Source organism: Chelonia mydas, chromosome 21 (genome assembly GCF_015237465.2).
Source record: "Chelonia mydas isolate rCheMyd1 chromosome 21, rCheMyd1.pri.v2, whole genome shotgun sequence".
Taxonomy (NCBI): domain Eukaryota; kingdom Metazoa; phylum Chordata; order Testudines; family Cheloniidae; genus Chelonia; species Chelonia mydas.
In genome coordinates this window covers 12534311-12675987 of record NC_051261.2, presented here as the reverse complement: position 1 = coordinate 12675987, position 141677 = coordinate 12534311, and the positions used below count along the sequence as shown (strand labels likewise).

At 45.6% G+C, this 141677-nt stretch overlaps 5 protein-coding genes and 1 long non-coding RNA gene across 26 annotated transcripts in view; 2 read left to right on the top strand and 4 right to left on the bottom strand.

The window, feature by feature from the left end:
• The window catches only part of LOC102932153 (omega-hydroxyceramide transacylase), a 13190-nt gene extending 2561 nt beyond the window's left edge, over positions 1-10629 (bottom strand). The window contains exons 1-4 of the mRNA XM_007063532.4: positions 10140-10629; positions 3987-4219; positions 2057-2122; positions 1-199 (exon numbers count right to left, since the gene is read on the bottom strand). The exon at positions 1-199 is cut by the window's left edge and continues 11 nt beyond it. Coding sequence (XP_007063594.3) covers positions 1-199; positions 2057-2122; positions 3987-4219; positions 10140-10341 — 700 coding nt within the window. The 5' untranslated portion in view covers positions 10342-10629. The remainder of the gene's footprint in view (positions 200-2056; positions 2123-3986; positions 4220-10139) is intronic.
• A 12576-nt stretch (positions 10630-23205) lies between these two features.
• BNIP5 (BCL2 interacting protein 5) lies at positions 23206-32951 on the bottom strand. 2 transcript variants are annotated; one of them, XM_043533783.1, is made up of 6 exons: positions 32852-32951; positions 30407-31149; positions 29200-29334; positions 28035-28099; positions 27070-27333; positions 23206-24692 (listed from the first exon to the last, which is right to left on the bottom strand). In XM_043533783.1, exons 2-6 carry the CDS (start codon positions 31137-31139, stop codon positions 24648-24650), a joined length of 1242 nt encoding a protein of 413 aa, XP_043389718.1. In that variant the 5' UTR covers positions 31140-31149; positions 32852-32951; the 3' UTR covers positions 23206-24647. The 2 variants fall into 2 exon arrangements, with proteins under 2 accessions (XP_043389718.1, XP_037740937.1); XM_037885009.1 differs by lacking the exon at positions 32852-32951 and having other exon boundaries at positions 23218-24692; positions 30407-31293.
• Positions 32952-42904: 9953 nt separating this feature from the next.
• On the top strand, positions 42905-65758 carry LOC122463501. Its single transcript, XR_006286929.1, has 3 exons — positions 42905-43014; positions 57589-57791; positions 65583-65758. It is a non-coding gene; the product is annotated as an uncharacterized LOC122463501 (long non-coding RNA).
• Positions 48009-64413, bottom strand: ETV7 (ETS variant transcription factor 7). 3 transcript variants are annotated; one of them, XM_037884938.2, is made up of 8 exons: positions 64254-64412; positions 57611-57743; positions 56445-56609; positions 52942-53064; positions 52061-52276; positions 51035-51177; positions 50786-50886; positions 48009-49685 (listed from the first exon to the last, which is right to left on the bottom strand). In XM_037884938.2, exons 1-8 carry the CDS (start codon positions 64257-64259, stop codon positions 49568-49570), a joined length of 1005 nt encoding a protein of 334 aa, XP_037740866.1. In that variant the 5' UTR covers positions 64260-64412; the 3' UTR covers positions 48009-49567. The 3 variants fall into 3 exon arrangements, with proteins under 3 accessions (XP_037740866.1, XP_043389711.1, XP_037740867.1); XM_043533776.1 differs by lacking the exon at positions 52061-52276 and having other exon boundaries at positions 64254-64413; XM_037884939.2 differs by lacking the exon at positions 52942-53064.
• Positions 65759-70529: 4771 nt separating the features above from the next.
• On the top strand, positions 70530-113160 carry KCTD20 (potassium channel tetramerization domain containing 20). Of its 16 annotated transcripts, XM_043533771.1 has the most exons (13): positions 70548-70623; positions 78021-78099; positions 79772-79873; positions 81064-81171; positions 82817-82901; positions 85917-85962; positions 102300-102502; positions 104170-104443; positions 105257-105359; positions 105806-105926; positions 107849-108046; positions 109890-110000; positions 110307-113160. In XM_043533771.1, exons 7-13 carry the CDS (start codon positions 102346-102348, stop codon positions 110597-110599), a joined length of 1257 nt encoding a protein of 418 aa, XP_043389706.1. In that variant the 5' UTR covers positions 70548-70623; positions 78021-78099; positions 79772-79873; positions 81064-81171; positions 82817-82901; positions 85917-85962; positions 102300-102345; the 3' UTR covers positions 110600-113160. The 16 variants fall into 16 exon arrangements, with proteins under 16 accessions (XP_043389708.1, XP_043389706.1, XP_037741092.1 ...); XM_043533770.1 differs by lacking the exon at positions 78021-78099 and having other exon boundaries at positions 70562-70623; positions 82817-82949; XM_037885160.2 differs by lacking the exon at positions 78021-78099 and having other exon boundaries at positions 70600-70623.
• A 4003-nt stretch (positions 113161-117163) lies between these two features.
• STK38 (serine/threonine kinase 38) lies at positions 117164-139233 on the bottom strand. Of its 3 annotated transcripts, XM_037885157.2 has the most exons (15): positions 138925-139167; positions 137966-138139; positions 135667-135802; positions 133705-133756; positions 133427-133549; positions 132625-132708; positions 130125-130248; positions 128330-128484; positions 126898-127000; positions 124930-124991; positions 123862-123979; positions 123429-123552; positions 122069-122164; positions 121630-121724; positions 117164-120682 (listed from the first exon to the last, which is right to left on the bottom strand). In XM_037885157.2, exons 2-15 carry the CDS (start codon positions 138003-138005, stop codon positions 120552-120554), a joined length of 1443 nt encoding a protein of 480 aa, XP_037741085.1. In that variant the 5' UTR covers positions 138006-138139; positions 138925-139167; the 3' UTR covers positions 117164-120551. The 3 variants fall into 3 exon arrangements, with proteins under 3 accessions (XP_037741085.1, XP_037741086.1, XP_037741087.1); XM_037885158.2 differs by lacking the exon at positions 137966-138139 and having other exon boundaries at positions 138925-139233; XM_037885159.2 differs by lacking the exon at positions 137966-138139 and having other exon boundaries at positions 135667-135799; positions 138925-139195.
• Between the last annotated feature and the right edge of the window lie 2444 nt (positions 139234-141677).

The window sequence follows — 141677 nt, the reverse complement described above, 5'->3', positions numbered from 1 at the left end:
GTGGAAAGAGAGCATAGCTAAACCGGCACAGGTTTTCCATTGAGATCTGAATGCTGCTGTTAAGGATCCGAAAAGAGTAGAAGATAGCCGGGCAGTCCCGGGGACAGATGTCGAGCTCGCCAGTGAATGGGGACACCGTGATCACAGCCTCCAGGTCAGAACACGGCTGCAGGTTAGTGAAACCTCCATCGACGTAGCGCTGGGGTACGGGGTAGAAACAACAGGGAAGTTTGTCTGGAGACGATCGTAGTTAAAAGTAGTCAGGAGCGTCGCAGCAATCAGGACAGGTGATCGTGGGACCAATGCAGGCCTGCTGTTTGTTACATGTGGGTGTCTGAATAGGGTACCTGCCACCTCAGTGGTGATCTGCAAATTAGTAGCATGTATAATAATCCCTACCTCTTATCTAGTGCTTTTCATCGGTAGATCTCAAAGTGCTTTACAAAGGAGAGCAGCGTCATCACCCCCATTTTATAGCTGGGGAAACTGAGGCAGGGAGCGGTGACGTGACTTGCCCGAGGTCACCCAGCAAGCCAGTGCCAGGAATAAGAACCCAGGCCTCCTGAATCCCAGGCCACTGATCTCTGATCCCAGAGGGCAAAAGATCAGCTTGTGGTTAAGGCACAGAAACAGGAGTTAGGAAATGTGGGAGCTATTCTTGCCTCTGCCACAGGTTTCCTGTGTGACCTTGGACAAGTCACTTATCCCATCGGTACCACAGCGGGGGATAATGATCTCTGCCTACCACGCGTGGGGTGTTGGGAGACTGAATGCATTACTTGCTTGTAAAAGAGCTTTGTAATCCTTGTACGGGAAGTGCTAGCAAAGTGCAACACACACCTATTTTCTGAACATCCCATGAATCCTTGAGGCCCTGGGGCGCCTTCAGGGCTGGCCACTTTGCTGCACTGTTTGCTTTGCTGCGTTACATGGATAATCGTAGGGTGCATTGTGCCAGTGAGGGAAGAAAGGTCTGTAATGGGGTCTGGATTCCTGGGAGGAGCTAGTCCCTGCCCCTACTTGGAACCTTTCCTATTCCCCCAACCTGTCCTGCTTCTGCACCCCTCCTCCCACAGCCACGTTCTCCCCACGTAGCCATGGGTCAAGAGCTGAGAGGAGCAGCTTGGGAGAGAGAGTTATTGGCTGGAGTCCAGGGCCTGCCTGCATGGGAGGTGTAGCCAGCGGGACATGAGAATGGCTGAGAAAGTTAAACCAAACCCCACCATAGTTAAAAAACACAGGTTACTATACAGCAGCCACCATGGTAGCGAGTGGCTTGTTGCAATGAGCATGATGACACAGTCGGCGGTGATTATTAAAGGCTTGTTGTCAAGCTGAAGCAGGGCAGCTCGTGAAGGCTTTAGCCTGCGTGGGAGGGAATACCCCAGCTACTCCACAGATATATCCAGCTACTCATGAGCCTGTTTGTCAAGCTTGTAAATACTAGACCCGTGACAGAGCACTATGAGAGCTCTGAATTTAAGGTGCTACTTAAAGGCAACATCCTGCGTCTGGCGCTTTTTTGTAGCAGAACTCATGCTGGCTTTGGCAATTTCTGCGCGGCGCAATCACGTCCAACCCCCTAGGGAACTCTGTACGGACTGCTCTGAGCTGAATTCAACTCGCTGGTGACATTTGGGCTTTTATCCTCTCCGTGCAGGATTCAAGAGACCCTGAAATTTACCGCCGAAATCAAAAGGGTGCGAAGCCACAGCGACTGAAACAGAGCAAACTAAAAGTTGTTGAAACAAGTGAACCCCCCCCAGGAGCAAGATTCCTGGAGCTATCGGTCACACCCACCGCAGGGAATTCATGGATGAAATTCAGTGACTTGGGGTTATACCAGAGGTCGGACTTGATGGCCCAGTGCAGCCTTTAGATCTATGGAATGGATCGACCCTTAGCTAGTGTAAACGGGCAAAAGTCTGTGGGGCAACACGTATTTACACCAGCTGAGGATTTGGCCTTATGAAGCGATGTCTGATAGCAGCGTCTGGCAATAGATCGGTGAGAATAGAAAGCGTATCCCCTGGAATATTTGCTAAAGAACACTCACCACACCTCGGAAGGAGGGAGGGATGAATCCACAATAGATAGGAACAAAGCAGCTGCAGATCAGTGCCTGTGAGGAGAAGAGAAGCACAGAAGGGTCACAGAAGAGCATACTTCACCCCCAAACTTCCCCAAGTTGGGAAGCGATTGGATTTATTGCCCAGAGATTCAGGCTTCTTTACGGAGATAAACTGGGGCTGACGTACTGTGATCTGGAGCCAAACTAGAGCTGGTCAAAACTTGGAATTTTCATTCTGGGAGAAATTCTGACGTGTCAGAAATGTCCTTTCATCCCAACACAAAAAGCCAACGTTCCAAATTTCCCGCGAAACCAAATTTCCAACCTTTCGTTTCAGAAATATCGAAACGACCCTATTGAAACAAAATGTTCCAGGGAGTTCAAAGTGCTTCATTTCAATACTAGACTATCATAAAACCAGGGGTGGAAATGATAACGTCTAAACGAAGCACTTTGGCTGTATCAAAATGAAACGTTTTGATAATTTTGCATGGCAAATTGTGCTAAATCCATATGTTCCCATGAAACATTTCAATGTGGCCAAATCGGCATTTGCCAACAGAAAAATGTTCATCAGACAATTTTGACCAGCTCTAATCCAGACTTTTAAATGTGGGGTGGATCTTGGGGCCTACTTGGTGATGCATCAATCTGTATTTAAATCAGGACAGGCATTGCTAAGAACAGCATTAAATCCAGTGTGGGTGAGGGAAGTGGTCCTATGGGTAAATAGGGGGAGAGAAACCCATCCCTGTTTGATTAAGGGCCTGGGATCAGGAGTCTTGCAGAGTGGGCAGGGCAGTGCTCCCAACCTATTGGGGATGAGCAGGGGGAAAGGGACTAGCATATAGGCTGCCTTCTGGCCGCTTGTTGGAATACAGCAGCACACGTGGTCTGCTGGATTCTCCAAGCCCAAAGCCAAAAAAAGGTGGACTGGGGGGAAATGGCCAGCTGGAGCAGAGGCTGGCTGAGGGCCTGCAGCTGCCCTGAATGATAGCCCAGCTCCAGGGGAGCAGCTCGGGGAAACTACTGCCTTAAGGAGGTCTGGAGTAGCTGTCTGGGAGGCAGCCCAGCTCCAAGGGAAGGGGCTGAGGATTTACGTCCTAAGGAGAGATGGGGCAACTCCATGGAGCACAACCCAGCAGCCAGAAAGATTTGCAGAAGCTCCTCTGGAGCTGGATGGGAAGGAGCCCCCCAAGACAACCAAACCACAGAGCAGGAGCAATGGAATCTTCACTCTGGCGAGGGATGTGGGTAGAAGGTAGGAGCAGCCCAGGAAGGTGGCAAGGGATTGGAAGGCGCGGTCCTGAACTGCCTTACACAGGGTCCCTGGGCTGGCGCCCAGAGGAGAGGGCAGGCCGGGGCTCCTCTACCTCTTCCCCAACAGAGGAGACAGTATGAGCCTCAGGACTGAGAGAGGCAGCCTGGAAGGGGAATGAGGCCTCAACAAAGGCCCATAGACACGGGGACTGGGTTTGTGTAGACTTTTCAGTCACCCTGAATGGGGGACCAGGTTTGGAATGTGCCGTGGCTGGGAGGCAAAGGCCGCAGCCTGCGATAAGGTTAGAAAGCTTGACAACAAGGGGCACTAGGAACACCTAGCCTGGGGGGCCTCTCCCACAGTTAGCACACACCAGAAAAGGCTGTTTCCAGGAGCAGGTACCAATGAGAGCTACTTTCTGGCCACGTCTGGTGCTCGTAACTTAATATGCTGCTTCTGAACCTAGGACCAGGGTGGAATCTCTGGACCAGGACAGAGGTGGAATTCTCTCCTCCCTCTGCCTGTTCATTCACATTGAGCTAAGCTCCATGGACTTCACCTCTCCCTCCTGAACTCAGTTTGTGTTGTTTTTTTCTCATTTAATTTCACTGCAGGCTCAGCAGAGAGGAGACTCCCCCCCTCCCCCCCTGTTACCTGAATCAGGTCCTCCTTCGAACTGAACTCGGAAACCATGACATTCTGTCCATCCATCACCCGGGTGAGGGAAATATGCAGCCTCCCCGAAGCCACCTGATGAGAGTTCTCTGGCAACATCTTGTACAATCCCTTCTGTATGGTGCGGAGCGTGTTGCACCCGGGAGACAGAGGGCCGAGAATTGTTTTCCTGGCATCTCTCACCACTTCATGGAAAGATTCTTTTAGGTCCTCTGATCAAGGGAGGGAAAACAAAGGTCATTTATCACCAGCTTTCCTTAAAGGCCCAATAGTCCTAAGATTGCCCAACGCAATACCCCTGCGTTTTCAGTCATGTATCGTTTTGTTGAGCTGTAACCTTTTGGATGGAAATTGCCCAGTCTCTGCCCTAAGTGGAATATTTTCAGAAAGTTTGATCGACAACAGAGCAGCCGTTTTTGAGAAAGAAGTTAGTGACAAACAGGCCGTTTGGTCAACATTCATTATTTGTTGGTGTCCTTTTGAGCAGTGGTAGCGTCTTAGGGTATGTCTACACTTTGCACTGGTGGGGAGGGGAGATTCCCAGGAATTCCAGCCTGAGGAGACGTAGCCACAAGAGTTCTCATCAAGCTCCATGAGAGCTAATGTGAGTATGTCCCCTCCAGCTGGGGCTCCGTGACAGTCTCGGGGCACCCAGGACTGAAAGTCACCCTGTTATCCCCTGCCTCAACTGAGAAGGAATCATTTCGGTGCCTGCCTGGGTGTCATCTCGCTGACACCACCAGCCTTTCAGCCCCTCGAGCGCTCTCCTCTGAGCTATGCCAGCCCCAACTTCACCTTGTGGGTTGGCAATAGGCGTACCCCGGTCCCCAGGTCCCTTTGACATGTTCCCCTGTGATATGCAGCCCCGATGCTGGCTGCTCACAGAAGTCCCAGATCCTCCACCCCCAGAGGCCCAGTTTTACATTAAACCACCTTTGCTGTACAACACACAGTACTTGTGGGCACGTACCTTTATTTTGTTATAAGTGTATTTAAGAAAGGGTAAAGATTTAACTAGACGAGAGAAAGTGCTGGAAACAAATGGTTACAATACAAAGCAAAATCATAAAACGCAAACCTGGGTCTACGCTTATCAACATTCATGAAAACACCCCCTCTCCACAAGGGGTTTCCTCAGTGGATGGATTCAGAGGACGTCTCCCTCCTCTGTGTTATACTGAAACAGTCTTTTGCTTCTGTTCACAGACAGGGCGGACCCCTGTCTTGTTGTAAGGTTCCCTTTTCACCTTCCAGTGGTTTTGATTGTTTGCAGTTACCTCTGATGGTTTTCCATTGAAAGTCTTGGTATTGCCAAGGCTAAGCAACTGAGCTTATCATGGGCTAAACAGGGCAGGGAGGCAACTCATTCCTGCCTAAATGGACCATCACCAAGATTGTCCCCTGGTGACTAATTTCTACTCCCAGTCCCTTAAATATTACCGGTACGTACATCTTGCAAAGATTATGAGTCTTGACAAGTGATGAGCTTTCTGTGGATACCTTACACGTTACTCTTCATGGAGAAATATCCTGTAAGACGTGTGCTTGGTGTAGTGAGTTTGTCAGGTCTGAGGTGAGAGTTATCTGTGTCGAACAGGGGACCCTTTACTTAAGAGCCTCTGTGTCACAGAATCACACACACACAGAGCTCAAAATGTAGACATACCCCTAGCAGCTTGGAGAAGGAAGGTGACATTTGGCAGGGGGAAAACCCTGAGGTCGCAGAAGTGGCTTTTTGCTCTCCCAGAGAAAATTCATCCAAATTTGGCCCAGTCATAAACCACAGGAAATAATCCTTTAAGTGACAATCAAAGGCCCATGAGGGTTTGTACAATGATGGAACATTTTATCACACTGCAGACTTGTGTCCTAGTGGATTGTGCAGTCTGCCAGGCCCCTCAGAGCCTCGGCATCATCCCAAAGCAACCGCATGGCGCTGTGGCTTCCTGCGAGGCGCAGGCAGAATGGATCTGTCTCCTCCTCCCACAATACCCGTTGGCCTAGAGGCAGGACACTGGGCTAGACACCAAGAGAACGTGTGCTCCAGGTTTGCCTCTTGCACGGACTGGCCTCTGATGAGCTGTATTTCACATCCCTTCTTAGGGAGCACGGTCTCACATCTCTACGTGAGTCTCAGTCTGAAGACAGGGAATCTGAGGACCAGAGAAGTTACACAGGGCAATTTCTGGCACAGCTGGGACTGGAACAGTTCTGGAGAATCTAGCTGAGCTCTGTTGTTTCAGCGGGAGGCTCAGATGGGTCCTGAGTTTAGCAGAGGAGCTGAGTGAATGTGGGGAACTGCGGGCGTGGTGCCACCGATCTGTTTCAGTCAGATCATGCTGTCTTCTGGTAAAATCCTCACTCGGGTGGCTCAGGGAGTAGAAATCTCTGTGAGAGGATCCTCTTGTGATTCCCTCATGACCTCTCATCACAGGGAGGGGTGGGCTCTGCACTATTCATCACCGCATCCCTGTGAGGATAGATAAATATTATCATTCTCCACGTCACATGGGAGGAAACAAGGTGCCATTAATAATTACATCAGCCCTGCAAGGCTGATAGGGACTGGATCATCCTCATTTGATAGCTGGGGAAACTGAGGCACAAAGCCAGGGCATGACTTGCCCGAGAGAGAGAATATCAGAGCTCAGGAGTTCCTGGTTCCCAGTCCTGGTCTTAGAGCACTGTCCCTTTTCAGCAGCATGAAGAGAGAGAGGGGAGAGGGCTGTGGAAGAATGGCTGATGGCCTTTCAGCTCCAGCATGCGGCTGCTTACAGCTTAATTATATACTTGGTCCTGATGTAGGCAGGCTCCCACTGAAGCCGTGAATAAGATCAATACCTCAGGATCGGCATTGCGGCTCCTGTAGATTAGGAACTGCCAGACCGGATCAGACCTGGGGTCCATCTAGGTCAAGATTCTGTCTCCTGCTTCACAGGAAGGTGCAAGAAACTCTTTGGGAGTAAGCAATGGGATAACCTGCCCCCAGGGTAAGTTTCTTCCTGACATCCGTTAGTTAGAGGTTGCCTCACACACCGAAGCAGGATGCTTTAGATTAGGATCTGGCTATCTGGCCATGCAGAAGCGAGATCACTGGGAATTCAACAAACCCTTGGGCCCACATTCAAGCCCTAGATTATTTCACGTATGGCCGGAAGCACATTCCACCCATGATCCTGCAGAGATTTCTGCACGTGCTGAAGTTTGCACGTGCACCAGTTCCACCAGCATCCAGGCGGTTCCTCACACGTGTAAAGTTGAGCCACGTGCACAAGATTTTGCAGGACTAGGGCCTAATCTGGCAAGAACAAAGCTCACTTGGGGCCGTGTTCTGTCTGTCCCAGTGCAGCAACCCCTGAGATTGCTCTAGAAAGACGGGCGGGCAGACAGGCAGATTGGATGGAGCAAAAATATCTTCGTGTCCTGAAGGCACTGGAGCAACCCAGGAACTAAGAGCAGTTATAAATGTTTGAGCAGATTGGGCATGTGACATAACAACTAATGCTTTGCGGGGTCAAGCGAGGAGGCAATGGAGCGGAATTTCAAATCAAAGTTGCTTGAAAACCAAATGACAAACGTTTGTGATTTTTGCTATAATAAACCAGAGCGGCGTGGATCTTCCTTTGGTCTGCAGCCTGACTAAACAAGAGGGCTCCAAACTCGTCTCTGGGAGCCAGAGCTACTGGCTGTGATTGCCCAGAAGCGGGACGACCTGTGAGCTGCAGGACGCTATTGGACTGAACCATTACAGCTGCCTCCTCTATAGATTTCCTCGTGGTAGCTTTCCCCCTGCAAGCCCGGGAATGTGCCAGTCGGGCACCACTGTCTTACAAGCAGCAGCTAAGATATTGGTACATAGACAGGTATGCTTTTTTTTTTTTTCTGCCTTAAAAAATTCTTTAAAAGCAGCAAGGCTTGGGGTGTGTCCACATGGGGCAGGACTGTGCCCTGCATGGGTGTGATTTCTAAAGTGCATATTCACTGGTATACCTTGCTGGTGTGAACTAAACATTCCCTAGTGCACTTTAACATAGCGCCCTTAATTTCTACACTAAAACCAGCACCTGGAGATTGACAAATCACCCAGGGGCTGCTCCTCTTGGTCCCATTGATGCCAATGAGACGTTTGCTGTTTCTTAGGGGCAAGATCAAGCCCTTACATTACAAGATCACAGGGATTTGGGGCACATCTATGCTGCAGTAAGACCCATGGCACAGCCAGGGCCGGCCCGAATCAGCTGACTCAGGCTCACAGGGCTTGGGCTGCAGTGTAAAGCTTCGGGCTCGGGCTGGAACCCAGGCTCTGAAACCCCGCGAGGGGACTGTTACCGCTGCAGTTTTTAGCTCTGCAGCCCGAGCCCTGTGAGCCCGAATCGGCTGACCCAGGGTCTGAGACTTGTGCTGTGGGCTTTTTATTCCGGTCCGTACGTACCCTTAGGGTGTTGCAGCTGGAAAAGGCATTGTATTACTCTGAAAGGAAGATGTGTCCTCTTCTCCTGAGCAGGGAAGCATTTAGGGCTGAATGCTCAAAAGGATTTAGGTGTTCTCCACCTCCGGGGTGGGGAGCATTGATGTGAACAGGGATTTGCCACCTCACAAGTGGCTGCTCTAACTATTCTCTCTGGCCCCGCATAACTCTGTGAGAGCAAGGGTGAGAGCACAAGCATGAGAATGAGCCAACCACCAGGCTATGCAATCACTCACCCAGGCTGTGGGTGATCCAGGATCCAGTCCCCCGTTCCAATGAGCCTTTCATTTCTCCACAGTGCAACCACTTCAACAGGAGAGACTGAGCGGCCCCCTCCATTAGACTGTCCCCGAGCCCAGTGATTAGAGCGCTCACCTGAGAAGTGGCAGATCCCTGTTCAAATCTCTTCTGAACCAAAGGCCTCCCACCGCCCAGGGGAGGCCCCTAACCCTGGGGCGAAAAGTGGTGACGAAGGCTCTCCTCCGCCACAGCTGTTAAGTGTGAACTCACCTATGGGGGGGGCCGCTCCAGTAGGCAGTCTCTGAGCATGCCTACTGGATGGGTCCCCTCAGGCAAAGTAGGCAGCCGAACGATTATCTTCCCTGGTTGATGAATTGCTCTGGAGCTTAGGCAGGAGATACGAGGAGGTGTGTGCTCTCTTGGGAGTCTGCCAGCAGCCAGGGGTCGCAAGCTTTCAAGAGTGATGTGCTGGATTGTATTTAATAATCTCAAAATAAAAAGCTGAGTATCCATAGGCAATATTCCAATGAAATCTTATAAGCAAGCAATTATACAAATAGACTATAATGCTATTAAAACATGATGCTGTCAATATTAATTCTACTCTTAAAGCTATGAAATTAAAATAAGTTTAAAACGCACAAGAAATGAAGGGATGTCTAATTTCCCTGATTGCCTGAGATTTTGATAACTCCTTCACATCATCTTTTTTTCTGGAAAAGGGCTATGCAGAAAGCAACCACACTAGCTAAGGAAAGCACATCAATTACGGATCGCTTTGTGTCTGCATGAAGGCCTGATTAAAAGCATACTGCTGTAAGTCGAAATGTATCAACACAGGCTAGCTCCAAGGTGTTTAAATGGAAATGGAAAGGTTTTTAATTAAGTACGTGGCATGATGGTAAACAGAGGGGCATTAAACTGAACTGCATCTGCCCACTTCCCATCAATCCTGCCTCTAGCCCGCTATCTGCCCAGCCCTCTCATCAGTTGTGGGGCCCCCAGCCTCACCTCTGCTCTTTTTGGGGTTCTTCAGCCCCCTCTCCGAGGCCAGGGGATGGATAGACTAGGCCCCTGAGGGGAGGGGAAGAGAGCTCTGCTTCTTCCCAGAAGGCTGGCAGTGGGCCAAAGGGAAGGGCTGTGGGGGCTGGAGCTGGCCCACGAGCTCCCACTGAAGAACAATGGTTTAGATCCTCAGCTAATGTAAAGCAATGTACCACTACTGAGTTAAACACAGCTAGTCTGCCAGCTGACGATCTGGCCCTGTAGGTCCCCTGTTGCTGTACGATTAAGTTATTACTTATTGTATTATCATACAAATCATTCCTTTCCAATCATTTCTTGGCATTAAAATCCATGTTTTCATAATGATTGTGATTATTATTAACAAACAGATACACGGAATAAACCAAAGCCTTCCTTACCTAGGCTAGATTCACACACCACTGCTGCAGCGATAAGTGACCCAGCTGATGCTCCATAAACTTTGGATGCTGATTTGAGTATTTCAGGTGCCAATTCCAGGAGCGACTGGACCACCCCTATCTGGTAAAGTGCAAGAAAACCACTGCCTGAAAAAGAAAGAGAGAAAGGGGTGCCGGTGCCACTTCGGCCTTTTTCAGCCATCCCAGCTGCTCAGTCTGCAGAGACGTGATTTTGTTAGTTGACAGGAGCTCCGTAACTTGGATGTTGGGTTTTGCTGTTACTAAATGAACTCCGAGCCCGCTCTCTTTCTGCTCATCTCTGACACATTCACTGCTCCTTTCGCGGTTCACACAAATGCCTAAGATGCACTTTTTGCCCTTCTGTGACAGATCCCCAAGATGTTTTCAGATTCAATGCCTGCTTTAATTACCTCTCTGGCTAAAAATAAAACTCTCTCCCAGCATCAAAGCAGCTCTAGCTAGATTAGACTCTTACTAGCTATCACGCTCCTGGCTTAAGTAAGGAGCTCCTTTTAAAACAATAATTCATAAGTCTTCCCACAGCCCGCATGCTTTTAGAGCATGTGAAGTCTCCTGCATCTCATGGCCCTAGCTTGGCTTTTTCCGAGCATCTCGTTCAAATTTTCCTCTTTTTTGCTTTTCTCCGCTCTTCCTCGAGAGTGTTTTTCTAAATTGGATTCTTCCTCAATCCTGTCTTAGGAACAGCTCAGTGCCGAATAAGCAGCGATTTGCTCAAAGTGCTCAGAGCTGGTGGGTGTTACACAAGGGATTACACAGAAGGGTGTGCTATGTTCTATTTGAAAACTTGCTCAATTAACCCTATAGTGCAATGCCTGTATCCACTGAGAACATGGACCTTGAGCCTGTTACTTCGTTCTTATAAAGGCACAACCTCCAAAGACTTCCATTTTCTTTGAATTCTCCACCCAACTGTGCACTTTACATATCACTTCAACAGGATTCTGTCAGGTTTAAATATCAGAACTTCCATTCCCGGTGTTGCTATCCGTGCTATAGTTTATTAAAGCTGAAAAGGCTGTTAAAATTTAATGGCCTTTATCACTGGTTCTGTTGGTCCTTTTTAATATCAGTGGTTGCACCCTGGACAATGAAAATAGTTTAGTCAGTTTCAGAGTCTATTTCCAAACCCCAGTCTGACTGCCATTGAAGTTAGTGGCCCAGATTGTGGAGACTGGCCCATCTGCAGCCAGAACAGGCTTATGCCAGGGAGGCTTATGCCAGGTGATGGGCCACTTCCCCAAGTGCAACCTGGAGCAGCCTCAGAGCTGCTCTAACTCGCACCAGCTGCCAGGGGCCCTCCAGGGAGCCACTGAGGCAGCCCACAAGTAGACAGATGGAGCACTCCCTGGCCAACTCGTCTTCCTCCAACCATGTGCCCTATATTTGAGGATGGCGTGGGAACTACAAAGATGGTTCTGTGGCACCTGGAGCTTCCTCCCAAGTCCATGAATAGTCTTTATGTTCGTTCTCTGATTGCACAGTTCTGCTCCTGCAGCCACATGACGCAATGGCCAAATCCTGCGAGACCCTGAGCCCGTGCAGCTTGGAGCACAACTCAGTATTTGGCCCTGGGAGGTTTCTGGGTGGGATTTAGGGCCCCTCTACTCCCATAGGCTTCAATGCAAGTTTGAGATGCTAAACACTTCGGAACATGGCTCCCATGAAGCTTAGCCATGGGAGTATGAATCCAGTGAGAGCCTTTCTTGTGCAGATTGCAGGCACTTGCCTCTTTGAATCTCCAGCCAGCCTTGCTATGACATGCTTAGTCTAAGCAGGTTGTATGTGGCATTTTACATTGACTTTTGTGACAAGGAAATGAAGTTGGAAGCAAGTTTGCAAGGGAGGCATTTTGAATCTGATCAGCACATTACCAATAATGTCTTAACCTCACCTGCACTGCTTACTGTGTTGGGTAGCTACTGCGTACAAATTCAGTTCCACATTAGGGCCGCTGGCATGTTTTTGCTCTTAAACGAGTCTAGGCTAGGAGAAAGAACATATTATTCTGCCTTGTGTTTCTCTGGAACCTTATTGACCTGGGAGAAGGAGATTATGCATCAAAGAGCTCTGCTGGGGGTATCATTTGAGGTCAGTTTATCACATACTGACATGAATCACTTAAGTATGTGCAGTACAAAATGCCATGTACTGAGCTAAATTTAGATTTGGAGCATTTGGGTGGACGTGGTAGTGTCCACGATTCCACAGACATGAAATTCAGCCCCGCGCAGCAGGCCACCTCAATGCTGAAATCCCATGTTAAATGCTCAGACTAGAATTTAAGTGGAACTTCAGTAGTGCCCGGACTATGCACTGGCCCTCTGCGCTGGGGTGAATGAATTTCACTCTATCTGGGTCATGTTCTAGGGATTGTTTTGATCGCGGGGACTCTGGCTATTCTGCTGATGCAGTTTGTCAGTTGCCTGCTTTGTCCACTGGGGCAGCCTTGCCTAGTGGAATGAGCACAGGACTTGGTGTTAAGACGCTTGGGTTCTGGTTCTAACTCAGGCTGCATGGCCTGGTTTGGGCCACTTCACCTCTGTAAAATGAGAATGATCTTATTTACCAACAGTGGGTCAAGTTCCTCCCTCATCTGCTTCCCAGGGGGTCTCCGGTCCCGATCGAAAACCTGTTGTTTATTATTTGTACTGCAGTACTATCTAGGAGCCCCCCAGTTGTGGATCAGAACCTCATTGCACTGGATGCACTGTACAAAAACAGAACAAAAGGGCTTATGTCAAAGGGAATCTTTCCATCGGCTTCTCATCAGGCTGGGATCTCATGGTACGGCGCTAAAGTGCGTTTCTGTTCTTCAGTAGGAACTCTGCAAAAACGGCACCTTCTGAGTTAGCAGGGGAGCGCAGCGATTGTAATCGTGGCTTGTCCTTGGACAGGAGATGTGTCCACGGGAACGTACAACCTCCGCTTTTTGCCCAGGGGCTGGCCCATGCTTTGCCGAATGTGGCACTCCAAATTGAATCAGCTCTCTTCTTCTCCGCACCTAAAAAGCAGTTGTTGTTGTCAGGCTTATCTCCCTTATATGTCACCCTCGGCCCGTGTTGGCAACTCTCATGATTCTTATTGGGAGTCTGGTGATGTTTAGCATTCTTCTTAAAGCTTCAGCTCCGATTTGCTGATAATCTCAGCTTCCACTGGGGGCGGGGGGGAAATAAAGCAAGTTTCTAGCCCTCCTGGTTGCAGAGAATAGCTTGAAAATTTGACCCAAGTGCATCCTTAATGCTCAAAGTCCAGGAGGCAAACAAAAAGAACCCATCATTTATTAAAAAGAAAAGGAGGACCTGTGGCACCTTAGAGACTAACGAATGTATTTGAGCATAAGCTTTCGTGAGCTACAGCTCACTTCATCGGATGCATTCAGTGGAAAATGCAGTGAGGATGTTTTATACACACAGACCATGAAAAAATGGGTGTTTATCACTAGAAAAGGTTTTCTCTCCCCCCACCCCACTCTCCTGTTGGTAATAGCTTATCTAAAGTGATCACTCTCCTTACAATGTGTATGATAGTCAAGGTGGGCCATTTCCAGCACAAATCCAGGTGGGGGGAGAGAAAACCTTTTGAAGTGATAAACACCCACTTTTTCATGGTCTGTGTGTATAAAACATCCTCACTGCATTTTCCACTTTATGCATCCGATGAAGTGAGCTGTAGCTCACGAAAGCTGATGCTCAAATAAATGTGTTAGTCTCTAAGGTGCCACAAGTACTCCTTTTCTTTTTGCGAATACAGACTAACACGGCTGTTACTCTGAAACCCATCATTTATTATAATTTTTTTTTAAAATTCATGATTTTAAACCAATCTCATGATGCCGGGGGGGTGGGGGGGGAGCAGGGGGGCAATACCACACGACAAACAGAATCAGGAGACCTGCTTCCGACGACAGATCTTTCCCAAGTCTTCTCATGATTTGCTCAAACTACAGGCTATGTTTTCAAGAGTGACCGGGGATTCTGAGCGTCACAATTTTGGGAGGATTAACTTGATAGGCCTAAAAAGGGGCCTGACTTTCAGAAAGTGCGGAGCATCCATCCTTTGTAAATCAGATGGGTGACCCAGGAATGGAGGCCTCCAGAAACTCTAGTCACTTTTGAAAACGTGGGGGCCTACTTTGGTTTGGTTGTTTGTTTCGGTGGATGAAAAGTCCTGCTAGCTCAGTGCATGGCTTCTTTCGTGCATGGTTCCCCTCAGCAATGCACGTTAAATCAGGACTGTCCTTTGGCCGGATTCTCAGATCTATTTTCCCAGCTGAATTGAAATCGTACAGCATCCCTTCCTGTGACTTGCCCTGGTATGGCGCCTTGCGTCCCTGTGGTTCTATGTTTCATTGTGTTTGATTCAGAGCCAAGGAAATGCTGTAGAACGGATTCCCTAATAGCTCAATGCTTTGGGGCGAAAAAATGTATTCGCACGTTATGTTCCTTTCACTTGCAATTGCCATGAAGAAAAATATGAAATGGGATGTCAGTATTCTCCATTCAGTGATCCAGAGAATGGAGGCCTTTGTGATTTCAATGAAAAAAGGACAATCTCTGTACTACAGATTTGCTAAGGAGATGCGCATTGCATTTGACATGCTCACTGGCAATTGCATACGGCCAAAGATGGTCAGAACTCTGAACCAGGAACATGTCCTAACTGTGTCTAATATTTGTCAAAATCCTATTTGTCCTCAGTAGAAAATTCTACATCAAACATGATTTTCATGGGGCTGCTGCCCTTTATGGGGGATTAGGGCTTTGTATGCTCGTGACTGCTTTATGAAGGCCCCAGCTTAGGGTTGCCAACTTTCTAATCGCACAAAACCGAACACCCCTGCGCCACCCCGTTCCCCACCCCTTCCCTGAGGCCCTGCCCCTTCTCTGAGGTCCCGCCCCGGCTTGCTCCATCCCCCCTTCCTCTGTCACTTGCTCTCCCCCCCCCCCCGTTCACTTTCGCTGGGCTGGGGCAGGGGGTTGGGGTGCAGCAGGGGGATGAGGGCTCTGGCTCGGGGTGCGGGCTCTGGGGTGGGGCCGAGAATGAGGGGCTTGGGGTGCGGGAGAGGGCTCCGGGCTGGGGCAAGGGGTTGGGGTGCAGGAGGGGGTGAGGGCTCTGGGCTGGGGTTGCGGGCTCTGGGTGGAGCCAGAAATGAGGGGTTCGGGATACGTGAGAGGGCTCTGGGCTGGGGAAAGAGGTTCAGGTGTGGGGTATGGGGTGCGGGCTCCAGCTGGGGGTGTGGGCTATGGGGTGCCGACTGGAGCCACCAGGGTCCCTGTTCGACCTGGCATTCTGGTCGAGAACCAGATGCCTGACAACCCTACCCCACCTGGGAGGTGGCTACCCAAGGTGGCTGTTTTGTAAGTGAGCACCTGGACCTAATAAAGGGTACCCAAGCTCAGTTAGAAGGGAGCTCCCAAGGGAGACGGGAAGGTGGTGTGGAGAGGCACTCCCAGGAGAGGGGTGTGTCAGAAGACCCTAGAGGGGGAACCCACCAGAATGAGCGCTGGTAAGAAGAGCTCCTAGAAGGGGAGACTCCTAGATGGAGGACTGCAGTTGGCAGGTATCTGAGAAGGCCTGGTCTCAGCCAAGGGGGTCTCCCAGACACTGGCCGGAAGCCCAGGCTGGCAAGGACCATCCCGCTGTCCCTTGAGAAGAGTCACAGTGGGCAGACCTCCCTGGACTCTGGAGAAGGATCTTACTCCAGCAGAGGCAAGAGGTTTAATACCAGGGGCAAAGGCCAGAACCGAGAGAACCCCTGGGGAAGAGCCTGGCTAGAGGCGAGCAATGGCCTCAGGTGCGGGACAGATGGACTAAGAACAACCTGGTCATCCGTTGGAGATGGTGGGGTGAAAATTTTGTTTATAACCTGCGTTGGCTTTTCTGCTACCCAATGAAGCCCCACCCCAAAAGGTACTGTAGCATCTAACAGTCTGTCTGGGGTTGTTGATACCCTCGGTGAGGTAAGGGCTCACCCCCAACACCACGCCCACCTGCAAGGGGGCACGCCGGGTTGGCCTGGAATAGTGACAATGACCCTTTTGATTCTGATGTGAAGTGCCCTCTGCTGGGCCTCTTATTCCATTAGGAGAGACACATCGGGCTGTTTGCGGCAGGGACAGGAAAGAGGGGTTGTATCCGTCTGTGTGATTTGTGTACGTACACAATCACACAGCAAAGGAGGCTGGGTCTGACAGCCGGCTGGAGTCTGCCATCCGCAGAACGAGTATGTCGCAGGCAGGGGCGTTGCAAACTGACCCGCGCTGCGCCCTGCCAGGGCACTGCAGTCCTGATGGGCAGGGGCTTCTTTGACTCTGACTCAGGCACGCAAGCTTGGTTTATTTCCCGGCTCTGCCCCTGATTCTGTGTGACCTGGTGCTTTCTGTTCCTCCTCTGCAAAACAAGCGTAATTATACAACCCTTGTCTGTCTTCTGTCTTCTCTCTTCGGGTTGTGAGCTCTCCAGAACAGGGTCTGTCTCTTACTAGATGTCTGTACAGCACCTTGCACAATGGGGCTCCAATCTCAGCCGGGGTCGCAGGCACTACTGTAATACACATAAGGACGGTGAATGGACAATTCGGTCTTCCTGCCTGTTAAGCCCATGGCCTCTGTAATGAGGCTGTCGGTGAAGTGGTGGTTTGTAGTGTGAACGTCCATTCACCAGGGAAGCAGATTGAAATCCACCCGTCATTTCCATGAGCCACTGAGCAGCCACCAGATAGCAGCCACTTTCAGCCATTGGCACCATGGGCTGGTTTCGAATGGGGGACGTAAAGGTAAAAGGACCAGTCTGTATTGGTGCTTTGATTCCTTCCCATGCCTGCCTCCTCCTATTCTCCGCTCACTGCCGCCAGCACTTGTTTCCATCCATAAACCCACTGGAGCGCCCCTCCCATATTCCTGCACTTTATCAGCCCTTAGATTCTCACTGGGCATTGTAACAAGCAGATGGATGGATGGATGGATGGATGAATGGATGGATGTGTGTATGGTGATGACAGACGGATGGATGTGTGTATGGGGATGTTGGTTGGTAGGTGGATAGCTGTGTGGGGATTATGAATGGATGGATAGATGGCTGTGTGTCTGGGGATGATGAATGGATGCATGTGTGTATGGGGATGATAGATGGATGGATGTGTGTATGGGGACAGACGGATGGATGTATGTGTGTATGGGAATGTTGGTTGGTAGGTAGATCGGTGTGTGTATGGGGATGAGGGATGGATGGGTGTGTGTATGGGGATGCTGGTTGGTAGGTAGATCGGTGTGTGTATGGGGATGATGGATGGATGGGTGTGTGTATGGGGATGTTGTTTGGTTGGTAGATCGGTGTGTGTATGGGGATGACGGATGGATGGATGTGTGTATGGGGATGTTGGTTGGTAGGTAGATCGGTGTGTGTATGGGGATGATGGATGGATGGGTGTGTGTATGGGGATGTTGGTTGGTTGGTAGATCGGTGTGTGTATGGGGATGACGGATGGATGGGTGTGTGTATGGGAATGTTGGTTGGTAGGTAGATCGGAGTGTGTATGGGGATGACGGATGGATGGGTGTGTGTATGGGGATGACGGACGGATAAGTAGATGGCCTTTGTGTATGGGGGTGTTAGATAATCATCCTTCTATTCTCTCTTCACTGTTATCCCTACCCTTCACTCACACTTTGTGTTCCCTTATTCCTTCCTCTTACCATTTTCCCCCTCGGTCTAGCACCCTGTCCCCCTTCCCAACACGCTCTATACTCTGTGCAGCATGTTAATCCAGTAACTAACGGGTTAAAATTGCACGTCTCTGTCTCATTCCCCTGTCTGCCGAGTGTTATGGCTCTCCAACTACAGTGCATTTTATTATTTTGCATACCAAACCATATCGAAACGAGCCGAATCGTTCGGTGGTGTACCCGCTGTGCCCGAGACAGAGCTATAATTACTGGCGAGGGCAGCATTGCCATAGGTCCGTGCTTGGTTCGATGCCATAATATATATAAGACACAATCTTGTCATCATCCTCTTACCAGCATGGACTTTAGAACTAATTGATTCATTAAATGCCTGGCGGACTTTATAATCTACCCCCTGGCACCGTGTAAAGCAGGATTAGTGAGGGCAAACACTCATTGAAATAAGAGGATCCTCAAACCCTTTGGGACTCTTTAAGAATAATAAACCCTTTGCTCTTGTAAAGCGCAACAAGAACCCAGAGCCCTTTGCCAGCGGTATGTGCGGTGGGGGGTTTTTCTCCTGGGCCCCTGGGGAGGTAACATCCCAGATGTTCTGCTCCAGTAACCCTGCACAGCAGTCGCTTTAGGGTGAAGAGAATCTCTTCTCTGGTTGAAACTGGGGTGGGGAATTTAGATAAATGTAATACCCAGAATCCGCCCTTCCATAATACCGTGGGATCCTTAATGATCACAAGTGACCAGGCCCTCAATCAAGAAATCAGGGCAAGATATCCAAGAGATTTGCATCTTGAGCGGCCCGGTGCCAGCTAGCCCCAGGCTGTGAGGCAGAGCAATATTCAGATGGGCCCCAAGCCCACATTCAAAGTAGATGCCCCACATCTCAGCCTTTCCCCCCATTCTGTCAGCCACTTAAATGCCCCTCCGCCCTCCTGCTACCGAGACCTGCGTGGATTTCAGTGATTCTAAAGCCAGAAGGGACCCCATGATCACCCAGTCTGGCGTCCTGTGCAACGCAGGCCGTAGGATGTCCCTGAATTAATTCCTCGTTGAACTGAAGTAGAACTTTTTAGAAAAACATCCCATCTTGATTTAAGTATTTCCAATGCTGGAGAATTCACCAAAACCCTTGGTAAGTTGTTCGCTGGTTAATTACTCTCACAGTTAAACATGTCCTTATTTCCAGTCTAAAATTCTCTAGCTTCAACTTCCAACCACTGGATCTTGCTAGACCTGTCTGTTAGATTGAAAAGCCCTCGATTACCAAATTTCTGTTCCCCATTTCCTTGTAATGCACCCCCGTGCTTAGTGATGTGAGGTTGCTTTAGAGGGGGGAAATATGATTGCCAGAGAGCTATCCATGCACTGGACTAAGGGTGAGCCGCTCCAAGCCCTCGCTCACAGGAGCAGGTTGGGGCCCTGAGGAGGATGTTCCAGCTGGGAGTAGAAATTGGTGATACTTAGGTGCAGTTTTCTTTATTTACAAAGACCGTACCAAGTCCTGTGTCTCTGAGCACAGAAGGAGCCCAACAGCAGGGACCAGCTTCTTTTGCTCACAGCACCAAGAGCCACCTTTTCAGCCTGCACCCCCCTGCCCCAAAGCCTCTCCCCTGGCTTCTGCCAGGCTCAGCCACCCTGCTTTCAGCTGCTCCTTCCCGCTGCCTTGTCTGTCAGTCTCTCCCAGGTTTTTTGCCCTGCTCTGTCTTCACTCACACACGCACACGCACCCTCCCCCCCACACCCCCACCCAAAACAAGTCAGTAAAAGTTCCAGGGTGGGTTCCTATACTCCTTTTGTCTTAGGTGGGAGCTTCTCCTTACAGTGATGTTAATTGAAAGATGAGTGCCCACCTATCAATCTCAATGAGGTTTTACTTTACCCTCTGCCCCCACCCCCCATAACGAGGTTTCATCCAGCTGATCAAATTTATTTCCCCTGCAACGACTGGGAGATGTCTCTTTCCCCCACCTCCAGCACTTCCCATGAGTCAGGCTTGCTCACTTTGCTCCTCCCCATCCCTTCTCTCCATTCTCCTGGCCTGAACTCTGAGAGCCATCAGCTCTTGGGGAGGGAGGCATTGTCCTCTGCCAGGCCTGTGGGAAGCCCCAGGCCAGGATCTTGAGTAGCAGCCTCTTGGTAGAGAGCAGCTCTGCTTGGGTCCCTCACCAGGCAGCTACAGCAGTCAGCCCCTGGCTAGAGCCAGTGCCCCTGTTTTCCCCCATGTGAGGCTCCTCAGGTGGGCAGGAGGGATCGACTATAGCTGCTACAGAACCAGAACACTGGCTTCTCCCATGGCGTTGGAGAGACCACATCAGATGGGCACGGGGGAGAGACTTTGTTATGCAAATGTTCATTTGCCTGCTCGGGAAGGTCCCGAATGCACAGAGAACAAAATCCCACAGTGCGGCATGCAAAGCAAAGCAAGCAACCTCCGCACCTGGGTGATACACCTTCCTATTCCCACTCCATCTAAATTGTCAGCTCAGTCAAATGTCATGCACACGTCTGGTGCTATGCAAATGACATGATGCAATCATAGTGGTTTTTAACCGGTCTTGGTGGGTCTGGTTTCACCCTCATCAGCCTTGCTCAGTTACCAGAATAAAATAATACCTAGCTCTGATGAAGTGAGCTGTAGCTCACGAAAGCTCATGCTCAAATAAATTGGTTAGTCTCTAAGGTGCCACAAGTACTCCTTTTCTTTTTGCAAATACAGACTAACACGGCTGCTACTCTGAAACCTGTAGCTCTGATATGGTGCTTCTCCGCAGTGGAGCTCAAAAGTGGATCTTTACAAGGGGGGTTGGTAACATTATCCCCATTTTACAGAGTGGGAAACTGAGGCACAGAGCAGTGCCTGAGGTCACCCAGCAGGCCAGTGGTGGAACCAGGAACAGAATCCAGGTCTCCTGAGTCCCAGTGCTCTATCAGTCAGGAATGACTAGGAAAGCCAGAAATGATCACAGATCCCATGACCCCAGTGGGTGCTATTAAAAATATAAGGGTGTTTGTTAGTTTGCGGTCAAATCCTGCCATCTCTGCTTGGCCCGCTCTTAAGGGAAAAGGCTACCAGGGCTTCTTGCACAGTAAGGTCCCACGGAAGGTGGTTAACAGTGTCAGGATCTGGCTCATCGTCTTTATTCAGTAGAAGCTCGCATCAGCGTCAGTGGGAGTTTTGCCTGAGAGGGGACCAAGAGCTCCGCAGTGGCTCTGCCAAAATCCCCCCACGTGGGGTAGCGCAAAATGACTCCGACAATCCCAATCTGCCACTCAGTTCCCCCTGTTCTAGTGTGGGACATGCCCTTCGCCCACTTTGTCCAGCACATGTCCCTCAGTCCCCTACTGCATCGCCTACCTCGTCATGTCAACTCCTGGCCCCATGCATGGGGGGAACAGGGCAGTCTCATGGAGCCTGCCCTTCCCTTCACATACCCATGGTGTGAGTAGCTGGTGTAGGCAACAAAGGGTAACCACTGACTTCAGTGGGCACTGGATCCAACCCACTGAGAGGCACTGAGACCGCTAACCCCCGGGATATTTCCCAAGACCCTTCGCCACCATGATCTGGAGCTATAAATAACCCTGGGAAAGGGAGGAGAAAAGGAAGGAAATATCCCTGAATGGCAGCTTTGTCCCTTGTTTTGACATCTGTTTACACACTTGCCGTTTCCTACCAGCTGAACCCATGGCTTTGCTCCTGGCTTGTTCACCAGTGAGAAAGCAGAACATCTGTCAGCATCCAGTGCTAGAATTCTTCAGTCTTCCGTCTGTTGCCTTTGCTTTTTCTAGGCATAAAACCAACTCTGAGCTGCAAAACCCCACATCATGAGCTAGTAGGAACAAGAGCCTCTAGGTAGTGGGATATGTTGGCTTTGGAAAGAAGGAATGGGCTAGAATTGCATTGGTCTTGGCAGCTGGATTTCCTAGCAGGCAGCATTATGGCCATGGACCGTGCTGCAGTGCTGTCTGTGCACAAGTGGGATTTGAAGGGGGACACACACACGCGCACACACACACACGCTTACACACTAGCTGAGAAAGCCAGTGCTGTAAAGGAAAATTCCTGTCTCCAACGACCTGTTTATCAACCCACCCGTCTCGGTGGAATCTATGCTGAAGATGAACGTTTGGCTTGTTAGAATGAAGGTTTGATGGTGTGAGGTGCTCTCACGCCAGTGTGCCATGCCGATCTTATCGGGCCACCCAGCGTATGGCTACACTGCACTAAAAGACCCACGGCACGGCTGTGGCTGGCCCAGGTCAGCTTGACAGTCGCGGGTTGAGGGACTGCTAACAAAGAGCAGCGGAGCCCAGGCTCTGAAACTCCGTGAGGAGGGGGGGGGGTCTCACAGCCCAGGTTCCAGCCTGAGCCCAAACATCTACACAGATATTTTTAGGCCAGCAGCCTGAGCCCCGGTCAATCGACCCAGGCTCTGAGGCGCAGCGGTATGGGTGTTTTCTTGCAGTGTAGATGTACCCTGGTAGGCATGAGCATGTGTTCTTCATACCCACATGCTCCCTTTCGTAGATTTGTTTTTTTAAGGCCAATAGGAACCATTGGATCATCCAGGCCAGGGCCGGCTCTACAGTTTTTGCTGCCCCAAGCAGTGAAAAAACCTGCCACCGCGGATGGCAAAAGGAAGAAGCCGCCGCCGATTTGCCGCTGCGGCCGGAGGAACTGCCGGCTCCAAGCACCTGCTTGGAACGCTGGTGCCTGGAGCCGGCCCTGATCCAGGCTGACCTTCTGTATAACACAGGCCAGAGAATTTCATCCAGTTACCGCTGCATGGAGCGCAGTCAGCTCTGTTTGACTAGGGCATGTCCCCTGCAGCGGGGACCTTCCCAAACGACTCCTGTCGGGGGTCCTTCCGGAATTCTCTGGTAATCTCCACTGGCCCCAAGCCAGGATCTGCGGCCTTCATCCAGAGACCTATTCTCCTGCGTAGGGGGGGTCTTTGCAATGGGGCAAGGTTTAGGATTCATTCCCAGGGCTTATTGTTTAATCGCTTTCACATTGTGCATCGTCTTAGACATGCTGGGCCAAAGCCACAGCGGGTGTCAATTGGCTGGTCCATGGAGTGATGCTAATTCATGCCAGCGCAGGCTCTAGCCCACCTGTGAACCACCCCCCTCTGTACTTTGGTGTCAGGTCAACCGTCTTCTACTCACTAATAAGTCACCGATATCACTGTGCTGGAATTTCTGTAACTTCCTCCTTCTAAGAGCAAAGGCAGCTATGATCATGCGATAAAACAACAGACACCGATGGCCACCTGCCAAAATATTATGCCTCTTATCCTGCTTTTTATCTATTATAAAAGAACTGGTACAGGACTCACATTGGGTGATTAAGATGCACTTTACTCCACCTGTAACATAATATTCACTTGCATTCTGCCTCACCCCATTCTCCACATTTCATCCGGAATCAATTAGAAGGATACACTCAAGTACATGCTCTCCAAGATATTCATAACAGCACTTGGGAATGTTTGTTCCTCTCTGTGTTGATTAATGTACGAGAAGAAACTGTAGATCCTCAAATCATTTGGCAGAAAACCTGATTATTCAGTACATAAGGCCGTGACTCCAACGGCAATCCACTTGTCAGTTCACGTGCGCCCAATCCATAACCCGCTCCAAAATTTGATGAGACGCTGTAGCTTAGCAGAGTTTATGGCCCTGCTGTCTGCAGCAGGAAAATGCCTCATGGCTGAAGACAGGTCCTCGGTGGACTCTCAACCAGTGTTGACAATGGTTTGGTTGCGAGTGTTGACAGAGCCAAATGATTTCCAGTCCCCATTGCAGAATGGTTACATCACAGTCCTCTGATGGGGAAACAGAACTCTCGGATGTCCGTCATTCTGACAAGTATGGCCCATTTTTGTCCCAAAGTGTCCCTTCATTCCACAGAAATTCCATGCCCCTCATGTCTATGTCTGAAAGGATCACATGGTATTGGATGCAACAGTGTGGCACCATCACACCCAGCATCTTCCCAGGCATTGCACTGAACCAGCATTTGCATTACAAACCGACAGTGTAGGAATACAGGCATTGCCCTAGAAGCTCAGAGCTGCAGCCCCTCGAGTTCAGTATCCCATCTCTGACAGCGGCCAGCAGCTGATGCTTTATAGGAAAATGCAAGAACTCCAGCAGTAGCCGATGGCGGATAATCTGACCTCCTCATTGGTTTCATCCCAATCTCGATGAACTTGGAGATTGGCTAAACCCTGAGACATGAGGTTTCATATCCCTTGTAGAATTTTAATAGCATTAATTATAATAAATAAAAGATCTACCAACAGGATTGGAGCCCAATTTAGTAAAGCATCCTATTCATAGAGGGCACTTAAGCACATGTGCTTAAAATTAAGCATGTGCTTAAGTGATTTTCTTACCAGGGCCTTGAATGGTAGGAGAAGTAAATATATTTTTATATCCTGGGGTTAAAATTGTTCATAAGCCTGAGCTATCATATGCAAAGATTTGGTCAATAGAGGACTCTCACAAATTCGTCAGACGAAGATAGTATTAGCATTAGATACTGAGCATTCATCCTTAGCTAGCCGTCTTTTATGATCTCCATGTTGACCCCCATGTTACTCATTGTCTTCCGTGGTTTTTAATCCATGCGCCACGAAATTCTATCAAATGCAGGAGTCACTGACAGCTGGTCCCTCCCAGCCCAGGATGGCTTTCTGCTTCACAGAAGTGGGGCTGAAGTTGAAGATACCGGAGGTACCGGCAGCAGTTCAGAAAGTGAACTCCCAGGGAGCAGTTTTCAGTCTGGGCTTTCACAGCTGCTGGTGCTGAACTTCTCACAGTCCTGTTGAGACAGAAGAAACCACAGGTGAGGATCCGCTCCACAAACGGGATGGGTGTGTGATGCTGGTGAGTACAGACCTTGGCGGGTTATGAGGAGCATATGGGAACTGATGGCAATGCCATTGGCATAAACCAACTTCTAACTGTTGGGGGTTAGGAGGAAAATGTCCCTGTGGGCAAGTTTATCCCAACTCCTGCGGGGTTTCTGTCCTGTGGAGCCATTGGCACTGAACATTGCTGGAGACAGGCTACTAGACTAGATTGCCTGATCCAGCCTGGCATTTCCTCCCCTGCAGTGTACCTCCAGTGCCCAGCTAGAGGGACTGGGCCAGGCATTGGCAGATCTGCAGGGACCAGAGAAGGAAGGAATCCACCACACGGCAGCAGCTGCAGGCTCTGTGCTCCAGAATTGATGCAGCCCAGCTCCGCAGGAGGAAATGGCTGATGGACCTATGGAGTCACAGGTTCACCAGCCCTACTCAAGCCCCTCGGTGTGCTGGGGTGAAGGCAGCTCCCACACAGCAGAGTCCCCAGAGAGTTCCCGTAGAGGCCACATCCCTTGCATGAGCTCTCAGAATCCTCTCAGTGGAATCACACCTTGCAGGAATTCGGTGCCTCAAGCCCATCCTGACTCGTGATGCATTAACCCTTTCTGTTGCTTTGCACCAGGCGCGAACACTCTCAACCCTTTGTCCCAGTGCAGGCCATCAAAAAGCAAGAAGTGAAAAGCTTGCCCGTGTTGGTCTGCCTGTTGGAGGCAAGTGGCACAAAATTTGGCAGTGTGGTACATAGGAATAGGGTAGTGTCCTTTTAAATGGTTGGCAAGCCTTCCATTGGCGCTTACTGTGTTCTGTGTTTTAGAAGTCACCAGAAACCAACCAGAGCAGCACTGTGTGTAGCTAGGCCAGGCATGTCTGTGTATAGCTATCTGGGACCCAACTGTGCCCATGTGGTTTCTTCATATTGTTGTGTAAAGAGCAAAAGACATAAGAGGCATACAGACAAGATTCACAGAATCATGGAATATTAGGGTTGGAAGAGACTTCAGGAGGTCATCTAGTTCAATCCCCTACTCAAAGCAGGACCAGTCCCCAACTAAATCATCCCAGCCAGGGCTTTGTCAAGCCGGACCTTAAAAACCTCTAAGGATGGAGATTCCATCACCTCCCTAGGGAACACATTCCAGTGCTTCACCACCCTCCTAGTGAAATAGTGTTTCCTAATATCCAACCTAGACCTTCCCCACTGCAACTTGAGACCATTGCTCCTTGTTCTGTCATCTGCCACCACTGAGAACAGCCGAGCTCCATCCTCTTTGGAAGACTTCAGATACACACAGGAGGGCATTGGCAGAGGGATAAATAACATCCCAGGACTCATTGGGCACAGTGTCTGAATGATCAGAGAACAGTCAAGGGACCACCCAGAAAACCAAAACTGAGCCCAATGGAAATGGAAACTTTTTAAAGTCTTCTGTGTTCCCATTCTCTTTTGATGGCTGTTACCCCAGGTCCTCGTTTAGCTGTCTGGCAATGATATGTTTTATGGGGCTGATACTATACACCTCCACTGTGATGTGTCAAAAAGGTTTTGACAAAATGATTCTCTTTTTGTCAAAAGTGGGGGTTTGTTGAAAACCATTTTAAAAAATAGTCTTAGAGGAAAATAGTGGGGGGAACCCTGAAACCCCCCAAAATGACATGTTTGGGGTTGCTGAAAACAGATCTTGACTTTTCTGACAAAATCCCCAAATTTTTGACCAAAAGTCTTGGAAGGAAATTTTTTTTTTTCATTCTGGTGAAGAGTTTTACGTGGGACCAAAATCATTTCCCAACCAGCTCCTGATGCCAGCCATGGAGGCTGGATTGAGTGATACCGGAGGGTTTTAGAACTATTTCGATATAAATCAGGACCATCAGGCAGGGAGGCGTGAGAGAGAGAGGATGGTCTTATGATTAAGGCACTGGATAGGGACTCAGGATATCTGGGTTCCATTCTGATCTCTGCAATGAACTCCCTGTGTGACCTTAAGCAAGTCACTTCAACTCTGTGCCTCAGTTTCCCCATATGTAAAATGGAGCTGCTAATCCATTCCTTTGTCTCTCTTGCCTATTCAAGTAGCCTATTGCTACTCTTCAGGGCAAAGATTGTCCCCATTAAATGACTGTACAGCACCTGGCACAATGGGACCCTGATCTCAGCTGGCATCGCTAAGTGTCACAGTAATACAAATAACAATGGTGGGGGCCTGATGCTCAGCTGGTGTAATCTGGCATAACTCCATTGATGCCTATGGAGCATCACTGGTTTACACCCCCTGAGGATCTGCCCCAGCATGCTGTCATGGGCTGTATCACACACTCGTTTCTCCCTCTTACCCTGACGTTCTTGCTGTAGGGAAACTGCATAAAAGTATCCTGGAGATATTGGTTTCCAAAGCCCATGATCCTGTTCACCGCATGGTTACAGATGCCTGCCACTTTGGCAGTTAAGTGCACAGCGAATGCAAATTGTATCTCCTCGGGAGACATCTCAGGCACTTGGGCCTTCACTTCTTTATTGACGTAGACATCGGCTAAGTGCTTGAAGGAGCTGTAGGAGATATCTTTGAAGAACGTGGTGAGGTTTGTGTCTTCTTTTATCTGTTTAAGAGGGAAACCAGTTAACACGCATATTCATGAATATAATACATATTGCCTCTAATCTGTGTGTCACCACCAACCTCACAAGCTGACCCACTCCCGAAATTGTACTGGCTTCCTACCCATTTGATTCATTCCTATCAATTCCTAGACAACCATCTCCTTCCTCTCCTAGCCTGAAACTCATCCCTGCGCAGAAAGCCAGCACAAGGTCAATGCACGGCTTAAGTTCTGTTTTAAGCCCTAAGTGGTGCATCGCCTATGTTCAGGCCCCTTCTGTCTGTCAGATTCCCTTAGGACTAACTCATCACTTCATCTCTCCAACCTCATCTGAGGTCTGATCCAAGTCAGTGGGAATCTTTCCTCTGGCTTCAATGGTCTTTGGATCAGCCCCAGATGATAAGATGCCGTGAGAAGCACTGAGCACCTTTGGCAATCCCTTTGGATGGAAAGCCACTTGGCAGGTAAGCCAGGCTTTCGGTGACTTTCAGTGATGCATACAGCACGTCCCTCAGATATTGCAAAAGGGCTGGGGATGGAGCCCAGGTTCAGAAGTAGCTTAGGAGAGGTGTCAAAGCAGAGTCCTTAATAGATTACTTTATGTGAGACTCCACTGACGTCAATGATGCTTCCCCAGTTTATACCAGCAGAGAATTTGACCCAAATCATCTATAGTCCACCAGATAAAGTCCTCCCCTTACCTTCTCGTCCAAGCGATCCCCAGTGCTCTTGAGCAGGGCAACTATTTTTCTTATGATGGCTTCCTCTGCAGACAGAGAAAGAGAATTACTTCCAGCATTTGAGACAGTCTCTTCTACAAGCCCAGGTCCTTCCGCCCTCGACGCTGAGGACAGGATTTTCAACGCAGGCACTTAGAGGTTATTTTCAGAAAAGCAATTGATGTATCCAGGGCAACAGAAAAGCACCCCTACATTCTGAGCTGTGACGATCCTGATCCCAGCATGAGCTCTGCAGTGTCAGCCCCTGGCATGGAGCTCATAGGATGGGGAATTTTGGCCTGGCTGCCCAGTTGCAGGTGTAACTCATGCTAGCAGAGTGGCTCTAGGTCCCCCTCTGTTTGTAGCAGGACTTTTATAGATTCCCCACAAAGGACCTGGTCTGTTAGCTCACAGGCAGTAGCCGATTCCAATTGTGCTGACAATTGCCTGATTGTTTCCTTGTACTCCCCAGTCCATCTGTCTGGGTCTCCATCTGTTGTCTCTTTTCCAAAAGTTAGATTGTCAGCTCTTCGTCAGTCCTCGCTAACCTGACTGCCAATTTTCAACCCCGTGCATCCATAAACGGGCTTTAAAATGCTCCAGCTATCACAAGATTCGTTATAAAATTGCATGTTGGCGGCACTGCCGATCTGCCAACAAGTAGCCCCTTTCCTTGCTCAGAGCCAGCCACCTTGCTTACCAGGGCCACATGCCCAGCACAGTCTGCATGGGCAATTCCTACCTGGATGAAATTCAGTCCTGGGCAGCGGCCTATACTGCAGTCATGTACCCCACCCCCACTCAGCGTGGTGCTCTGCCCTCCTCTAGTGGTGACTGGGCCACGTATAGAGGGTGATGAGCCTGGAACAGCCGTGGGTAGCAGAGCCTTTTAGCTCAGACCCTGGGGGCTCCTGGTTTTAGACCTCCGGGTCCCAAGGTCCATCCCCGCTGCTGACAACCCATCCAGGGGCATTCCACTACAGCTAATGCCACTCAGTTCTCAACACAGGGCTTCTGCGGTGCACAGACCTTGGGCTGGCTCTGCACAGGGACGAATCTCACACACACACACCCCCCCAGGTTTTTTTTGTGCCTAGGTCAAGGGTGGCCCACGACTGTACATGTCCTGAAACGAGATGATACTGACCAGATTCAGGAGTGTCAGCAGGTTTCGGTAGCCCTTCGTAATGGTGGTTTCTGTTTCTCTTGGCTTCATTGCCCTGGATTATTAGCTGTATCTCTTCCGAGACTTGTGTGCAGTAAAGCTCATGTTCTTCCCTGACTGCAGAGAGAAAGAGGGTGAGGTTTTTAATTGGTGTGACCTTGCTGACTGAAAGGGAGTTCTCAGACATGCCACCTTCCAGTAGCAAAATTCCAGCTGACACTGCTCACGCTTGCCCTGGCTCGGGCATTCGTGTGAAACTGTGGCCAGCAACCGAGCATGACAATCACATGGTGCTTTTCAAGCCCTCGCTTCCGCTACAAAGACAATCACTGAGCCTCTCAAACTTACCCTGAAAATTTACCAGCCGCTTCATAAAGACTGTGTAGCAGGGAAGAAATGATTCTTAAAATGTGTATATAAACAACGGGCTTGTCTACACTCAAAAGACGAACGGGCGTAACTATGTCGGTTAGGGGTGTGATTTTTAACTGATAAAATGATTCTAGTAAATGTCCCATTGCGGATTCAGTTATATCAGTTTCGAGGTACCGGCTACCGGTATCGTTTTTGCACATCCCAAACCAGAATAAGTTATTAGAGGGGAGATTTGCCATTTTCACGATACCAGGATAGTCAAAGCAGTGCACCTTTCTTGTGGAGGCAGGCCCGAAGGAGAGAGAACTCCGCAGACACCCAGAGGGAGATCTTCAAAAGCACAAATGTCAGACCACCGAAAGTCACAGATCATTTTAAACCAATGGGATTAAGGCCGGGTCTACACTAGAAATTTTGCCAGTATAATGTGAGTTTGGGGTGTGATTCTTTATGACTTCATACCAGCAAAAACCCTTCCTGTAGATGCAACTGTACCAGCAAAGAGCCTTTTCCCAGTATGGCTTATTTTGTTCCGAGAACTGGCATAAGTTACACCAGCAAAAGAATTCTTTTGCCAGTATAAGCTGCATCTCCACTAGAAAGATTTGCTGGTATAGCTATCCCAGTATATCTGCATAAGCAAACCCTTGCCAGTGTAGACAAGGTCTTTGGCATCTAGTCGCACCTCTGCAAATCTCCCAGTATGTGTCACAGTTACAGTCACGTTTCTGAACATAATCCCACTTCAAAATTCTGCCCATGGTCCCCACAGGGAACACAGAGCTATTTAGCTACAAATGTTCTATGCTCCTACCTTGTGAGGATGGCCTGTGAACGCTCCGCAGTGGAAGAAAGCTGGGCCTCTTTGCTTTTATTCCTGCTTCCTTCCCTGCTTTCTTTTCCTCCTCAGTGGCATGTTTCTTAAGTGAGAAAGTTCTCCTGTGGCTGGATCTCTTTTTAATGGTTTTCCCAGGCTGCGGCGATGAACTGGAGTCTGCTCCAGTTCTTGTAGCCGCTTCTGCTTCCCTGCAGCTAGGAGCCCGCTGCACACTGGCCTCTTTTTCCTTCGTCTTTTTATGGGAGTGTTCTTTATAGTCATCAGTGTTTTTCTGGGAGAAGAAATTCAGGAGAGTCTTGATCCAGGAGCGTTGATTTTTCCCCGGGGACAAGCCCTTCAAGCCTTTCCCCTTTGGCTTCTGCTCGTCTTCTGTAGCATTCCCACAGGCCAACGGTTTGCTCTTCTCGCTGAGTGTATCTTCCAGCCTCAGTGCCTTGGCTCTGTCTGCTTGGCTCTTCCTCATGATTAGCTTGGAACCCGAGTACCCGCAGAAGTCACTTGCCGCTCTTCGGAGCTTAGTCATCTTCTTCCCCTGTGCGCCGTTGGCCTCCTCCACTCTCTTCTTAGCAGCAAAGGAATCCTCACAGCTGCTCAGTGTGCGCTTGACATAAATTTCCAACACCTTCTTGGCGTCTTTCCTGTCTAGAGATAGCAACTTTCCCTTGGGCTGGCTCTCTGATTCCCATGGTCTCCTCCATTGGGTTTCCATGGCTTAGATGCTACAACAAAGGAAAAGAATATTTCAGGAAGCCACAGAGCTGGATTAGACTCAGTGGGACTGCTGATGTAAATCAACATGGTTCAGCTGAAGGCCACCAGTTGAAGCTTTGGCCCTCTGATACTGCTGGTCAATGATCGACAGTCTTTATTGTTATTACTCAAACAAATTCTTATCTAGGTCGTATACGTGTTTCTTGTGCAGCTTTGTCACGCAAACCAGGATAAAGATCAGAAAGATTCAGAAAGAAAAATTGAGCGGAGGGACTGGAAGAGTCAGGGGATGAGCAAGATGCTTTTCAGCTCAAGCCCATATGTTTCTATCCTAAGAGCAGCTCCCAGGGGGCAGACTGGGTCACAAGCTAGGATGCTGTACAGAACACAGTGGATTTGCAGGAGTATAATCCGCATAATGTGATTTTAAGGTCTAACAGTTCATAAACCACCAAAGCTAAAATGAAATGCTACATGCCGGTGATCTCTGTTTTCTAGCCTGGTTCCTCGCCTTTAACGCACTATCTGACCTTGAAATAACGGTCACTCCCTGAAATCAGACAACGAGCAAGCCATTTACCAGACAAATCAGGATGTTTTCCACTCCTGTCACAGCCCTGTGACTTGCCTTGCAGCTCTTCACTGGAGTTAGTGGTCTCAACCCACTTCCTGGTGGACAGGTGTCTACACAGCAAAACTCACGACCAGCCCAGCTGGTAGGTTCAGCACAGAGACCATGGACAGAGAGGATCATTGAGTCTGAACTCCCTGCTTTCCCCGAGAGGTGCTCCCTCCAGGTGAGGGCTGGGGGCAGTGTGAATAGTACAGCCTGTGTGACTGCTCTCTTACATTATAATGATTAGCTGATGCTGATGATAATTGTACTCAAACCAGCTGATCAGTAACTTATTCCCCTTTTCTTCTACCTACACCATGAAACACTGCAACTAAAAAAAAAATCCTGATCTTTTTCTCAAAAAGAAAAGGAGGACTTGTAGCACCTTAGAGACTAACAAATGTATTTGATCTTTTTCTGACACTGGTTGAGCAACTCCGTTCCCTTCAGTGGAGCTACTGCTGATTTACACCATTGTAAGATGAAATTCAGCCCTGCGCAGAGATCCAGCACAAAGCCTTTGCACCACTTAAGCCCTCTTTTGAGGAATCATCTGGGACTTAAAGTGTTATGTGCTTTCTGCCAGCTCTCTCTGCGTTGCCTACGAGGTCAATTTCACCATGACTGAGAGGAGAATCAGGCCCCAAGGATACTTTCCTTGCTAGAAATTAAAGGCGCAGTACACAAAATCCAAAATCACAATCACCGCAGACAGCACGGAAAAGCTGCAGCTGAAATAAAAGCATGATGGGGCTTTCACAGGTGCAGACTGAGCCTGACCCCAGCTGACATCCACGGCACTACACCAGTGCAAGGTTTAGATCACACCTAGAGCCAAAGGCTATAAGACCACCGCACCCATCCGAATGTCAGTACTTTCTTTAGAGCAGAGAGACATGTAGACTCTCAGGTATCAAAAGCATCAATCAACCCCAGGATGGCTTCTATCACGTTTAAGTTGGTCCAAAAAGTCCAATATGTTATTGCATTTATAAATAAGTTTAACAAAGTTTAAAAAAGCAATTTCATTTTGTTTCTATTGATTCTGATAGATTGAAGACAAATCATCTTTAGTCTGATTGTATTTCATTTACCTTTCTGCTAGTACTCCTGCCTTTCCTGGCCTGTTTCAAGACAGGAGCCTTAGCCACAAAGCGCTAATGCTTATAGGGCTCCCAGGAACCAGTGCAGTTCTCTTTATATTACAGCCGGCTTCACACTGAGCAAGATGTTTATTTTTACCAACCACTCAGGTAGCAGAAAGGTTGATAACACCTGCAGCTGGTCTCTCAGCCAGCACCTCCGCCCTGCAAGTGCATGTTAACAGTAGATAGGGAAGTCCATATTTGGCATCCTGGGGTTTCTGAGTTTCACCAGGAGAAAAAGCTTCCTTATTCCGAGCAACCACGAAAACAACAGCTTCATAAACTCCAATCAATGCACCCAGAGGGCAATAAATGCATTTTGAAACCTAAATGATCTACTGATCATGATGTTAGTTTCACTGCCCCTTTTGGCTCGAGCGGTTAGTCAATATTTGAGACCTTGCCAGGAACTTTCCATTACGAGGAGGTGTGGATGATACAAATCAGGTTTATGCTTTGGCGAAATCCAGTTCATTTACAAAAAGGAAATATGTTTCCCTGAAACAGCAGGCAGTTTGCTTTCACAGAAATCCAAGTCTGCTTCCCCAGTGAGTAACGTGATCATAAGAAGCTCTATCTCTTGGTTTCATCCTAGGGTCACTGTCTTGTTGGCTGCTGGTTATTGTCTGCTGTCTGCCTCTCACACACAGAGCTGCAACCAACCTATCCCTCAGCCCCTGCGCTTTACAATCAGTACCAAGGAAACCCCTCTGTCAACACAGCGCAGCTTCTGACCGGTCTTGCCATGTAGGCCATGGCCTTGGGCTTTGGCTTCCTATTGTTTCCAGCTATCACAACTTAAAGGGACCTTTTTAATTGCTCCTTCCCTTTAGCCTGAAAGAAGGCAATTAGCATGGCCATCAGCTTTAACCAGGTCTGTGACTGATCTGTGGATCAAAGACACACTTGATGACAGCCATTTACATCTTCTAGCATAACAGGATGTTTTCCTTCACCGGTTATTCAATAGCTCTTTGAATAAGCAGGGCCACAGTGAGTCTAATGCTGGCCCTGCTTGGAGGCCCCATCCCCCTGGAACCTGCTTGCCTTGGATCCCTGGTTGAGTTGACATTCATGCGGGCAGATAATACATATATCGCCACGTAGTAGGGCCCCTTTATCCTTAAATGGGAGGAGAAGCAAGCCCATTTGCTACACAAACTTGTGCCCCTTGGGAGTTTTGCTGGTTTTAATTCACTCAGCAGAGAGGGATAATGGAGATAAGGCCATTCCTAAAAACAGAGCCAAAAAAAACATTCATTGAGGGAGTTAATTACACCCTTGGCCAGGGATGAATTTGGACCGGGAAGTTTAGCTTCACAGCATGGTGGTTACCGTCCAAAAGCTGCTGTTGGCTATTAATTGTTCTCATGCCACCTAGTGGCGAAGCGCTGCACTGCCCCTTGAGACACCAGAGTAAACTGACCTCAGTTGAAGCCAGGCATTTAAGGCACCATCTGCCATCCAGGCAAAAACCTCCCCCTTGCATTGCCCTTGTGGCCACAGACCTATGCACTGCAGCAAGGCTCCACGGGAGATGAGAGATTCATAAGAACAGGCGTAGTGCATCAGACCAATGGTCCATCTAGCTTCATATAGTGTCTTCCGACAGGGGCCAGTGCCGGATACTACGGAGGGAATGAACAGAACCGGGCAACTATCGAGTGATCCCTTGTCATCCAGTCCCAGCTTCTGGCAGTCCGAGGTTGCGGGATACCCAAAACGTGGGGTTATGGCCCTGACCCTCTTGGCAAATAGCCACTGACGGACCTAACCTCCATGAATTTCTGAATCAGCTCCTCTCACTCACTGTGTGATGAAGAGGGGGAATTTTTCCTATTGAAGTTGAAGTTGTTCCACTTCAATTAAATAGTAATGAGGGCAAAGCAAGAACCAAGTGCAAGAAGCCCTTTATAGTGACCAGCAGAAAACAATTAAGTATCCAGAGGGCTTGACTGGGGGAGGAAGATTGAAAGCACTCCAGGTGTCTAGCTAGGCCAAACAGCCGCTCAGTGTGGGACCTTCCCAGCCCTCCTTCCCAGCCCTGGATGGATGCGATGATCAAGGAGGGAGAAGGCTTAAGGGGTACATAATTAAAAGTAATGGGGATGGATCCCAAGCAAGTGAAGTGGTAGCCCGGATCTCAGGAAACATTTGCTAAATGACAGCTAGGGCTATCAGGCTGCAGAATAGTCTCCCCCATGGGCAACAGGTCCCATCGCTGCAGCCGTTTGAATTAAACTGGATGGAGGTCTAGAAAGGAGACTCCAGGGAGCAATTCTGCACTGGCAGAGGATAGACTAGACGAGACTGGGAGGTATTAGTCCATCCCTTACGTCAGTGATGCGCAGAGAGGCACGCAAGCCTGTGGCTGTGTGTGCAGACACCGGGAAACACAGATGCATGGGGCACGCACACCTGCACCTGTGTACACACACAGATACAGATTTACCACAAACCCCCAGCATTCCACCTCTCTGGCCTCAGCCCCGCTCGGGCCTGTCCTCCGGCTGGCTCTCTTCTCCCCAGGACTCCCAGTCCCCCACCCCTGTGCGCGCACGTGTGTGCAGCAGGCAGAACAGAGAGGCAGATGCGCAGAGGACAGGGGCTCTGCCTGTCCCAGTCTCTCTCGCTCACTTCCCACCTCTTCCCCCTCCCTCCCGAAAAATCATCTCCTTTTGCACTTCACACCACTCTCCTCTCCCTCTCTCGCTGCCTCTTGAAGTCACCTGCCTCGCCTGGGCTGCATTTTCACATATTGATTGCTTGGCTCTAACAGCCCACGTCTCGGTGAGCTGCCAGCTCTGGGAGAAGGATCTTAATATGGGCCCCGCCCTGCATCTTCCATCCCACCCTCCCCTCTCCACCTATCTGCCCGTCCGCTCCCCACCAGGCATCATTAAACTCCAGAGCCTCCAAAGCAACATGCAGAAACTAGAGAGAAACGTGGAGTTTGTCCTGGGCTCATGGGAGGGAGGGAGTGTGATGGATTACAAGGCACGGGGCAAAGGTGGCAGGAGGGTGAATCATGGCAACTTATGAAATCACACTGAAGGGCATAGCACTGCGGGGGTGGGGACTCAGCACAGGATCTGGCCCCTGCTCGCTTCTTAACCCTTTTGCATCATTATTTCGCCTTCGGATATAAATCAGCCTCGGTCCAGAGCCACCTGCTGAGGCTCCGGCCTGCTGTCCGTCTCATACTCATACGGACACTCTCGTACCCTGCAGGTACCTCAGAGACAGAACACACAGCTGACGCTTGGATGCCCTTCTTGCCACAGCCCTCTCCTCCAGTCTCTCATACACACACACACACACACACACACACACACCTGCTTGCTGCACACATGGCAGAGGACACGGCTGGAGAATGAATGTGGCCCCCTGAATTTTAATGGCAGTTCAGGGAGAATGAGGCATATGGGAAGGGAAGGGATCATTATTTATGGTCTGTCCGGGCTCGCTGGTTATTTAAAAAGCCTCATTAGTGAGGATTCAGACTAACGATCAACTTTATAGCATGCCTTTCAGAGAAAAGTCTCTCTGCACACCTTAAAAAACACTTGCAGAACTGTGGCAGGGCCTTCCCGTCTTAAATAATAGATGATAACAGTTAATTAAAAAAAATAAATACGAGGCGGGCCCATATGTCGCTGTTTTACCCCCCACCCCCACCAAAATATATATTTTTAATTAGCACCGTCTTTTAATATGCTGAATCACAAGCTTATTAAGGGCTCACTCAGGGGCCTTAATTTAAAACATTAGACCACCAGCCTGCATTAGCATCCGTTAGCACGGCCCACTGTTTGTGTGTTCGCGCTCAGTAGAATACCACATGATGCCTAGTGGGTCCTCATGCAGGAGCAAGGCCTAAGTAGGGTAGCTAAAGCCCGTGAGAAGCTGAGCTGGCCACAATGAATGGCGAGAGTCTTGTGTCAGGATGTGCTCAGGCCTGTTGCAACAGCAGTCGGGATATAGGGAAATAGAACTGCTAGCTGGTGTGCATGGCAAATGGCTTCCTTTGTTCAGCTCATTACGTCAGCTGCAAACCAGATTCTGTGCAGTTTCCATTAGAACAAAAGCTTTTTCCTCTCCACTGTCACTGTTCATCCATAAACCTCAAAGTGCTTTCCAAAGGGGCTCAGTGTCATTATCTCCCATTTTACACCTAGGGAAACTGAGGCACAGAGACATGAGATGACTTGCCCAGGGTCCCTCAGCTGGCTCGTAGCAGAGCTGGGACTGGAACCGAGGAGGAAAGCAAGAGGCTTTTTCTGCTACTTTGATGTGCCACTCTGTACTCTATGGGACAGGTCCCCTACTGGTATAAATCCATTCCCATTTACATCAGCAGAGACGCTGACCTCACCTCTCCAAAGTGACAGAGCCTGCTCTGGCCTGCTCCTTCCAAAGCACCCATACAACAGAGCAGAAGGTGCTCTGGAGCATCTCTTTCCCAGCATGCTCTCTGCTGTTGACAATGCATTGGTTTTTCACCTGACCAATATTTGTAGCAGAAACCTCAAGCTGCAAAATTCTTGCATTGCTCCAAATACAGAACCCCCCAACATTTGGAACTGTTTGGATGCAGGGTTTTGGATCAGCTCCTCACAGAGATGCAGGTTAGCTGGAAAATTCTGCTCCAGAGCAGGGTTCTGAACTCAGCCCAGCTTCAGGTGTATGTATATCTGAGGTTTGCTGTGGGCTTAGCTCTAGTTTTCTGTGAGCACAATGCACTGACATGGTTCATTTTGGGCTACAAATGGGGTCAATATGTTTTCTAGACACCAGGCATCAGTTTTCAACGCAGAGGGCCCAAAAGTGTGAGCCAAAGCCTCACTTGGAACGCCGGTTTTTAATAGGCAGCAGGTTTAAAACAAATTAATCCAAAGTGTGATTAACTCCTTTAGTTTTATTGTTTTTAACTTTTGGGGTCATGATTTCCTATTCCCTGGCTGGTTCCGGGAGGAAACACAATCCATTTCCCTTGGCTTATTTTTTAGCCCATACCATGAGTCAATATGTTGTATTGACTGAGAACTGTCCAGATCTGTCATTATATGTCATCATCAGTGCTTCATTTGTGCCAGGGCTTGCCAGGTCTGAGCCCCAGCACCTCTGGGCTTGTGGCATCAAAATTGCTTGAGCCCTGGCACCTCTTTCATTACGAATTAAGCACTGGTCATCATCTAGTGTTAGTGGCGGTTCAGGATGACCTGCCGTCAGTCATGAGTTCCAAGGTGCTGAGAAGTGTCATGACTGGGTCCTGAAATAAGAGGCCATATCCATTGTCTAGGACAGTGGATCGCAATCAAATATTGTTTGCGTGCTCTACTGTCCTGCATCCATCATCAGACTCAGTACTTTAAAAAAAACAGTCCTCAGGTAGGGGACTGGGAATGATGTCCTGAGTCAAGGTAGGGGGAAACGAGGAGCTTTTTACCTCAGAAAATGTTGACTTTCTGGCGAAATATCAACTACTGAAATATTTTGGCTGAAAGCAGAAACACGCCAATTCAAAATGGCACCCCAATGTCTCATGGGGGCTGTAGTTCAAGGGTTCCCATTTTCTCTTTGACTTGGGCTCTCTGGCCAGACTACATCTCCCTGAGGGGAAAGGGTGTCTGACTGGCAACCCTGGCCATGGTCCGTTAAGGGAGATGTAGTCCCGCCAAACAGCCTGGCCCATAGAGGAGAATAGGCATGTAAGGCACCGAAACGACAACTCCGATGAGGAACTGCTGTGCTATTTTTGCACCAAAATATTTCAGACGTTGGCCAAAATATTTCGGGAGAGGGCGTTTGGTTTTTCAACAAAATATCAAAATTGTCTGTAGAAATTGCACTTTTTTGGGAAAATTTTCATTTAGTCAGAAACCCAGTTTTCCAATGGTGGAAAGGCTTTGACCAGCACTCATGTCAAGCCTTATTTCACTGGTTTATATCCAGCCTGAGCCAATAAGAACTGAAAGTTGTTCCCATCTGAAACTTGTGTGCAAGGAATCTGGAGGTCTTATTAAATGAGATTAGCTTTTATATATCTCCCTATAGGGCCCTGACCTAAAACCCATCACAATCCACAAAAAGATTCCCATTGACTTCAGTGGGATTTGGATCAGGTCCATAGGCTAATAAGGTACATCTACATTGCAGCTGGGAGGGAGCCCTCCATCATGGATAGACAGACTCGCTACTTCCACTTGAGCTAGCGTGCTAAAAATATCGGTGTGGCTACTGAGGGCTGGGCGACAGCACAGGCTAGTGTGACAGGATCAGGCCAGATGGCTACAAGAGAGTGGTCGAAAGTAGATACATTAGTTCCAGGTTAAGCAGGTCCCTTTTCAGTGGGTAAGATAACAGGGACTATTCCAGAATACTGAGGAACTTTCTAGAACTAATTAAGGCAGGCAGGCTAATTAGGACACCTGTAGCCAATTGGGAAGCTGCTAGAATTAATTAAGGCTGATCAGGACACCTGGTTTAAAAAGGCTCTCACTCCAGTTAGTGAGGGATGCGTGTAAGGAGCAGGGAGTGAGAGGACATGCTGCTGGAGGAGTACAAGCGTTAACAGACATCAGGAGGACGGTCCTGTGGTGAGGATAAAGAAGGTGTTGGGAGGAGGCCATGGGGAAGTAGCCCAGGGAGTTGTAGCTGTCGCGCAGCTGTTCCAGGAAGCACTCTAGACAGCTGCATTCCACAGGGCCCTGGGCTGGAGCCTGGGGTAGAGGGTGGGCCCGGCTTCCCCCCAAACCTCCCCACTCCTGGCCCGACACAGGAGCTTCCACCAGAGGGGAAGGTCTCTGAGCTGGTCCCCGACCCACATGGTGGATCAGCAGAGACTGCGGGGATTGTTCTTACTCTTTTTCCCCCATGCTGGCCAGCGGTGAGGTTATCTGAGTGAACGGCAGATTGGAGCCACAAAAGTGACCAAACTGAGGGCTGCCGTGAATCTCTGAGGCGAGCAAAATCCACCAGTGAGTGCAGGACCCACCAAGGCGGAGGAGGAACTTTGTCACACTAGCTACCAGAGCTTGGACCCAAGGGGTTGGCGGGCTTCTCTCCGGTGGCTAGCCCAAACTGTCGCCCATGCTGCCATATCCACACAGCTATCTTTAGCACAGTTAGCTTAGCATGTGTCTCTGCCTGGGCTGGGAGGCCAGCTCTGAGCTACAGGGTAGACAAACCCACTGAAGCTTTCCCACGTTCTGCTAGTGCTTCTGGTCCCCGCCTGAAGGAGAGGTGAGGCTAAGCCAATACCCCAAATCGAAACAGCCCCAAAGCTTTGCACGGGATCGAATTCCAAACTTGGATCGCTCATGTGGCTTCAGCCTTTCAAACCAAAGCCCCAGATCCCTGAACTTTAGGGGTGTTCAAAATCCCCACCCAGGGCTGGATCCAGATTTCACCCCGTCTGTATATTGAGCAAGGTCAGCCCCCCTATCTCTAACACCCCAACATTGGAGCGGCGGGTGTTCGGGATCTGTTCGGGAGCTTGAGCTTCTCTCTCCTTCACATCGACAGCAGGAAGAATGATGAAACTAATAGAGGAAATGGCTGTATTTATATAATACACAGAGATGATTTCAACAGCTGAGGCTTAGTGACCATAGGGGGAGGAAGCAGAGGAATTCCAGGAGGACTGTGTTTGGACAGAAATGAGTTTGTTTAGAGGAGCTCATCAGAGAGAACAGAACAGGGGAAGACAATAGTCACTGCTCCCTTGTGCGAGGGATGTGTCCAGATCAGGACTTGGCAGATCCCATGTGAGGTCACTGGGCAGCACAAGGTAGAAGGATACATAAAGTGGGTGCCCCAGTAACACAATTGGTTAGCGCATAGTATTTATAGGGCAGTGCTGAGTGGAGACGTGCTGAGTTCAAGCCACTGGTTTTTTTAAATAGGCAGCAGATTTACAACAAATGAAAGGAAGTATTTCTTTACACAACGCACAGTCAACCTGTGGAACTCATTGCCGGGGGATGTGGTGAAGGCCAAAACTATAACAAAGGTGGGGGAAAAAGAACTAGATTAGTTCCTGGAGGCTAGGTCCATCAATGACTATTTCAGCCAGTATGGTCAGGGATGCAACCCCATGCTCTGGGTGTCCCCAGCCTCTGTTTGCCAGCAGCTGGGAGTGGATGACAGGGGACGGATCACTTGATGATTGTCTGTTCTGTTCATTCCCTCTGAAGCATCTGGCATTGGTCACTGTCAGAAGACAGGACACTAGGCTAGATGGACCATTGGTCTGATGCAGTATGACCGCTCTTATGTTCTTAATCACAGGGGCATGTCTGTGCCCAGCAGCCTCAATAGAAAGTCCCCTTCATAGCCACTGCAGCTGAGTTCTGCCCCAGTCTGATCCTGGGGTTGGGGTGGAACCACTGTTTAAAGTAAACCTCTTTTCTTTGGGGTTTCCTTGTGATTCCTCTCTTACCCTCCCCATCCACCTCTCATACGTAGAAAAGCCGGCAGAGTAAAGCCAACACACTGTATCCGAAATCACTGGCTGCTGACTGCTTTCACATCTCCCGCCCGCCCACACACACGCACACAAGCATGGCCAGTCATTAGGGTTTGTTTAGTAAAAGGGATAGGCCCAGCTTCCAGGCAAGCAGCTGATCTCTTACCTTGCCTCCCCGCACCCACTGTTCATTGACTTTGTGCGGTAAGTCTGGCCCCCACATGACCCTGGGCTGGGATTGCCTAAAAAGGAAAGGATCATTTATCTGCTGTATGCCAGGAAAGCACATAGTCTAGTCGTAACCTTGGCACTCAGGCTATAAAAAGATAATGGACTGCAGGTATCTACGAGGCAAGACAACTGTTTGCAAATGCAAAAGCGGCCAAGCAGAACAAGGACCTGTCTCCAGAAGGGCTGGCGTCCCCTTTGGGTCATTACAAGGAAGCAGCTACCTCGGAGCTGAACGCATGGGATTCCATTCCCTGTTCCAGAAACCATTGCCCATCACTTAGTTATAAACACCACAACGGCGTAGGTCCCGAAAGCGTTCGCTGTAAAGAGGAATGAATGGCTGAGGCTGCTTTCCCGGACGGGCGAGGAAATCCTTGATCCCCGCTCAGTCAGGCATGGTCCAGTCGTCTTTGGTGCAAGAAGCCCAGTAAACAAGCAGCTTGCAGTGTCATACCATATCAACACCTGCTATGTGCAGTCCTGCCTGTCCTCCAGTGTCTCTGCTGAGCTTGGTGATTTATCCCTGCTGTAACCCCAGCAAGGGACCTGGCCCTAGACATTGTATCCATCTCCCTTGTTGTTTATGTGGGTGAGAGATGGGAGGGGATATTTATTTTGTAAGCGGATGCGGTCTTTGATTTACGTCCACATTGTCCCTGCCAGGTGTAAGGAGGAAACCAGACCTCCCCCAGCCAGGCAGGCTTGGGAGAAATGTGTCTAAGCAACTGGGAGGCTCAGGAGGGCTGGGCACTGGTTCTGGGGTCTAGGTGATGTGACTGGAATGTGGGGTCCCACTGCACAAAACCAGTGTAAGACTTGGGGTCCGCCCATGGGACATATGGCTAAGCAGAGTGACCAGTGACTCCCCAGCCCCCGGAGGCTTAGCAGCACATGGGATTCAGTGGTTGGGTCCACTCACAATGGACTGGTGTCCGTCCTGACTGCAGGACTGCACCAGGTTGTGACAACTTCTGTGTGATTTCACCATGAGGGCAGGAAGAGACCCCCCCTGCTCTCACCACTAGACAGTACTTCCACTGTGCCTCCCATTGGCACTCTTGTAATCATGTTGCACAAACACATGGTGCCGGTGCATGTTTGGCAGCTGCCATTTAGTAGGCTCATGTGAAAATGTGGCCCTGGCTCAGGTCAGCTGGCCCTTTAAGGCTAGTTCAGCTCAGCCACACCTGGGCTGGGTTAGCAACCCCACCCCCAACCCTCCTCCCTACGAGCTTGTCCTGATCAGCTGAGTGATTTCTTTGAAAGGCTGAAGAGAGCCAAGAGGAAAGCTGGCCTTCTGGGGGAAAGGCTGCCCCTGGCTGGGAAATGGTGCAGGGACATAGGTGACATGCTTCGGCAGTAGCACGGGAGGTTTGGACAAGGCAGACCAGTGCCTGTGGGAGGATGCCAGGTAGGAGAGGCATGCATTGAGTTCATTTGAACTTCTTGTTAAATGAAACAGGAATCCCCAAGAAGGGCTATTGTTGGACTCATTAAAGCCTTTTGTGAGTTACTAAGGAGCCCAAGAGGGGAAATGGCGGTAGGATGCCATGCAGCTACACAGGCCAGGAGGTAGTGCTTGGGAGGTGGAGGTCCCTGTTACTAAGCCTGTAGTGATTAAGTGACCCCATTAGCTTACTATGGGTGTCTTGCATCCTTCTCTCCCTTTAGCTAGGGTACCTATTTCTGATGCAGATATCGGGCCTGGGTGGCTTACTACCTCAAAAGTGCTACAAAAAGTATTAGCCCTGGATAGCTGGTCATGTCAGACAAAGCAGCAGTGATGAGACCGTAGCTAGCCCCTGAATGGTGGAAAAAGCCTTTAACAGACCCTGCCAGCTGTCGGTGCATTACAGCTTGTCAAGAAGGGAGCTCTCTGTCCCAGAATGACCCCTTCTATGTGTCAGTCAGATTCAAGGCTCGCAGAATTTGTCAGACCACTCTGTTTATTAGCAAAGTGCTTTGCCAATGCACCCAGATATATGTGAGCCCTCTGCAAAAGCTCAAGCTAACTTATTTATACAGAAGCCAAAGCCAATTTAACATAGGAGACAAAAGGAAGCAGAAACTGACAAATATACATACATATCTTATTTTCATACTAATGTTTACCAATCTCCTAGCTCAGTAGGCGCTCTAAGTTAATTAGTTTGAGGACCCATTGTCTCACACTCCTTAATGTTTCTCTTCCTGGCAACTATATTTCAACAAACTCTTCAAGCAGCATTTCTTTAATGAATTATAATTTCAATATAATTCATTTTACTTTCACATATGGAAACCTTAAGCCCTCAAACGTAGCGCTGTGTTGCAGGATAATATGGTCTCTAGCGCCTTTCATCCCAACGCTGATTCAGTCCCTCACCTCTAAATGCATCTAGCATCTGGGGGGAAGCTGCAGCAGCTGTCTAGCACAAGAGATCATTATTCCCACCCTTTAGGAAAAGACTGTCTCTTATGGAAGCTGCAGGTGGGGTTTGAAACTCCTTTCTGTATTGTTACAGAAAGCTGTGTATTTCCAGCATGCATGAACCGTGTAGGATTGGTCACTGCAGTGCTTGTGTTAAGAGCAGGTTTGGCAATAGGCAGGGATGGCTTCCCCTGCTGTGTTAATTCTGATGGCTACAACACCCCCTATGTCCAATCCCCTCACCATCACTGGGCCTCAATATGGTTGTGGAAAGATGCCGAAAGTAAAGCGAAGATTCAGCCTCTGTGTTCCATTCACTGCTGAGCCTTGGCCTTGTGAATGGAGTCCTAGACTGAGGCTCAGGGGACCTGGGTGGCGGTTCTTCCTGCTCTGCCACTGGCCTGCTGGGTGACCTTGGGCAAGTTGCTTGGCTTACCGTGCCTCAGTTTCCCCTCTGTAAGATAAGGGTAATATTTACCTCCTTTGTGAAGTGCTTTGCGATCTATGGTGGAGAAGTGCTATGTAAGAGCTAGGGGTGATTATTATTTCATGGGTTCTAGGCTAAAAGGGAACATCTAGTCTGATAACATGAGCCACAGACCCTCACCCAGTAAGGTGGGGGTGGTTTCATGATGCAGACACCTGTATACTCAGAGCTGGCTGGAGACCGCCAAACTCCTTTCCTCCATGCCACCCAGCTCTTAGGCACTATTAGGCCAGCCTGGATTCCAGTGGACAGCCTGGGAGTGAAAGGTGGTATCCCCAGGCCCCTGAGCTTCCCAGTTCTTTAGATCATTTTGTCTTCCCTTTTTCAAGGCATAGTTCAGAAATATTTCTACCACTAATGCACTGTATTAAAGGGAAGGCCCTGGAGCAGAGCGAGATTAAATCCTGGAGCGAGGATGAAATCCTCCTTCATGCAAACCCTGTGTGCCCTTTGAGACCTAAAAATGGGGCTTCAATGGAGCACAAGCATTGTACTGGCTCTCTCCACAGGGATGGATTTCACCCTAAGAAAGAAGGGACTCTTTTCACTTCCCTCTGAGATGAAATTCACCCCTGCCCAGAGGAGCAGCCCAAAACCTGAGCGTGCCTGTAACGCCCAGGCCCTGTGCTGATATGTGAATTTCATTTCCCAGATTGCAAGTTACAAAGCACTGGACCCAAAATTCTGGGCTACTTGGATCTGGGGGGTGTGGGGTGGCTCTCTCGCCTCTGCTCCTCTCCAATGCTCCTCTCTCCTCTGTTGGGAGAGTTCCTGCTAGATCCTCAGGTGGTGTAAATTGAAGCCTAGGGCACTATGCTGATGTACCCTAGCTGAGGATCTGGTCTTTCATTTCCTTCTCTTGCTACCAGATGGCTCCAGGGATTTGTTTAGAACTCTCTCATTGTTTGAGACACTAATTTTGTGGAAGTGAAACTTTCCCACCAGCATTTATGGAGAACGTGTCTGGTCATGCTGCTACATGGCACATGCTGGGTGGAAAAGCACATATCATGTTGACATTAAAATACAGCCCAGAGATCTGGACTCTTAGAATCAGTATCTGAGGTCGTGTTAGCTGTATGTCAACCTTCTGAGTGCCAAGTCTTCGGGGTTCAGGCAATAAATTTTGCAGCCAACCAAAGTTTAAAGGTCAACAGAGGGACCATTGTCAGTGAAGAAAATGGGAATTTCAAGTGTGACTGGAATTTTAATTCTTTTCCCTAAAGTGGTTCAGCCTGATTCTAATTTTAGTTTACATCAGTTTTACCTGGGTGAAATTCTGCTGACTTCATTGGAGTCAGCCTTGATTTACACCAGAGTGAGCAAGAGAAGGAATTGCACCTTTAGGGACAGATTCTCAACCAGTGTAAATTAGCTGGAATGGCGCTACGCCAATTTACAGCTGCAGGGCCGCTGGCTGTTTATCTCCCCAGCAATGTGCAATGCAGCTGCTGGTACATGTATGTTGGGGGGGATACACTCCACATAGTTCTAGAATTTAGCAGATCATTCTGCATTTATACTACACATCACTAGAGTTTCTGAGCATCCTCTGGACTATTGGCTACCGGTTAGGAGTGGGGTGTGTAAAGGTGTTCCACCCCCATCCTTTACTGCTTCTCTTATGCTAGTCACCAGTGGGTTGATACCACAGCCGGGTTCTTCAGGGTGCAGGGAGATCCCAGCCAGGACTTTCTCCCCAGTCACACCACCTACACTGGCCACAGGTAGCAGGGCTACACAGGAGTCTGTGTCACCAGAGACTCCCCCTACACACTGCAGCAATCTACTCCACAGGGCTGACTTTCTGATACAGTAGCATTTGCATTAGTGTCAATCCCAATGGAGGATTGGGCCCTGGGTGTGTCTACCAGTAGTGCAACATAAAAAGTGTGCAACACAGGGTTTTATTCAGGCATCTTGCTGCAACCACAGAAATTGACTTCTCAATATACAAACCCCTCCCCCTTGATTTTATTGTCCAAAGAGGAAGGAAGAACTGGCTGAAACTTACAAGCCATCTCTCCAGCATCCCATTTTCCATCCCTCCAAACCTCACTCTCAGGAAATATCTTCACAAGCTGCACAGTTATCTTGGAAGAGCCATCATGATTTACACACTTCTTCTGAAAGGCATTTCATTAGCCGAGCATGTGCATGCCAATTTGTGGGGCATTCATTTGAATCCTTTCTTTTTTTTAAAAATAAACTGATCAAATGAAAACCACTCTCATTGCCTCAGGGAGAAGGTTATAAAAACACAGATGGAGGGAGGGGGATTGTTCTTGTCTTCTCCTGCAGGCAGGTGCATCATGTTAGTGTGTTGGACTGCTTTGCAAGCTCTTGCACAGGTTGGTGAATACATGATGGTACTTTGCATTTTCTTCATGGCCTTTTGTCTACAGGATCTCTGGGCATTTTACAAGCCTCAAGATGGGACTTATTGGTGGTGTGTGGCCCTTGTGCTGCCCCCCAGCACAGATGTGAAGCTTAAGGGTAAACCCTGATCCAGTAACACTTAGTCACATGAGTAACTTTACAAACAGTGGGTCACCTCCCCAGCTAGTGTAAATCAGCATATGTCTATTGGCACACTGAGTTCAATGCTGCATGCATGCATAAAGTTATTCACATGCATAGGTGTTTGCAGGATCCTCACCATACCCCTGTGAGATGGGTTTTACTAGCCCCATTTTACACATGGGGAAACTGAGTCTTGCCCAGGGTCACATGGAGTCTGTGGCAGAGCCAGGAACTGAACCCAGCAATGCTGACTTTCAGAGTCTTTCCTTTAACCACTAGGCCACGTACCCTCTCCTAAAGGTGGAACAGTGTCCTGGAGAACAACAAAGATGATCAGAGGTTTAGAAAACATGACCTGTGAGGAAAGGTTGAAAGAACTGGGCACGTAGAGAAGAGGAAGTGGGGGGAGAACCTGGTAGCCTTCAAGTATTTAAAGGGTTGTTGTAAAGAGGACCGTGATAAATTGTTCTCAATGTCCACCAAGGGTAGGACAGGCAGAATACACCAATTCCTTCAGTAAGGGAGACTGCAATAAGAGATTGGGAAAAGCTTTCTAACGATTTCTATGAGGATACTTCAGCACTGAACCGGTTACCTAGGGAGGTGGTGGAATCTCCATCATTGGTGGCTGTTTAAAAACCGGCTAAACACCTGTCTGGGTTCACTTGGTCCTGCATCAGTGCAGGGGGCTGAACTACATGACCTCTTGAGGTCCCTTCGAGCCCTACATTTCTATGATCCTGTATTATGTAGCGCCTAATCTTAATGCTACTGAAATCCAGGGCAAGGATCCCATTGATTTCACCTTATTTTGTATACTGACTTTTAATTTAAAAACACAGATAGACCCTCTGGAGTTGAGATGTTGGCAGGGGCAGCAAATGGTCATTGCCTCTACTGTACCTGTTCTCAGTTTACCCAGCGAAGTCTGCAGATTTGTCAGTCTCTCACCATTCAGTCACCACCAATAAATGGAGAGAAGCAGGACAATCATTGGTGTTTATTCCCTAAATAAGAAGAAATCTAAAAATATAAATGGCTATTGTCAGATTAAGTCCTCTTAAAAACCGCACACACCTGTGTTACTAATCACACCTGAGATTATTAAAAAGGAATGAACTTGTAAAACCTAAATTGGCTTTTGCTGTTTGTTTAGGTTCTGCATATGACTCATCTTGGATGCTGGGATCAGATTAGTCAATTTCACTTCCAGGCTCTTAATGCAGAGTTGCAGTGTCTTGTCACAAATACTGCAGGGTAATGTTGGAGTTAATTGCATGGACGTCTAACATGAGAACATGCTTCTGAAGAATGCATGCATCTGAAGAAGTGGGTATTCACCCACGAAAGCTTATGCTCCAATACGTCTGTTAGTCTACAAGGTGCCACAGGATTCTTTGCTGCTTTTACAGATCCAGACTAACACTGCTACCTCTCTGATACTTGATAACATGAGAACATCTCTCTTGCTGCCAGACTGTGTAAAAACACTTTGGGCCAAATGCTCAGGTAGCATAAATCAGCATCACGCCACTGGACCTATGGCAATTAATTTACAGCAGGTGAGGATCTGGCCCATTATTTTAAGAGAAACAACAAACCAAAAACTCAGATTCCAATCCCCCAACACTTGGGAAGTTCTGGTCCAAATCTGAAGTTTATGGCTGGCCCACTTCTTAAATGTGCCAGATCAAAACCCCAGTTCCAAATACCCCCTCAGCTTTTGCAGCATGTGGCTCTGAATCCTCCTGCAGTTATCAAGCCTGATTCTTCTCACTTATGTCAGTGAAACAGCTAGCCGATCTGTAATTCTCAAGTGTTTCTATTGTTGTTCATTCCTGTATTGTCACATTGTTTCATGGCCTGCTAATAATGTAGTATTAATAGAGTGAAATTAATTAAATATGCAGCTTAATGAACCCCTTCAGTCTACACAAATCTTCACTTGAGCCCTGAGTCGGCAAGGTATGCCCGTCCAACTTTAAGCATGTGAGAAGCTTTAGTGAAGTCAATGGGACTATCGCACACTTAAAGTTAGACATGCATGCCAGTCTGTTGCCGCATCAGGGACAAAGACCTTGATTCAGGCAAGCACTTAAGATCATCCCTATTAATGAAAGCACTCAAGCGTTTGCTTATAGTGCTTTGCTGAACAGGGAGGTCCTGTTGATTTGAGAGCCCTCAAGAAACCGAGCCATTTTGAAACTCAAAGAATGAGCATTGTCCATAAGGTACCAAATTTGATCATTTAAAAATAAAACAAAGAGTACCTATGAAGAGAACAACCAAGCCAAAGGCCAGCCCACAGATTGATCTCAGGTTACACAGGCCTGGAGAACCATTTCTGTGCATGACCCTTGCTGCTAATGGTCCCTGGATGGCGTAGTATTTGACTAGAATATGTATTGAAGCCCTTAACTTGCAGCCCAGTCAGAAAAAGTTGGCCTCTTGTGTCGGGGCACAAGGCATCCTGATTTCTTCAGTGGCATCAAAGCTTGTCTATAGCACAGCACGGTCCCACATGAGACCCATGCTGCAGACTTCCTAGGGTGAGACCTCCAGCGTGTCCTCCTTAAAATCCAGTCCTTCCTGCTCCTCACGCTCCAGCTGCTCTAGTTTGTTTGATTTGTCATGTAGTATCTCTCCATGACTCTTCAGAAATCTGGAATAAAAAACACTTTTTGGAATTGATATCACTGGATGGGGGGCAGCCAAAATTCCCAATGAGCTCGAGGGGCCTGATCCAGAGCCCACTGAAGTCAATGGGAGCCTTTGTGGTGAATTCAGTGGGCTCTGGATCAGGCCCTTGGAGATCAGGGCATGGAGAAGCTCTCAGAAGATGCTGGGCACCTTACCTGGTGCCTGATTCTGCAAGATGCTCATTGCCCTCATCTCTTCACCAGGAGTTGAGGGAGCTCAGCCTCTGGCAGGATTGGGCCATGAGACTAGTCTAGGGATCAAAATCAGAACCTCTGAGCCCAGCCCTTCAACTTCCTGTGTTTTGGGCAAAACAGGACCTAGATTTTTGGCTTTGCAGAAAAAAGCTCACAGCTGAAGCTTTGCGAAACCAAAACCACCCCCTGTGTTTAACTCAAGCTGAAGCCCAACTTCTGCTCTTGGAAACATGTGGGCAGCTTTAGTGGGAACTGGGTGTGCATAAGGGTGGAAGTCAGGCTTTGGCCAGGTTCTGATTTCAGTTAACAGCAGCGTCAATCTAGAGCAATCCCATTTACTCCAGAGTAATTACACTGATGCCTGTCCAGTGCAACTGAGATGAGAATTTGGCTCTAACATTTTTGGGGAAGCTTTAGACCTAATGCACTGAGCGCTGCTTCGTCTCACAGAATGGATGAAGGCAGCTAAGCCATTTTCCCATTCACTGGTAACATCTCTCTTTACAGAGTCATTTTAGCTGTCTGACTTATGTCCCCTAAATCGGTGGTTCTCAACCAGGGGTCTGGGGCCCCATGGGGGACCACAAGGAGGTTTCAGAGGGTCCACCAAGCAGGGCCAGCCTTAGACTTGCTGGGGTTCAGGGTAGAAAGCCAAACCCCCACTACATGGGGCTGAAGCCAAAGCCTCAGGAATGTAACTTTTGCAGGCCCCCTGTGGCGTGGGGCCCTGGGCAGTTGCCCTGCTTGCTACCCCCTAAGGCTGGCCCTGGCTCTTATCTGCAGAAAACCAGTCGTGGCAGAGGTGGGCCTTGGAGTTTTTATAGCATGTTGGGGGGGGCTCAGAAAGAAAAAGCTTGAACCCCCCGACCTAAATAACAGCTTCTGTCCCGGTTCCTTTTTGATGATGTTGAGTTTGTAGTAATGTCTTAAAGCTCTCGACATCTTCTCATAAGTCATGTTCACCCGGTTCTGTAAGAATAAAAGGCATTTCAGTGCAAAGCACCCCAGAGGATCAGGCTCTGAAAGGAGGTGAGGCACTTCCCCTTTAAAATGGAGACAGGTAAGACCTGGTACTTGAGAGTTAAGGAATGACCAACTTCTTCTCAGCCAGACTTGCCTTATGATTTCCCCAGAGCCTGGCAAGACCATTAGGATCAACAACCCGGAAAATCTTGGCTTCTTTATCTTCCCATTTGATGTATGGCTCGTACCGGCTGTCAGAGAGGAGCTGATAAACATAATCCCAGAGTAACCTGCAGTCTGTGTGTTAACAGAGAAGAAAACATTGACCGTTTTAAGCTAGGAAGTGTCCACACAATCTAAAACCAATCAGCAGACTGTTTATTAATAAATACCCCCCTCTTATATAGTCCTTTTTTAATAATCTCAAAGCACTTGACAAAGGTGGTAGTTCTTATTATCCACATTTTACAGATAGGGAAATTGAGGCACAGACTCATTGCTCTGGAACTCAGAAGCATGGGACAAGCCTCCCCGGCCAGGGAGACTGTATAACCCCCACACGCTGTGTAGCACTCTGTCCCTTTCCAGTGGTGGCTGGGTCACGTCCAGAGCTTGAACCTGCTAACTTGGCTAACAGAACTGGTTCTTTTAATACTGGCAGTAAAGGCTCATGGTCTTAAAACCAGAGGTTCTGGCACTGGATAAATACGGCTGTCACTTCTGGTCTCTGAGTAGGGCAGCATGAGGCAAATGAGCCCCACACACTGATCTCTCCAAGAGATCCTTCTTTTGTTTTTGTCTTTAGTATGACAAAGGTTTTTAGACTGAATGTCATGCTCTGTGGGCAAGGACACCTAACAGGACCCGTCTCTAACTGTATACAGTAATGGTGATAGCCTCAAGTCGTCCTGGCAGCTCTAATTTGGCTGCTCTCACTGGACACCAAGGCATATTTTGCAGATCATCAACGGTAGACAAAGATGCTTCAGGGCCAGACTCGCCACTGAGTTTGGAAGCATAGACCTAGATTTCCCAGTGAAACCTCTTGTGTGCCCCTTGTTGGGTGGAAACTTGTTTACATCTCCAGGAGTTTCATTTTTCAGGCAGCGCGGCTTTCACTGCCTGAGGGCCAATCTGACCTGTCTGACACAGGCATGAGGCTTTAAAAATTAATACTCACCTGCAATTTTTCCATCGACTGGAGCTGGCGATGTATTGGGAAAAGAACAGATGATCTCTGCCCTGTAGCTGACTTCTGGGCTGTGATGAGAGAGGTTAAGTGGCTCCACTCTACAGGAAGCTTTGTTAGGAGACTTGGGCTGTCCTACATGGCTCAGGCAGCTCGTTGACAATGAAGGGACCGCAGCTGGGGAAACTTCTAACTCACAGTTCACACCTGCAAGGAAATCCAAAGCATCCTTGTTACAGTATTTCCAGGAAGACCCTATGAGAACAATTTACCAGTATGATACAGAGCACAGACTGGCTAGGATGGACTCTGGCCAAAGTCCATGCCCCGTGTCTGCTCCAGGTGGATGATGGACAAGGTTCTCCTGTCACTGATGCTAGTGTAATACTGACATCACTGCATGCAAGTGGAGAATGGAGTCTATTGGGACATCCTAAGGGAGGGGAACTGTTGCAGAAGGAAGCAGCAGGGAACTGAAAGGGCATTGAGGTGGTGGTAGGGAGCCACTGGCTAGGAGGAGGGTAGATAGTGAGTCAGCGGAGGAAGCCAGGAAGGGAAGGTGAAGAATGTCCGATCAGGCTAGGACAAAACTTCACATAAGGCATCTAAAAGCTGGGCTTCCAAAACCTGAGGCAATTCGGAATTAGAGGCCACGGCTGAAACTGTCACCCCCCAGTGACCTGCTGAAGACTGCAGTCTGTCAGAGCTGGGATTAGAACTGGGGACTCCCTGGCCCCACTCCTGTGCTCAGCCCACTAGGCCTTGCCTCCCTCAGACAGAAATGTAAAAAAGAGCGCTGACAGGTTTGTTTCCTTAACTAACCCCACCCCCACCTCCCACACCCACTGAAGGCTCCTAAAGAGAGACGGTACCTTCCGGATGGCTCTGGATCTGCATGTGTTTTGCCTCCCTAAAGGGTGAATTAAATAAAGGGCTGCACACCAGGGCTCTTCTCTGGGTCTTAATGTACTGGAGTAACTCATACAAAACATCACCTGTGGGGAAAGGAAAGACAATTGGGTGCATCTGGATTAGTAGGGTCTGAAATGTGTTTAATCACAGCAGTCTGCCTGGGCCAGGGGTACCCTGCGCAGTGAAACGGACATGGAAAGCTAACACACATCCTCCGCTGTCATGTGATCTCTAACTGCTGCCCAGTCCATCATGGTTTACAGGACTCTTGTGAAAGTGTCTTGTAGATAAGGCACTAGAGTGGGACTCGGATTCCATAAATACATAGATTTTTAAGGCCAGAAGGGGCTACCAGCACATCATGTTACACAGGAGGTCAAACAAAGGGCACAGAATTTCACCATAGTCTCAGATCTTCTAGACAGTATCCTTGGACAAGTCACCTGCTGACTCTCTGCCTTAGTTCCCCCTCTGCAAAATGGGGCTGATGCCTTTGTCAGTCCTGTTTCATTACACTGTAATCTCTTTGGGACAGGGACCGTCTCTTACTATGTGCAGGTACAATGCACTAGGCACACCGGCTCTGAGCTGGGTGTGAGCTTTTGGTGCTACCGTAAGGCCAATAATTATGGAGGCTTCTCCATGTGCAGTAGCAGAATTCAAGCAGTCCACCACCTGTTCCCTCCATGCTTGTGTGTTTCTTGACAGGAGTATCCCATGCTTACATAGCACCTTGCACCCCAAAGGACCTCAAACTTTTAACAGACAAATTACAAAGGGTCACTTCCCCCTCCACTGAAACTGCAGCCACCTCTGGGGTGGAACCAGGGGTGAAAGTAAGTCCAATGACTTACCAGTATGCTGGGGCCAGCTCTGGCCCCTGGAAGGGGCAGGGCCTGGGGCGGGGCTGAGGGGGTCAGAGCCAGCCCCAGCCCACCCTGTAAGGTAAGTGCTGCCCCTCTCCTCCTCTTCCTAATACCTAATAGGCATTAAATTATTAGCCGCTGGAGCCCTGGAGTAGTGGCGGCGGGGCTCTGGCGGCTATTTAAAGACCCGGGGTGGTAGAAGCAGGGGAGCCCCGGGCCCTTTAAATAGCCGCCGGAGCGCTGCAGCCACTACCCCAGGGCTCCAGCAGCGGGGCTCTGGAGGCAATTTAAAGGGCCTGGGGCTCCAGCCACTGCTGAGACCCCCAGGCCCTTTAAATTGCCCCCTGGGGAAGCCAGGTTGCCCCAGTACAGTGTGCCATACCAGGGTGTACCGGCTTACTTTCACCTCTGGGGTGGAACACAGCAGCTGTTAACAGGGCATTACAACTTTACACAGCAGTTCAGTAAAGGAAACTTACTATACCTAATTGAACCTTCAGGGGAACTATGTATGGCCTGAGTGATGCTGGCAGATCAGGTGCCAGCTCATGCAAAGTCCCCATATCCCAACTAAACACTGACTGAGTTCAGCTGTGTATTTTTCTGTGTTAGCATTATTTAAAATAGGTATTACATTATAAAAAGTGTTTATGGAATGCTTGTGAGTTGCTGCATGCATTCATTTCACTTATAACCTCTGTATCCCATAGGGTAAGGTAATATTCAAGCATTTGTATTGTACATCTCTGTAACTCTGTAAATCAGACTGGAGAGGGACATTAACTAGTGTGAAATGCTGGTCTCCAACAGATTATGTCCTGGTCCATAAGGGCAGGACTATCCTGGTCAATAAAGCCACGGCAGTGCTTTAATGCGGCTTGTGTGGTCATGGCGCAGCACTGGGAAAGAGCTCTCCCGGCGCTCTGAAAAAAACAAAACACAAAAACCCCACCTCCACCAGGGGCGTAGCTACCAGCGCTGAAACTTGCTGCACTCAGGGGGGTGGTTTTTTCCACCCCGAGCGAGAAAGTTGCAGAACTGTAAAGTGCCAGTGCAGACAAGCCCTAAGGAAGGCCCAGCAACACCAGATGAACTATAGTGGAACATTAAAGAGGACAAAAGACTTTGTTGTTTACTCTTCCCCTGCCCACCCCCATGAAGATGAGTCATGCAAGTGAATTCCTCCCTCCGCTGAGTTTGCAGCTCAGAGCACAAGGGAGAAGGAAATAAAAACCCCTAACTAGGAGGAAATGATTTCTATGCTGCTTGAACACTGTATAAGGGGCAACATTTTCCAGACCTAAACAAGAGCCCTAAAGGACACATTGAGCTTGCTTATTATAGAAACTTCTATTGCCTTTAGGATCTTAAGATTGGAACTCATTTGTGTGTATGTTCACCTGCTTAACCTTGTAAATAACTCTTACTTCCTTTTCCTAGTTAGTAAGTCTTTAGATAGTTTATTCTAGGACTGGGTGCAAGCATGGTCTTTGCTGTGAGTTCTGAAGTGCCATTGACCTGGGGAAAGTGGCTGGATCTCAACTGTACTCCATGCTAAAGGAACCACTTAACATTACAATAAATCCAAACAAAACCCCTGAGAGAAAATACAGTAGAGATCCAGCCACTTTCCCCAGTCCTCTGGGAGTAATCTGAATACTGCTGCGATTCTTGGTGTAAGGAATCATCTATTGCAAAGGTATGCCTACCTGGGTGGCAAAAGAAGATGGGCAAAACCAAGGGGACTGTCTGTCTTTCCATGTTGAAGCTGTTCTAGCACATGTGATGCTTACACTTGACTGGCCGGTGAAATCTAACTCTCAAATTCAAAACCGGGATGGGGGGCCTGGTTCTTAACAGGCTGCCCTTGGTACTCCTGTTCTTAAGCCACAGCAGGACAGCTTGACAGTGTGTGAGAACACAAGGCAGGGTTCAAAACAGGACTGGACATTCGTATGAATGAGAACATCCGGAGTTATTTTAGACAGCATGAGGGTATATATCTCTCTTACGTCAGGGCATATGCCAATCTCTACAGACGGCTCAGGAAGAAACCTTCTCCATAAGCAGGTTCCCCATTGCAGTGTTCTTGCCCCTGTCTCTGAAGCATTCCATATGGGACGCTGCCAGAGGCAGAAAACTGGACTCTATGGACCACTGGTCTAATCTAATTTGGCAATTCCTGTAACCCTGCCTAGTTATACCCTAGATAGATGGGTGAGGAAGGCATGGTGTAGGGATACTCCCCCCCCCCCCCCACCCCCCCCCCACCCCTTTCCTCAGGGCATCCAAAAAAGACTGGGCAGGATTTTGATACTTTGTTACTGTCCTTACCTGCATTCCCAAGAGGCCCCAAATAGAGATGGGTGCCATGGTACTAGGGGCTGTACAGACACTGTGAGACTATCCCTCCCCTGAAGGATTGACGGTCTCATCAGACAACAGGTGAGTGGGGAAATGACTTGCCCTGGGTCACGCAGCAGGTCAGTGGCGGAGGGGTGAACTGAAGCCAGGTTTTTCCGGAATCCCAACCCAGTGCCCTATCCTGTGGACTGCATTGTACAGCAGCATTACAAAATACTATTGTTTCCTCTGACCTGAACTAGGAGCCCTGTATCTGAAATCCTCCTTGGTGAGAATGCAAAGGGCTTTTCCGTTCAGTTCAAACTTGTTTTCATCCGTTTGCCGGAGTGAATATTCTTTCTCGGCCCATCTTAGCCAGTGAATCACATCGTCCTTGCTCCACAGTGAGGGCTGGATTCCTGAAACCAAGCCAGAACAATCTCTGAAATAAAGCCCCAGTCTAGACCAGGGGTGGGATGGGACACTGGTCTTGTTCAGCATCAAACTTCCATTCTAAAGGAACCACTTTCTGATTACAATAAATCAGAACAAAACCCCTGAGAAAGAAAATACAATACAGATGAGGTTGACGTGTAAAGTTTGTCTCTGGTATCATCCACTTACTCCTAACGTCACTAGCTGGGATTCTCAGAGGACTAGAGTTATTTGCACAGTTACAATAGGAGTTGTGTGCCTAATTCTTAGGCCTGTTTGAAACTCCCAGCCTCTGAGTATAACTAGTACTATCTCATCCCAAAGCACTCGACAGCCATTACTGCATCCTCACACCCCAGTGAGAGCAGGGACTGGCATTAGCCCAACTTATTTACATGACCATTGAACCTATAGCTCCAGCTGAGATCCTGGTCCCATTATGCTAGGTTCTGTACAGACTGTAAGAAAGGGTGCCTACTTCAGAGTTCATGTCACCCTCTGGTCAGTGTTACTCCCCTTTGTCCCCATACTCAGGCATGTAAAAGGTAACATGGAGTTTGCAAGCCTGGATCCTGGGAAGGTCCGAGATGTAGGGGTGTGAGGAAGGAAATCAAGGCAGCAGGAACTGACTTACGAGTCCCATTTCTTGGGAAAAGTCACTTCACTGTTCTGTGCCTCAGTTTCCCCATTTGTGAAATGAAGATGACTTAACCACTTCTAAGGTAACTAATTAATGTTTGTGAAACCAACATGAGCACAGTGTGTACTATTCCCCCTTCTGGTGACTGGTCAGCTGGAGCATAACCACCTACTAGTGCTATTTGTTAATGGAGTTACTCCTTTAGCTCCAGTGGTCGAGGTCTTCAGTACAGTAATGAAGATCCAGAAGTCAAATTAGGCTAGTGGGCTGTTGCTTTTGCACCGTGCTTTATAAAATACCTCCTCAGTAACGTTAATTTGTAGGCCATTACAAACATCTACTCACTGAGCCTGCCTGGTAATTTGAAGATTTCGCCTTCACTGATTGGCTGCGAGAAGGCTGCACACCTGGACTGTGATTGCAGTGGTAAGGAAGCTGCTGTTACAGGGCTCCCAGAAGAACTGACTGTCACTTCACCCTGGGGGAGAGAGGTTAACACATCAACTGAAAAAGAACAGCCGCAACCGTAAGTACCCCACTGCTGTGCCCAAGCATGGGGTTGTTTGTTTAAGCTGTCTCAAACAGTAGCATTATTCTGTTTAATGCAGGTATCCTCAAAAGCTCAGCAAACTTGAGTCTGGTTGGTAGGTGGAGGGGATACCATCAGGGAAAATCCACTGCAGGAACCAGTGCTGATTCAGTTTAGGGTACTCTCCTCTGAGTCAGGCCTGAATTAGTGCTGTGTTCCTGGAAGTGCCATCTTACATCCAAGAACACACAGCAGAAGTGCTAACTGTCTGGTGGTCAGATTCCCCCTCGCTTGCTGCAAGGGCAAGCTAGGGAAGGATTTTTAACCCTGATGTACTGACCAAAAGTCACTTGGGCAATTGCACCCTTTCCCTAACTTCTCCCTAAACTTTAACATTGGCTCTCTAATTCTTCTTAAGCACACCATGCTCACGCTCCAGAGATGGAGGAATTGATCTGTGGGATGGAAGGAGCTATATCTTTGTGCCTACATCTAGGAAAGATGGTCTCGTGGATAGGGTGCCGGCCCAAATTCAATTCCTAGCCCCGCAGCAGGCAGCTTGAGAGATTTTAAGCAGGTCACTTAATCTACCTTGTGCCTCAAAAAAAACCCAGAGCTAGTATTTCCCTATCACACTGGGGTGTTTGAAGATTGTGTTAGTGACACTGAGATGCTCAGGATACCACGGTGATGGCAGCCATATATTTGTATTCCCTCTACCTCCCTCATCGACTTCAACGTAAATGGCAGTTCCTAGCCTTCTATGGCCCTAATTACCATAGTGTTCAAGCACCTCACATTCTTTAATGGGTTTATCCTTCCAACATCCACTGAGGTAGGGCTACCCCCACTTAGATGGGGGAACTCACACACTGCCAGACTAAGGCCCAGATCCTCAAAAGTAGCACCAACTCCCACTGACTGACTTTCCCCAAGGTCCCACAGGGGGGCTGTGGCAGAGCCTGGAATTAAACCCTATTCTCCACAAGTCCAGATTAACACCATCACTCCAAGACCATCCATCTGCTGTTGGAGTGCCCTCTATATTCACTGGGAATTGATTATATGGGGTATACACACCCGATTCTAATGAATAATCCTTGTTCAGTGCTGAAGGTGGTGGTGAGGGGGCATGCAGAAGGTCCCTGCCAGTTTGCTCTTGGGGGAAATACCATCCCAAACCCAGTCTGTCACTCATGTTAATCCAGAACATGTTTTATTAGCCTAGTGGATAGGGGCAAAGCTGTAGACCTGAGATCCTGATCTTTAGTAATGCTTTTGACAGTCTCACATGGCCTCTTCATAAGCAAACTAGGGGAAATGTCATCTAGATGAACTTATTTTAAAGTGGGTGCAAAACTGGTTGAAAGACCATACTCTAGATAGTAGTTTGCTGTCAAACTGGAGGGACCTGATAATTACTCTCGGTGGGGCACTGCAGAGGTCTGTCCTGGTCTACTGGTCATTAATTAATGACTTGGATAATGGAGTCTAGAGCATGCATAAAATAATCCGCAGATGACACCAAGCTGGGAGGCGTTGCTAACCCTTTAGAGGAGAGGATTAGAATTCAAAGCAATCTTGACAAACTGGGGAACCAGTCTGAAATCAACCATATGAAATTCAAGTGCAAAGTACTCCACTGAGTAAGGGAAAATCAAATGCACAATCCCAAAATTGGGGTTGACCAGCTAGGTTACAGGGGATCACAAATTGAATACAAGTCAAAAATGTGGTACGGTGGCAATAAAGGCTGATACACTTCTCAGGTGTGTTATGGCGTATGTAAGACAGTGGAGATAATTGTCCTGCTCTGTTTGGCACTGGTGAGATCTCAGCTGGAATATCATGTCCAGTTCTGGGTGCCACACTTCAAGATGTGGACAAATTGGAGAGGGTCCAGAGGTTTAGGAAACTTGACCTATGAGAAAAGGTTACTGAGCATCTTTGGCCTTGAGAAAAGGAGGGGGCAGAGGGGAACCTGATAACAGGTCTTCACCTATTTGAAGACTGTTAAGAGGACTGATCAGTTGTTCTCCATGTCCATAGAAAGTAGCATGAGGAGTAATGGGCTTATTCTGCAGCAAGGTTAGGTTCTCTATTAGGGAACACTTTCTAACTATAAGGATAATTAGACTTCCAAGGGGGTTGTGGAATCCAGCACCTGTCAGGGATGATCCAGGTATACCTGGTCCTGACTCAGCACAGGGGGCTGGATTACTTGACCTCAAGAGGTCCCTTCCAGCCCTACACTTTTATAATGCTATGTCAGCAAGAATCAGCAGTGTTCTGCATCCAATCCAATTTATATTGTGAAATGTGCAAGGAAGTAGTCTTCCCCCTCCCCCTCTGAATCCCAGTAATGTGGTTCTGACCAATCGCTGAGCTGACTTTACACTGGAAAAGATTTCACTCCTTGGGAACTTTAGTACCCACCGTGCAAAAAGGTTTAGCCAAATTTTCTAAACCAGCCACTGATTCTGGACACCTTAATTTCTGGGAGTCCAGCTTGGGCCTGGTTGGTGGAGGTGCCGCACCCTTGCAGTTCCCAGTGACTTCATTTGGAGTTGTGGGTGCTCAGCACCTCCAAAAATTAGGTGTGAAGACAATCAAATTGTGTAGCCCCAAATCAAGGCATACACTTTTCTCGCCTTTCCAAGCCACCAAGGAACATTCAGACTCTAAAGCAAAGATCCTCAGCCGCATACAGTTCCTTCACACAATCAGTATGCCTCACTCTAGTTGAGGCCAAAGATGTGAACCTGGTCTCAGCCAGAATGAATGGAGGATTCATGGGAGGGGCTACTGGCAATGTGAATATTCTAATCTACATGTACAGGGCCATTCTCCTCTTGACCAGCTGCTTACAAACAGGGAAGAATGGGTAGGGGAAGTAGAAGTGGGTGGCAACCTTGGCAGCCGTGACCATGAGATGGTTGAGTTCAGGATCCTCAAAAAAGGAAGAAAGGAGAATAGCAAAATACGGACCCTGGACTTCAGAAAAGCAGATGTTGACTCCCTTAGGGAACTGATGGGCAGGATCCCCTGGGAGGCGAATGAGCGGGAAAGGAGTCCAGGAAAGCTGGCTGTATTTTAAAGAAGCCTTATTGAGGATGCAGGAACAAACCATCCCATTGTGCAGAAAGAATAGCAAAAATGGCAGGTGACCAGCTTGGCTTATCAGAGAAGACTTCAGTGAGCTTGAACACAAAAAGGAAGCTAGCTTACAAGAAGTCCAAACTTGGACAGATGACTAGAGAGGAATATAACCAATATTGCTCCAGAATGCAGGGGTGTAATCAGGAAGGCCAAAACACAACTGGAATTGCAGGTAGCAAGGGATGTGAAGGGTAACAAGAAGGCTTTCTACAGGTATGTTAGCAACAAGAAAGTCAGGGAAAGTGTGGGACCCTTAATGAATGGGAGAGGCAACCTATTGACAGATGTGGAAAAAGCTGAAGTACTCAATGTTTTTTTTGCCTCAGTATTCGCAGACAAGTTCAGCTCCCACACTACTGTCCGGGGCAACACAGTATGGGAAGGAGGTTGCAGCCCTCAGTGATGAAAGAACAGGTTAAGGACTATTTAGAAAAGCTGGACATGCACAAGTCCATGGGTCCAGATCTAATGCATCTGAGGGTGCTGAGGGAGTTGGCTGATGTGACTGCAGAGCCATTGGCCATTATCTCTGAAAACTCGTGTCAATTGAGGGAGGTCCCAGACAATTGGAAAAAGGCAAATATCGTGCCCATCTTTAAAAAAGGGAAGAAGGAGAACCCAGGGAACTATGGACAGATCAGCCTCACCTCAGTCCCTGGAAAAATTATGGAGCAGGTCCTCAAGGAAATGAAGCACTCGGAAGAGAGAACGGTGATCAGGAACAGTCAACATGGATTCACCAAGGGCAAGTCATGCCTGACCAACCTGATTGCCTTCTCTGAGATAACTGGCTCTTTGGATATGGGGAAAGCAGTGAACGTGATATAACTTGATTTTAGCAAAGCTTTTGATATGGTCTTCCACAGTATTCTTGCCAACAAGTTAAAAAAGTATGGATTGGACGAATGGACTAGATGGTGGATAGAAAGCTCGCTAGATTGTCGGGCTCAATGGGTAGTGATCAACAGCTCGATGTCTAGTTGGCAGCCGGTGTCAAGCAGAGTGCCCCAGGAGTCGGTCCTGGTGCTGGTTTTGTTCAACATGTTTGTTAATGATCTGGATGATGGGATGGATTGCACCATCAGCAAGTTTGCAGATAACACTAAGCTGGGGGGAGAAGTAGATATGCTGGAGGGTAGGGATAGGGTCCAGAGTAATCTAGGCAAATTGGAGGATTGGGCCAAAAGAAATCTGAGGTTCAGCAAGGACAAGTGCAAAGTCCTGCACTTGGGACAGAAGAATCCCATGCACTGCTACAGGCTGGGGACCAACTGCCTAAGCAGCAGTTCTGCAGAAAAGGACCTAGGGGTTACAGTGGACAAGAAGCTGGATATGAGTCAGTAGTGTGCCCTTGTTGCCAAGAAAGCTAACAGCATATTGGGCTACGTTAGTAGGAGCATTGCCAGCAGATGGAGGGAAGTGATTATTCCCCTCTATCTGGCACTGGTGAGGCCACATCTGGAGTTCTGCATCCAGTTTTGGGCCCCCCACTACAGAAGGGATGTGGACAAATTAGAGACAGGCCAGCAGAGGGCAACAAAAATGATCGGGGGCCTGAGCACATGACTTACGAGGAGAGGCTGAGGGAATTGGGCTTGTTTAGTCTTCAGAAGAGAGGGGGGATTTGATAGCAGCCTTCAACTACCTGAAGGGGGGGTTCCAGTGAGGATGGAGTTCAGCTGTTCTCAGTGGTGGCGGATGACAGAACAAGCACTAATGGTCTCAAGTTGCAGTGGTCTAGCTTGGATATTCAAAGGTGGTGAGGCACTAGAATGGGTTGCCTAGGGAGGTGGTGGAATCTCCATCCTTAGAAGTTTTTAAGGCGCAGTTTGACAAAGCCCTGGCTGGGATGATTTAGTTGGTGTTGATCCTGCTTTGAGCAGGGGGTTGGACTAAACGACCTCCTGAGGTCTCTTCCAATCCTAATCTTCTATGATCTCTCCTGGTCTTCATAACATCCCAAGGTAGCCATGTCATTACATTTGAGCAACAATTTATAACTGCAGTAGGAGATGCACTATTTCCATTTATGGAGTGGTTGTGTATTATGAAACTAGGAAGTCCCCTACTTCATGTGGACAATGTCTTTAATGTCTAGTGTTAACTGTGTCCAAAAGGAAGAAAGCCTTCCGAAACTGGTTTAATGATTAGTTAGATCTTTCCAAAATCTCTGCACTTCTTCTTTCAGCAGGTCTAGTTAGCTTTATTAGCGGTAGTATTGTATCTGTTTTGGGTTTTTTAAACTTAATTTACTAGGAAACAATCCAGCATGAACTTTTTAACACTTTTTACAGCAACATGAGGCATGTTTCAGATTCATTCTAAGCAACAGGCTACAGGAAAAATAAAAGTGAAAGGTTAGCAGGGTAAATTATGTGTTTCTCTTCTGGAAAGACACTTTCCAACTTCGGGTTTTTCTCTCCCCTAGCTCAACTATATTGCAGCTAGATTTACCCTTTAGAAAAGAAAAAAAAAAAAAAATCCAGGTGGTCAAAATTCTGCCAGTTTGCAGGTATTCTTGGGAGACCAGAAAAGCAGCCTTAATTATTATCCCATTTATTTTCTCCTTTTTAGAGTGTTTGAGGCTATTTCATTTCCTTAGTTCTCATGGGTTCTCTTTGGGGCAGGGGGGTCTATGGAGGCTTGCTGCAGACTTAAAAACTTCATAAAACTTACCTGGAAACAAAACCTAAATCCTAGAGTATTCCAGCAGCTCTAAGTTAAGGTGACCTCCTTTCAAGGTTAAATTTGTAAAATTATGGGGGAGGTATCCAAAAAAAAAAAAATTAGTCTTCTCTGCAAAATGCTAGTGTATTGGTCCACCCTCTATATACTGAACTAGCCCGCTTCGCCTCCTTCCCCTTATGAACTGTCCCGAAGGAAGGAAGGAAGGGGAATTCCAGTGTTCGTTAATTACAGGCTTACACAAAGCAAGGAGGATCAGAAAGTTTCAAGAAGATCTGAAGCCTCACAAGCTTGCCGGTGTCTGGCGGGGGGGAAGGGGCAGAGTAGGGGGGCTAGGAGAGCTTGGGGATTTGAGGGGGGGGAGCTATAGTGAGGGGGCAGAGACCTATAGCGCGGGATGTGTGGGTGCATGAGGAAGGTTGCTGGAAGTGTTTGAAGGGGGGAAGATTGCTGGGCAGGGGGGTGACTTAGCAGGGCTGTTTGAGGGGATGGGGTCGGGAAGGAAGCCGGGGAGGGTGCTTGGGGGGGACAGGGGGGAGGAAGGCTGCAGGGTGGGGGGGGGGGTGCAGTGGGAGGTGGGTGGCTGGGGCAGCAGCGATGGGGCTCAGCTCTTACCTGCATTCCAGGTGGAGGTGGAAGGTGCAGCTCCGGCCCCGGGGGGCTCCGCTCCCGCTGCTCCCGGAGCAGGCTCCCCCCCGCTCCCCCCCACGCAGCCAGCGGGGGAGCAGCGATCCCTTCCCTCCGCCCCGGGCTGCCCGGTCCCCCGCCCGCGAGCGCAGACACAGCCGTGTGTGGCCGCGGCTCGGATCCTTCCGGGAAACGAAAACGAAACAAACCGGATCTGAGAGAACCAGGCGCTCAGCCCCGGGGCAACAGCGGCGCCCGGCCCCCCCCCCCGCATGCCGCCCTGGCCCCCCCCAGCCCTGCAAAGACCTGGGGGCGCCGCGCTGGGTGGAGGGCGGTGGGATCGAGGCGGCAGGGCTGGTGCCAAACCCTGGCAGTCCCTAGCCCCGGCCCCTCTGGGCTTGGCAGTTCCCAGCCCTGGCACCCCTAATTGCTTGAGCCCCGCCACCTCTTTCAGTACTAATTAAGCACTGCAGGGTGGGCACCAGCTAAGCTGCCCGGTGCCAGGGAACTGCCCTCCCCGGGCAAGAGGCAGCAGGCGCTTCTGGGCTGGAGGATTTTGACAGCCGGAGGCAGGGGGGTGTTTTACAGCCCCCGTCACACCTCTAACCCCATCCGTAAGTGGGTTGTAAATTTGTGTGGCACATGATGGCGACCCCCTGCCAGGGTACATACAGGGTACCTTAATCATACCAGGAACGAGCCTTGCGTATCTTTCAGCACCCAGCCCAAATATCCTCGTTATAGCCCCAAATACGCAGCCCAAATATCCTCGTTATAGCTTCCTGCAAAGTTTGCCTTTCCTACTGCAACGAGTTGGTGGTGGTGCTGCCCCCTACGGGATTAAAGCAGAAGTGCTTCATAGTGTCATAGTGCCCATACTGCTAACACCTACCCAGGAGCCTCCTTTAGCATAAGTGGTAGGAGCTTGCAGGCTCTATTTTAGCAGCAGGGAATCTTAGTTCCCCTCAGCGCAGCTCTGAATGCCCCTGCTGTGCAGTATGGGGGTGCTCTGAAATCCTAGGTAATGAGGGTTGGTTAGTTCCATGTGAAATTGAAAGGCAGCGAATCCTAGCTTCTTGAGGACCAGCTTTGATTTACAAAGGGGGTGTGTAAGTAACTGTCTCTACTGTTTATACAGCACCTAGTACAATGGGGTCCTGATCCACACCTGAAGCTCCTAGGTGCCAAGATAATACAAACAAGAAATAGCTGGTTAGTGTGTGTCCTCCACTGTCTTCTACTGGATAGCATCAGAACTAGACAACAGTTGTAGACCCCCTGCTGCTAGAAGCTAATTGAGATTCCCCTTTCCTTCAGGTGGAAGGGGCTTATCACACAATCCTCCAGACAGCAGAGAAAGAACTCTGACCTTTCTCTAGAAGTGCTGGCCCTTATCGCTTCAGCTAAATGAGAAGGATCTGATTTCTAGTGACCGCTCTTGTGATGTTCCAAGTAGCCATATTACACAGCTCAGTAACTACCATAAAGCCCAAGAGGGGGGGTCAGAATGTCTCTCAATGTCTAACATGCAATAAACAATGAATCTGTATAAAAGAATCTCCCTTTATTTACCAGGTTGAGAGAGTTCTGTGTTAATCTGGTCTGTTGATTGATTCCCTGAGCATCTCAACTTGTGTTTTCAAAGCACTGTACAACCATTTGTTGGGATTCCCTCAGACCTTTTCCACTCACCTTACCCAGAACTAGTTAAGCCAGCCCTCCATCATTAGCTGGTTAATCCTCATAAAACACTGTGAGGCAGGTAAATAATACTTATTACCCCCATTTGACAGAGGGGAAGATGAGGGTCACCATGTCCAGAAGTAGCCAGTTGACTTTGGGTGCCTCTGTTTTTTGAGGTGCCCAACCTGAGACCTTGGGCCTCATTTTCAGAGATGCTAAGTACCTAAAATCCCCATTGACTTCACACAGCTGTGTGAAGTCAAACACTTCTCAATGTTGGGCTTTGGCACCTGAAATCAGGGGCCAGTCCTAAAACTTGTTGCCTAAATGAGTAGCCCAAAACCACACAGCCAGTGGGAGGGCGGGGGGGAACTGGTATAATGGCAGAAGGCCTTAGCTTAACAATACTCTGTGGTAGGGGTCCTAGGAGGTAGTAAAAAGAGACAAGAGCAAATCTGAAACAGAAAGAGGGTCAACTTAAATGCGGTAAAAGGGAAGCTGATCTCAGTAGCAGATCCCCTTGGTGGGCATTGCAGCAGTTCTTCACAAGTAGATATAGATCTGAAGTGAGAGACATGAGGGGTGTCATTTGCAATAGGGCAAAGGGGGCAGGTGCCCCCAACCTTGTTTTTCCCCCCCAGTGTCATAGGTCAATATGCTCCCTTTTATGCTCCTCCTCCCCCTGACTTTGCAGGATATAATAAAATCACATATAACGTTAACACAACTTTGCCCCTCCCTATCTCTTCCTCTCCAAATTTTCCTGAAATTATGCCCCTGAAAGGCACAAGTCTTCACAGAAGGGGCATAGGTGGTGTGATTTTTTTTTTTTTTTAAACAACTGACTTATGGGTATGTAGCTGACAGCAGAAAAATCTTCCCTTGCTTCTTGTTTTTTGAATCCTCTTTCCTTTCTGTGACAGCCCACTAGCAGTGAGCATCTCCCCTTAAGTGGTTGCTATAAAAGCAGATCCTAATCTTCTTGTCTCGTAAATGGGCTCAACTTCTCCCCTGGGAAGGGGAAGACCATGAAGTTTTGGGGGGGACAGTGAGATTTTGGTGGATCCAATCCCAGTTAAATTTTAGCCTAACTCGTTCAGAAATAAAGGCCTTGGCTACACGGCCACTTTACAGCATTGAAACTTTCTCACACAGGGGTGCGAAAAAACACACCCCTGAGCGATGCACGTTTCAGCGCTGTAAAGTGGCAGAATAGACAGAGCACCAGCGCTGGGAGCTACACCCCCATGGTGGTTTTTTTGTGTTTTTTAACAAGTTTTCTCCTAGTGCTGGAGCCGTGACTACACAGTGGCAATGCTTTAACGTTGGTAGTGAAGACGTACTCAGCCAGTGAGTCAGCTCCTTGCAGGCCAGTTTCTGTCTTCCTATTGCCAACACCTTCCCCACAGGGCCCAGCACCTCCTTAGGGACAACTCCTCAAAGCCTGTGCCAAAAGATGATTTATGCAGGCATAACTACTGTTCTGTTGTGCTTTGACAACCCCCCATCCCTTCTCTGGCTTTGACTAACGCGGCTTCAGCCAATGTGGGGTGACACACCCGAACCACATTCGGGGGCAGGATCGCATTTGACTTCATTAACAAAAGAAACATGAAACACTAATTGCAAGTGGTAAATGTTTATTTTTCAAATCTCGCATAAACGAGCTCAAAGAAAATGGGGTTAGAAACTTTTCTCTATACTTTAAACCTGAACTTTTTAATCATAGAAACAACCATAAAGCACCCCAGCATAGAACAAAGAACACCACTTATGATCCAAGTAGACATTTTTTTCAAATAATCTTATGACACAATCTGTAATTCTTCTATTCTGCCACCTTTGTTCCCTCGTGGATTCTCCCATGTGGATTCAAGCTAATGCACTGTTACCACAGGAAGGAATGCCACACACAGGCAATAATTTCAAATATTACACTTCCTGACTCAAGAGCTCCTTTTAGAAATTAGCATTGATCTGTACCATGTTGGCGGGTTTAGGTAATAGACCCTGCATGATGAAAAGCACCATCTCAAACCGACAGCTTCGCGTCATGAACACATTTGTTACCACAACAGCTGCAACATACTACAGCATTCTTTCTGCTGCTTTAGTGTGATCAGAGCTTTAAACATCAAAGTAGCTGCTACGCAGAATATATCGCCACATAACCAGAGACTGAAGCTTCCTGGATATGTAACTAATTAAGAAGTTCAAATTAACATTCATAGCCAACATTTTCCAAGCTGGGTGCCAAAGACAGGCCCCCAACTTCATATCTAGGCATCTAAATAAAAGTGGCCTGATTTTCAGATGTGCTGAGCACCCGCAAATCCCCCCCAAAAAGCCAATGGAAGTAGAAGGTACTCAGCACCTTTAACAAGTAGGTCACTTTTCTTTCCATGTGTATATATAGGTAGGCAACAACAATGTGTGTGTTTGTGCACTGGCATCCAGATCTCTTGACAAATGATTGATAAGGAAGTCTATACGCTGTGTATGACTGCCTTCACCATTCATTTTTCAGGAGTGGCATAAGGTGTGGTGGAAGGTGACAGGCTACAAGTAATACAATTTACAGAATTTGCTTTTTAACTAAATATAGGCCCAATCCAGTAAACATTTATGCAAGTGAGTAACTTTACTCGTGTGCCTAGTCCCCTAAATTCAATAGGTCCTAGGTGAGTAAAATTACTAAAATGCTTACATGTTTGCAGGATCAGGCTCATTAATGTGCATCCCAAAGGAATGTTGTGAATAATCAAAATGGTCACAGAGGTTACATTTGATCTGTCCAACCGCATCACGTGAGGTCAGTGACCAACACATCAGTGCAGTCTAAGCTAAGGGATCGCTTCGTTACATACATCCCACTGTAAATGTAGTGAGAAATAATGCAAAACTTCATGAAACTTTCTAAGCAAGAACAAAATAAAGTGAGCTGTCCCCTCTCTGACGTCTCTTGGTTCTCCCATGTGTAGGCCCTGTGAAAACATACATGCCAAGGTATTAAACAACAGGCTGGGAATGCAAATGTGAGAATTATCACACCTTCTGCCTGTAACCAGAAAACATCAGGGGCCTAATCCTGCAACCTCGTGGCTTCAGTAGGAGCCAATCTCAGGAGGGAGGACTGCCAAGCTGGGCCTCAAGGTGTTTTTAAGAAAAATGGCAAATTCCTCTCCCTCCTGCTGCTGGGATGTGTCCATGGATGTGACACCGTATTTACAGAGCGCTGTTCAATGAACACACGTGCTGCTTCACAAGCATGACCAGGAACAGACGGTCCCCGCTCAAAGGAGTTTGCGGTTTAATTCAGACAATACTTGCATACAGAGCACAAAGGCCTGTCTCCCCTTCTCTCTCTCTACCTGCTCAACATCCTCCTCTTGCTCAACATGCTGCCTAAACTCTCTGACAATCCTGCGATCAACAGCATCCCCAATACGAGCCAGCTGAAGGGCCAGCTTCTGGCACAGTTCCTCTTGGCTGCTGCTCCTAGAGGGAAGAGCTGGCTGAGGAAGAAGGGTAAGGTGACCTGGATGGGGGGTGAACACAGGTTAAACAATAGAATTGTGAAGGCAGTTGGCTCATGTTGCCTGCATGGAACATAATCCTGCCAGAGGCACCTGCAAAGGTATAATTAACAGGCATCAACAGTGCTACACTTGCCCCTCGGGGGCCAGGAACATTTCCCAGTCCCAAGGAATAAACCCTCCTCTGTGTGAGACAAGGCCACTCCACCCCCCACAATCCACTTGAGATATCACCCCTCCCCATGCCCCTCCTCGCTAAGTTCCTTCTAGGGAAATTCCCCAATAATCACTCCCTAATCTTTGGATACCAGGGACATCCCCCACATCACTCCACCCTTGGGGTACCAGGGACATCCCCCCTGTCACTCCACCCTTGGGGTACCAGGGACATCCCCCCTGTCACTCCACCCTTGGGGCACCAGGGACAACCCTCCCCGTGACTCCCCCTTGGGGTACCAGGGACATCCCCCCCCGTCACTCCCCCTTGGGGCACCAGGGACATCCCTCCCATCATTCCCCATATTGGAGTACCAAGGACAACCCCCTCCTCCATCACTCCCCTTTGGGTCACCAGGGACATCCCCCCCCCCCCCCCACATATTCCCCATATTGGAGTACCAAGGACAACCCCTCCCCCCATCACTCCCCCCTTGGGGCACCAGGGACATCATTCCCCATATTGGACTACCAAGGACAACTCTCCCCCCCACATCACTCCCCCTTGGGGCACCAGGGACATCCCCCCCCATCACTCCCCCCTTGGGGCACCAGGGACATCATTCCCCATATTGGACTACCAAGGACAACCCTCCCCCCACATCACTCCCCCTTGGGGCACCAGGGACATCCCCCCCACACCCATCATTCCCCATATTGGACTACCAAGGACAACCCTCCCCCCCATCACTCCCCCTTGGGGCACCCGGGATATCCCCCACGTCACTTCCCATTGGGTCACCAGGGCCATGCCCCCCGTCACTCCCCCCGCCCCACCAGAGCGCCCGGCCACCGCCCTCTTCTTTCTCGGATCTGATTGGCTATCGGTGTCAATCCAGTGGGCCAATCACGTTGAGGAGGGGGTGTGGTTTGGGGGCGGTGACGCTGGACGCTGGAGTGGTGCGGCCCGCGGCGGAGAGGAGGTGAGAGAGAGCGAGGGGGGTGGGGAGCTCTGTCCCCCCCCCCCTCTGAGGAGGGGTCCCTGGGGGGCTGGGGCGGCCCTCTAATTCTGAAGGGAGTATCTGGGGGAGCTAGGACTGCCCCCCCCACTGTGAGGGGGGTCTCTGGGGTGCTAGGGGCTGGGGCTGCCCCCCCCTCTGACTGGAGTATCTGGGGGTGCTAGGGGCTGCCCCCCACTCTGGGGAGTAGTCACTGTAGGAGCTAGGACTGCCCCCCCACTGTGAGGGGGGTCTCTGGGGGTGCTGGGGCTACCCCCCCCACTCTGACGGTATCTGGGGGTGCTAGGGGCTGCCCCCCACTCTGGGGAGTAGTCACTGTAGGAGCTAGGACTGCCCCCCACACACACTGTGAGGGGGGTCTCTGGGGGTGCTAGGGGCTGGGGCTGCCCCCCCACTCTGACAGGAGTATCTGGGGGTGCTAGGAGCTGCCCCCCACTCTGGGGAGTAGTCACTGTAGGAGCTAGGACTGCCCCCACACACACACTGTGAGGGGGGTCTCTGGGGGTGCTAGGGGCTACCCCTCTCCACTCTGATGGGAGTATCTGGGAGTGCTAGGGGCTGCCCCCCACTCTAATAGGAGTATCTGGCGGTCCTAGGGGCTGCCCCCCACTCTGGGGAGTAGTCTCTGTAGGAGCTAGGACTGCCCCCCCACACACACACACTTTGAGGGGGGTCTCTGGGGGTGCTAGGGGCTGCGGCTGCCTCCTCACTATGAAGGCTAGGGGGTGTCAAATTGTGTATCATTTACTCTTTTGCAAGGGGTGCAAAATGGTACTGAATCACGATTCTGTACTTGCACTGGTGTTGTTTTATGCTCACTTGGCAGAGATGTAAATAACTACACAAGGTGCAAGGCAGTCAATTATTTAGTGTTTAAATTTGGATTTACTGTCTATGCACAGAGTTGCAGTGGTTTAACGGGAGGAGTGATTTTTAAACCCATTGAGGGCAGGTTTAGATGCAGTTTCTGTACCAGGGATGAAGTGAGCTGTTGCCCATGAAAGCTTATGCTCAAATAAATTTGTTAGTCTCTAAGGTGCCACAAGTCCTCCTGTTCTTTTTACTTCAATTAGAGATGTTATCCTTACAATAGTAATAATTATTCAGTGCAACCTAGTGTGGATACAGTTTTATCAGTATAAAGGCACTTCAAACAAGTATAGCTTATTTAACTGTTATTTTGCATTAAATCAGTCAGGTCTGTTTCAGTAGATCTTAAATCAGTTAGGAACAGGTTTAAACTGACCTGAAATAAAATGTGCTTAAACAAAAATAAGAATCCATGTAGAGGTGTGCACTAGCTTTGCTAAACTGGTGTAGATTTATGGATAGATAACTCCTTGTTTTGTGTATTAAAATTATCTTTGGAAAATATGTTTTCATTTTCTTCCAACCCTGCCCCTGCTAATAGTTCTGAAATATTTTTGCATGGGTTGAGGTATACAATATTGTTATATTTATATGTGGGAAATCATAGCATAGATATTTCTAAGGTCTCTTACCTTGTGAGGTGTTCTGTGCAGGCGGGTGTCTGTACCTGTGTGGAGCCCCATTGACTTCATTGGCTCCAAGAGGTTACAGGGATTTGTCCATGTGGGACTCAAAAGGGCCCAAATCCCTGTCTGCTACAAGTTCAGTCATGTTCAGAAACTGACTTTAGCAGACACAGTTGTGTTGGACAGTGTGGTTGGTATATAACTGTGGATTTTTATTTTTTTAATCCATTGAAACTGGTCTCTGAGGAGGGGAGCAAGGGATACTGGTCTCAAACTGTTTAAATGTATACCTAATCCACCATGTTAGTGGGAACCACTTTAAAAGTAATTCTCAAAGTGGCTAAATGTATACTGTAGATGGAGTCGAAGAGAATGGAGATAACTCTTTACTTTGTTTTGCACTCCAAAGACTGTGGTCCTAACTTCATACCCTTTTACTGGTTTATGCATTGTGCTACCCCCCACTACCTGGCCTGCATGTATATTTAGGGAAAAGGATTGAGAAGCAGTTTTATTTCATCCGATCTGTTTGTAAATGAATTCTTACCTGGGTTTCTTGCCATATCTGCTGTCTCTTCTCTTTGACGTGTTCAGTCTTGCCTTGCTGGTAAGCATCTGAGAAAAGGGCTTCACTGCCATCAGCTTTTATGTCTGTTGTCACTTTGTGATTGATACAACATAACATTTTTGTTGGTTAGATGCAGTCTGCCATAGCTCATCAAAAACAACAACTGTATGTTTCTTTTATTGGGGTGGTGGTTTATATTCTACTAGCATAGAGAGTTTGGGGGCATGCTAGGACTTGTTTATCATTTGACCTCTCCTTGAGTCACCCAGAAGTGTCTGTCACATTTTTATTCGTACTTCCTTACTACTACCCCTTTTTTCACACTGGCCTTATATCAGTGGGTGGGATTTTTCCAAAGGGTGTTAGGGATACAGATGCCCAATACCAATTTAAAGTGGGAGTTGAACACAGTTAAAAATTCCACCCTGTGAGCCTGAAGACCCTTGTGCAGAAAAAAATTAACAAATAAAAGTTTAAATACTACTTTGCATTTCACAGTAAATTTCATGCCAGGATCTTACAGTGCTCTGTGAAAATTAACTAAGCCTCAGCACCACTGTTGCACAAACTGTAAACATCATAATGTAACTGTAGTGTCAGAGTCCAAGTAGGTGGCAGTATTTTATTACTTGCGTTACACTGATGACTAGAGGCCTCAACCAAGGTTAGGGTCCCATTGTGCTAGGTGCTGTACATACACATAATAAGAGCATGATAGTTTGAGGGGTTATGTTAGTATACCCGGTCTGATTTTTGTGAATGTCAGTCTCCATTTTGAGTCCCCTTGATCGCATGCTGCAGTATATACTGCTAATGCTAGGTTACATCATCCCTCTTGTGCTGGGGGGAGGCACCAATATCTAGGTGTTTGAGCATGAATAACAGGGACATCAAGAACCACCCAGAAATTGAATAGCTTTGCTCTAGCAATGGAGGTTACTGTCAAAGACTCATGACTAGGGCCCTACCAAATTCACGGCCATGAAGAACGCGTCACAGATTGTGAAATCTGGTCTTTTGTGTGCTTTTACCCTATACTATACAGATTTCACTGGGGAAACCAGTGTTTCTCAAATTGGGAGTTGCAGGCAGGTCGCAAGGTTATTTTAGGGGGGTCGCGGTATTGCCACCCTTACTTCTGCGCTGCTGCCTGCAGAGCTGGGCCCTCAGTAAGCAGCTCCCACTCTCCGGCCACCCAACTGTGAAGGCAGCGCAGAAGTAAGGGTGGCAATACTGTATCCTGCCATCCTTACTTCTGCACTGCTGCTGGCGGTGGCTCTGCCTTCAGACTGGGCTCCTGGCCAGCAGCCGCCATGCTCCAGCTGCCCAGCACAGAAGTAAGGGTAGTACCATAGCACACCCTACAATAACCTTGTGACCCCCCCGCACCCCACCCCACAACTCCTTTTTAGGTCAGGACCCCTCAGATTACAACACTGTGAAATTTCAGATTTAAATAGCTGAAATTATGAAATTTACATTTAAAAATTCCTATGACTGTGAAATTGACCAAAATGGACTGTGAATTTATTGGGCCCTACTCATGATTCCTATCCACTGTAATGGCTATCTGTGCCAACAGCATGGAGGGGGACAGAATGGAAAAGGCTGAAGGAGACATGGTGTTAAAAACTGCTTTTAAAAAGACACTCACTCTTTTGCAAACTGGGAGACTTGCCAAGAGGAAAAGACTGAGCAAGAGGAGTGGGGTACTGGACAGTCCTGACTCTCTGAAGAACGCTGACCAAAACCCAAAGGGCTCTCAGACGGATGAGGAAATGGAGGGAGGGTCTTGCATTCAGATGTTTGTTGTTGTCCCCCCCCCCACCACCACCACCAGATCTGTAATTCTTGTGCTTGACTGAGTAAAGTATGTCCAATTACGAAATTCCTTTAAAAAGCCTGTGTGTTCCTTGCTTCAACTGTCATAGTCCCCAAAGAGTTAAACTGTAAACCAGAATACACACAAGAGTGGAGCTGTGGGCAGGGTGTGTTTAAGCTACTGGACAGACCTTGGGGAGGGGGTCTACACTGGCCTCGGAGTCTAGGGTTGTGGGGCCCCACATCCTGAAAAGGGGTGCTACACAAGGGTTCAGCACCCTGGGATTATAGGGACCAGATTTAGCTGCAGTGTCTAGATGCTGATCAGACCCAGTAGGCCTGGAAATATGTGGGATCCAAAGATTGGGTGCAATACAGCAAGCCTGGTATCTGACCACAATGAGGGAACTCAGCCAGTGCTGTAACATATAGGGGGTTGGACTAGATGACCTCCTGAGGTCCCTTCCAACCCTGATATTCTATGATAGCATCCCCATCCTGAAGATCTTAGGGTCTAAATAGACAACACAGGTGGGTGAGGCTCTGTGGCCTGCAGTGTGCAGGAGGTCAGACTAGATGATCATGCTGGTCCCTTCTGACCTTAAAGGGTAGGAGAAAGAGAGATTAAGTAACTTGCCCAAGCGTGCACAGATGGTCTGTGGCAGAGCCAGGAACAAGATCTAGATCTCGTGTCCCATTTCAGTGCCTTAACCATGAGAACATCTTTCCTCGGTGTGTTGTACTGTTGAGTGAGTAAGTCAGGCAATTGGAATAATATCTCGTGCTGAAGTTGAGGCTAGCTTAGCAATGGTAAGAGACTATGAATTGTTTGGTCTCATACCCATTGCTGGTAGGAGGTGACATGGACTTGGTATAAGTTATTCCCTCCTGCGATGGAGGGTCTTGGGACTTGTCCATATTTCTTGAAGAAAATCAAATTGTTTGGAGGGTTTTAACAAAAGGCCTGACTAAAACTTGATACAACTAGACAACGATCTCTCTGAAAGGCAATCTCTGAGGTAGTAGTTAAGCATTTGTAAGACCACTATTAATAATTAACATGTTTTTGTATCTGGACGTGCAACCACCCTAGGCTGTGTCTACACTACATAGCCTGTGCTGACATAGCTACAGTGGCCTGGCTATGCTGGCTGAGCCTCCTAGTATATACACAATGTGCACCGATAGGAGGCGGCGTTCTGCTGAGATAGGAACACCACCACTTCAAACAACGTCCGTTATGCCAGCGGAAGCTGCCTTCTCTCCATATAGCTGCGTCTACACTGGGGGGTTTATCAGCATAGCTATGTCACTAGGAGATGGGTTTGTTTTTTTGTTTTTTTTACACCCTTGACTGATACTGATATACCAGTTAAAATGTCAAGTGTAGACCAGGCCCGGGAAGGTGTTTTCTTTTTTTGTGTAAGCTAACACAGGGTAAAATCTTAGTGAAGACAAGGCTGTTCGTAGTTTTCACACATTAGCAAGGACACTGGGAACTTACATTGGCATAGCTATACCTATCCCTCCTACATAGCTACCGCCGCTCGCAGGGGCTGGAGGAATTAAGTAGACGAGAGAGAGAGAGTTCTCTGCCATCAGCTTAGAGCATCTCACTAGCAGCATAAGCTCTGTAGTGTAGACATAGCTGTCGTGTCAGTCAAATGACTTGGACAGATGTGTCCTCTCTCAGTTGAATTGCCACGAAGCTGCAGTGGGAAAACACAAGGAGAGAAGCTGTAGGACCAGCCAGGAGATGAGTTGGAGGGGGTCCAGGTCATGCCTCCCATAATGAAAAATGTTGCAAGGGAACTTTGTAGATATGTGAAATAGAATAGAGAGTCAAGTTTAGACTGATTTAGACTCATTGAAGTCAATGGTTTTACAGGGGGTGTAAATCAGCACAGAATTAGGCACAGAGGGAATAAGTGGATTGAATGGGACCAAATTAATCTCTAGTATAAAGTGCCTGGGTTTACCCCATGTGAATATCACTTATTGGTGTACATCTTAAGGTACCAGAGTGTTGTTTAGTTCTTGGCTGTGGGGATTAAGAGAGCTAAATTTGTCCAAGGTAAATCCAACTAACATTTTATACTATCCAGATTAATTTGACAGTGGAATAACCTGCCAAGGGAATATGTGGAAGTAATAGAAACAAGTGTAGACATATTTCAGTGGAATCCCTGTTAGGTCTCTATGAATACTTTTCTACAGTGGCACATAAGGGTTTGGAATAAATGATCCAACAGCAGCTTTTTACTCTAGCTGGGAGTGCCAACATCATTCTTCTCCTATCTTGGCGGGACGTAGCATTATAACATCCCATTTTAACAGAACTTTCTCAAAAGAGACTTCTGTGGTTTTTTTTTTTTTTTTTAAAGTAAATAGCTTACACATTGGACATGTTCTGGAACTTCCTCTTTCTGCTTAATGCTTTATTTCACAATTGCAAAACAGTTTATTGCAAAGCAAAACCTAATGAATAAAGCTTAACTGTTCCTATAATGAACACAAGGTGGCAGATAAAACCAACTCCAGAACAGGCTGACTTGGATCTTGGTATTCCTCTGCTACCAGTAATTCATTTCATTTGGAAATCTGTTCCCATTTTGTTGCTCTCTTCCAAATAAAACTTGTCAGAATATGCTTGTGAAGTAGGCTGTCATCTGTCTAATCTGATTAAATTTATAATGTGCCCATTACTATGGTCTCTGAGCTCCTTTTTGCCCGAGTGGAGTGACATACTTCAGTTTAAATGGACTATCCTAAGTTACAAGTAAAAGCTCAAAATGAATGAATATTATGCCATTTTGACATATAATCTCCAATTGTACCTTCCCACCTCTCTCTGTTGTTTTATCAAGGCTGTGTTTTGTTTTAGGACGGTTTGTGGCTGGGATGATTTAGTTGGGGTTGATCCTGTTTTGAGCAGGGGGTTGGACTAAATGACCTCCTGAGGTCTCTTCTAAGTCCAACCCTAATCTTCTATGATTCGGGAATGAATTGGGGCAAAACCGAGATCTGTAACTTGGGGCAAAGTTAGCTACCTTTTGTGTTGGTTTGAAAGAGAAGGGGCAAAGGAGAGGTAAAAAGGGAAAGATGGGTAGAGGAAGGGGCAAGATTTAAAAAAAAGAGACGAGTATACAACAGGAGATTAATTATTATTTATAAGTAGGCTTGGCAGAATTCCATTTTTATTTTATTTTTTATCATTTTGACATTTTAAAGCTTTTCTAACTGTTAAAACACAAAGTGTTAACAACACATGTCAAAATTTTGTCCTTGCATCAAAATCTAATATGTTCTCAAGCAACAGGTTTTGTTCTTTTTACTTTGCTTATCAGTAAATTTAGATTATTATCGCTGAAAATATTTTTTCATTGGTTTGTGGGTACAGTGAAATCGATGTTTATCGACATTTACGATAAATCTAATCCTTCCAAGCCTATTTGTGTGTTAATTTTTCATGAAAGCAAAGATACAGTGAAACATTAGAAGAGAAGGAGCAAAGACATGGAAAAGAAATAAAGGTGTGACAGACACAGCAATTAGGTTAGTGAAATTTGTTTTATTTATACATCTTGCTTTTAACATTATTGTTGTGTTTTTTCTGGAAAGCGTCCCACAGTTCTCTTCTTTAGAGGAGGGAGATGAAGGCTAAATGTTTTTGGATGAATCTGCAGTCATAGGTCTAAGTAACATTTCCACACTTAATACAACCCAGATTTAATAATTTGATATGGCCTATCCCACTCTAACAGAGGGTGCTTTGTAAAGGTTAGTTGGCTGTTTGTTGCAAGAGTAAAAGGTTGAATTGTACAAGGTACAAAGTCAGACACACTGGCACAGATCTAGTTGTGCGCCCCCTGCTGAATTCTGGTTCCCACCATACAAGACCCATGTGCCCATGAGCTTTCCTTGGGCTGGGTAGGCTCCAGCATTGTCTCTTTCTTTGGCTTCTCTGGCATGCTCCCTGGGCGCACACTGTTACCCCTTCACAGAACTGGGACCTCATGGACCAGCTGCCCCGACCCCCAAAACCACCACCCCCAGACACCCGCATTGCTTAAACACATCCTTTCCTGAGCTTCCAACCTTGTGAACATTCTTGGTTACAGCGTACCACTTGAGGAAAAGTTGAAACACACAATACAGAAACTTTGCAAAAGGTTCCAAAACTAATCATTCTTTAGTTTAGATGACACAAGCAATATAGCTATCTAGATGAAATGATAAAACACCCCAGTTTCTCCGGTTGAGTTTTCTCACCGCTCTTGAGTGTTCTTTGGGATTTGGTCAGAGTTCTTGTAGATCCCCATCCTGCACATGGTTTCTCTGAATCGTGCAGCCAGCTTCCTTCTTCCTTGGCTGGTTTAGCCATTAGCTATTTCCTCTGCTATGAAAGCATGCCCCTTTGTTCCTCTCTTGCCCCAAGTTTCCTTATAGTCTATTTAAACCAATGTTCTGTCACCTTTGTCTCTTTGTTCTCCTGTTTGGGGATTTTTCCACTCTCCATTTCTCTGTCCCTGCAGATAAAGCTGATCAAAATTGTCTTCCAGCTCAAGCATGCTCCCTACAATTTCTTTTGTTTGTTCAGTAGCTCCTTCCAGACAGGGTACGTAATAATGTGTCAGGGACCTCATCAACACATGGCTGAGTCATTAGACATTAAGGCATTCAATGACACAGCAATTACATCAAATTAACTACAATTCCTAAATCATACATAGATTCCCCAAATTGTCACAGAGACAAATAAAGACTGGGGAGAGAAGCACTGGTTCAGGACAGGGAGAAGTGGGAGAGCAATTATGTACCTTGCACCTGGATTGTAACTGCTCTGTAGCTAAATCATGGTATGGAGTCAGATTTATTCTTCATCATATATGAATTTGCCATTAATAGTTTAATGGAACAATAATGCAGTTTCTAATTATCTTTCAGAAAATGAGAGACCACAATTTCAGAGCCAGATTCTGCTATTTTAATGTTGGGTGTAGTATCTTACTCCATGAATAGCCTCACTGAAATCAGTGGGGCTACTTGCAGAGTCAAGTACTGATCAGTGTGTGTAAAAGTAGCAGAGTTATGCCTAATTCCCACGATAGATTAGGAAAAAGCATGAAATGGTACAGTGGAAATCTGTTCTTGTGGCCATTGTCATGGGAAATGGTATATGTGCAGTACATTCTCCCTGCAGTCTTGTCATCTTTCTTGTATGCAGTGATCTGGCAACATTATGTGACTGACAGATTGGATGGATGTTTTGATTTGAGGATGCTTTGCATTTCTCATTCATAGAACTCAAAGGCCTTTAGGAAAATAGGTAAGCAATATTAACCCCATTTTACAAACAAGATAACTAAGGCATAAGGGTTAAATGATTTGCCCCAGCACACACAGCAAATCAAACAGTGGCATTAGAAGGAGAATCCAGCTCTCTCAACTCCTGGCCCACTGGTTCAGTCCATCAGCTGCCATCATCAATTGCCCATCACATTTCCTAAACTTCAGCTACAGAAGAGCTGTGAGACCAGGGTGAATTTCAAAATGGCCTATCAACGCTGTCCATGTGTGAAAAACTTGGTCTTTCTTGTGTTGCTGAAAGGCTCCCTTTAACTATTGCAAATATTTTTATAGTAATAATCATTGACTATAAAAAGAACAGGAGGACTTGTGGCACCTTAGAGACTAACAAATTTATCTGAGCATAAGCTTTCATGAGCTACAGCTCACTTCATCAGACGCTCACGAAAGCTTATGCTCAAATAAATTTGTTAGTCTCTAAGGTGCCACAAGTCCTCCTTTTCTTTTTGCGAATACAGGCTAACACGGCTGCTACTCTGAAACCAATCATTGACTGTAGTCGCCCATCTTGGATGGTTTAGACATAACAACTCCTACGTCTTGGCAAAGGGTTAGACTAGATGACTCTTGTGGTCCCTTCTTACCCTGTGATTCTATGAATCTATTTTTAAAAGTGGTATTTGTAAGAAAATGTTTATTCCGTATACAACATGTTTTAATGTGACTGTTATTCTTGTGCAGTATATTTAGATACCATTGTGTAACTGGAGTAAGAGATCAAACAAAAGGGGAGCGGATAGTGACAGGAAGGAGAGAAACCTTGTCTGAGCTGTGAATATAATGGCTGCAGTTTTTTTGTAGAAGTTACTAGTAGAAGAGGAAGATACAGTTTATCTGGGCAAATTTTACAACCGTCTCCCAGGTTATGCATAAGTAATTCCATCTACTGGAACAGCTCAGTTTATGTAGAGTAAATGGGGAAGGAAAATAGAAAATGAAGAGCCTTAAACCTTTATAAAAGCAGGAGGATTTGTTTTTCCATACTGTTGTGCCTGAGAGTGGATTAAAAGCATGTTGTTATATAACACCCTGTCGCAGGAAAGGTTACTACAGTCTAGTCTTATCTACAGTAGTAGTTAATAATTATGAATGAGTTCCCCTAATCTACTGATATTAACAGTTTGGCACACATTTGAAAACTTTCTGTAGTCTAATGCTCATTGGGATGACTGGTCTTCATCAGGCGAGTGACTGTGATTGCAATACAGACCCAGGAGACAGACGCTCACCGTATCAAAGGCATTTTAGACAGACAAGGTAAAAACGTGTCATATTTTGTTACATTTGTTTTGAGCCACACTTTACTTTTGAAGGAGCATGTGTCATTGATTTAATTCAGTGTTTTCCTAGATCTTGTAATCCCGTGGAAACTGGATAAACTGATCATGATTTAAATTATACTCTATGTTCGTCAAATATGCTGTTGTAGGTACAGAATATTAATGACTCAATTCAGCTGTAGTTTCAATGTTATCAGTATATGTGTACAGTATTTTTCCCCTGAAGGGTATTTTCTAATTGCTATTCATTGCATTTTTTTTTTTTTTTAGTCACTGCACTCTTCCCCTTCCCTTCAGACGGACCTAGTGACCAGTGTTGAGAATCATTAGCTAATTCCGTGATCTTCAGATCACAGATGGTTCAGTATACATTTGTTGAAAGTTTTAGTTTTGTAGTAGATGAACTGTTCAAAATTTCTCTGACAGTCAAGTGGAACAGGTTCCTTACATAAGGTCAGTTTCACTAATCCACCAAATTTCTAATGGATCCATTCGTATGGTCTGTTTATTAATGCAATGTTTCGGTGGATTTGAGCTCGACAGGTTTTAGGTTTTTTCCCCCTAATACTGCATATCTGTGGTGTAAGCAGGTAGTACAGAAGTGCTTAAAATCTTCATGTATCGTCAGTGTGATTCAAGGCCATTCATTCTCATGCTTTATGAGTCGAGCAAATATTGACCAGATATGTATTTATGTATGCTACCAGGCACTATATTGGGCAGGTGGGGAACACATTTAAATGCTATCCCAAACTGTCTCTTGCAGCTATTATGAAATGTTGCTTGGAGAGATCAGACATATTAAAAACCATTTTTAAAAGCCGTGTTTGAGACTGTCGCAACCCAATCTTGACCATGGTTTCTAAAACTGATTTTAATGTGGCTTAGCATTTGTATAGTCTTTTACACCATTTTATCCCAGAACCGGTTTAACCTGTGTTTCAAATAGCTCCAGGAAGCACTGTATTAATATTAAAAGGTTGGGTTGTTTTTTTATTCTACCGAGGTTAAACCATTATTAATGCAGGATCTATATTATTCCCTGGTCTTACAATGAGTTTCCGTGCCATTTGATGTTACTTGCCATTAGGATGACTGCCCCTCTAGGAGGGTGAGAAATAACTTTAAAAAAACAATAGTAGTAATTTCTTGTGAATTTAGTGCTGATACAGAACACCAGATTGACAGCTGTTGGATTCAAATCCTCCATTTCTCCACAGAACAAGTGGAGCTTTGACAGTCGCCATGCCAACTTCATCATGCTTCTCTGCCAATGCACCTCAGCTCTGCACGGGAGGGGCCATCCACCGCTAGCAGTGAGAGGGTGTTTAGGCTTCTTGCCCATTTAGGCCTCCGTCTCTCTGAGGCCGCCAACAAGAAGGCCAGTTGGTGGTGGTGACAAATGTGGACGTTTGTCCCATTAGCAGCTGGCCTGAGAACATCAAACTGATTTCACACAAGCCACAAAACAGCCATTAGATGGCAACAATTTTTGGCATGACTAGCCTGGCCTGGATTAAAATCTGGAATTGAGGAGGAAAGAGAGATTCTATACATTACGAATCTCCTGAGCTATCCAGGCTCCTCAGTGAAACCTATTTTAAATTAAATCTTTTACATAGGTGTCCCGGCTTATACACCAGACGTGCTTCTCAATATGTGAACCCATCAGACTGCTGAGCAGAATGGTGCAGCTTTCCTTATAAGGCAAGAAGTTTTAAAGATCAGATTTTACTTTCATCCTTCCCCTGTGAGGTAAGGACTCTCAAAACAGCCTTAATTTGGACCCAAAAATTGGCATAAAAGGAACATTGTTAAAACAGCTAAATTTAAAATGAGCTTAAATGGATTGTGTTGTGTTCTGGAGTACACTAGAGTTCAGCAACTTTTAGTTTCAAGAGCAACAGCATTGAGAAACCACTGTGGGCACCCACTTAGTTGTCACTTTATATAGGCACCTATTTATGTGTGTTGGGGTAGGTATCATCTTGGATTGCTTGGTTTTGGTTTTTGCACAATTTTGTCTTTGTGGATTTCCAACAACAGATTTCCCAAGAGATTTTGCTAAAAACAGTTATGCTAACTAAATATTTTTACGTGAGAGGATATTTATTAGTCCCATAAATAAGGATGTTATGGAAATATTCCTAGAAAGCATATATTATTTATAAGTGTGCTATGTCAGATGTTTGTTCAGTCATGTAAACAAAGCAAGAGGTCTGTTGCCAGTGCACTGTCGTAAAGCTTAGCTATTATGAAACAGGGAGCAAAACACTTCCAGCTATTAAAAACAAAGGGCCAAATCCTCGGCTGTTGCAGATTGGCTTAACACCGTTGTTTGGAGCTCTGCAGATTTACCCCAGCTGAGGCTGTGGCCCCAGAAAAATAAATCGACAAAACACGTGATGTATCCCCGTGACAGCTGAAATTGTGCTAAATAAAACTGTTGTGGTCATCTCGTACCGGAGTAAACAAAATATCACTTACACAGTTTGTCAACACTACCCATACTTTTAAAAATAGACTTTACAGTCTTTTTGCTTTTTATAATGGTGTCACTTTGGCGTTCACTTGATTCCGCTGGTTATTCCTAGAGTGCCCACTCTAGTGACTGCTTTATCCTTTTACACTCAGAACTTTTCCTCTACTCATTCAGAAGCCCTTGTTTTTCAAGTTACGAAGCCGTTGATTTCAGAGGCATTTCAGTTAAGCAATATGGTATTTCCCTGGCTTGCTTTCAAGAAATCTAACTATGCTCCAGTGTCACAAGGGGTTTCTGCAATTAATAGCCGCACTATCTTTGACATCGCTTTCTAGAATCTGCCTTTTTATTTTTGTTTTTTCTCACGTAGTTGGTTAAAAATCAGTGGCAGTTAGAGAGCAGCAGCTGAGACAGGAATGAGTTAGCAGTTACTTATTGGGATTCCTTCCAAGGAGAGATGGTGGCTTTTAAAAATCTTTTTAAAATAAGAGTCTAGGAGAGTAACTATTGTATGCTGAATCTGAGGGGGAACCATCGAAAGACACTTCGTAAAAAACCAAAAATCTCAATAAGTGATGAGAAGAAATTAAGGATTTTTTAAAGGTTGTCTTTAGAGATTTTTCTCATGTAACAGATACCTAAAAATCATTTGGATATTAAAAATATTTTAACATGTTGCAAATTATTAATACATTGGTCCTGATCGGCCTTTATTTATGCTGTTTCACGCAGGTGTAACTCACTGACTTCAATGAAGTCACTTCTGGTTATCTGCGATGTGAGAGGAAGGGTCCTGTTTTAGTTGTACTGTGCAAATATGTGTGAATGTTACAGTTTGCACTAAATACATACATGTAAAAACTCTGAAAGTAGCTGTACATTGATAGTACTGTAATAGCAATGACCTGATATCAAATAGTCATAATTATAGTCCTTGCTTCTTCAGGGTGACTGTGATTATAGACATAATAAAACTTGATTTGCCTAAAATAAAAGTATACTCCTTGACTTGCACCTTTCACATTTTAAAAATTTCCCCCGGTTGATTAGTCCTTTATAGGCACTGCACAATTTGTTCCCAAAACAAAAATACTACTTAATATTCACAATGCAATTCAAAGGACGTTACAAAAATGGGGTTCGTAAATTAATGACAAGCAGCTAGATTTTACATGTCCGACATTTTGATTTTTTTAGATAAGCTTTGGTTTTTTAAATTAAAGTGAATCATGTATCTAGTGTGTGTTTAACAGTGCATTCAGATTTAAAATTTACCTGCCGGAATAGCCATGTGCTTTACCACTGATATGAGTCAGAACAAAAATTGTAACTTCTTCACATCTTATTATAATGTCTTGAAATGCAAATATTTTACCATTAATTTTAGCAGTAAAAGACCAGTTCTGTAGTTCTTGTCAATGATATTTGCATCTGATTCTTTCTGAGAAATCCAGTAAGGTCTTACATTAAAGTATCTAGGAACAACAGAAGTTTTTGAATTGGGGCCTGATTTTCTAAAGGGTAGAAGTTCAGAACCACATACAGTAATGCCCGTGCAATTGTGTGTGCACGTACTGCTGGTGTATGTGTGTGAATCAGGTATTTGTAGCTCTCTTGCTCGGTGTCTAAATTGTCATTTGCATACGCAGTTGTCCGATTTATCCACAGTAATTGTGCATGCATATTGGAACCGTGATCCAAATCCAGTGGAGTCAATGAAAAGGCCTAGGATACATCATTGCATGTGTATTTATGTGCGTGACTGCATGCTTCTGCCCTCTTCAAAATTTGACCCTTAATTCCTTAATATCTGGATTTAGCATTTGTAGTGGTAGAGTGGGCTAGGGTATGCTGTAAAGTGACATTGAAAACCTAACCATAGGGGATCAGGAGCTGCAGTTTTCCTACTAGGCTACTAGTGGAAAACCAACACAAAACAGGTGTCCAAAAGAATGTTTTAAAGCATCAGGCTTGGAAGAATGTTATTTCGTAGCCATCTGTCCATATTTAAACTAAATATACATATTCTTGCGTATGCAAACATTCTCTTTCTCTCCCTCTGGGGGGTGTGTGTGTGTCTCTCTCTCTCCTATATATGCTGGGCATGGCAAGGTCTTTTAATTTGAAATATTAACATGAATCAGACATCTGGGTTTTCGGGGAGGAGCATTTGTCGCTGCAGCATAAACAGTTTAAACTCTGGAGCTTCTTTATGACTTAGCTTTTTCCTTGTATTAAAGGTGGATTTCAGACTTCAGAGAGCTACCAGGAACATATGAATTGACAGTAAGTAATTGGGTGTATTTCATTTGTCTGTCATAATGAGTGTTTGTGTGAGAGCTTTACTCCAAGGTTAGAAATAGAATCATGCGTGTTTCTTTCTGGGGTTTTAAATGCTGCCGTTAGGCAGAGTCTAGAATACACGACTTTTCAAATATAGACTGTTGCTCTTCTGGAGTTTTCCGATAGAGATCGTATAAAGAAGGGGGTTCCCCGAAATGTTAATGTAAAATCTCAATCTGTAGACTAAGATATTCTTATGAACTGAAACAAAGTGCCGATGGTTACTAAGGAAGAGAATGCAAAAGAGAAAATGCCATTTTAAAATATAAAGGGATTTTAAAAAATCTTGCTTTATGCTATGCTGAAGTGTAATGTGAATTTCTGTAGGGCTTGTAAATAGGTCTATTCACAGAACACAGGATAAAACATCGTGTTATTGATCCTCTCGTGATCCTTTAGTAAAAAGCTTTTATGTGAGGATTTTTAGGTTTATCCAGTAATATAAAGGCATAGGATTGTTAATTAAAGTCCCTGGTTGTAATTCTGACCTCACTTACACCCATGACTGTATATGTGAAAGCAAAATTTGTTTTCTTGAGTCAAAATGTGGACAAAACTCTTATATTTGGAGCAGATTCATTTTCATTGGCCCTTTCCCCTAGTCTAGTAATAACCCAGGTTTCCTTTTCCATCTGGCTGGGAAAGAGGTATCACTTTCTGAAGTAATGAGGCTAACTTTAAGTGCTAATTTATTTCAAAGATAATTCTTTCACGTAGTGATTGTTACAAGCATTTATGAAACTCCCATTCCTGTGGTATATTAAAGCCCTTTACAAGGGTTAGGCTTAAGAGCAAACATTTCTCAAAGGATTAATCCCCAAATAATGTAAACAATGGAAACAGCCTTCATATGGTGGTGCCCCTGCACCCGTCCACGCATCATTGGTAGCATTGTCAGTTCTTGGGCAGACGTAAATGTGCGTGGCGGGATATTGGCCAGGAGTGTTACTGAGGCATTTTGGCTTTTTTTGAGGCATTCGGTATAGATCACTGTCAGATGTCTAGATGGATCGTAGTCTGTTCTAGTTTGGCAATATCCTGTGGTCTGTTTGTTTTGGAAAAGTTCACAGTAATCATAGAAATGCAGGGTTGGAAGGGGCCTTGAGAGGTCATCTAGTCCATCCCCAACACTGAGGCAGGACCAAGTAAACCTAGAGCAGCCCTGATCGGTGTTTGTCCAACCTGTTCGTAAAAACCTCCAGTGATGGGGATTCCACAACCTCCGGTGGAACCCTGTTCCAGAGCTTAACTATGTTTATAGTTAGAAAGTTTTTCCTACTATCTAAGCTAAATCTCCCTTGCTGCAGATTAAGCCACTACTCCTTGTCCCGCCTTCAGTGAACACGGAGAACAGTTGATCAGCGACGTCTTTCTAATCGCCCTTAACATATTTGAAGACTGTGATCATCCCCCACCTTCAGTCTTCTTTTCTCAAGACTAAACATGCCAGTTTCTTTCATCCTTTCCTCATAGGTCATGTTTGAGGATAATGAAGTAGCTTTGTGGTTGTTTACCGCTTCAGCAGCATTCTGAATAGATAACGAGCACGGCATTGCATTTGCCAAGGCCAGAGAAAACAAGGTTGCAGTAATTGAGACAGGAGAGTTTAGCTGCGTGGATGGCTAGGAAAGGCTGTGCTTTAGCCATGTTATACAGAAATAAAATGCCAGATGTAATCATAGCCTGGATGTGAGGACCTAGAGAGAGGTCAGTGTTCAGGCCGATGCTCAGCTGATGGGCCTGAGAAACAGGCAGGATTGTGGTGCTGTCCACAATGATGGAAAAAGGAGGTGGGGTAGAAGGCTTGGGGGAAATATCGACGAGGAAATGGCAGAGAGACAGGCTGAGATTTTAGCCCGGTCTGTAGGAAACAAGTCTGGAGTGGCGTGGTACAGCTGTGAGTCATCCATATAGGGAGGTAGTTGCATTGGTTTGTGGATGAGATTGCCCAGGGATAAGGGGGCCAAGGACACAGCCCTATGGAACCCCCATAGAAAGTTGGAGTGGGGTGTCGAGAAGGATCCTCCTAGGGACATGCTGAAGGAATGATTAGAGAGGTAAGAGGAGAACCAGGAGAGGACAAGGGAAGACAAGATTTCAAGAACAACACAGTCAGTGGCGTCGAGGAGGAAGAGGATGGAGTACTGGTTCTGAACTTTCGCTAGGGAGAGATCACTGGAGACTTTGGCAAAAGCAATCTCAGTGGTGTGCCCCAAATCTCTGCCTTCCTGGAACCTTCCCTTCCCATACCATCGGACCCTCCCTGCACTCTCCAACCTTTTCCCTCCCAATATCCCCCACTCCCAGGTAACCTGGATCTCCTCCCCAACCTACAGCACCAATGCTGGGCCCTCCACCCACTTTTCCCCATTCCCAGTCTCCCACTCCCCCAGGCCCTCCCTCCCACCCACTACCAGTTCCCAGGAACTCCTATTCCTGGCTCCCTCCCTCCCTCTTCCTTCCACTGTACCGACCTTCCTTGATTCCCTCTAGTCCTAAACTTCCATGCACCCTCCCTTCCTCCCACTGCTTTCAGCCCTCCCTGCTTTGTGGCATGCCAGGAGTACCAGCTCCCCATCATCTTCTCCCCTCCCACTGCTCACTCTTTTCCCAAGCACTCCTGAAAGCATAATTAGTTCTATACAATTAGATGAGTCCCAGTTAATTTTCATTGTGTCTTAAGTCCTCCTGCTGATCATGTGTTGCCAAGAAAACTCTGAACATTCTGTTTCCTCTGTTTCTGTAGAGAATTGATATAACTCCCAATAATAATAATAATAATTGTTTTGCGTGTAAATCATCCAACCATCGGTGGGAGAACGGGTGTTTCAGTGTTAAAGGTTAAACTGGCAAAACATGGCCCTTAAATCATGGTGTGGATGTGCTATGTTAAACCACTAAAGCCATATTCCAGACCGTAGTTTCAGATTACATTTGTAGAAACAGTGAATTTCTATTAGGACTCAAATAAATGAGAAATGCAATAAACTTTGCTAACAGTAAAGTACTATACGCAGAATGGAGGGAAACAATCAGGCATTTCATCAGGCTTTAAAATGTAAAGTCTGTTACCAGAATTTTTGGGATTTACTGAATTGCATGAATCCTGGTGGACATTCTTTCCTTCTATAATTCTAACACTGTTGGCAAAATGAATCCACTGTGTATTAATAGAGCTCTTTCATAAAAAAGGAAAGTCATTTTGTAATGTGTGTGCATGCTGCTTCATACTGTAAAAGTGCCCTTTTATTACCTGATTGTGATTGTGACTTTAGCAAAAGAGAAATTTCAATGTGCCATCTAGCGTGTATCACAAAAACTATGTAAAAAGAGCCATTGTAGTATTAAGATATATTTGAGATGTATCTTTGTTGTTTGCTTTGGTCTGATTGCATGAATTACGAGAGAAGAGGAGAATGTGCAATGTTTTGTACATAAAAATGTGCTCCAGGTAATTTTTGGCTGTCACGATCAGGGTCGTAGCTAATAATTTGCAGTTTGTACATATGTTGGATCTACTGTTCCTTGGTCTAAATTATATATGTAATCTCCTGAAGTTCACACCCAAGATGCTCATTAGCCTACTGTCCTTGTTAAAACAAAGCAACCTGTCAGTCATCATAAAAGATTCCACAGAAAATTAAACATTGCACTTTGTAGTATATGCCTATCTACAGGACACCTGGGGTAACTTCTGTCTTCAGTTCAAAAGAGAAGGAACTAAGAAGCAAGGGCTACGTCACTGCCGATGTGCTTGTGTGTAGAGATCTGCACGTGACGGAGAGATTCACTTCATGTGAAGTACTGTAGCATCACAGCGTTCCACAAAAATGTGAAAAATCCTCTATTTAAAGAAAAAAATCCACCAGCCTCAGCAATGCCTGGCAGTATCCCTCAATCTGAATCCTTCTCATGCCGTCAGATATTGCTTACAGCACAAACAGGGCTCTGCCATCACTGTCTGTCCTGGCTGCTCATTGCATGTTCTCTATTAAGTCACATAAGTTTTCCCTCTCTCTCTAGCATTTGACAGAGGGATTCTTTTGACTGGCCCTTTTGGGTGTTCCTCCAGCTGCCCAGTGGCACACCTGCAGATGCTCTGGCCTTATTCTTAACACATGTCCCAAATATTTCCATCTTCTTTTTTGGTTGATATTAATTTTGAATTGTCATACTGCTAAAGCGTGTAGTATTAACAAAGTTTTTTGTCTGAGAATTTCCTAAACGTTTATAAACATTTTACAGTTGTTTAGTGACAGGAGGCCCTGTGGATCTGAGAAACTGTTCAGACCGTGGAACTTAGCTGAAAATAAGGACTACAGTTTGAAAGCAGCAGTCAAAGGCATTGTAGGTCACAAAGCAAAACAAAATTCCTTCACATAGCTCACATGTGTAAGAATTTGTTGTCCAGAATTACGAAGCATTCTAGAGAGAGTATTGTGCAATTTATGATTGTGTAATGTTCATAACAAGGCTAAAAATGGAAAAGGGCAGCATTACAGGGCAGGCATATCGAAGGCAAAAGATTATGTAGTGGCTCTGCATTTTTTTTTAATTATTGAAGGAAGTGAATTGTTTTTCAATAATGAATATTTGAAGTAATTGCATATTAAATATTTGGAATAACCGTTGGCAATAAAAATATGGGACTGAAAATATAAAAGATCAAACATCATCAATGTTATTGTGTGCTCAAATTGCAGAAGTTTCAGTAACAGTAGCTTCAGCTTTGTAAGAAGTCACTTTTTTGCTGTATGTATTTGAGAGGCAATTAGTTTTTTCTGTTTAACAATAGCTCCACTTACTGACTGCAGGCAGAGAATCAGAGTGATTCTCTAATGGAGCTGTAAGTGTGTGTAAATCAGCTTTTTTTTCAATCATATCACGATTTTATTCTGTACAACCATCTGGAATTATTTCCCTATAACTGGAGGCTCAGAAGACAAAGTTGATGAACTCAGCTGACAAGCAATTTCTATCCCCCTCTCAAGGAAGATATGAGCATGAGCAAACATTATGGTTGTCATGTGCTCATTTTTTGACTAACAGTTCGTCAGCATAGATTGGGCTGCTGACAGGTTGCCAAGATGGCCTTTTAAATAGCAAATTTTAGGTCCCCCAGTTTTAATTCCACTTTCCTGATTTTCATCACACTTGTGAATCTTTCTCCAAGAAAAATCTTTTTCTGGAGTACAGCCAAATAATCCCTATCAAAAAGGAGTTGTCGGGCTAGCAGTTTATTGAAGCACAGATCAGCACAACTGGGGGCAAGGCTAATGTGGGTGATGACCTATTCGCCACTGTCAACTGGGGGAGCAACGTGTAACCCCCGGCTCCACCACACCTCTCTGTAACTCACTGAAATCAGAGGGAGGGCGCTTACAATCAGCCAGTGGGGCTTGTTCCCCCAATCTTGGCCCTCTCCGGAATGGTCCATAAACTTCACTGTTCCTCATTGAGACTCCCCGACATTCATGAGGTTCTTGTATACACACTGGAATTGTCGACTTTGTCCTGCTGTCAGACCCTGGGTTTGGAGTTCCATTTTATCCTCTCCTTCCCATCCAGGTCTTTCTCAGGCCTCTTTTGTAGCTTGAGGATATATTACTTCTTGTTCTTTTGCCTTTCTCTCCCATGAGTTACAGAAATCGTTTATCCGCCACATCCCCTCAGTCTTAAGTGATGCTAAATGTTATCACCCTCTTCCCTTTGGTCCCAGTTGTGCTATATATAGGCATAGCCTTGTGCTGAAGCCACATTGACCCATGGAGACCTCAGGGAAGAGTTCCTTGCCATAGTTCTCCAACACACAGGGGGAGCACTGTACACCAAATCTCCACCCACCTGTGCTCACCAGTGCTTTGGGGTATGCTCCCACCCCTTCTCACGGGCTGCAGTTGTGCCTGGCTGCTGAGCAGAGGCCCAAGGGATATGGGCTTCCCTCTGTGTCACATCAGAAACCAATTCCGTCGTGTTTATTGCTTCCTCCCTAGGTATAGATACAAAATTCACAAAAGTGGCCCCAATACTAATTCTTGCAACATGCTGTTCCTTCTATATTTTTTTCTCATTTTTCTTAATCTCTTGTGCAATCTCCCTTTTACTCTCCAAACTAGGAATTGTAAAGGCGTAGCCAAATGTGCAGTTTCCTTTCATTTTGGCATGTTCTCAGGATGTGTCTTAGGAAATTGCCGCACGGATAAACCTTTAGAAAGGCGTGCAATTAGAGTACACATACATTCCTGTTCTAAATTATTATGTAGTATAGAATTAGGTCAGGCACACCCATTCTAAGTGTGTATTTCCTGCTTAACTCATGTTTCTCATTCTAGTTCCATATGGAAATTTATTTGCGGATTTAAAGGGACACTGTCACCTTAAAACTAAGATTTTGTTTTATTCATCTTGGTTACACTTTAAATTATTAAGGTTGGAAGAATTTTAAATGTGAGATTGTTTCTTTGTTGCCTCTAGTATCTTGAATGGTGAATTAAACTAGTCACTTTCACTGTTTTTAGTCAGTTTTACTTTTCCTGCTGTCATGCAAAAAGCACAGTCCTTCAGTGCTGGGGCAGGGTTGCCAAACACTAAGGAAATGTTTAATTCCAAACAAAATTCAGTTTAATGTATGAAAAATTTCCATTAATATTAGGTTTTATAAAACCTCCTAAGCTAAACCACCTGGTAATGTCTTTAAAAACTATCAACTAAATATCAAATTTGTATTGGGATAAGGAAGAAGGACATAGTATCACTATGAAAATAAGAGGTGGCAGGAGACAGCTGGTCTGCACTGGGTTTTTATTATCTTTCATTGAATAAAATACTTTGAATATAGATAGAGCCTTGCTGGGATACAAAACTGCATCTGATCTGCAGACCATGTTTGCGGACATCCACATCCACGGATGCAAATATCCATGGGTATACAGCGGATATCTTCAGATTTGCCGGGCTCTAAATACAGATGAACTTTGGTTGCTGGATATTTATTATTATGAACAGACTTTAACTATTTTCCTTTGCCACGTTCTCTGTTTACAATTATTTTTTATTTTGTTCTGTCATAGGTGGCCCAGTCAACCCCTCTAATATCTGTGTGAGGGGACTGTGTGCTGTGGGGGGTAATCCCTAATATCACAGAGAGCAGGGAAGGATAGTATAGTAGAGGCAGCTAGCCATCCCCCCACCTTTCAGTACACAACAGGGAAGATCCAAATGGAGGGTGTGACGGGTTTGGTCACAGAGACGCCCTTGGGACTGTCACCTGACATGCTGGAATTACCTCTGAGCCCGTTTTCCCTGCCACCTTGGGACTCCAGAACTCTGCCTTGTTGAGCCAGACATGCTGCAACACAGACCCAGGTCTGTTCCACGCCCCCAAAGCTGCAGACCTTAACCAAAAACTGCTCAGCAGGTCACCTGTCTCCAGCACCCAGACACCCAGCTTCCAGTGGGATCCAAACCCCAAATAAATCTGTTTTACTCTGTATAAAGCTTATACAGGGTAAACTCATAAATTGTTTGCCCTCAATATCACTGATAGAGAGGTATGCACAACTGTTTGCTCCCCCAGGTATTAATCACTTACTCTGGATTAATTAATAAACAAAAGTGATTTTATTAAGAATAAAAAGTAGGATTTAAATGGTTTCAAGTAATAACAGACAGAACAAAGTAAGTCACCGAGCAAATAAAGCAAAACATGCAAGTCTAATCCTAATACGTTAAGAAACTGTTTACAGGTAAAATCTCACCCTCAGAGATGTTCCAATAAGCTTCTTTCACAGACTAGACTCCTTCCTAGTCTGGGCCCAATCCTTTCCTCTGGCACAGTCCTTGTTAGTTCCAGCAGACATCTTAGGTGGAAACTAGGGATATTCTCATGACTGGCAGCCCCTTTTATTCTGTTCCACCCCCTTTTATAGCTTTGGCACAAGGTGGGAATCTTTTGTCTCACTGGGTCCCCAACCCTCCTTCTAAATGGATTCCAGTATCATGTGACATGGTCACATGTCACTGTAAGACCTCATTCTTCATTACCCATGTGCTGGCCCACACATCCACAGGAAGGCTTGCAGGTAAATAAACCATCTACAACCAATTGTCCTAGTCAATGGGAGCCATCAAGATTCTAAACCACCATTAATGGCCCACATTTTGAATAGTTACAACAGGACCTCAGAGTTATACTTCATATGTCTAGCTTTAGATACAGGAATGATACATGCATACAAATAGGACAAACACACTCAGTAGATTATAAGCTTTGTAATAATACATTGCAAGAGACCTTTTGCATAAAGCATATTCCAGTTACATCACATTCACACTCATAAGCATATTTCCATAAAACATTATGGAGTGCAACGTCACAGAGGGTTCCACCTTACTGAGAATCATGTGGAACAAGCATCAGTCTGATTGTTACTTAACTCTGCAGAGTGTTTTGCAGGCTGTCTGAAAGATGCTGTACCAAATGAAGCTGTGTCCGTTTTCACTTTAAAATGTTGTAAAAACTGTACTTCCTTATTCCCTACCAGACTACCTTTGTAGTGTTTTACAACATTCCTCAGTGAATCACGACAGATAACCCTGGACCTTCCAGTTTTGTAACCAACACAATTTTTCTCTCAATCTCTTGCCTATTGAGGAATGTTTTAATTTTCTAAGTTATTTTAAAATGGAGACTTCCTTTTCCAGGAAATGGGCAAGTGTCCCAAGCCAAGTATATCAGCCCTGTAAATCTCCCCTTGCTGGATACTCAGTAGGCTACTGCGTGTGGGCCCCGTTACACAGGACCCATGTGTTCTTGAACTTCCCTTGATCTGAGTAGGCTCCAGCACTCTTTGACCTCTTGACACACTTTCTGGCCACAGTCCGTTACCCCTTCACAGAAGTGGAACCTCCTGGTTCAGCAGCCCGAGACCCCCACGACCAGTGCTGACCTGTTTTCTCCCTTCCTGCGAAGAAACCCCAGTAGTTTAAGCACACTCTTTCCCAGAGCTCCAGCCTTGCGGGCACTCTGGTTTACAGTTTATCTCTTCAGCAACACATGATAGTTGAAGCACATAACTCACAGGCTTTGTAAAGGTTTCTAAGGTAATTACTCTTTACTTTGGATGGCACGAGATACACAGATCTAAACAAAATGATAAACCACCTATATGCCCTTCCCTGCCTCAGTTTCCTCGCCATTCTTGAGCATTCTTTGGGATTTGGTCAGAGTCCAGGACCCCACTCCTGTATATAGCTTCTAGAAATAATTGAATGAGTTTGTCTCCTGCAGCCAGCTTCTTTTTTTCTCAGCTGATACCTAAATCAAAAACTCTCCCCTCTGCTATGAAAACATGCCCCTCTGGACCTCTCTCTTGCCCCAAGTTTCCTTTAGTCTTTTTGAGCCTCTGCTCTATCACCTCTGTCCCTTTGTTCTCCTGTTTGGGATTTTCCATTCTGCACTCCCTGAAGATAAACTTGATCAAAGTAGTTTTCCAGCTCTGACACCCTTCTTTGCATATCCATTGTTTGGCCAGAGCCTAATCGTTAAGTTTAACAACTTTTCTTTTTTCTGAAGCTTCTTCCAGACAGGATGGCTGATACCACGGACCTCGCCATCCCATGGCTGACTCTCTATGCATTGAGACATTCACTGATACAACAATTTCATATAACTAAGCAGATTTCATAACATGCACATAGGCAGGTTCCCCAAATTGTCACACTAAGGCCTGGGCTACACTGAGGGTGGGGTGGGGGGTTTGAACTAAGGTACGCAACTTCAGCTACGCTATTCACGTAGCTGAAGTCGAAGTATCTTAATTCGACTTACCTGGCTGTCCTCACGGCAATCCTGTCAACTCTGCTTACTCCTCCTGCCGAGGTGGAGTACGGGCGTTGATTCGGGGATCGATTCATCACGTCTAGACAAGACATGATAAATCGATCCCTGATAGATCGAGCACTGCCCGCAGAAGTGGTTCGGAACTATTTAGAAAAGCTGGACGTGCACAAGTCCATGGGGCCAGATGCGCTGCATCCGAGAGTGCTAAAGGAGTTGGTGGATGTGATTGAAGAGCCATTGGCCGTTCTCTCTGAAAACTCGTGGCGATCCGGGGAAGTCCCGGACAACTGGAAAAAGGCTAATGTAGTGCCAATCTTTAAAAAAGGGAAGAAGGGGGATCCTGGGAACTACAGGCCAGTCAGCCGCACCTCAGTCCCTGGAAAAATCATGGAGCAGGTCCTCAAGGAATCAATTCTGAAGCACTTAGAGGAGAGGAAAGTGATCAGGAACAGTCAGCATGGATTCACCAAGGGAAAGTCATGCCTGACTAATCTAATTGCCTTCTATGACAAGATAACTGGCTCTGTGGATGAGGGGAAAGCAGTGGATGTGGTGTTCCTTGACTTCAGCAAAGCTTTTGACATGGTCTCCCACAGTATTCTTGCCAGCAAGTTAAAGAAGTATGGGCTGGATGAATGGACTATAAGGTGGATAGAAAGTTGGCTAGATTGTCGGGCTCAACGGGTAGTGATCAATGGCTCCATGTCTAGTTGGCAGCCGGTATCAAATGGAGTGCCCCAAGGGTTTGTCCTCGGGCCTGTTTTGTTCAATATCTTCATAAATGATCTGGAGGATGGCGTGGATTGCACCCTCAGCAAGTTTGCAGATGACACTAAACTGGGAGGAGAGGTAGATACGCTGGAGGGTAGGGATAGGATACAGAAGGACCTAGACAAATTAGAGGATTGGGCCAAAAAAAATCTGATGAGGTTCAAAAAGGACAAGTGCAGAGTCCTGCACTTAGGACGGAAGACTCCCATGCACCGCTACAGACTAGGGACAGAGTGGCTCGGCAGCAGTTCTGCAGAAAAGGACCTAGGGGTTACAGTGGACGAGAAGTTGGATATGAGTCAACAGTGTGCCCTTGTTGCCAAGAAGGCCAATGGCATTTTGGGATGTATCAGTATGGGCATTGCCAGCAGATCGAGGGACGTGATCATTCCCCTCTATTCGACATTGGTGAGGCCTCATCTGGAGTACTGTGTCCAGTTTTGGGCCCCACACTACAAGAAGGATGTGGAAAAATTGGAAAATGTCAGCGGAGGACAACAAAAATGATGAGGGGACTGGAACACATGACTTATGAGGAGAGGCTGAGGGAACTTGGATTGTTTAGTCTGTGGAAGAGAAGAATGAGGAGGGATTTGATAGCTGCTTTCAACTACCTGAAAGGGGGTTCCAAAGAGGATGGATCTAGACTGTTTTTAGTGGTAGCAGATGACAGAACAAGGAGTAATGGTCTCAAGTTGCAGTGGGGGAGGTTTAGGTTGGATATTAGGAAAAACTTTTTCACTAGGAGGGTGGTGAAACACTGCAATGTGTTACCAGGGAGGTGGTGGAATCTCCTTCCTTAGAAGTTTTTAAGGTCAGGCTTGACAAAGCCCTGGCTGGGATGATTTAGTTGGGGATTGGTCCTGCTTTGAGCAGGGGGTTGGACTAGATGACCTCCTGAGGTCCCTTCCAACCCTGATATTCTATGATCCGGCGGGTAGTGAAGACGTAGCCAAAGTAAAATCAAATGCTAGGAACCAGACCTGAGTTTTAATTTTGGCTCTGGCACTAACTCCCTTGCAGGGTCAGAGCCTAGATGTTCAAAAACTTGGTTTGGGTGCTGAACTTGAGACATGATGGACCTGAGTTTTAGAGGTGCTTAGTACCCAGAAGTCCAGTTGAAGGCAGTTGGAGCTGGGGGCCCTCAACACCTCTGAAAATCAGGCCCAAGCTGTTTTAGGTTGGGCACTCAGAACCCATGGCTACTTTTGGAAAAGTCCTGGCCTTCCCTGTGCCTTTGTTTTCTGTCACTAAAACACTTTCTGACAGTACCTCAGATGGGTGTTCAAAGAATTAATTAGTTAATGTTTGGAAAGAGCTTTGAAGATGAAAAGTGCTAATTATTATTTATATGCTTGTTCCCACCATGGCAAGGACTAAGGTAATGTACCTTTACCCCAGTCAGGACATTAATGAACTGGGAGGACTTCAATATAGCCTTGTTATATGGGCTTAAGAACCATTTTCCATGCCAGATTGTTCATATAATTGTAGGTACATTAAATAGGCATCTGTTGTGCCTTCCACGTGTGGTCATGGCGTAAAATGCTGACTCAATAACACCCATTTTGTTAATCCACCAAAACTGGGGTTTAGTCACGTCTATAAGGCACAGGCTCTTGTTGGGGGAAGAGTGGAGCCACGCTGCCGCAGTGGAAACACAACTGGCACTATTCACAGTGCACCAGATTTTCAGAAGGGCTGAGCACTCTCAATTTCAGTTGAAATCAATGGGGAACAACAGCCACATTGCCTCTAAGAACTCGCGGGATTGATACTGGTGTGCACCTGCTGCTTCATCTTGAGGACTGTTAGCCTGATGATACCTTTCACCAGCACTAAATTTGCTTACTTATGCGGGAGGAAGGGGATGAGAAATAAGGTGTCGGTAAAGCCAGCTTCTTATAAAAAGCACATTCTGTAGGTTAAGTAGAAAGTAAAAAAGCTATCTGAGTCATATTACATTTATTGCAACTTATAGGTGTCTGGTGCATCTGGCTTTCTCTTTCATAACCCTGGTTTATAAGAAATTATGAGAAAGGATTGGGTCATTTCAATCCAGGCGCCTACAGAGTGCTGGCGATCAATATGTGGCTCGTGGAATCTCTGACATATATGTGTATTTAATCTGGAACAAAACTGACGGCAAGATTTGTGGGTTGACGGATCAAAAAAATTCAGTTGAGATTTGATCACAGCAGCTATTGGATAGTTATAAAATTATGATCAATGGGTACCAGTATTTCCTTGTCACCTATCATTGCTTAAATGTCATGTATTTGGAAGGTTTGATGAAACTGTATAGAGTGTGAGGTCTTGTCTACACTAGAAAAGTTTTGCTCTGGTGTAGCTACACCAGCAAAGCCTCCTAGTGTAGACACATCTTAGATCAGAGAAAAAGTGGTTCTGCTGTCACACCGGTTCTCCAAGAGACGTGAGCTATGCTGGCAAAGTCATTTTTATGCCAGTCCGTGTGTGTCTACAGTAGGGCTTGTACTGCCATAGCTATGCAGGTGTAAAAAAGCCAAACAAACGGCACTCCTAACCAGCGGCTGTGCCAGGATAGGTTTTACATGTGGACCAGGCCTAAAAAATGTCTGATAAAGCTTTGTGATCTTAATTGATTTACTTTTAAATATATGCTATAGGTCTGTATCAAAATGAGTTCCAAGAATTGCTGTAAAAAGAACAGGAGGACTTGTGGCACCTTAGAGACTAACCAATTTATTAGAGCATAAGCTTTCGTGAGCTACAGCTCACTTGTGCTCTAATAAATTTGTTAGCCTCTAAGGTGCCACAAGTCCTCCTTTTCTTTTTGCGGCTACGGACTGACACAGCTGCTACTCTGAAACCCTGTCAAGAATCGCTGTGAATTTTTATGGAGTTTGAAATTTAAATGAAAGTCAGGTTTGCAATGGCATTGGAAGGTTTATAGTGTGCTGCACTCTGTGGATGTACATATTCAGTCTTATTGCAGGCGGAAGTTGCTAGAAACAGAGTTGTGTCATGTTGTGTTCGTTTAAAGGAGTTCATTACTTGGCGACTCATTTTGTCGTGCAGTCGGGGAGTGTAGCCGAATTCTAGTAATCGGTGATAGGAGTTCTGTGCAATATTGCATTGTGATCTGTTCAATTTCCTCAGACTGAAATGTCCTCACTTGGTCTCTCACGTTGCTGTGTACCCATTGGAGCCCGTCATAGGCATCTAAAATAGAAGTGTGATCCAGAAGAAGGTGCTGTGGTTGCCAAGGAACTATTTTATTCTCATGAATATCACACGAAGCACAAGCCGCCTCTTGGCTAAAAATACGCAGAAATAAACACGTTGCTAAATTAGTGTTTCCATTTAGAAAAGATAATTAGTTGCCGCTTTTGTTCATTTCTAGTTGGGATCGAAACACTTCCATTGAGCTACACTAATGACAGTCCTAAAACCCTTAGTTCAGCTCCGTTGTGCTGCTCATTAAGACCATCCCTCTTGGTACATTATGACTGAAAAGCGCCCTCGCTGTTGTTTATTAATAGCTCGTTGTTTCATTATCTGATCTGTTTTATTCACTAATTCTGTAGCTTGGTACATGTTATGTCCTGCTTTACAGAACACACTTGAAGACATTAGACTCTAATTGAGAGAAAGGCAGTGCAACTGAATCATGGTTGAAGCTCAGGAAGTGGTAGACACCTCATTAGTGAAATCAGTGCAGGAAAGTTTTTTTTAAAATAAGAGGGATTTGGAGGATCAAAGGGCGGGCTCCCAAAGCAAAGAGAGGGGAAAGTTGTCTTGTATCGGGTCTGCCATGAAAGTGTCAAATTGAGAATGGGAGAAAGAGGCAAAGGGGAGCTGTTGGGAGAGAGGATACAGAGGGATTGGGTGAAACGAGCACAGATAGATGGGTAGAGCTTTATAAAGACAAAGGGAACTTAATGTGAAATGAGAAGAGACCAATGACTAGATACAAGGAGTAGGGGTGATGGGCTCACAATGAGAAAAGTGGAAGAGGGTGGCTTTTAGCGTACACGGGAGCGGGGTTGCTTTAGTTAAAGCAAGAGCTGATGAAGGCCCGGACCAGGGTTTGGCAAACGTGAGGCTGCTCGGTAATAATGCAGGAACACTCTATGCGATATGGTTGTCGGGATAGTTACTGTATGATTTTATTGGGTTAAGTATTGGGAGGTTTAATATACAGCAGCGCTGGGTTAAATCAACAGAGTTGGGAAACCAAGAGGAAGGCAACACAGTGGTTTGAGATAAGACATCTGCTGGCAAACATTTCCAAGTGGCCTGAGCTATTAACTTTGAAGATCATACCTTCTGGGCTCCAGCCAGGTTACAAAGCTTGTTTTGCCAGTGCTGGGAACCAGCAGATGAAAAAGACTATAAACAGTTAAAAGGACTCTGTCCAGCAGTCAGTCAGTTTTTTGAGGGCTCTTTGGGGGACAGACTGACACACTGGGGGAGCTGTCTGAGGAAGTTAGGCCTTCTAGGTTCCCTTCGGGGAGGATGGTAACCCTATAGGTAAGATAGACGCGTATAGACCATTTATTGTTTTTCTCTTGTTTTTATGCTTTGTTCGTGTAATTAAGATTAAACAATACGTTGGTTTAAGAAGGCTCTCTGATTACTATTTATCACTGGTCACAGACTCCCAAAGGGAAGAACTGCAAGTGCCAAACCCATTTGGACCTGCTGGCTTAGCATGGTTGATACACAGGGTACTGGGACCCAGGGCCCAGGCTAAGAGTGGGAGAATTGCATGTCTCCACCCCAGGAGAGGAATGTCATGAGGCTGGTACCCGATGGGTGCACTCAGAGACCAGAGAGATCACCGAGACACACCTAGCCTTGTGACCATGAGACAGGGTTTTAGTAGAAAGGGTGGAGAGGAAAGGCTGGATTATTAAGATGTTTTAGATGAAGAAGCGACAGGGTTTCGGTACTGCATCTTAGGGTTGGAAGACCTCATGTGCAAGCAGGTTCAAGGAGAAAGCAGGGATAAGATGGCGCTACACAAATACTGGGAGAAAATCGTGTGAAGGGGGGGAGAACCTATTCAACACTGAACAAAAATGTAATTTCACTAACTCTTCAGAGAGTAGCTACTGAAGGAACCTCTAGGGGACACTGTGCTCAGAGGAGGGAGGGTGTCTGGCTGCTAGGAGGGAGGGTTTGTTTGAGACTTGCCATCAGTGAATCCCCAATGGCCCTCCCTTTTCTTTCTTGGAACCCCATTGTTGTCCCTGGTGACTGCAGTCAGGTAAGCAGGCAGCTCTCTACCTTCTGGTGCTTGGCAGGGATGGGATACGAAAGGACTGTGGAGGTGAGAGGGAGCAGGCGTGAGGTGGGAGTTGGGACCCTTGCTGAGGGTCAAAAAGGTTCATCTAAAAATGGCAAGTTTAGTTTAGATGTAGGACAAGCTTCCTAATGTTCTACAGTTCTACAACAGAACATCTGCCAGGGAAAGTCACTGAGACATCGGTGAGCCGTTCAAAATGAGATTAGATAAAACTCTCCATGGATTAGAGGAGGTAATATAAACTTGATCTGAAGTCGCTGGAAAGATGCCCATTGACCTGAATGGGCTTTGGATCCAGCCCTAGGTAGAGGGAGTTGAACTCAATGACCTGTGAGGTCTCTTCCAACCCTCCTAGCCTGTGATCCTCTCTTATAGGACCTCTCTAAGGACCGGCAGTCGGTTTGCTTTACAGAGGTCCAGCATGAATAATAACTGTGCCAGTGGGACTGACCAGTCAAGAAATCAAGAGTCCAGTCACTCTGCAGAAAATATAACTCCTCCAATCCATGATCCAGAAGAAGATAGCCTGGCCCTAGGCAGCCAAACCCCTAGCATTTCTTCAGTGCCCAGGAATGATGGTAAGGATGATGGACACATTTACTTTGTAACAACACAGAACTAAGGGAGACATGGTTTCAAACGTCCTTTGATTCCTGGGGAAGTGTTTCCCAGGATCTGGAAGGCAATTCAGGATACTGAAGGACACATTTTCAGCCGGGCGTCGAAATGGCCTGCACTTGTGAGTGTACAGAATTGAATGTGCACCTACGTGTGCCCTTACTTAGTTATTTGCACTTGCAAAATCTGTGTTAATCATGTCAGTATGAAAGATGCAGGTTCGGTCTGGGATAGTGTTGTCTTGGAAAGATCATCATGTCTCTTTCCCAAGCAGCCAGGAGGAAATCCACTGAAGCAGGCCTCAGTCTTTATCAGCCTATTCCTGGTTGTCATGTACTTGCCCGCTGCATATATAATTCATGTTAAAAGCTGTTTCTCAGTTAATATTTATCAAGTAATGGACATGATCCCGTGAGATGTTGTGTCCTCATCGCCAAACTTGACTTCAGTGGGAATGGAGGGCACTCGGTATCTCACAAAATCAGGCCCATTCTTTATGTTTGCACCCCAAATATTTGTTCCTAATGGCACATGACAGGCCCTATATATTTATACCCAAATGTCTGAGCTCTAATGATTTATTGCTTCAGTGAAACCCTTATTAAATGACAGGTTTCAGAGTAGCAGCCGTGTTAGTCTGTATTCGCAAAAAGAAAAGGAGTACTTGTGGCACCTTAGAGACTAACCAATTTATTTGAGCATAAGCTTTCATGAGCTACAGCTCACTTCATCGGATGAATTGGTTAGTCTCTAAGGTGCCACAAGTACTCCTTTTCTTTTTCCTTATTAAATGACAGCTATGTCTCGGAAAGGAAATAACATGTGTGTATTTAATATCTCAGTTTAGAAGCAGCTCTCAATTAAAACCAGTTATTAGTCAGACCTATTCTATACCGTTCTTAAAGAAGCCACCCTTGTTTCAAACCTGCCCTTGCAGGGCCGGGCCAGGGTCATGTAGGATTACTTGGAAGCAATGGTATGAGGGCCCTTTTACACTCCACAAAATTATAACTTTTATATCCACTTTAAACCCCAAATCCACCGAGAGGGCCCCTGTAATTGCGGAGTTCACTAGTGCCAACAGCTGGCCTTGTTTAGTTCGCTGGACCTTTCCCACACATACCACAGGGGAAGGTAATTAAATGAAACCAGCACAAGAGGCTGCCCTTAATACTGTGCATCCTGTCTCAAGTGACATCTCCAAAGTATCCTCAAACGTCCAGAAATAAGAGTATGATTCTGTTCCATCTTCAGTTATTTGAGCGGTTGCTTAAGACAGGTATTAGTGTATTTTCTCTCAGCCTCATTTGAATCTTTATGCTCCCATTTTATCCACTTAAACATCCACATTAAGCGGAGTTCCCTAGAACTGTACGGAAGTTTGGATCTGAACCTAGATCAGACATCAGGCGGAGCTGTAGTGTGGCGTTACGTAATATAATGTCCTGCAAAATGCTATTCCATATATTGACATCCATTTTCAACTCGGATTGTTGATGTCGGTCAGCAGCTCTTCCTTCTTGCATGACCCAAAGCTTTTCTATTTAACTGTTGGGTTTTAATATGAACTGAGCTTATCCAGCAAATAGTGTTTCATTCTCACAATATTTGTTTGTGTTGGCTTTAGATACCGAATTCAGATACGCTTCCCACCCAGCAACTCCCCAGTTCAGTAACATGTTACCCACCCCTGAAGATACAACTGGCACTAATTCCAAAGCTGGGAGTAAAAGACATCTAGACCATTTTATTGCTCAAGATCGAAATGCAAGCAGCGCTATGGGCTCCACCAGTAGTTCCCAATCCCAGGCCCCGGAGAAAGTGACTCTTGTTGTAGATGGCACTCGGTTTGTTGTGAATCCGCAGATTTTCACTGCTCATCCTGACACCATGCTGGGAAGGTAGGTGATTTCAGTAACTTTAAAGATGTTTAAAATGGGGAAAACACTTTCCGAAAGGGACGAGAACGTGAGATCTCAGCTCTCATGAGCTAAGCGGGATCAGACTGGTTCAGTTCTTGCCTGGGAGACCTTGTAGACTGGAGCCAGCAAGAGGGCAATTGATGATTCAGTAGTTAGTGCTCCCCGCTCTGAGTCCGTACTGAATCGGCAGTGAGTATGGCAGTAGGAGACACCATGCACTGGCTCACTTCAATCCCTGCCTTTCTGCTATTTGTCATGTCATTCACTCCTCCCCATCCCTTTAACAGAAACCCAGTCCTGCTGTGAGTAATTCAGAGGCTTAGTCCCCCATCTGTCCCAGGAGCCTCCTGGAGATCCCTTCCAACCCTGTATAACAAACTTTATTATGCAGATAAGTGACCTGATCGTAAACTCACTAGCTTGATTACTACTAGCCAAAGTATATATACTCATTGCCACTCCGCCATCCTTTTTCCCCCTCAAGCTGGACCTCAGTGGGAGGGCGTTTGTAGCCAAGAACCATTTATCTGACCCAAGGTTGAATGCCAGCCTTCACAGAACAGTGACTGCTACTTCTTCCGTACAGTGGAATGGTTCAGTTATGGACACAGAACTCTGCTACAGCAGGGCCTGTTTGAGATCGATGCTTTCTTTTATTGGGACTTTACGAGATTTGCATTTGGGCCTCCAACCATATTAGAACTCTTTTGGATTGTTTTTAATGTCAGTGCACCATCTGGTCCACATTATGAATGTATTAAATATATTTGTGTATGTGTTTTTATCTTCCAGAATGTTTGGAGCAGGTAGAGAATATAACTTCACTCGGCCAAATGAAAAGGGAGAATATGAAATTGCGGAAGGAATTAGCTCCACTGTATTTCACACAGTGCTGGTGCGGGCACGTTTTTAGCTATGAAAACGGTTGCTCATTGTGTTTACAAAGCTGTGCTTCCTTCAAAGCAGCCGCATGCCCTTTCAAATTTACGTTCCAGAACTATTTTGCATTCGGATTATAAATCTTAATCTCCTCTTTTTTTACGTGCCTCAATCTGCCATCTCTGAATTTGTGTTGCCACTTCTTTTCCCTCCCTTTATACCGTTTCGGTTTCTGAACTCTGCCCTCAGTCACCCCATTTCTGCATACATTAATTGCATGAATAATTCCTCTGTTGCACGGCAAAGCTGCTTTGTCTTTTTTTGCTAGCTAACAAAGTTCTGCGTGACTGTCTTCCCGCAGAACGATAAGCTAATTAACAACAATATTTCCAGGTTATCCTGAGATTTTTTTTTTTTTTTTTTAAAGAAACATCATCTTCCTCCTTTACAATTTATTTACAGGACTATTACAAAACTGGAATCATTCACTGCCCCGATGGAATTTCTATCCCTGATCTCAGAGATACGTGCGATTACCTCTGTATCAACTTTGATTTCAACACAATCAAATGTCAAGACCTAAGTAAGTAGGGGGGAGAGGAAATTAGCTAGAAGTTAGGGCTTGATCCTGCAGGGTGCTGCAAAGCATTTAATTGTGTGCTTTACTTTAAGCAGTTTTGTCCCATTGACTTCAGTGGCACTGCTCATGTGCTTAAAACTAAGCGTGTGCTTAAGTGCTTTGCTAGACCAGGGCCAGAGTGCTCCGCATCTTGCAAGATCCAAGTTCTTGCTCTTCACTTTGTGTGTGATTGCAAATAATTGCAAGAATTTAAATACTTGGAGGGCTATTGCTGGTTATGATGCTGTGATGAGGTAATATTTTTGTGACCCCTGTGTGGGCCTCAGTTTCCCTTATGCATTGCGTCGTTAATGGGAGGAGGACAGTTGGCTCTCAGAGCAGGCTCAGATATTGGTATGAATGACGCCTAGCTGTCTGAGCTGGAACGAGTCATTGAAAAGGACTGGCTGGGGCTGACCCCATATCTAGGGTGAATCTGAGAAGACAATAGCCGATCCAATCACCAGGACAGTGACCCCTAGGCCAGGTCTACATGAGGCAGTTTGCAACCCAGGGTTGCCACCTACGGTCGCTCGTGTAGCTGCTCTAAGCCGACAGGAGAGAGCTCTCCCGTCGCCATGGCCTGTGCACGCTACCCACTGATGCAGGTGAAACTTACATCGCTCAGCAACATAAACTGCAAGTGACATAAGTTTGGCCGGCATAAGTGGTAGTGTAGCCACGGCTCTAGCTCTGGGCTAACCAGAATGGGCTATGCTTTAACCTTCAGCTCTCTGTGGTAACCTAAAGACTTCCTGTGCTGTGTTCCAATTAACTAACAAATCCGACTGTTGAGTGTCACTCCAAGTGCTTGCTGAGGTGCATTAATCCCTGAAGAGCGTACAAGTCTCTGCCAGGTGTCTCTGTCTGCTGGACTCACTGTGAAACAGGAGTGCTGGTGCCCCAGAGGTTCAGTCTAAGGAGGGGGTTGAGATAGCATTGACCTACCCTGTGCAGGAAGAGTGAGACCCCTTGGGATCTGGCAGGCACACTGAAGGGGTTCCTCCTACAGACTGTTCGAAACCTGGGGTGTCTACCGCTGATCCCGTGGATCTGTGAGAGATGCATACATTTAAATTCACTGTAAGAATTCATAATTCTCTATTATGATTTTACTATATTGATTGGGTCTGGGCTCTTTTTAAAAAAAAAAAAATCATTCCTTGTAATGGCCATAAAATTTAAATCAAATTTGTATTCTCTTTTTGCTATTGCCAGCATTGTGATCTGGGAAGTGGACTAGAGATATTGTTGGTATGAATGTGTGTTTTTAAGGTGGTTGTCAAAGGTGCCCAGGGCCTTGGGATGGGTTCTCGTTTGTTGTAGATTTAATACAATGATCAATAAAACACTGGGATGTATGTTACATGAAAGAGTGAGATGGTTAAAGGGAGTGGGAGTTGGAACTTATGGGCTCTCCCGGTGACTGAGTTTGGGCAAGCCAGGGAGTCCATGCTTGGGTGCTTAACTCTTGTCTACAGGTGGCCTGAGTAAACACAGCTGCCATTGAGGTTAGAGATCTGTGCATGCTTAGCACCTCTGAAGATCAGGCCACCCTTATTTAGGGGCCTAATTATAAATGTACAGGAGGAGCCTTGTTTTGAACCATTTGGCCTTTTTTTCCTACCCTCAGTTTCCCATCTGTAAAATGGGAATAACACTTTTCTTACTGGGAGGTTATGAGGCTTTGTTCATTAATGTTTATAAAGTGCTTTGAGCTCATCAGATTGAGTGCTACAGAAAGGCAAGTGGTGGTTTTAAAACCATCTTAAGGAGTCATACCCCCAGAAATGTGTGTCCTACTTCAGCTTGACATCAGTTTGGTATAAAATGCAGTGGCAGATCAGTAATGCTTACTTATTTGTACTTGATTGATCTCCTTTTAGGTGCTTTGTTGCACGAACTCTCTAATGATGGCGCTCACAAGCAGTTCGATAACTACCTGGAAGAGCTTATTCTGCCCATAATGGTGGGTAGCGCCAAGAAAGGAGAACGCGAATGCCACATTGTAGTATTAACAGATGAAGACACAGTGGACTGGGACGAAGACCATCCACCTCCAATGGGAGAGGAATACTCACAAAGTAAGAACTGAGAATTGTATTGTAAAATCATTTGTTGAATGGGGTGACAGCTTCCAGCGACTGGCTCTCTCAGATCCTGGGCAAGGACATTTCCTTGTATTGAAAAGACGATAATGGCTTGATATTTACAGAGGTCCTGAGCACCTGTATCTCCCATTGGAGTTGTGTGGGTGGTCAACACTTGGGAAGACCAGACCCTAGATGTTTATTTCAGAATGCTTGATTCACTCAAATTATTCTGTTGAGATTTCATTAGTGGGGGAACAGGTTACCATGGAGTGAGAGATTTAATCAAAATCTTGTAAAAATATTTATTTTAAAGCACAATGTTCTCATTAATATCAGCATGGCTAAGTGTTTAGTGATGACAGGGTCAGGTAGAACGTTTCTGTACAAGCCATATGGCAGAGCTTGATTCCAACCTTTTGCTATCAGCATCTGTAGGAGTTCTGTTAACATATACAAAGCCGAATATCCCAATGAAGATCGGTTGTTTTGCTCTGCTGTTAGATTTCTGGCTTCAAACAGACTTTCATAGTGGAGCAAACCTTAAAAAAATGAGAACATTTATAGAAAACAGTATTTGTCCTCCGCTTTTGTCAGTGGACCCAATCCCTCCTTCACTCAAGATTCGTATTGATATTAATGGGAGCTTTGACTGCAGGATTGCTCTCATAAATATTGGCATTGGAATAAGAGTGTCCTTTCGTACTAGCTTGTCTTCTCCTGGAACCCCCTCCTTGCAGGTGCTGAGGGCCCTTCCACCTCCTAGGATCAGGCTTTTTCTGCTTAATCCCACAGAAAACAATCTTATTTCTATGGCATTATAGCCTGCTAGAAGGGAGCTGGCAGTGTGGTCTCAGATTTAGAATAATGACTTGAGAACAAGGAGCAGTCTCAGTTAAGAGCTGTAATGTAGAAAAGGGAAATAATCTGCATCATAAAGAAGAACATTCTAGTCAGCAATACTAAGAAAGGGTAATTATAAGGTAAATGGATCTAAGTTTAAAGGAAGCTATTTGACTGTTTTCCCTAGTGTGGGGACAAAGTCCCTCTTCAGTGATGGAAGTTGCATCGTCCTTGTTTAATTAAAATGTTATCTCAAGCAATGCATAAACAAAGGCACAAAACATTCATATTTTCCACTTGCAGCTTCCTGGATAGAGAGGACAGACAAAGACTTGTTCCATTTACCAGCGCTAAAAAAATGGCAAATGATCAGTGATATCCAACACCCTATAGTTACAGGGAGAGAAAGCAGCCACCAACCAACCATGTTTTAAAATGCAATGGGTTGTTTTTAGATCACTGCTACACCCTAGATTGCATTGATCCCTAATGCAAGAAGATGCTACTTACATAAAAGTCTCAGGGACAGATTCATTAGAGAAGATGCAATGTTTACTGGGTTTGCAAAATGACTGACACTGTGAGGATAGAACTAGTGAAAAGATAAGAGAAAACAACACATTAACTTGTACCCTTTTCTTAATTTGCCTTGCCTGTAAAAACTCCTTCTGCACCTTCCCCCAAAGAGTGAGTTGTATTCATTTTACCCAGCCACCGAATGGTAGATTGGTGCAAGTTACATGACTTTTGCTGTTTCCAGACCCCTTTTTACCTACCCTGTAACTTGTATCACCACCACCAAGGAATTTAGGCCCTTCCATTGCCTGATGATGGGGTTTTAGAACTACTATTAATACCTAAGGCTGACTTTTCCAGCACCCAGACTGCGAAGGGCTGCCCACAGGTATTGCAGGGTAAAATATCACAGCTGATACCCATTAGCCAAATGCTAGATGGAGATGCATGTCTTGTTGTGACTACTTTGTTTCTCAAGTTCTTTACAGTTCCAAGCTGTACAGATTCTTCAAGTACATTGAGAACCGTGATGTTGCAAAAACCGTCTTAAAGGAGCATGGGCTGAAAAATATTCGAATTGGCATTGAAGGTAAATTTTATTTCCTAAACAACAACACAAACCTTAAATAAAAAGAGAGAACAAGTGGTTTGGACACCACCACCGCTGCCAGTTTAAATACACTGTCGCTGTGGGAGCTGACAGAATCTGAAGCTCTGTGCTATAGTCCGAGTTCATTTTTACAGGGTCTAAATGTGGAATGAGAGCACCTTTCTACCTAGTGCATGAGGTGTTGTCCCAGCTGAACCCAGCATTCTTGCCGGGCCATAACTTGTTTGAGCGGTGCTGTGATGCATCAAGGGCTGGATTGAGACTGACAGGCTGATTGTGTTTCAGGTTATCCCACCTGTAAAGAAAAGGTCAAGAGGAGATCCGGAGGCCGGTCAGAAGTTATATACAACTATGTGCAACGGCCGTTCATCCAGATGTCTTGGGAAAAGGAAGAAGGAAAGAGCCGTCACGTCGACTTCCAGTGTGTTAGAAGCAAATCTCTAACAAACCTGGTGGCAGTAGGCGAGGATGTTTCAGAAGACCAGGAACTTCTGATGCATCATCCACCCCAGGTAGATGAACTTGATAGGTTAAACGCACCATTCTCACAAATAGTTCCTAACGATCTGCCGGATTAATACAGACTAAGGGGTCTGCGGGTTCCCAGTAGGGCTCCTGTGTTGGGAAATTTCTCAGCATCATTTCATCCCAGGACGCGGGACACGCTCTCTTGCAAGGTGGTTTATCCTTGTAGTCGCTCTTATTATAGTGGAATATTTCAAGCATGTTAATAATGAGCTATGGTCCCTAAATCTAACGATGCAGTTGCAAGCACAGTCTCCTTGAAAAGGAAGGGATGGAAGCTCTTCCCGGCTGGAGGTTTTGAGATTTCCCCAGGTGCCTGTGCCCACGTGGATTGGTGGTGGTTGAGCTTTACCTAAACCTGTGAAAAACAGAACAACGTGTTCAGCATGAGAAGGGGAATTCCATGAATATTAGCATCCAACGAGAACTGTATTAGACGCTTGCCTTTGTTTTAACGATAATCCCTCAGTTACAACCGGCACCGTGAGACAGATTCCATTTTTCCATCCAAGCACAGATGTGACACCGTTGTCAGCAAAACACCATGTGTGGAGGAATCTGTTTGCACCACCAGTAGGCTTTGCATCCACTACTGTACCCTAGAAGGGTGGAGCTAGTTTAACAAGTAGCATTCGGATGGTCACAGGCTCATTTACAATTCTGTGCAAGACACAATCACCTCTTCGTGTTCAGGACAAGGTGGTGGTGTGGAATGAAAACAAATCTAGATAATATTTTACCAAATAAATCCGTCTGACAGCCTGTTAAATGCGTGAAACTGCTTTAGTGACGGCTCTGCAGCAAGAAGCGGTGGTTCTTCGGGTACACACGCATGCTAAGCCAGAGTGTCTCAGCTCAGCAATTTACCTTGGCAGAACCTGTAGGTAGTTTTTTCTTCCTCTTTTATAACTGCTGCAGCTGTTCGTTCATAATTCCCATGGGAGCACCCCACACCCATCCGATTGCAGATTTCAAGGCAGACTCCTTCCTTCCAGTTTGATTTGGGTAATTTTATTCTGTCAAACAGGCAAAAAGAGAGAGGAGGGGGAAAGAATTTTAGCAGCATTTTATAGACACACACAGTAAGAACAGCTGTGTAAGGAAGTAAATCTACAGCTGAGAGAAAATATTTCCTGCTTCTCCTGACTTGTTTCAGGAGGGGGCGTGTGCGCTAAAGGCCCAGTTCAGACGGGCTACAGGAATGTACTAGCCATGACCGTGGTCAAAAAGAGTTACAGCTAGTCCAGTCCTGATTCCAGTCCAAAGTCCTCATTTTTTTTAAAGGGGTGCAAATGCTCAGTTCTGCCCCTCCAAATAACTACACCTGCAGTTAATTGTGGTTGAAACTCATACCACTTACACATCTGCCTGCCTACAAAAACAGAGCCCAGCTTCTTAAAATCAGCCCCTAAAATAAGCATCCCCTTTCAGCATTTCCTCTTCTCCCCCCAAAGCATCGTTTGGTGAAAGCAAAGCATATTTTCATTCTTTTCCCTCTGTCTGTTTACAGATTGTAAACTAGACTCTCTTGCTGCTAAAGGTATATTTGTATTTTTTTTTCTCACCATATTTAACTTGATAATAAGCACAAATTGTCTTATGAATATACAAACGCTGCTTTAGTTTAAAAAGAGGCAAGCACTTGCTGATGTGTATCTAGTTTCTATTTGTATCTGTGCTTGACTATCGCTGAAGCCAGATTCCCATATTTGCAGTGGCTCTTTCTTGGCCTCAGAAGAACAGCAAATAGATTTCCTCTCCTTACAAGTGCCTAAGGGAAGGAGATTTTCAAAACTGCCTACTGAAAGTCACTAGGCTGTGTGCTCCTAAATCCCTTTAGATGCTTTTGAAAAGCTCCTCCTAACTCTTTAGGGCAGGACAGAAGTGTGTCCTTAAGCATTTGCTGGCAGGTCAATAGACATTTTATGCAATCACTTGTGACTGTTAGTTTTAATTTCTTTCTGTTAAATACTGGAAGACTTTACATGGCACGTGAGAAGAATCTGCCTCCTGGAAGGCCCAGTTGAGTCCTTTCCTCGGGGTGGAGGGAGGAGCTCACAGGAGCAGACTTCATTGGGAGTACTCACCAGCATGATTGGGCTTACGGGTTGTACATTGTCTATTTATTGCTGAACCACCTTCAGTTTTAAGTAAACTAGATATATACTGGAGAGCTGGTCTGGAATTTGAGTTTACATATTTCTGTACACACACACAGTGCCCTCAAACCCCATTGGAGCATCAGGGGTTGGGCACCTGAACGCTTTTCACAGGGTCAGACCCTTTTAGATTCAGTGGGTGTTGAGGGCACTCAGCACTTCATACAATCAGGTCTTAATTAGATGTATTCCATACCCCTGACACACTAAGAAAGGGTTTACATAAACCATTCAGTTCACCCACAATGGTGTCCTTTACCATATCCCTTTTTCGAGTGTTCTAAAGCAGATTCCACTGGAACATAGTTTTAAACTAAGTAAGTGGTGACACTGAATGTCACCAGCTGTTCAAGTACAAGATTCTTACGTTTTGTATTTGGTTCAGTGTTACTCATGGTGTTTACAGGATCCTGCAGTTGTAAGGTTTCTTTTCTGTAATAAAGTGTTATAATTTACATGCAGCCTCTGTTTTCTCTAGTAAGCAGAAAGGGAATTTTGGATGACCGAGCTGGTCCATCAAGCCTGCAGATTCCCCTGATGTGCTTTCTACTGACAGTTCTGTTCCTTGCACTCAAGATCCCGCTCACCCTTTATACAGCCCTGAAGAGACTCCCCGCTTTACCCTCAGAGCCCAATGTTGTAACCATTGTTGTCCTAGCCAAGGAAAATTGAATGAACTTATGGAGCCTGTAAGTGGAAGGCCAGAGCCTGTGAGGGTAACAAGAGGGGACCTTCCTTTGCTGCAGGGGCTACGCTGCCCTTGCGCTGCCAGACAAAGTTCAGTTCCTAGGTCCCGTGTAGCACTTACCCTTAGCAGCCACCCATTACTGTTCGGTCCCATCTGTTTAAAGAGCTTCCCAGGCTAAGCTCTCACGGGGCAGGGTTTTAGAGCCTTTTCAAAGAAAGGCCAGAGCGGTCACTGACCAGTGATGAAATCTCATCCTTTCCTGGCAGATTGAAGGGCTCGGACACAGCTATTGAAATTCAACTTCCGATTTTGGAATTAATGCTGTTTGTTCATCTAGCACAAACGTTTGCAGGTGTCAGGCCCCTTTCAATCTTTCATGCCATTGTAGGCTCAGTTGGCTATAACAAGTTACACAGTAAGATTCTAATGCACCAGCTTTAAACATCAGCCCATTTAATGCTGGTATAAGTGATGGCCAAGATTTTCAGAAAGGGCTAGTGATATTGGGGCTCTCAGTTCTTGGGGGCCCAACATGACAACTTAAAGAGACCTGATTTTCAGAGTATAGGTCTTTGGCCCTTGGTTAAAGTGTCTGGTCAAGGGCTTTGGGTCAGAATACCCCGGAGCCTTGCCTAAATTTGATTGCCGATTCAGCTTTCACAGCAGGCACGCTAGTTCCCTAAAGAGCTGTCCCTAACACCCCACAATCCAAACAGTGCGGCTCAGTTCCAACTGTACATACAACAGGGAGTGAAATACAGGAGTGGCACTCAGATGGTCTGACCCACTAAAGGAAAAGAAACTGCACTCCTGCATCTTTTCCCTTTTCCATTCGAACACCATACACCCTTTTTTCTAGCCCTAGATTCCTTCCTGGGAGATGTGGCAAAGTCTAACAAACAAGAACTGCAGTCCTGATTGCCCCTGACCCTCCAGCTCCATGGGAATAGAGCCGAAGACCCAACCCTAGCATCCTAGTAACAGGTGCAGCTCCTTCCCTGTGCGCACAGCAAGGGTTAAGTTCACATTGCAAAAGATCATCTCTGCACACATTTCAGGGGTTACCACTTAGACCGTACTGGGATCAACACCCCATTGTGCTAGACACTGTACACACAACAGAGACAGCCCCTTACACAAAGCACTTACCGAGTATAAAACAAGGGGAGCAGGAAGTTGTCTAACCATTGTCAAGTGTCATTGTCAAGGCATCGTGCCAGCCTGTGGTTACTAAAAAGTTTTAAAACACTAGATCTAGACAGGTAGCAACACTCAACTTGTCTACAGCTGTTCTGTTGCTGTTAAGTGTAGCCTGGGGAGAAAATAAGGGTACTGCACAGTCGAGAAGGGGAGTTATTACAATGGAGTAGGACAGATTTTACTCACTCTTCAGCAGTTTCAGTGCTGTTGGCTGCCTCTTGCGTACAAGACTGTAACCGTTTGGCATAATCATCAGCCATTGCCCGAGATCCCTCTGGCTGGGTATGGTGGAGGCCAGCACTGACGGCTGTTGGCTGCGTGGGGTAGCTCAAACAGTGCTTGGAAGGGTCTTCATCTTCATGAGCAATAATTTCTGTCACTGTAAAACAAAAGCCCCATGAGTTTCATAATGAGTTCCACACAAATCCGATTCATTGAATTTTCTTTTTAATTTGGGACAGGCGGGGGGAGGGAATGTGTGTTCATTCATTCCTAAGAGTGCCTTAGAACTTAAGATGGAACCAGGACCAGCTTCTGACCCAAACCTTGAGCTACAAAAGGCTACCTGAACAGTCCTTGTTTCTGTAGCCCCTTCTAGCTGAGGATCTCCAAGCACATTGAGTGAGCTCTCAGCACTAGATAGGGGCAGGTATCAGCCCACTGGAAGAAACACTGGATTGGGAAACAGGTGACCTGAATTCCGTCCATGCTCTGACATGGTGGGTGATCCAAGGGAGTCAAAGACAGGCCCATTTATAGGTTCCTAGGCTGAAGAGCGAGCAGCTGCTTATCAAGTCGATGGCAATTATGGAAGCTTCCACAAAGAAGCAAGAGTCACAGCAAGTCCAGAGTTTAATTTTACCACTGGGTAATTTCAATAAGTGGCCTGGGAAAGAGACCCACATTACTGCTACCCCTGGATAAATGCCACCAGGTTTCTGGGACTAGGAGTGATTTGTACAAATAAACAGGCAAATGTGGCCCTGAAACCATCTTTAATTAGACCCAGTAAGAGCAGAGAATACCTGCCATCATTTAGTAACCGCTCTGCATCTAAGCTGGCCCTCATGGGCTAAGAAGGTATTTTAAGTCCTAGATCATTTGTAAAAAAATTAAAAGAATCTAAAGCACAATTCTAAGTTAGCTCCAGTGACAATTCACCCACCTACTGCATTCTAGCTGATTGAGCTGGGGTTACAGCCTTTGTAAACAAACAGAGCTTTAGGAATCCCAAGCCCCATTAAGTGGAATTACAGCTGTAAGTGATGATCAGATATTGGCCCAGGGCTGTGTGCTTTGGCAAGACTGATCCTGTGCTCAAAAGCAGACTGAACAAAAACTTGTGTTGAGGTCTGAACTGCCAGCTGGCTGTGGCAGGCCACAGTGTGGTAGGAAAGGAGTCTAATCTTCACTCACACCACCAGAGCCTCCTTCAGGTCATCCCTCACTCCCTATTCCTGTCTCCACACAGCACATCAAACCACTTTTCTTCTTGATACCCAACCCCACTCAACAGCACAATAAACCCTACACTTTCCCCTTACAGTAATAATGGGCCCCATCCTCAGCTGGTGTGAACTGACAGAGCTCCATTGAAGTCAGCGGAAGTATTCTGATTTACACCAGCTGGCAATCTGGCCCAGAACCTTAACAAACCAGGATCATCACATGCTCCTCGCCAAAGCAGCTTGTAACAATCCTCACTCGGGGTCTGGTTGGGGAGCATGGCCTAGTGCTCACAGCCACAACTCCTGACTGCCAAGGGGGTTGTGGAGAGGGGACCCCAGGCCTTCCCATTCCACCCAGGGAACTTTGGGCTACCAGTGGTCTGGCAACCAAGGCTGCTTAAGGGGGTCCTTTGTGGGCCTCTTCCCCTCTCCCCCCACATCATCTTAGTCCGAGACTTTCCCCTGGTGGGGAAACCCAAACCACAATAAGAGGGGGTTACCAATGTCCAAGGTCCACAGGATACTTCCCTCGCTGGTTGTCTCTGGGGTTGCTCCTCTCTTCCCTTAGGCTTCCTCTGCTCAGCACTGCTGGAGCTGTAGGCTGCAGAGCTGCTCACCTCCAGCTCTGCCACCCAAATGAGCTAATTCCCTGTCTTAATTCCTCCAGCAGATGGAGCATTTGCTGCAGGTGTGTGGGGGGGGAGTAACTAAACCCAAATAATCCCTTAACCCCATGTTGCCCAGTGTGGGGTTTGTACACCCCCATCACACAGCTACATGATCTCATGGTCATGTCTTTTGTCTTCCCATCAGCCTAGTACCAGGGTTTATTATAATCTCTTGTGCTGAGAGACCATATTTCTTTCACCTGCAACATCTTATTCATTTGGGCAAAAATAGAACGCACCTAAGGAAACAATCCTCAAGTCTATTTTAAAAAAAACCCAAGACACTTCCATCATCAAATCCAGAGCTGTTGTAGTCTAAGGGGCTAAAATGTCAAAGTCAATGTGCCTAGGTGAAGGACCCTACTTTCAAAGTAATTGCTATTTTGCATATAAAAAAGTGTAAATATCAGCAAGGGACATTCCCCTTTGCAAAAACAAAACACAGCAGCAAAACGACAGTGACTGAAGAGGATTTATTTACACAGCTCAGCAGAATGTAAAGATCATTCCATAAAAATAAATTGGGTTTCCCCTTGCTGAGACCCCAGCATCACACACAACAGGTTTGCCAAATTTTACAATGCAATTTAGTAACAGCATCATGTATTTACAGAACGCTTTTTCAACGGACAGGTTAAGGCAGAGTCAGGGCACAGTGATAATAAGTGACACCTAAGTGCAGTTTTGTGCTAGGTAGAGTATGAAGAGAGGAACTGGCAGCATAATTTACGGTCACATCCATTAGGAAGTTTAAGATGAGAATTAGTTTCTCCTGCAGGTCTAGCTGGAAAAGAACCAGACCCACTCCTTGCAACCTTCATCGGTTTGCAGCTTTAAACAAAAAACCACAAGGCATTCCTAATTACCTCCATTTATCAGCTAATGAGAACATACACAAGCTGGTAACTTATTAACTTAATAAAAATGTTTGGCGAGCATATCTAGAAAAAAGTACAAAAATCTTATTCTGATAGCAGTGAAGTGTGGATCCTGGAAATAATACACAGTACTGTTTTTCTAGTGTTGATAAAAAATACCTGTAGGAAAAGGCAGGCTCTGTTGTAAAGGAAAAATTACCACTTAGAAAGGATGACTGACAGGTTTCACATGTAGGGGAAGATTTTCAAAGGCACTTAATTCCCACTGAAAGTTGAAAGAAGTTAGGTTCGTAAGAGCCACTTGTGCCTTTGAAGTTCTCCACTTTTTAACTCAAGGACAATAATATACAACACCCAACTGGAGAATCTGAGTGTGGGGTCAGAAGGCATTCAAAAAATCACATGCCGCACTAGAGATTTACATAACAAGGTATTGTTTATAGACTTTCACAGCGAACCCCTATAAGCTATAATTGTATAGCTCTCTCCCTTGTTCTTTGGTATTTGTAAAAACACCAGTCCCTTTTATTAAAGGGTTAACAATGCATCTGCTGTCTCAAAACCTTTTACTCCGAAACCAGAACAGCTTCAAAAGGGTTTTGATCTTCACATTTTAAGAAAGCAAGAACTGCAAAACAATTTTCAATAGTTAAAAATGCCAAGAGCTCTTCACTTTCCAATGGCTTATAAGGCAACATTTTCAAATGCGGGTGACAGAGCAATTTTACCACATCTAAAATGTAATAATCAGTCCTTGATTTAAAAACAAAAACAAAAAAACTAAGTAATACAAAAGGATGCTTTGCTGGCTAGCAAATAAAGACCCTGATCTTTATTTTACTTTGCTTAAGTAGTCTTATGAATAATCCCATGGGCCCAAAAATCACTACTGTCAGAGTAAAAACTACTCTTGAATTTAGGATTGGCAGAATTTAGCATTTAAACTGCTTACAGCAATGCACCGAACCAATTCCTACCACGCAGAAATACAACAGCACAGATTCAGGGTTTCTGGACGGTCTCATAGCTACGGCACTTAGGGAGAGGATGTTAACAAGTTGTCACCCACACTCTTAATCAGCCTGTTATGTACAGTATTTGCACTCAAATTACTCCTTCATTCAACATTTACCCTGTGACACTTTAATCCAAAAGACATTTAGTGGAATATTCCCTAATGCAGCCATTAAAAACATTATTACATTACAATCACAGTTTCTTCCCTTTGTTAATCTAGAAAGCTAGGGCTATATACAAACGATAGCCACCAGGTCATCTTGACACACTGATCTAGCTTTTAAAAACAGTAGTTTTTAGCTGCTAGGTATTTTTAGTGTTCAGCACCAAAAATATAATGTAGCAGGAATTTAAACTGTTCAAACAGATATGCACTTGTTAAAAATCTCATTAATTTAACATCTAGTGACACACTAAAGACCAGCACCACAAGGGGGGTGGATCTGTTTGTTTCACATGCCACTAGGAATGCACTGATTGCACCTCTTTTATAGCTAAGTGGTGTTCCTGCACATGGAAAGGAATTCTCAAGAGCTCAGCTGATAAAGAATCCTCCAAATTAGTTTGATCCAGTTAGACAGTTCAGAGAGGTGTTTAGGCAAGGGAAGGCACTTTGGCGCTCTCATGGAGAGCATCCTGATTATAAAGGAATACACTTTCATAATCTACATTAGGCAATAATTAGTCAAAGAGAGACATGGCAGGACCCATGTACCAGAATTTTCAGACCCCCACTTGGAAGACTCTGGGTACAGATGTCTTAGCCATGGTACTGAGAGGAACTTTGAAATACTAAGTAGAGGATGGGAAGGCCACTGTGAATAAGGGTTTGTAAGAGGAGCCCTAGGCAGAATTTCACACTTTTTGCCATATCTTGCTACTTGACACTACCCCATGCCACTAGCAAATTAGCATCATCATCTTTGAAACTGATCAAGGCCGGCAGATTTTACAAGTGGCCAAGAGATGGCAGCAGCAAGAACAGAAAACCCCATCTCCTGTCCTATTATACATAGGAGGCCCATCATCAATCAGGATAAACGGATTTCCCTCCCTCCCCTTCCTATGCCCCCGCCCCCCCACCTTACCCACTCCTTTTCTAGGTCAGCTCTTGTTATTGGCTAGTTTACTGATAATCTACAATAGTCATTTGTTTGCATGGAGGTTCTTCGGTACAACAGCTGGAAATTGTTAGCTTCCACGGAATAAATTCTACCAGGATGAGTGGCCTGTTTCTCCTGTCACTGCTCAGAAAAAGCAAAGTGTTACACAATTTTTTAATTTAGAAAAATATTTAATGGCTTGAGGGTCATTGTCTTAGTACCAAAAGTAAAGTGCACCACAACTTGAGGCTACTGATTGAGCTGAAAAATGCTATTAAAGAGGCTTCTGAGTTATAAAAAAATAGCGCTACACACTACGGTTAAGGCAATACAAGTTTTGTTCATCTACTAGATAATTTACTGGACAGTTTTGTCTATCTCAAGCTTTAATTATTGCTTTATTTCCTCTGTGCTACAGTTCTTAGCCATTAGGAAAACAGTGCTGGCAGAACTGGCAGACTGAGTATATCACTCATTGCAGGACTGGTGAAATATTTTGTAAATACCATGTGCTTTATGATGTTAGAAAGTAAAGGCGCTCTTCTCTCTCTTCCTCCTCTACTGGACTGAACAGTCTAGCAAGGAATTTAATGTGAAAACAGAGACAGACTTGCTCCTGAAGCAGCAAAAAATATCTGCCTGCATCAGAGGTGATAGAGTTTCGTGGAAGTTTTCAATGGAGCGGAAGAAACAAATCCAAGTAAATAACAATGGTGTGTAATATATTGTGACCTGAAAAACTTTTCAAAAAGTTCATAGCCTTCAGGTAAGTTGCTTTAAGGGCATAAACCCAGTACAGAGAAACAAGATCCAAGGCTCAGAAATAGTCTCAGGTCACAGTTCACTACTTTCCTGCTTTCATATAGGATGGTATTGCCCCTCGGGCTGTCAGCCCCTCAAATCGTTTGTAGGTGTAATTGATGAAGACCCAGTCTTTGTTCTTGTAGTCAGTCTCTGGATGGTTACTTGTGGCCACTGGAAGACAAAGCGATACAAGTGTTAGCTTCTTCAGATATTAAACTGTACTCATCATACAGAACACTGGACACAGCCTTTTAGTTTTAAAGAATTTAAATAATTTAAAGAAATTATACAACTTCTGGTTGGGAAAATACTGTTTCCCAGTGTTATTCTTCAGTTCTAGAAAAAAGGGAGTCATTACAGTCTATTGTGTGTTAAAAATCCACATGCTAACAAATGCTCAAACAGGCCTTGACATAGAAGCTGTCATTACAAAACACATGGTGGAACCACCATTCGTTGATTAAAGCAGAGCCATTTTCGCCATGACACTAGAGAACGTTATAAAATTACACATATTAAGTCTCACAAATGTGCCCTGAGAAGCACTGCCACATCCCAACTATACATTTCCATGGCAGTCGTCATGCGTAACACCAGAGGAACCATCGTAGTCTTATTTGTACAATAAAAGATGAATATTTTCTTTATAAAACACATGTATATGAAAAACTCAGGTAAGGCTATCAATGGCACTTCCATGAGGGATTTTTGGCTTTAATGCTACCACAAAATGTATTACACTAGTCGAGTGAGGAAGATAGGGGGAGGGAGAAAGATCTGTCAGTTCTGAGTTTCGCTTTAGTTTGTGGGTTTAAGTCTGAAACTGCCCTCAAATCCCCTTACATCTAGATTTGCAGCAAATTCAGAGTCTGCTCCCGCAAGCCCTTGCCTCCCTGTGATATCAGTGGAAGTTCTGTGCATGAAGGACTTGCAGAAGTGGGCCCACAGTTTGTAAAAGTTACCATTCAGCATTCCCCCTAAGTATTAGATGATTAAGATGATGATGATTAAGTTCTTATCCCGAACTTGCTATCAAGCCAGACTTGCAGAGTTTACTTTAACAGGAATCCTACATTATCATTATATGTAAAATAGTGACAAGAAGGGGAGATATTTACCTGTTGGTTTAAGGATATCTGATTCTGGAAATTCGTCGAAGTTTGAGGTGTCATCAATGCTTTTAATTTCTATTGATATTGCAGCAGGTCTCTCTCTGCCAAGAGCAACATTCTCAATATTAGGTTTTAAGGCAGGCAATAAATACATTCCATTTCCATAGGGACTCACAAAAAAAGCCTTGATCTGGATATGCTTGAACCTCAGAGAAGTTTGGATCAGGATCTGAACCTCTTCGCTGCCACGTAGGCCTGGTTATTGCACAGGCCTGGTTCCCTGCGTGTTCAAGTCAGAGCTGCCCATTTTACCATCACAGGCAAGTTTTTACTGTACCAGCACTTCTGACAAACCTAACAGTCTAATGTAATTAGACCACTGGATGGGAAATTAAACAAGGACTAGCTTTCTAGAAGGATGCTGACGTGTCTGGCAACGTCCTACCTGATATGCTCCCAGTCAACCCCTTCAAAGAAGGGGTTACCCTTGATTTCTTCAACACCAGGTGCACCAATTCTGTGCTCCCATTCACAGCAAAATCTGTGAAAGGAAGCATGAAAATAGTGAAGTGTTATATTTAGAAACAGTGAGTCATTTTAAACAGAAACTAGTATTTACATGTATGAAATTGTAACGGAAGAATAACGATAAGAGCTCTTATTTTAAAAGTAACACACAAACCATACTAAGGAATGTTAAGGCTGTGATAGAATATAGGGAATTTACTTTCAAGGATAATATGCCCTTTCATCCAGGACCAGCAGAGGGCAACAGTACACACAAAAGCACGTACATTTCACTTTTGTATTGAGACCAGATTAAAAACCTACCCGAAACATTATGTACATAGTTAAGACTAAAGAGCAAAATGATTGCACGTTCTCTTTCACAAGCCCAGCTCAGTGTGCACGGAGTAAGTTTATAAATCAAACTCTACACACAAACAGTGTCAGACACTTGCCTGTTGCATTACAATGGTGGGTCTGGAAAACAGTTTGAGCCACTTCCAAGGAGGTTTGTAGGGAATTTATTCCCTAAACTGAGTCTGAGTTTTAGTGTGTATGTTTGCCTTGGTTTAGACAAAGACAAAATGTTTCTGGGTTGGTGATTGCTTTTTGTGGAACGCATAAAGGCTGATGGGGCGTTAACAGCCTTAAGGCAGATATGTATCATATGGAAGCAAAGTGGGTAAACCTTATTTCAGACAGGAGTTTGCTTGGATAGACTATTCAACTCCCAAAGGAATTTAGATCACTCATGAGAAGCGTTTAAATACACAGGATGGAAAGCCAGTAATTCTAACCTGCTATCCTAACAAGCGTAAGCCTATTTCAAGGACATCCTTTGCCAATATAAACAGAAAGGGTCCATACAGCCAGTTAATACAACTCAACATTCTCATTCTGTGTTTCCTTCAAGTGGAGATTCAATTTCTGAAGAATTCAGGGGCACAGGAAATGGGGGACGAAGACATGTGAGAGGCAAAAAAAGCTACGAGATGAGGTTCTCCCAAACATAAGCATTTTACAAGAGCCCCCATTAATGCAGTTCTTTAAGGGCTCCCAATTTAAATGACAGTGAACCACCACGAATTTGATGAGAAAAATATTTGATTAGCAATCTTCCTAGTCAATACATAAATGCGACAAATGCATCATCTTAAACTTTGAAGCACCCACTGTCTCATTAGGCAAGTTGTAAGAGAGGTGTTTCATGCAGTTTGTAGGATGAGAACATTCATGACATGTAACAAGTGGCACCACACTACAAGCTTGGTCAGCTGCAGCAATTGACTGACTGGTACCTTAGAATAAGATCCTTTGCTTTCTCAGAGATTGGAACTTCCGGGGGGAAGGTCAGAGTCTCTTTCCAGTTCATCACTTTCTTATATGTTTCTTGAGGGGTCTCAGAACAGAAAGGGGGATAACCTAAAAGAGAAAATACACTCCTGCAGTGAAGTAAAGAGTAATTTATGGCTACTAAAGCTTAAATTGAACTAATTTAAAGTCACCAGGGAGAAAAAACAGCAATAACTGCATTTGGGTTACAAGATAGCAGTTTAAAAAAATTCAGGTCAACAGCAAACTGGAGAAAATTGTTTACTGTGAAAATGGGCACTAAGTGTGAAGGTGTGCCAGCAAAGATAAACGAAGCCATGAAAAAGTGAACTTTGACTATGCTATTACGTAATATGAATTTAACATATACTCCAGGTTTGTGCATTGCTCGTTTCTTACCAATTAACATCTCGTACATGATGACCCCAAGTGACCACCAATCACAAAGCTTGTTGTAACCCGTCTGCATGAAGACTTCAGGAGCGATGTAATCTGGAGTTCCCACAGTGGAGAAGGCCTGAAATTGAATGGCTTCAGTTACACATTTTGAGAGAGATCCCGACAGACAAGTGACTGAGAAATCTTCACAGGACCAGAGGGCTCGAACAGAACCCACACAGACAACTTATTCAAATTAAAAGATGACTTTTTTTTTTTAAAATAAGATCTCACATACTATCAATATACCATTAAAGTGACAGCAGTGAAAAAACACTATTGTAGGGGAAGGGAATAAAACCTGTTTAAATGCTGCGGCTCTACTCTTAGAGAAGATAGACTGTTAGAAACATTTCAAGTGAGATTAAGAAAGAGATAAATAATACTGTTTAAAAGTCTTTGTAGGAAGCTGTTCCTCCAGCCCCTAAAGAGGCAAAAAGGCTAGACAGTGGCCAACAGGTGCAACACAAATTGCAGTATAGCCCTAGTTCACACTGGAGACTTGGCTCATGTTCATCTCTAGCATCAGCACTGCCAAGTAACACGTGATAGATGCAAATCTAATCACTGAGTTTCTCTGCCAGATCCAGCTAGACTTGGGCAGATGTTATTGTTTACGAAATCTGCATGGTAAAATCACCACTATGTGCCTCAATCTGCTTTGTCCAGTTCTCTTAAGGCATCGCAGTCTGGGTATGGGCTAGAAGTCTCCCCAGAGGCAATGTTACATTGGAAGTAGCTAAGAACTTGGCTAGTTTTAGCCATAATTGCACCAGAAAAACCAACAAGCCATGGTGGTTCTCTATCTTAAGCATAAAAGTCACCAGAATTTTACAGATGGACAAACAAGAGTTATTTCTTTTTTAAAGCCCAACTGCACAGATCTTTCACAGTACTTCAGAGAAGTGCCCTGAGAGTTTTGAAAAGTGTCACGGTGTAAATGCTGGTCATTTTTAATATCAATCAGCCAACCCACTTGCATCTCAGAGCTCACCCATGAGCATCTGTAGACAGAGGGACTGCACTTACCAACTGACGTCTATTTCTCTTCCACGTTTCTGCTTTCCTTTTGGAATTCATGTTCTGGAAAGCTAAAGAGGACCAGAACACACAGACATCAGTATTGCTCATTTCGCTTTTCTTTTCCACTTTTTATCCACGATAAATAGCCCCACTTGAAGTTATACCTAGAGGCGCAGAGTTACTCCTAGCTCATCTGTAGCTTCCAGACCCTGCCACTTGACAGTCTGCCAGCACTAGACACTGCTGCATTCTTTGCACTAAAGTTAAAATTCTGTAAGCACTTCCATTAAACATCCATGTTTTCAGAAGTTTATAACTCCAGGAACAAAATACTCACTTCAAGATGACTACATTTAAAAGATTAGATTCTGATCTCACTTACATCCATGTACATCTGGAATAAATCTCATTAATCCAACAGAGTTAGCTCAGCTTTAAAATGATGTAAGAGAGATCACAACCCAACCTCTACTCTCTGTAAAGTTCCAAACAAATCTATTCACACACGGTATATGCTTTTGTTTGCTGAAGGCAAAATAAAGACATTGATGTTTGAGGGTCTTTTCGTCACTCACATAGCATAGGCACAACTAGTTAAAAAAGCCTAGATTGGGTACTTGGGCCTTATCTGCTTAGTAAAACCTTATCTCTGATGACAGGCATGTCAGGTATGGTCAAGTTTATGGAATTTTACAGTGCAAGCACTCAAGCTACAGTGCAACACAGGAACAGGAGGGACAATATAGGTCAACATTTTCTTTGCATCCATCTCTTCTCTGCGAATTCAGTTCAGAAAAGCAGTTCTCAGATTGAGAGCCCTGGAGACTGACATCCTCTCTGTCCACAGAGCAGGTAAAGTAGAAGCAGCAGCAGCGCCAGCTTCCCAACACTGCCCTCCTATCATGCCTCAAACCTGATCTGAAGGGACCATCTGTAAAGGACAGAGGGGTGTTCAGTCTCTACAGTTCAGAGAGGCCAAAGACAGACTGCCAAAAAAGGGTCAGTTAGTACTAATTGTGTTGGTGGTTTTTGTAATGTGTACTCCTGTTCACCAGGAACTGGACTCACAGTGGTGTCAATCATTTCAATGAAACGATTTTGAGATAGCCAAGACCCTGACTACTAATCATAAATGTTAGTTAATTGGAATCTCAAAGCCTCTGATCAGGAGGAACTGTTTCTTTTAAAAGCACTGGGGTGAATATATCAAAAGCCTCTTTACTAGTCACACATCCTCACCACGGAGGAATAGCCAAGAGAAAGTGACTGCCTCCTTTTTTTCAAGTAATACATGAAAGAGGAGCTAGCAACTACAGAGTCATACCAAGATCTAGCACAGAAGCATTTACACTGGTGTTGCTGCAGAGGGAAACTGACTAGAAACTGAAGAGAACGAAGTTTTCTGTTTCTTGCTAAGGACCTAGCTTCAGGAGAGTCTGCCATTTCCTATCGTTCTGGTGCCATGCTCCAGCTCTTCTTGCGAAACAATTTTAAAGATTTAGATTCTGGGGATGTGCATTCCCAAGAGTTAAAATATCTCCATGCCTCCACATGTGCTATGGCAGGGCTGGCCACGTTAGTCCTGCGTGCTGCTACTGTGCCATCTGCTAGCAGTCCTTGCTACAGAACATGCAATGAGCCTACCGTGTAGTACAGCAAGGAAAGGATAATGTGAGACTGGAAGGAAGGAGCAAGCTTATCGGAAAGGTAAATGCTTATATTTACATAAATATCTTGGTAAGTAGCAAAAATAAAGGAAGTGCACAGTGCAGAAAGAGCAAGAGGGAAGCTGCAGTTTAACAGGGACTCATGTGCCACATATACCATTCACCCTTTTATCCCCAAACCCTCCACATAGGCAGGATTCATTAGATCCCTAACAGCAGCTGTGTTGAAATCAGTCCCCTTCGGAATTTCTAACGCCATTCCCAGAGGAGAGAATGTAAGTGCTGGTACTGATGACAGAGAACTTACTGAAATCACTCGGAAGACTGTGGTTCAAGTTCCTGTAGAATTCCGTTCGATGAGCCTTCTTTAGCCCAGTGCAGAGACCGAAATCTGATAGTTTCACATGGCCCTAGAGATGTGGAGACCCAAAATGCAGAAGAAATACAAGACATCCACCCAAAGAATAGAGTTATTTATCCATTTATTTCATATGACAAAACACCAAGCATATTTATTATCTTGCTCTAACCTACAACTGGAATGAGATATTGAACAAACCTAGGGATAATTTTCTGCACTGCCACACAGTGGATGTGATTCAATTTCCAGTAATGTTCCCAATACCTGTTTACTTTAATGGGAGCTGAAGGCACTTCCCCTTGCAGGATCAGCCCCATAGTCCCTTGAGGGAGAATATTGAATGGGATGAGGCAATGACCACCCGAGGTAAGAACAAATCGTTTCCAGGAGCAGTGCTGTCTACTCCTCTGTCACAAAGTGGATGAGTCATGGGCGGACTCGCTAAGACACAGGATATTCCACAAAGAAAAATGTTACTCTGCCCAGTGCTTGAATTTGTCTTATCCACAGTGCAAGGCAGCAATGACTTTCAATGTGAAGTTCTTTTTTAAGCCTAAAAATGGCATATTATATCCTAAACTTGCATGACTCTGTAAAGATCTGCTCCAATCGGAGCACTTCATTATAGTTTGGAATTAACAGAAGTAGGTAAATTCTTCTTGCCAGCAAATTTGTCCCAGACAAGGTAAGTAGAAAAATATAAAATTTTACTTAGCAATAGTAAGGTATTGAAACACCCCAACTTCCTGGGTACTACCTACTATAAATACATACAAGTAAACAGGTATCCTGACCAGTCTGGAGAAAGATTTTGAGAAGAGCTAATGAGACTGTAAGCCTAATGAATCAGCAACATCCCCACACTTGTTGTAAACACACTACTCAATATTTGGTGAGCACACGCAAAGCAGATGTCAGACCCAAAGGAAACGTCTTAGACTAAGGAGGAAGAAATGAAACCAAAAGATGGTTTTAAAACTGAACTGATCTTGGTGGTTTTCAGTGCTAACAACTGCCACAAGAGAGCACTCTGTAAATAAGGTACTGTCAGCTGAAGATTAGACTGAGGTCGCTTCACTTCTATCAGGACAATGGAAAATATCCTCTGCAAGGGTAAGAAATTGAAGGTTAACTAACCGATAGTGCCATCTATCATAGCATTCTGAATTCTAAGTTACCCAGTATATTTGTTGCTAACCCAAACGTCACCCAGTTGTTAAGGTAATATCTTTCATTGGACCAATTTCTGTTGGGGAGACTCTCTCACCAACAGAAATTGGTCCAACAAAAGATATTACTTCACCCACCATGTTTCTCTCATATCCTGGGACTGACATGGCTACAACAACACTGCATACAGTGGTTAATATATTTGTACCTTACTATCCAAGAGGAGGTTATCTGGCTTGATATCCCGATGGATAAAACCAAGCTGATGAATGGAGTCAATGGCTAGCACAGTCTCCGCAATATAAAACTGAGTCTCTTCTTCTGATAGGGTGTCTTTTTTCATCAACAGCGTCATCATATCACCTAGAAAAAGTCAGCCACCACAAACAGCAGAAGTAAATATAAACTGATAATTAAGCCCTAGCCTCTTAGTAACATATGTCACCAAAGCTATTAAATAAGACATTCATTTTACATTTCAGTGAACATAGACAGTTTTTATGAAACAATTATATTTTGTACATTGTGGATTCACAAACACCCAAGAAATGCATACAGAAGTGTAATTAGTTCTTCACTCAGCTACAGTCGAGCCTGTTGATGCTCATTAGTTTGTTCAGTTGAAAGAGTATTTAGCAATTAGATTATGAAAATAAAGCTTCAATAGAATGCCAGTTCTTTGGGGCAGGGACCATGACTACCAGTTTGTTTGTACCCTGATTGAGGCCTCAGGTTGCTAGCACAATACAGATACATAAATTTAAGATATATGCTATCTTAGATTTTTAAATTAATCTAGATTCCAGGCAATGTCTTCTCTCGGTGACATCACAAATAGAATGATCACAGGCCATCAGCTGGCGCTAACAGAGAACGTCACCTTGACATTGTTTAGTGATGTAAAGCCACATACAGGAATTTGTTGGTGGCAGGTATTGAGACATCCAATTTTATAGAAATCCAGTAGACCCAAACTAATTTGTACTAATCACCAAGAGACCCACTGAAATACTAGATTCTGTGAATTAGCGAGTAGATGAAATTTAAAAGGATATGCCAAATGCGCGTTGGTTCATTATAATTTTAGTTTAGTTTTCATTAAAGACTTGATAACATACCAAATAATGTTATAAAGTAATGGATATAAAAAAGCCTCACTACAATAGTCAGTTATATAGTTGTCACTGAGAAGTGAAGAGAGACTGTCTTGTGAGCGTGTAAACTATTGTGTGCTATTTAGCAAGCCTCTACTGCATTTTATTTTGTGTCAGTCTATCTGAGAGTTTCTGTCTCAGTTATAAAACATCCAATTAGCAAAAAGGTGAATTGTCTGATAGAAATGTCCCACAAACCAAAGTTAGTTATGGACAACCACACACAAGATCTGGACCTTAGATAACAATTCTGCAGCCAGAAACACATTTAGCAAGAACAGACTGCATTACTGCACAATGTCAGGTCTGAAGTCAATCATTTGGTTTCAATAGTCACATCATGTTTTCCGTATAACCCAGCAAGATTTCAGTATAACATTCTTCTTGTTAGTGAACTCCAGTAGTTTCAGCACTCAAGAGTTAACCTTTAAAGCTCTTCTTTGCAGACAAGAGGTTATTTCTGATGCAAACCAACTACAAGAAAAGAGTTAGAAAACTGAAAGCTGTTAAGGTTCTAAGAAGATAGATGTCAGACTGTGAAGATAAGGCTGGACAGAACATCTAGGTCAAGTTTGCAAGCATCTGTACCTAAGCATGACTGCAAAAGCCCCATGGTACAGACAGGTAACTTTGGGCCTGACCCTATAAGGTGCCAAGCACCCTCATTCCCCAATGAAGTCACCAGACATTAAGAATGGCTCAGTTCCCTGCAGGATCAGACCCAAGACAACACTGTAAAGCAATTACACATGTATAAATACCGGTAACAAAGACAGACAAGATTTGTTATAAAGCCAGAAGACGGCCACAGAACAAAATGAAAGGGACCTTTTGATCTCAGGTAATTACCTCCAGGCAGGAACTCCATGATAAGGTAGAGGTTTAACTTATCTTGAAAACTATAGAACATTTTCACAACCCACAAACTGTCTGCCTCCACTAGAATGTCCCGCTCCGCACGAATATGGCCAACCTAGGGTATATGTATGCATATGATTAATTATTAAGTTTATTATGTTTTATTAGACGCATTTATCTTCACACACAATTCAAACACTGTTTTGAGCGGATTGAAAGACTGAATATGCAATTGTCAAGTCTCTACATGAGGAATGGAAATACCAGCCCGTCTCAATACTTTCATCACTGGACATTTTCACATATTAAAATAGTGTGACAGGTTTTCAGGCAATTATAACTTTTGAAGACTGCAACAGCTTAAAAAATTATGCTTCTGAGAATGAACAGGCAGAAAACCTTACTAAAGGTCACTGCCATTCTTTCATATGCTTTGTTTGGAATGTACCTACTGAATAAATTCCTTAGGATTCTGACTCCATCTGATCCCTCAGTGCATAGATCCGAAGATCCTTTATGTTCAAAGGTTTCAACTGTAAACCTTAATGACACGTTTTTGTTCTGAGGATCTTTGAAAAAATTATCCAGTTACATCAGTAGATCTACTAACTGCAAAGGGAATGTTTGCGTAAGTAACTGTTCACCAATGTAAGCAAAGGGTTCACAATATGACCCTAGTTTTAATGGCAATTGAAGGGCTCGATCCTAGAAACACCACCTTAAGTAACGTTTGCTACAACAATTAGTCCAATTAAATGCAGTCAGCAGGACTATTGACAGTAGCGAACACTATGTCTAGTAGTGAATGGTTGCATGATCAGGTCCTAAAAAGGTCTTTGTCCTCATCCATTGGAACAAAAGACGAGTCTAACACCGTAGCGTGTAACTCAACCCACTGCATACAACTATTCAGCAAATTTTCATGGAGAAAAATAATCCCATTTTACCCTAGATGACCATTTATATATACACCTACTATACCTATAAAAAATGGATCCCCTCCAAGTCAGAAGTGCAGCTGTGGCTAGGGTAGTATGGAGAAGCTTGTCTTACAGCTACCTGCTTTATACCTGGACTGTAGACAAACAGAGCACTTCAACGTCTAATATTGTTACTTCCTTAACCTTCACATGGAAAAGAGAACATTGATTGAATTATAGATATGATGAAAATACACATTCGATTTTGAGGTGCTTATTTTACAAGATAAACTACTTCCTATTTGAGTTAAAATATCTGCTATATTAAGAGCACTAACTAAAACATGCACAAAGGGTACTAACTACAGTTCAGAACAGTTAACATCTAGCAGATGAGACATGGATATTTCATGACCGAGATTGGGAGTCAAACCCAGGTCTCAAAACACATCAATGCAGGCCCACACACCAAGCACTGACTTTTAAAATTGCCATGTAAAGACAAAGAGGTCAAGAACGCAATGCTATTTTTTCAACGAATACTTTTAAAAGACAAAAGTTAATTCAGGAATTACTGCCTACAAAAACATTGCTTCCTAGATGAACTCCAGTGCCGAAGAAGGACTGATTAGTTCAGACTAATATTCCCAGAAGGGCTATCAAAGATATAATACGATCATTCAGAGATTGGCATTAATATGAAAAGTGCCACTACTTTGGAGGTCCTGCGAGTGAGTCTGAAGGATTCATGCGGTTCCAGCAACTGATATTTACAATTAAATCCATTAGACATGCTAAATCAGGATGAAATCAGACTTGCAGTAAGCCAGCACTCTGAAGATTGTATTGAGAGTTCACATACATATCTTTGGTTTCAAGTGGTAACATAATATCACAAAATGCAGAAAGAGGAACATGATCAGTTGCAATACAAGTGTTCCTCTGTTGCTGTTTAGAGGAAAACTGCTGATTTCCTACACCTTGCTTCTCCATGTTTTCAAATGGAAACAGAATGTTCAGTCACACTCTATATCTGATCACAATGCCTCTTGTGAAAAGCCAGTACAACTGAAACCTTCATCAAAAAATTGACCAAGGTTGCAGAGACAATGAATTTTTTTTAAATGCTGTTTTGAACATGTGAATTAATACATATTAACTAGTCACTGATAAAAATCGATAAAGAAATATAGTAAGTGAAAGCTATATTTTTCCTCATGACCACATAAAAGTTATGTAATTTCTCTAGAGTCTTTCTTCTAGAAAGAGTTACAATAAGGCTGAAATGTTCTAAGCGTTTTAGGGAAAACTGAGTATCCAAATCGAAGGCAGGTTGGAAAGTCAAAAAAAAAAAAAAAAAAAAAATCCATCCACACCCCCTTAGCTGTTTTTAGCTAGCAAAATCTAAACCATATGTTGCAGTGATTATTCTTTAGTCTTTTTTTTTTTTTTTTTTTAAATATAGGCCCACTTTTGTCCCCCAGAAATCTGAGTTTGCAATGGAGCAGAAAAAAAGATTTTAAAAAGAGGCAGAGCTACTAGAATTGCTATTTGAAATTACTATTAATCACCTGCTCTTTTTCAAGCATGTCAGCTTTGCGTAGTATTTTCATCGCATACACATGCCCTGTGTCCTTCTTCTGGACAAGCCGCACCTTCAAGTTTTGCAAAAATATGGAGTCAGAAACACATCCTTATCCCCCCAACTTTTCCAGGTTTCTTTTACAGTATTCTGGGTTTCATACCCTAAAAGCAAACATTTAACTTCTATTTTGCGAAGCAGAATCAGATTATAAGGACAACTAGCACTAGCTGTCTTATGATATGGTAATGGGATACAGAGCCGGCTACCTCTAGGACACCAGATCACTGTAACAAAGATGATACCATTTGATATCATTTGGCAATCTGTAACATGAAAAGAGTTGGTTGGTCAAAACCCAGTTTAGTGGGCAAGTTTCTACGTCATGAAAACCCATTATTAAAGGCCCTTTGGCATGCAGTTGCTGCTATCACTGCATCCCATTACTACAGGGCCAGGATGGAGGCACACTGGCACAGCAGCGTCACACCTGCACTGCGACTGTTATATCTGTTATACAGATAGAGGGGCTTTCCAAGGTTGCCAACCAAGCCCATTTCACCAGCATTTTGGTCCTTTTAAAGATGTGGAGTTTTGCTTGTTTGTTTAATACAAACTAGCACTGACTATAAAAAGTCTGATGCATTTTAATGTCAAACTTTAAACAAACATTCAGCAGTGATTATTGTGTCATTTGGCTTCAAATTGTACGGTTCTGATCTTTTCAAAAGCATTCCAGTCCCTATAATGCTACTACAGTTTTATTCAGTAATCAGTTGCTCTGTTCTTACCTCTCCAAATGCTCCTCTGCCTATTACTTTTAAGGATTCAAAATCTTCCAAACCAAGTCTTGTTCTCTTTAACCGAAGAAACTCTGTTTCCTTTCGGGCATGTGCGGACCTCCTGATTCTCTTCTAGTGTTTGTTTTAAAAAGAAAGCCATATGGTTTATGAGATTCCATAATGAAGTTCTCATCTGGATCATACTGAACCAATCAGAGAGGTTACTAAAGGTATGACTATGAGTTACTTATATTATCTAACCAAAAAACTTGTTTTCTGTTCATTACCTCTTCATCTTTTAAACCTTCCTCTTCCATCACTTTTTCTAGCTTCTTCTGTCTGGAAGAAAAAAAAAGAAAAAAAAAAGCAATGAAAAAAAATTCATGTTTAGTTCTTCAGAAAATCCTATAAAAAGCACAGATACTTTCAACACCTGGAAGTGTTGTCTAGAACTAAGTCAGCGGACTAGGAATTTGGATTCAATATGGAAGTGTGAAGAATCAGAGTTATGGAAAGATGCTGGTCTCTCCAGTTTTAAGCTCAAGCCTACCTTTCCAATAGAAGTCCAACTTCACCACCTTCCCTCTATAACTTTGCTCATCTAAACCAGTCTGCCTGAAATTTCACATGCCTTATTTTATGCAAGGATGGTTTGGTGGCTACACCTGGACTGGGACTCAGGAAATCTGAGTTCAAATCCTGGCTCTGCCACTAGCTTCCTGTGTGACACCAGAGAAGTCACTTAGTTTCACTGTACCTCAGTTCCCCTTCTGTAAAATGGGTAATATAATTCCCCACCTACCTAGAGGTGTTGAAAGAATAAATTCATTAATGTCTATGAGATGCTCAGCTACCTTGGAGATGGGGCCATATTTGTACCTAAACTGATATTAATGGTTTTCTCCCTTAAAATATTGATACATTTACAACCTTAATTCCACTTTTTTTCCCCCCCTTTTTGGTTCAAGGAAGGTAATCTATTTTTGTTGTTCAGATTTAGCTTTGGCCACTGCAGAAAAAATTCCTACATTAATTATGTTCTGAGCTTCCCGATGGCCTTTTCGGCATCATATTATACAAATGCACTGAAGAATTCCTGTTCAATATGCAAGTCATTCTTTGCAAGATCCTTTTCCAGCCTCCACTTGCCACTAAGCAACTGCTGGGGTATGATAACATTTTAGCCCAACATCTCTATCATGTATACTGAAATTGTTCTCCCCTTATTTAGGCACCTAGGAAGTACAATTTGCTCACCATCTCTCTCTCTCTCTCTAACACCCCACTCAAATACCAAATGTGAATTTCCACAGCAGTAGTACTCAGCAGGACCAAGCAATGTTGAAGCTTTTTCCAACATTAAGCGTTTACAGGAAGCCTTTCTGAAAATTCTGTTTATAGGCCTATTCTTGTGACATGCTCACCACACTGAAGTCTCACTGAATCTGATGGAAGTTTAGGGTGCTCAGCACCTCTGAGAATCTGGCCCACAAAGAGAAAATACAGGTTTCCAAGGATATTTAAGGAATTTATCATATCTCATCTATCGAAGCCTATTAGACTCCTCCCGCCTACGAGTTAGTCAAGTTAATGTTAAATTACAGTCTTCACAGCAGCTGCTTGGCGCCTTTGAACAAGTGAATTTCCCCTTATCAGAGGGCTGCATCATAAACTGTAACAGAAAATGAAGCTGAAACCACATGACTTCATAAAACTACAAGAAATATTAAAAGGGAATAAAAATCAAAAGGAGCAACAGTTGAAAGAGTAAATATTTGTAGAGACTGTCCTCTTACTTTACTGCTTAAACGAATCTAAGTTAAATACAATTGGTTTCCACTAAGATATATTAAATCTTGACAATGTGTCTATTTGACTCAAGTTTGAAAGGAAAATGTTTCAACTGATTTCATCAAAGCATGCTCAACAAAATGGCTTTTTTTAAAATTGCTCGGGAATGGAATAATGGATTTAAGAACAGATATTCTGAATCAGAAAAACGTCTTCTTTTAATTTATAATAATGTCCTCTAGCTAACCATTTTTACTCGTCAACATCATATTTGAGAAACTCAGATAAGTAAGGTAGTTACTAGCAAGGCCTAAGGTAATGTTAAGGTAAGTTCAATTTGGGCTACAATTTACTAGATAGCACCTGCTCAAATGGGACCTCCAGTTAAACAATCATGCCACTAGTTTCCTTTCACTTCTACACAGACGCACTTTCCATCTCCCAACTGGGATTTTTACCTCATTTCGCGTTCTTCATGTTGTGCTATGAGATTGCTATAGAAGTTTTCTAATGTCACTTTTGTCATTGTAACTCGCTCCTTGGTATGATTACTCATGGATGAACAGGGTGTTGGACCCGTCATTGCCATGGCTACTAGAAAAGGGGGAAAAAAAGGGGGAAAAATACATTTGACATTACTAATGACAACAAAATATGGAAGCAAGAATTCTAACCAAATAACAGACGCTCAACTACATTAGACGTTGGAATTAAGAATCCAGACTGAAGTTAATATTTTATATAGTTTTAATATCTAAGTTATCAGAGAGAGAAAAACGATAGACTAGTTGTCTAAACTGGGCACCATCAGTTAATGAGAAAGTCTGAAGGGAAGAGGGTTACAAAATAAAAGGTACACGTCAGGCTTCCTGTTTTTGAACAGCATTCAAAAAAGAGGGAAGGAAACTTGACAAATATTATGCCTCAAAAACCACATTTTAGGCAGTATTGAAAATGTTTTGTACTTCACCCAATCTATTCTCCTAATCTTGTAAAGTTGTTAGGCATGAAAAACCCACCCCGAGATTCCCAGTCAGGGGTTCCCTTTTCTTTTACACTTCGAGAAACAAGGTACCTCTACGTTTGTCAGTCACATGCAGAGCCCCTTATTATGAAGCTTACCAGGACCCAAAATATTAAATGGATGTGTGGAGCAGCTGAAGACAGACAAATTTGCTATTTTTAGCTACTTTTGCAATTAGGGTCTCCCACTGTAGCAGACATTTCCACAAACAGCCTGCCAAAATCCAGATAGATAATTACCTCTAAACAAGTACGAACTTTAAAAAAAATAACAATCTTGAGGGGTTTTTTTTTTTTTTTTTTTTTTTTTTGGGGGGGGGGGTTACGTATACTGCATCTACATTTTAAATTAAATTAAAAATAAAGTTTAAGAAAAACACAAAAGCTAGCCGATTCCATGTTACGGCTCAAATTCAGGGTAAGAAACAATAAGTAAAATGTAATGTATATAAAATATACAAGTTCTTTGAAAAATTTAAGACAGTATTTTCATTGAAAAAAGAAAAGGAGTACTTGTGGCACCTTAGAGACTAACAAATTTATTTGCGCATAAGCTTTCGTGAGCTCACAAAAGCTTATGCTCAAATAAAGTTGTTAGTCTCTAAGGTGCCACAAGTCCTCCTTTTCTTTTTGCGGATACAGACTAACATGGCTGCTATCGGAAACCTATTTTCATTGAGGGTTTCTAGTGGCAATATAACCCAAAAGAGCAAAATTCTCATGGCTGGAACACAGCCCTAGAAGTCAGAGATAAAGATAGAGGTATCATTTAGAGACTCTATCTCATTTATAGGGCTGCAGGTTTGGCAGGGTGCAGAAAAAGTCATGCATACTGTGACTTCTCTGTTTGTCCATGAGGCTCGAGGGGGGTGGGGCATGGAGAGTGGTGCAGAGGAAAGGCCCAGGTGGAGGAGTTGGATACGGAGCCCACCTCACACTCACCCCACAGCAGCAGCTCCTGTGCGGCTGGGCCCAGCTCCCCACTCTGGGCATGTTGCAGCACTACTTACTCAAATCTGGCTCTGCTGCCTCTCTCCCAATTACAATGAAGTGGAGGCAGGGCCAAACCAGAGTAAGTGGCGCTGTGACCCCATGCACCAAGTCGCAAGACCTGGAATAGGGAGCATGGCCCAGCCCCATGGGACACAGGAGCCACTGCTGTGTCCCTGGTGAGTGCAAGGCAGGCTCTCTCTCCAGCCCCCTCCTACCTCCACTTCTCCTAGGCCTCCTCTCCTCACAGAGCTAGGATTACGGTTTCCATGCCAGGGCCAAGGGTGCTGCTATAAGTGGTTGGTGCTCCCTCATTTATCAGGGCGTTTTTAATTTAAAAAACAAAATCCCAGAGCAGTCACTAAACCCTGACTTTTATTAAATTTACAGTGACTGCTCCATAAATTTTAATTCTAAAAAATGAAGTGACAAATCTGAAATCCGAGGCACCACAGGTGTGCATGGCCCTCTAGATAACAAAAAATGGCAGGCCCCAAAGACCTTATAATAGAAGCTATTTTTATTTGACCTGTTAGACATCTTCTCTTTCTTCAAAGAACACAAGCAATGTAGGGACTGTTGAGGAACTTTTGCTGTATTTTTGATGAAGTTATTTCTCTTAAAAAAAAAAAAAAAACAGCTCAAAGTGACAGTATCTGAAAGGACAGATTCTCTCTATACACAGCACTTCAAGAGCGTGCCGATCCGGTATCTGTGTACTGTAAGCACATTTATATCACTCACATTTGATTATGCTACTAGGTCCTATTTCCCAGAAAACCATCAAGTGACAAAGCCGGTGTCGGGTGGCAGATAAAGGGAGGGGGAGGAAGACAGACAACTGTCCCTCACTCAAATGCAATTCTGCAGGTGTGAAGTTTGATAAAAGGGAGATTTCAGAGTCGCAGCCGTGTCCGTCTGTATTCGCAAAAAGAAAAGGAGGACTTGTGGCACCTTAGAGACCAACCAATTTATTAAGGGAGAGCGCACGCGTGCCTCTATTTATCGATACAACATGGACAGTGCAGGCGCCCCGCCACCACGGCTCAACCTGGACTGGGAAGGACCACCTTGATGACCCAGAGGAGAGGGCCCATTTGGTCGTCCGCTGGCCGTAGGATGACCAGAGAGCAAGTGTGAAGAATCGGGACAGGGGGCCCCAGGGCGCCCACGTGAGACAAAGCCCCCAATATCAGGCCGGTCCCTGTAAAATCGGGACACCTGGTCCCCCCCAGCTGGCGGTGCCCCCCCCCCCCCCCCCAGGGCGATGGGGTGGCAGTAAAAGGAGCCAGCCCCGGGACGCGCGTTGGGACCCGGCCCTGGGAGCTCAGCCCCGCAGCCCAGGCCAGGCAGCTGCCCACCCGGGCGCCCTGTTCGCAGAGAGGCCGGCAGGCCCCTCACGCCGGCGGCTGGGGCAGCGGCAGGCTTGTCTGCCACAGGAGCGAGGGGCTGAGCCCGCCAGGGGCAGGGGCAGCCAACGCTGCCTCCAGTGGCCTGGGCGCGCGGGGGGGGGGGGGAGCCGGGGGGGCCAGGAGCTGAAGGGGAGACCGGGGGGGCGGGCCACAGGCCGGGAGGGAGAATGCGGCGGCAGACTGGGGGGGGAGGTGCGGGAGGCAGCGGGGCCGAGGCAGCCCCCCCCCGAGGGGAGGGGGCGCGTCACCGGGGCAACAAGCTGAGGGGAGGGGGGCGGGGGAGTCACTTACCGGAGCCCCCCGCGGGGCGGAGATGGGGGCGCGGACCCAGCCCCTCCTCAGAGCCGGAGACTCGCTCCTCACTGGGACGGGCGGAGGGGGGGGGGGAATGGGGGAAGGGATCGGGTGCGTCGCTACCGCCGCCCCCCCAGCGCTCTCCGCACCGCCACTCACGGAACGGACGGCGCCGCGGACGGGACAAGACCAGCAAGCCCCCCCCTCTCGGAGACTTCGACGACGTTGCGCATGCGCCGCCACCCTCTCCTCGACCGGTCCTCACCCCGAGAGAGGCGGGGCGGGCAACGGCGCATGCGCAAATTCCTTTTCCCTCCAGAGGCGTGTTTTGCAGCCGGGGAAGGGGAGGGGGGGACTGCGCTGTGCGCCTGCGCATGTCTCTCCTTCGTTTGCGCTCATTGCCCAGGGTTCCGAGTCGGCCCCGCGCCGCTGCAGAGGCGGCAGGTGGCTGCAGCTGGCCGCAGCTGGCCGGGGTCGGTCGGTCGGTGGCCGCGTAAAAAGCCAGTAACGCTGCTCGTGCCATCTACTTGATGACGTTTGCCAGGGCCACATGACAGCACTGATCGTGCCAACCGTGCAAAAAGTCATGAGGCAGCCCCCCTCGCCCCCCAAATCGTGAGACTGGCCTAAAATTCATGAGGTTTTGTCACAAAATAAAGAGCAGGGGCGTAAGAGTCAAGACTCGGTGTGTTCTTTGCTCAGCCATTGACGTACTGCATGGGCAACTTAACCAGTGCGAGCCTCAGTTTCCCCATCTGTAAAATGGATCTAAAAACCTCTACTTCATAGGTTTCAGAGGAGCAGCCGTGTATTCGCAAAAAGAACAGGAGGACTTGTGGCACCTTAGAGACTAACCGATTTATATGAGCATGAGCTTCATCTTGCATCCGATGAAGGGAGCTGTAGCTCACGAATGCTTATGCTCAAATAAATTGGTTAGTCTCTAAGGTGCGACAAGTCCTCCTTTTCTTTTTATTTCATAGGTGTGTCTTGGGACGTTTCCTCTATTTCATTAATGTTTCTAAAGTGTTTTAAGATCCTCTGACAGAAGGTGCCATAAATGGCAAAAGAATATTATTGTCAGAATGGAACTGGACTGAGACAACCAATTCATTTCACAATGTGACCTGACTTTTGATTGTTGCCAGCCGCGGCTAATCTTGAAACCGGCTTTATATGCTCGTATTCCAATCTCAGTTGAGCCATCCAGTCGTCTCTCTGTCTCAGTACACATAAGAAAAAGAGCCATTGTGATTCCATGTTAATTACAAATATATAGAGATATTAGCGAAAGATAATCTTGCTTTATTTTATTTATATTTCTACAATAAATCAAGTACAATATTATATATATATAATATTGTATATATATATATATTTCATGTTAAAAGCCTTTTAACTTTAATGACACTGAGGACTTTTGTTTACATTCTGTCACTGTGTAAAATGAGAAACACACTCCTGATCTCTGCACATACACCAACAGTGGATTTTCAATGAATTCAAGTGGCACATGTAATCCCCAATCAATGGATATGTTGATACATTTGTTACAAGCATGACAAAAATATAGTATCTGAAATATTTGTTTTGCAACTGAACGGGATGTTGCTTTGCTTAGACACAGCTGGCAAATTTGGCATTAAAGATGACTGGCAAAATAAAAACGTGTTTGTGTCCTTTATTGCTCCTTTTGGATACGTGAAGATGCCCTCATAAAATTTATTTTTCCCCAAGAAAATATTTATGTCGCTCAGACCTTCCTCTACTTTTTCCTTGGGGGACTTTGGAAATCTTTAGGAGGACCTGAAACATGATATCAAATATGGAGCTTGGAAGCTGAGCTGCACCTCTTCCATTTCTCCAAAGGTGCTGGGTGGTGATGCTGAGTCTTAGCACTTGTCTATCCGGAAGAAATGCGTAGCGATAGCAGAATAATTATATCGCTGTCATTATGCTGGTATGATTTCCCACATGGATATTCTATTCCTGAATAAAGTGACTTTATTCTGGTATAATTATTCTGCTTTAGCTATGCTGGTCAATTTCCCCATGTATACAAACCCTTAGGCTGGGAGAAGTGCGAAGCAACTCCCAACCTCCAGCTATCATGCCCTCCAAAGATTTTCCAATATCCTCCAGGAAAAAGTGAGAGGTGGGGAGCTTCTATTTCTGATGTAAAAACAACCAGAAAAATAAATCCTGCAGCCTGGCTAATGGTTGCAGAAGGCCATGAACACAGTGGAACAGGTGCAGGACTTCTGCACAAAGGGGGATTAGGATGCGGCAAACTGATGCTCCAAAATGACCCATCTTAGCTGCACCCAAACATGCAAACGGGGCATTCAGAATCATGGGACCCTGGGGATCTATGACCATGCAAATCCACAGATAAGTGACTTAGCAAACAGGACTGTGGGGAGGAGCGTGTGTGCCAGAGCTGCAGGGATGACCACAATCAGGAGGCAGCAGAAGCATTTCGGCAAGGGAAAATTCAGACCCCTGCAGACCTCCCTGGCACACAAGCTTGTGGGCTGAGGAGAGGCTCTGGACCTTTAAGAGGCTGTCCATGCAATATCAAGGAGTAGTAAATGGTACAGACGTTTTTCTTTTGTAGTTCACCTTTACATTAGAGCTACCCTCAAGATAACATCACATGTCTCAAGCAATGGTCAAACTGAGATGGAGTCAGTCTAGAGGGAAGAGCTCTGTCTCAGCGGCAGGATTTCTCTTGCTACCAGGGTCTTTGA

What these genes read in the sequence shown, in the direction of transcription:
- BNIP5 (XM_043533783.1), bottom strand. Translation starts at nt 31,139, where the DNA reads ATGGAAACCCAATGGAGGAGACCATGGGAATCAGAGAGCCAGCCCAAG. An exon ending in GGGATCGCTTGGACGAGAAG is followed by an intron (nt 27,334 to 28,034) that starts GTAAGGGGAGGA and finishes CCTCTTAAACAG; the next exon opens with ATAAAAGAAGACACAAACCT. An exon ending in CCTACAGCAAGAACGTCAGG is followed by an intron (nt 24,693 to 27,069) that starts GTAAGAGGGAGA and finishes CTGTCTCAACAG; the next exon opens with GACTGTGAGAAGTTCAGCAC.
- ETV7 (XM_037884938.2), bottom strand. An exon ending in CAAATTACCAGGCAGGCTCA is followed by an intron (nt 56,610 to 57,610) that starts GTGAGTAGATGT and finishes GCTTGGTTTCAG; the next exon opens with GAATCCAGCCCTCACTGTGG. An exon ending in GGCTCTGGGGAAATCATAAG is followed by an intron (nt 50,887 to 51,034) that starts GCAAGTCTGGCT and finishes TTATTCTTACAG; the next exon opens with AACCGGGTGAACATGACTTA.
- KCTD20 (XM_043533773.1), top strand. Translation starts at nt 102,346, where the DNA reads ATGAATAATAACTGTGCCAGTGGGACTGACCAGTCAAGAAATCAAGAG. An exon ending in CTGTATTTCACACAGTGCTG is followed by an intron (nt 105,360 to 105,805) that starts GTGCGGGCACGT and finishes ATTTATTTACAG; the next exon opens with GACTATTACAAAACTGGAAT. An exon ending in AATCAAATGTCAAGACCTAA is followed by an intron (nt 105,927 to 107,848) that starts GTAAGTAGGGGG and finishes ATCTCCTTTTAG; the next exon opens with GTGCTTTGTTGCACGAACTC.
- STK38 (XM_037885157.2), bottom strand. Translation starts at nt 138,005, where the DNA reads ATGGTTTTCTGGGAAATAGGACCTAGTAGCATAATCAAAT. An exon ending in CAGTCTTCCGAGTGATTTCA is followed by an intron (nt 124,992 to 126,897) that starts GTAAGTTCTCTG and finishes GGTCCTCTTTAG; the next exon opens with CTTTCCAGAACATGAATTCC. An exon ending in GTTGACTGGGAGCATATCAG is followed by an intron (nt 121,725 to 122,068) that starts GTAGGACGTTGC and finishes TGCTCTTGGCAG; the next exon opens with AGAGAGACCTGCTGCAATAT.